We start from the raw sequence: 144,122 nt of genomic DNA, 5'->3' as shown, positions 1-144,122 counted from the left end.
AGGGAGGGAAGGAGAGAGGAAAAGAGGGAGGGAAGGAGGGAAGGAAGGAGGAAGGGAAGGTGCCCGTACCCTGAGCAGCCAGGCCGTTACGCCGTTACCGTCCCGCCGTTACCGCGGCAACGCCGCGCCGCGTGCAAATCCCCGATTGGCCAGCACGGCTGTCAGTCAGCGGGACGGCCCCGCCCCGGCCCGCCGGGGGCTGAGGGGCGGTGGAGCCCCTCGGGTTTGGGCAGAACCTGTGCTGGTTTCGCTGGCGGCGGGTGCGGCTGAGGGAAGGTCTGACCAGCTGAACACCGACCAGTGTTCTGTGGGAAGTGATCCCGCTCAGGCTCTGCATCCTTCCGATGGGACCCCTTTCCCCTCTTGCCCAGGTGAGAAGGGGCAAATGGCATCGTTGTGAAGTCAACGCGGCAGAGAAGGATAAGCTTCAGGAGTCCTAAATCCGTCTCCCACGTAGGCACTTTTCTCATTCAAAAGTTCACACTTTTCGGCCAGACTGTTTTCAACACTTTTCCAAATTTAGCTTTTGCGAGCTTCATATTTTCCTTGGAAGTTAATTCTTACAGAAACAATGATAAATAATTACTACAAGAAAACACGGGTCGTTCAAACATTCCCATGGCAAGTGTTCTGTGGTGGCGGTGCCAAGAGCAAGCCAGCAGGGCTGCTTTCATGCTGCCCCTTTCTGCATAACAAACTTCAGTTGTCACTTAGTGAAAACTTAAAATGAACAACAGGCATCGTTTGTGGAGGGTCATGCCAAGACCAAGTGTTCTGCTAAGCAACAGAAATCTTCTGCAAACACATTTTAGTACCTGTTTGAAATTTTCGGTGTGCCTGCTGTGAAGGCAGCTGAAGCAAACCTGTCAAACAAGCTTTTACAGCATCATGTCCTTCAGCCAGGCGAATTCCCAGTCCCAAGACCCAAAATTATATCTACAAAAAGCTTTCAGAGAAGTAGAATCGGGCTGTTTGATGAGAGCATGTTGCATTGCAAAACGTCAGTGTGCAAAGAAGGAAAGTGTTAGCAGGCAAGGCCTTTTGACACTGCAGCACCAGGAAGCCCAGCAGTAAATTCAGCTTCATGCTGTGTATGGCAAAGGGAGTTCATCAAATGAGGAGCACCCGGACCAAAACCAAATGACACTTAACCTGCACTTTCCCTTAGGGGATAAATACAATTTGTATCGCACCAAATTTATTGTCAGCATGATACAGAACTCCCCGCTTTTGACAGAATTAAGATGCAGATCCTCTTTTTAGCAGTATTTGCAGAATGCTTTGATGCCATGAAAAATACTAGAAAAAATTATTTCACCTCCAACCCTGATTTTATCACCCTGTTAGTTTCAAGTTATTTGAGTTTACAAAACTGTGATCATTGTATGTGACAGATAAATAATTATTAAAGAATAATAGTGCAGTTACAGAGTCAAAATTTAGAAGTGCTAAGATTAAAGTTACCCTTTGCCTCACAGATCTAACAGAAAGTTTATAAATAGAAATAAAAGTATGTTTGCATGTTGTAAACAGAGGTCAACCTACATTGACCTATGTGTCTTCAGAAAATAAAAAATATTTTGCTCCATTGTATGATTTTAGGTGGTAGGTAAGACTGTTGTTTCCAATGAGCTGTCTCAGATGTGAACTCAAAGGTTTGAAATTACGAGGAAGTAATCACAGTACAAGATTTAGGAGAAAGACCCCAACATCTTGCTCATTTTTGTTGTTGTTGTTGTTTAAATTAATAAAAGTGTTTTCAGTTCATTAGAAATGAGGAACAAACTAAACAATACTTCTACTTCAATTTAAAAGCCCACCCCAAATCCTTAACAAAATTGTCATCAAGCTGATGGAATATGTTTTCTGTTACAAGTAACATCAATAGAATAGACTGATTTTTAATAAGTTACTGTGTATATAAAACTCGGTAATTTTTTGTTAAAATTCATACCAACAATATATTAAAAATTGGTGAGAAAGTTCCAGCTGAATTTCTGATTGGCATATTATGTATGTATGTATATATGTATGTATGTATATATATGTGTGTGTGTGTACAGACACTTGTATGTGTGTAGATGTTTAGGTATTTGAAAAAGCAAAAATGGACAATCCTGAAAAATGTTTGCTATATTACATATGCCATACATGTGGTTTGCTGCAGCTGACTGGTAGAGATCTCTGAGTTGTTTTAAATTAAATGGTACAAAATTGCATTTAAACTGTCCTGGTTTGTATTTTTTCCATACTCCATTATCAACTCTTGCTGACTGGATAGAATGAAAACAAAAAACACAGGAATTACTTTTACCAGGGAAAGAAGAACAGCAGAAATTAATTGCTTTCCACTGTGTGTCTTCTTCAAGCCAGACTCTATCACATAGTGGACAAGATACTCCCTAGAACTTTATTATATGAAGTAATTTACACTTCTTGTACATGTGCAGTCAGGGCACCCTGCAACAACAGGAGGGGTCACAGAGAAGCCATGGGAAACTTATCATGGGATATCAATGTGTCTGATAATTTCCCAGAGGGCTTGATACGAACATCAATAAAAATGTTTGTATCCCAGTAAGACAGAAACAGCCCTGATACAATTATTTTGCACAGATTTTTGTAACTCTCATTCCAACCAGTAACTCTTTTGCTTCTGCTGCCCTATTTGCTTCCTCAAAAACTCTGGGTGGCATCCTATTTGAAGGTCAACTTGGAAGCAGCAGAGGAACAATAAATAAACCAAGAGTATGAAAAATGCCTTAAAAAGTAGCTTGGATGGGGTAAAGGTGAGAGGTCATCAATTGCTAGGGCTTCTTTATTTTTAATGTTTTTTATAGCTCATTTGCTCATGGAGAGAAAACAAATGAGGGAAGTCCATTTCATTATACATTATTTTTACTTTCAAGATTGCTTTTCTGAACATTTGGAAACATTTGTTATATGTCTTTCTCATTACCAGTATTTCTTTTCTCTTGTGTGCAAAGCAGTAATATTAGCTCCACTGAAGATTTTCCTATGACAACATGTTTTGGTAACTGAAGATTTAAGAACTTGACTATCCAGCCCATGAAATCAGTCTATGTTTAATATGATTTAGTTGTTGTGAAGACATTACTTAGGAGACCAATGTATTTATTTTTTGACATTGCTTTGTTAGGTGCCGCCCTTTTGTTTTACAGATTAGCATGCAGACCCTCCCTCAGAGCATATCTTCAAAGCATCTGAAAGAATGTCAGTAAATTAATTACCCTCTGTGTTCAGTAACTTTTCTTTCTGAAAAAGAGAAAGGCAACACCGAGGCTGAAAGAAATGCATGCCTTGTTTTCATTACCATTTCCAATGGACAACCAGAAGGCAGAAAAGATTATGTTGCAGCTAAGAACACAGTTCAAACGTACAACCAGATTTCCCTTTGAAGCTGGAAGTTTTCCCAGGAAGATGGATATGGCTGCAGCTGAAGCAACAATCATTTTTCATGAAGTGAAGTACTGCCACACATTCCAAGGTTGGACTACTCCAAGCAAATTACGCAGTGTTAATGACATTTCCCCTTGTGACCACCTGAACATACCTAGTGCTTTTTTCACCAGAACGGTGTTTATCTCACAATTATACTCCTACAGTACCTTTAATAATATTTGTAAATAACAAAGATTGGTGGAAAAATTTCAGGTCCTCTGAATTATTGTCTTTAACAAGAGAAAAAGAAATTCTTCATTTGAAACTCCAAAATGCAGTAAGAAGAGGAAGGCCCCTTGTGTTTGGACAGAAAAAAAAAACAAACCCAGTATTTAGAAGAAGTAATGGAAGAGTAAGTGGCAGCATGAAGATTGAAAAAGTGTGAACTTCTCAAAAAAAAAAAAAAAGGAAGTCTTCTGGAAAGAAAAAATTTAATTAGCGCATTGAATTTCTCTCTCTTGACAGGTTTGATTTAACAACCAAATCACTGGTTATTAAAGACATCTATATGTGAACTATTCTGCCAATGATTGTGCAGTGCTGTAGCCATTAGTCTTATATTTCTCAACCCATCACAAAGGAGGCATATTATATTGCTCTGTACACTGCTGTTAGTTTATGCTCCCTCTTCAGGGCTGTTGTTGCAGGACATGGTAGCCACGTTTATTGGCCTGCCTTCCCAGAAGGCAGCCCGAGAATCATCACTCCGCACACACCAGAGCTCTCTGCTGCGAGTTTCCTCCCCTGACTGCCAAGAATATCAAAGGAATTGGATTTGCAGAAACCTGAGATCCTCACCTCCAGCTCAGGGCAGCCCAGGGCTCCTTTATACAGACTATACATTTCTTCCAGCCCCCTTGGAGTGGCTGACTCATTGCAGCCTCACACAGTCTGCCATTTCGTGCTCTTTCCCTTCTGAGTACATCCCACATAGGCAGCCACCGCTGCCAAAAGCTGTCCCAAGAGCTGGAATCACCTCGTCTCCAGTGCAGCCCCCTTTGCCCTGTTGTCACAGTTTTTAGCCATCAGCAAGCTTGTGGCCCAATCATCAATACCTAGATGCAAATTGGATGCAGTGCATCAGCTGCAGGGGAGCCCAGCTACATACAGACAGTATACTTCAGGATGAGAGAGTTTTCTTGCAACAGATGTTCACCATTCCAGTCACTCATATTACTGCTACCTGGATGCCCTTTTTTTTCACATATCTTTTGTACCTAGTGTACATTTTTCATTTCATAAGCGTCTTTCACATCAAGAACATAATAGATAATGAAGTCATCTGACAAAGCAGAAAAAGTTTAACAGCAACAACAACAAAAATAAAAATTAAAAAAGAGGCTGAACTGTATAAATATAAGATCAACTTATTTTAAACAAGAAGGAATAAACTACCAGAGGAGAAACTGTTAATATGTGTTGAGTTCTTAACTCTTCAAATCTCCATATCAAGCCCACCTGACTTCAGGAAATACAGGCTTTAGGCTAGATGCAAAATTAGTTGGATGAAATACAATGGTCATGTTACACAGTAGGTCAAACTAACAATCTGTTGATCCCTTTTGGCTCTAAAATCTATGAGTCAAGTAATTCTTCTTAAGTGGCCCCCACAGGGATTTGAGCCTCTGTGACTTAAAGCCCTAACATTTCTTTTTGCATTTGCATACTAAACTTTTTTTTTTTTTTAATTCTACCAGCCTTTTTCTTCCTATTTGTCACAGTAGCTCCACCAAAATGGATTTCCACATAGAAGAGCTGAAAATTATTCCCTATCCTCTGCCTTTTTCCCTCTATTTGCTGCAATGGAAATAAATAAGCCAGAAATAATGGCAACAGAAAGGACTGATTTCCAGTTCTTCCTTAAAAAATCTCTCACAAGCAAGATCCAGAATTTAATTGCATCCAAAAAAAGTCAAGAACCGCACTTAGACCAGTTTTTATCCCATGCTTCTAAGCCAAGATGTCACTAAAACAACAGCTGCATATTATAAATGGGACACAGAAGAAGGTCAGAGGTTCTCCAGTCTTCACATGTGTCTGAAAATACTCGAAGGCCTCCTATGTGCAGTCTGTCAATGCATCAGGTACCAAACACGCCAAACATCCACTGAGCCTCTCTTGTAAACCTGGATTTATCTTCTGAAAGCGACCAAGCAAAATCTCGCTGTGAGAAGCAGAGTTGCCACTTTGCAAGATCAGCAGACTCTTTGTATTGATAATGAATAAAAGGATCTGTCACTGTCACGTTGGTCACTATCTCCCTTTCTTGTGTCTGCTTCCTCTTTCCCAAATTACCATCTTCCTTCTTCCATCTTTTACTTTTTTTGTTTTTCTGTTCTTTATCCTCCTAGCACTTGACTTTGCTAATGTTTTGTTCTGTGGCAAACCTGCCAGTGCCAACTTCCTTCTTCATCATCTTTCTCTTTTCCCCCAGTTTGCTTTCTCTCTCATTACACTTTGCAGCATGCTCACCTTTTGTCTTCATTTTCCAGCCACACTGTTTGAGAATTTTCTCCCTCCTTTCTAAGCCACTTACCTATTTCAGGCATATGTTCATGTCCCCAGACAACTACATCTATCAACTTTCTTTGTCTGTGATATTCTTTTAATTGCTTGTTTTATGCAGGCCCATATACAGATTTACTATTCAATATATGTAACTTGTAACTTGCAAGCACTGTGTTGATCTCCTAATTTGCTCATGTGAAAAACACTTCCAGTTCTCCTCCAGTATTTCTTCTACTTCCTCTGAATAATCTTCTAGATTTCCCTCAACCTCTCTAGATACCAGCACAGGCTTCAAGTTCTCTAGTATTTCCCATCCTTCTCATTATTTTGTAGTCAGTTTTTGCTGCTGAGGAGAAGCAGAGGAGTTGGGGAGCCATTTCCAGTTGTTGTCACCTGCTAAAGTCATCCCTCCTGTTTGTGGGAAGCAGGAGCAGCAGCAGCTGCAGCCTGATCAGGAGAACAGGGCAACATGACAATTTGGCTAAGCACAAGGCAGGGATCTACAAGGATATGGCAGGAGAGATGCAGGCTAGTTTTATGAAGAGATTAGGGCCAAGATTACTACAGAAGAAACAAGAGTCTGCGGGGTGATAAAAGCATCCACAAGATGCTTCATAAAATTAAAAAGCTGTGCGAAATGAAGGGACATATATCCCTTTCTTGTAAGAGGGGTGCCCCATTAATCTTCTTGCTATTTATTGGACTTCAAATCATTATAATGGAAGACAACAGAGACAACCTTTCACCCATTTTCTCCTCTGACATTGAACTCCACATAGTGACCCCTTTGTGTACCTTTTTGAGTATTTCCTCTTTCTGTATCTATTCAGCTTTCGGTCTGCATGTCAAACTCTGCAGCTCACCTCACATTCCCTAAGTTTAGAGAATTTCCTCAGCCCTTCCAAGTCCTGTATGATACAAGCCTGCCAGACAAACATCTAGCCCTCAAATGTACTTATGTAGTCTCTTGTTTTCCCCTTGTGTGGTTCTGAAGGGTTATGAAAATAAGAGGCCAAACAACTTCATGCCAGCAGTAATTCCAACCCCACCCTGCAGAATGGGCAGACACCACATGGCCCAAGGAACAGCCAAATTTCATGATTACATTTAAATAAATGTTGACAGTTGAAAAGACTGCTCTGTTTCCCCTAGTTCTCACTCTCCTCATGTTCTTTCACTGCAGGGGGCTATCAGCACCTTGGCTAACTTGGCTGCAGCATGACATGAAGAGACTTCACTCTGTAGGAACAAAAAGTTCCTTTGAAAACTCAAAAATACCCACGTAACAAAGCAACAGTGGTAAACAGGATTTCAGCAAGGACTGCAAGGACTACAAAGCTTAATGGTTTTGGGGGTTAAGAAAAGGCACAGATGAGGTGGGAAGAATGAACTGCTTTTCCAAATAGTTGAAGTTCAGTGTTTGCCAAGAGCTGCAGGAGGGAGAAACAAACAGAAATATTAATAACAAGAAAATAAAGGATTTAGAGCAGTATTTCACTTAATTTTGTAGCCGGTTTGGGTATTTTGTTTATTTGCTCTGCTTTTTTTTGTACTTGGCTGAGGGTACCTGTGGTATTATCTAGACACACCAAACAGGAATTTATAGTTGCCTTTTATTGAATTGTTCACAAGCTGTATGGACAGCATGTTTCTTCTAGTTCTTCTCATCCTTAATTCTACAACAGACTTCTATGCTCTGCTTCTGGCTATATGTTAATAGGACTCTTTAATGTTAACGAGAATTAGCAGGAGCTTTCATGAGCCTTTAGAAGAGTGAAATTTTTGTTACCTGATTCAGAAAATAAAAGGAAGATATTGTATATACGTGAAACTAGTTTTTTAAGAAAATAATTAGGAAAATAACAAGATTATTCTCAATCCTTTTGCTTTCTGACAACTGAGAATGAATTGTTTGCACTTTAATTTCACTGTGCCCTGTGATTTGAATGCTGTCAATACAGATTAAATAGGGTATATGAGGTTATTTTTTATGAACATTACATGGTCAAATAATTTAGAAATTTACAGTGACTGGAAATACATCTGAAAATTTTGCAAATCCTGTCTCCATAGTTTGTGTTACATTTTTTGTTAATGGAAAATTCTGAATTTGCTTTTTTTTAAACTGTTACAGAAGAAACTTGAAGTGTAGCTCAGATCTCACTGAGGACCTTCTTGAAGTTGTCTGCATTACAAAGAAAAAAATATTAACAGCCACTTTGTAAAAGGCAGTTTTCAACTGTAAAAATGCTGTGACACATTTGCATTTCAACTTCAGTACTTTTTCAGAGGTCAGAATGGGGCTTATGCTGTTATTCACTTGGCATCAGTTATAATATCAGTACAATACCATGATTAAAAGTTTTGAGTCTATTAATAAACGGTGAGATCTTTGACTGCTAAAGATAATATATAAGTTTGGCAGTTTCAGATATACACTAAAGCTACATTACTTGTGTCATCCTTTCATGCTTGTTTTTCCCTTTTCACCTCCTCTAATTCTCTTTGCAGGTATTGCCAGTAGAAGACTCTTGCAGATTTGCCTTTAAGATGCTTAAGGATGTTGTTATATGTAATAAGAGAGCAATAGTATTGTGTCAAGGTTTCATGGACAACACAGTGCTGTTTGACTTTCATATCCTCCTTGCAGGTGGCAAGACAGCAAACATCAAGAAATGAAGTGTCACAAGCATAAAATATTTCTCCATATATTTCCTCCTTGACTATTTGTCGGTAGTGGATCTGTACCAATGATTGTGTCACAGAAGACAAGACAATGCTGGCTCTGGAAGAACCTATCCAGTCTCCTTGGGCTATTATCTTTGGGCAAAATGCAGTTTATGCAGAGTGTACTGTAGGCTTGGACTGGGTTTATCTCACTAGAGAGCCAGATTTGTTGTCTGCGCAACACACACCAAACCAGTACTGTGGAACCTTCTGAAACTGCATCCAGCGGGCTCTTCTTTGCCAGCACGACACCAGCAGATTTTATGCACTTGTGTTCATGCCATATCAGGCATCATCTGGCTCCTACTGTGCTGCAGAGCACTCTGTATTCCTAGAAAGCTTGTTAGCTCTGTTGAAATGTGGTGCACTTAGAGATCAGTTAAGGTCGGGTGCTCTGCATGAATGAGTGCACTACTCCTCCAGTTTGGACTGTCCAGGGGTAAAGTGAAGGGATACTTCTAAGTCTGGCTGGTCTTGTGAGAACTGGTTTCTTGACTGCTCCTGGTACTTGCATCATCCATGTTTTTCTCCTATGTTTGTTTTTTTCCATCAGATAATGGAGAATTCGGCATAATTATTTTTGGTTGGAGTACTGCCATTAATAACTATTTCAAAGTGGTGTAATGCAAAATGGTCTCATGCCAGAGAATGGTTTCTTTGTTCTTGAGAAAATGGTGTTACTGAAGGTTAGACTAAGAGGCCAAAAAACCCAGTAAAAGTTAGCATGATGCAGGAAAATGAACCTAATTGTCACATCAGTGTCCCAGCACAAGGACTTAACCTGCTGTTCTCAAGATATATTGACAGCTGCTGGGAGAGAAGGATTCTGCAGCCTGGAGGTGAACATGACCAGCTTCTGTGACAAAGCAGCATCAGACCAGGGGTTTTGAGAACCCAGCCACCTCAGTATTTCCTGGTTTGCTGAGTAGGTCGCTCTTCTTCGCTTCAGAATGTTCAAACCATAACTCCCATGACCCAAGGGAGGCATGAGATCTGCATCCTGCATATCACTGAATGCTCTGGATACTTCAATATTGATTAAAAGCACTGCTATTGGCATTCACTGTCTCAAAGACATGTGGACCACTTGCACAATTTTTTTCCTGGATGGGCAGTACATATGCCTGTGGAAAGACTGACAGAAAAAAAAGAAACAAAATAAATGACTAAATGCAGTTGATCTGAAGAATCTTACATTTTTGCTTTTTTGTTCAACTGAAGGTAAAAATATCTTTTTTACACAATATCATTAATGTTTAATTGGTATGGTGTCCATCAGCTTGCTCCTGACATGAGTATCCCTGCCACTGTATTCTTAAGCCTAAATGTAATAACTTTTGCAATTACTGCCTCTCTAATATGCCACAGAAAATGAAATTTACTTTTGCACACTTTGTGAAATACGACAAAACCTCATTCTTTTTTAAGTTCAGTCACTGGACTCTAAGGTGCTTTGGAGGAGTTCTGTTTCAAAAGAATGTTACAAAAAATGTGAATGTTTCTACACTGGCATAACATTAGAAGACCCTACAGAAATTGAAATGCCAGACTAGTGAGCTGGAATTTGCCTGTGTTGCTAGCTGGGAAGGGAGCAGGGGGAAGAACAGCACACATTCCTACTCCAGAAGGAAAAACCTGGTTGTGACTCAGACAGGGGAGAATTTTTTCCAAGAACAGGTCATCCTAGTGAAACTAAGACACTCAGGTCATGTTGCCAAGGTCATTGCCATTTTTGTTTATCTGATCCTTAAAGGGAAATTACCAAGTTAGAAGTCATGGGCTATATCCTCCATAATGCAAAAGGTTGCACTCCCCTGGGGGCACTTAATGAATGGCACTATAGATTTCATGCTGTTTCTTAGGAATGCCTTTCTCATGTTACATCAGTTTTGTATTACATCCAGTTTTCATAATCTTTTCACAGTTGATTTCTGACTTTTCACAGTCTGGCTTCCTATACATAATCCTATAGCTGCATGGTTGTAAACAGAATAGTGGAATGAAAACTTGCTTGAAATCAAAAATAGTGTAGCAAACATGCCACATTAGTGTCTAAAGCAACACTGGACCATAACTCCCTTCCACTTGATATCTCCTACCTTTCCCATTCCAAATCAACTCTTGCTAAATGTCTGCCTTTTTTCTCCTTTCATGTACTCTCTGACAAAAAGCAGCTGTCTAAGCCTCACAATTAAGCATCACATTTATTAAATGTTGAGCCCATGATCTCCATATAGAGTAAGATTTTACAAAGGGCAACTCCTGGCTGGAGGCAAGGATGTGAAATAATTTCTTGCTCTAGATAGTGCCACTTTTGTCATCTCAGTGTGACGAGTTCCATCCATGGTCTGAAATTGTGGGATTTAACTCTAGCACAATATCAGTACTGACTTCTTTTTACTTGTCTTTTGGATATACACTAAAGCTACATTATTTGTATCATCCTTTCATACTTGTTTTATCCAAAGAGTGGACAAGCACTCTTTGCTGGCAGGTAAGGGATATATAACAGTAGACCCAGATTCACTGGGTATAAATTAGACCAAAGGCCAACATTTCTTTCTCCCTATTGCTTCAGCATTTTGCAGGTGAACAGTGAGCCAACAGGCCACCAGATTCAGCAGACTTCTGGGATCAGGAGTTATTTAACTTTTTCTTAAAAGCAGTGATTCTCACACGCTCAAGTATGTGGGGTTTTGAGAGCAACATCTTTCTCTGCCAAGAGTTCTCCACTTGTACTTTTTGTCTTTAATCTCACATGCAAACTGTGAACTTGGCAGAATGTCTTCTCTCTGCTATGACCAGGGTATGCAGGGACCTGTTTCTCACTTGAATCTTGTGGATGACAGTGATATGATGCCATTAGTAAAATATTAAATGGCAATCAATAAGGAGTAACCAACCTCCTGTGCAGCTTTCTGCCTGACCAAATCTGTGAAATCTGATGTCCCTTGAGGTTCTCTGGAAGTGTAATTCTCCCAGGCATCATAGGGGACACTGGCATATACAGTGACACTACAGAGAATGTCAACAATACAAATATATTTCATGTTATAAACAGATCAAAGGAGTGGTTATTCTCTGTGTCTTTGAGTCATTTATGCTACAGAGTGCAGCATGATAGCTCCTGGAAATACTCCTCAAGGAAAAGTTTCATGTAGGTTATCGCTTCATCTTCTCATCAAGAATAGAGTCCAGATTTCCTCAACCACATAAAGCCAGTCAGTCAGAAGCCACTGTAATTTCATGTCTGACCTCAGCATTGTTTAACAAAACATTTTCCTGTTTTGGAAAACACTTGTCTATTCAAAGTACAAGCTGAGACCCTAGCAGTCCCTTCAAGCAGTCTCACTGTGAAAAGAGTACTAAAGAGAAAAGTACTGAAGGTTCAATAACAAACAGATTTAGAAAACAGTAACTAATCAGATGGGAAACCACATATTTCAGCACATTACTCTATGCAAGATATTTTTGTTAAAGAGGAATTACTAAATCAAACTGTTGGTTATTAAGAGGCAGATTTCTGTTATGACTAAACATTCCCCTTAATAAAATTGCATATAAATCTACATGAAATACAAACTTTATCAGACTTCTTTGTCTGCAAACACCCTCTGCATATCCCTAAAAAATTCAATAAATTCTTGTCTGAATTTATTAGAAGGCCATGTCCATTAAGAAGTCAATTTTTGTTGTTCCCCTGAGAGACTGCTTGCGGCAAATTTTACTGTATTTCCTTTCCTCCTGGTATTGACTTATAATAAAAGAAAAACATTTTTTTCCCTGTTTAATGCATTTTCCAAAATTACATCAGTATCCATCCACTTCAAACAATTTCTAACAAAGGCCTGGTCCAGCTGGATAAACAAAGTGATTTTACATATATTTCATTGTGCATTTTAAAAGTTTTTATTGTGAAATATTAGAACAAAACTTCTCGCCACTACTCAGACAAACAATGATTTACATGTTTAAGCTGAGGTGTAGGTGTTTTTACTATCACAGTGAAAGTTAAGAAAAACATCCCAAGTCATGAACTTGCAACCTCACATGAAAATAGGGCATTAGTAGCAGCAAGGATATCTCTGGAACAACAAATACTGACCGAAAAAAGAAAATAAACGTCTCATGCTGGTACACCTGTAGTAAAGATGAGAAGCGTAAGATATCTGAGCTTGTTTTCTTTTTCAGCAGATTAAACACAGATCATTACCAAAGCTGATGGACAGATTTCCTGAGTGCAAAACTATTCCCAAACAAGTAGTAGCACAGGCTGCCTACCCAGGTGCCCCCTAAGATAAAACAGTTTTCATCCCCAGCTGTTGAGGGCATGCACTTTGAATATGCCTAGAATGAAGCTTTAAGCACAAACTTTTGTGTTTTGTTTCCTTTTAATTAAAAACATTAAACCCAAAGAAAAAAGTCCAGTATAAGACATTTGTCTTTCTTTGGTGCTTTAAGAAGATTCTGTTAAAGCTGCATTGCATTCCATTTTATGTTAAGGAAAGGAAAGCCTGTTCCTGAGGACAAGCTCAGTGACAGGGTGGGCATGAGATGAATGCCACTGTTTATGGATAAGTTTCAGCACCTCTGGTCCTTTTTTTTTTTTTATTTTCATTTTCTTTAAGGACATAAAGATAGCTAAAATTAGTTGGCAATACAGAGGAGTTTTGAGTTACTACATAACCCTGAAATATTCTTCAAGTCCAACCTTCACTTCCACTATCATGATCTCAGTGGAGTAAAAATTTCTTGGGATATTCTGCTATTGACTAGAGAAAATGAAAGATAAGGGATTCTTCCTGTACTGATTTTTAAATTGAATGAGTGCTCATAGCTGCCAGAGTTATCCTGACTACAGTGTCTCACCACAGAAAGTTCATGGAGTCCAGTTTTTTGATAGTAGCAATGTACATCAGTAATTACTTGTTATATGACATATCAATTAAGAGTGTTTTCTTTATGTCAAGATTTAATTTTCCCCCAGTGACATGTATTTTAGAGCAACTGAGCACTGGAGAAACTGGTGACTATGTAGCTGATTCACAAGCTGGTGGCACAGGAATTCTGGGTTTTGCTCCAGGGTGGTCTTCTTGCATAACCTTGACAGTCAAGGGTCATTCCTTGTCTAGTGACAACTGTGACCTCTGCCTGCTGCCATAACACAGTAATGCATTGTGGTGGGCTAGTTCTGGCTAGCAGCCAAACTCCCACCCAGCTGCTCACCACCCCTCTCCAGCACAATGGGAGGAAAAGTAGATTGCAAAAGTTCATTGGTTGAGATAAAGACAGAAAATTGCATACCAGTTGCTGTCATGGGGAAAACATACTTGGGGGAAAAAAAAATTATTTTATTTTCAACTAAAATAGATTCAGATGGTAAGATACAAAGACAATCAGTAGAACAACTTTCCTGCCCTTCATTCCAAAGCCCACCATGACTCCCTCACTCCTTATTCCTCTATCTCACCCTGAATTGCACAGCAGGGACTGTAGTAAATACACAGCAATCAAACTTCCACCCAGCTGCTCCTTCCTTCTCACACTGTTCCCATGCTCCTGTGTGAGTACTCTTCATGGACTCCAATTCTTCTGGATAAACCTGGTCCAACATGGGTTTTCCATGGTTTTCAGGGAATTTCTGCTCTGCTGTGGAGGATCTCCTTCTCCTTGTTTGACCTTGGTTTTTCCCTGTGTTGCTTCTCACTCTTTTTGTTCTCTCCTTCTTGTTCTATGGCTTTTTCTGCCCTTTTTAAAACAAGCACTCCAGACACACCAGCATGGTTGAAGGGCTCAGCTGTGTCCTGTGGTGGATCCACTGGAGCTGGCTCGAGCAGCTGTGGCCATCATGAGGCAGCCCCTGATCTTCTCTTGCAGAACCACTCCCAAACCTTGCTTGGACCCAGTTCCAATATTGTATTTCCTAATTGTACAAAGAAGTGCCTGCCATAATACTTGTTTTGTCATATCACTCTATGCTGTGACATTATGCAAGGTAAAGTGACAAAAAATTGTGACTGGAATGTGGCATAAGTGTTGAAGATTTGTGTTCTTTTTTTTCCCAGCAAATTTCATTGCTCTGCATCCCTCTCTCAGCTTCCAGAAAACATTATGAAAACTTAGAACTTCAACCAGGTGGGAAGATTAAACAGAATGAAAATACTGTACCTACATCAATTCAATCATCCAAACAAAATTTGTCAGCCAGTTATCTGTATGTGTGCTTGTAAAAGAAGAGAGGGATGTTTAAAGGGAAACAGAGATCATGAAGAGGAAGAGCTTGGACATGAAGAAGGGGAACTTAAAAACATGTACACTCCAGACATTATGAGGCATTTCAGACAGTCACAGAGGCACAGATCTATGTGCATGAATGGGGCTAGGCTCAAAGAATATTCACCCGCCTGTAACTTAGTTAATAAATATGTATCATACAAGATCTGTCCATTTGTCTGCTGGAGTACCAAAGCCAGGAGGAATATAGAATTAAAATAAAAGTGATTAATGGAGCATTTTAGACATGGGAAGTGAGTTGTGGTGTCTGATCTTGGTTGAAAAAAGCAATCTGTTGAGGACAATGGTAGTTAAAGTGTATTTGATCCAAGCTGCTACAACACATTACAAAAAAATAGGCTTCTGTTTAATTTACACCTATAACAAATACTTTAAAGGAAGAAATTCTGAAGGCGACTATAGAAAAACTGCAGATTTTAAAACAAGTTCTGAACTCTCTGTGTCAGTAATCCTTCCTGTATCAGCCCTGCAACACTAAACAGCCTGAACTTTACACAGATCATGAGCAGTAAAATGCAGTGTATCATATGGGCAAGAAATCAGAAAAATCTGCAACTGGGAAACTTATGAAAGTTAAAAATTGCATATTCAATGTGAACACACTGTGGTGCACTGGATCCTGAAGTATGATGAAGTAAACAAGGAAATGCTTTCACATTTAATTGCCTTTTTGAAGCACTTTAATGTTTTTAGAGGAAGAGGTTTCCAGTTCTCATGTGTTTGATTCTAGGAGATATTTATTTTTCCTAGTCTCCTTTTTTCTTGCCTTGTCAGAACTCAATATTTCTCAAAACAGAAGAGCAAAAAATATTTACAAGGAAATGAGAAAAAGATATTTCTGAAAAGAGACTATGAGTAGCCAATATGTCTCTAGAATAGTGCTGTCCTAAAGAAACTTGTCTGACAGTTTCCTGCTGACCCATGATTTGTATGTGGTCACTCAATGTACATATAAAATAAAACCTCTCCTGTTTTTAGTACTTACTGGCACACAAGGACTCATGCAATGGATCAAGTGCAAACTATTTTAATTCAGTTTTATAGATGGCCTGAAGGTCAGGACTGAGATAGATTAAGTAAGCATTGAGAGGATGCTGCTATGAATTCCTCTGGAGTAGGACAAGACAATTTATATGGCTGTCAATCTTTTAAATTTCATAGCAATAGAGTTGCTCTTTGTTTTGCCAGACTGTTTACAATCAAAATAATTTCTTTGTTAAAATATCATGCTGATACCTTCAGTCAGGTTTCTTGTGCCGTCAACTCTTGCTGAAACGCTAACATAGAAATAATACACATAGAAATAATTAAATTGCTAAGTAGTAGTTTTACTTAGCAACTGAATTACTGTCTATTGTATAGAATGATCATATAAGATTGGAAGGGGGAGCACAAGGACCATCTGTCCCAACTTTCCTGGCAAATGCACAGTGTAGACAAGATGACCCAGCACCACATACAGCCAAGCTCCCCAGTCATGCTGGGGAATTCATGACTTTCCTGGGGAGATTAATCCAATGGCTTATTGTTCTCATTGTGAAAACTTTCCTCCACTGTCTGAACAGAATATCCCCAGGAGTAACTTGTACCGATTGCCCCTCATCTTTTCCATGTGACTCCATGTGGAAAGGGAGTCTCAATTTCCTTTGTAGCCACCCTTTAAATACTGGAACACATGGATTAGGTCTTTTCCCATCTGGCAGGCTTCCTGGTTCTTTGCATCCCTTCTCTGGACTCTCTCCAGCCTGTCCATGTCTTATGTTTTGTGTGGCATGGGCCAAAATCGAACACAATATTCCAGGTGATGAGTGAGACAATGACTCCCCTGTCTCTGCTGGTGGTGTCCTTGTTGATGCAGCCTGCATCCCACTATCTCTGCCACAGCAGAACTGTTCACTGAGCTTGTTGTCCAAGAATATCCAGGTCCATTTCCACAGAACAACTCCTTAGCCAAATAGATCCCAGTCCCTGCTGCGCTCATGGAGTGTGTTTTTCTAGGTACAATATCTTATACTTGCCTCTGTTGAAGCCCATAACATTCTTGTTACCCCATTTTTCCAGGCTATACAGATCTGGAGTGCTAGGGGCAGTTTTGAGCACCACAACACACCAAAGACATTGAGCTGTGAGAGTGTCCAAAGGAGCCATGAGGGGGTGAAGGGTTTGCAGGGGAAGCTGTGAGGAGCGGCTGAGGGCACTTGGTCTGTTCAGCCTGGAGGAGACTGAGGGGAGACCTCAGTGCAGCCACAGCTTCTTGTGAGGGGACAGGAGGGGCAGGCACTGATCCCTGCTCTGGGGACAGGGATGGGACAGAGGGAATGGCCTGAAGGTGTGTCAGGGGAGGTTTAGATTCTTCACCCAAAGGGTGTCTGGTTACTGGAACAGACTCCACAGGGAAATGGTCACCAGCCTGACAGAGATCAAGAATCATATGGACAATGCTCTCGGGCACATGGTGTCATTCTTGGGGTGTCCTATGCAGGCCCAGAAACTATACTTCAATGATCCTTGTGGGCCCCTTCCAACTCAGCCTATTCTGTGATTCTATGACTCCTGAGGGGAGTCTCTTTCTTCCAAAGTGTGCCCATCCCCACTCAGTTTAGAATCATCAGCAAACCTTTTGAAGTCACACCTGGTGCCATTTTCTGAATGACTTACTGAACAGAGCACTGGGACCAGTACTGATCCTTGGGGGACACCACGAGTGCCAGCATTCCAGTTTCCAAAGGAACTATTTGCCAGCACTCCCTTGGTGGATTCAGACAGTCTCTCACCCACCACACGGCCATAACCTCTCCTTCCTCCTCTAGGACTAGGCTGGGAAAACTCTAAGATCTATTCACTTGTTTTAGATGTAAAATGACACCTACTCTAATAAAAACTGAGCATCTCATTTTTTCTGGTTTTCCTGTTTTTGTCTGGTTTACCTCTTTTTCCCTTATGCAAGGAAAGAAGTGAATCTTAGCCATACACATACAGCATCATGTCCTGTCCTAAAATGAGGTTAAGAATGACAGCTATGTGCAAGACTGTGTGCTCCAACTTTTCTTGCTTCATATTGCTTGCTGGAAATTTCCCCATCTCATCCTTGTAGATCTAGCAACTCATCCTTTATATCTAGCTGAAACAGGGGTCTTCTGCTTCACAAATAATACCTCAGCTTTACTGTGACTCTAAGTTGCAGTGATATTTGGGAATAATGTTCTCTTCCTGTTAAATTAGAAAGGCTGCTGAAGTGAATACTATTTTTGTTTGTATTTTGGAAGTGGTTCGTACTGACTAAAAGTCTGGCATGGCAGAGCCACCAGCTGTGGCACCCTTCATTGTCAAATTGTGGGAATCACAGTAGTACAAAAAAATGAAAAAATCATGTCCATTTAGCCAGGATGAAGGTGATAGAGGCTTAACAGAGATGCAGACTTGGAGTGTGTTATTGCAAAGAGTAGCAATATGTAGGAAAAAGAAATGGTGGAAAAGCATAAAAAGCATAAAATATGCCCCCAAAAAGATGAACAGTTCAGACCAAATTTGTATTTTGAGCCAAGAGCATAGAATCATCTTGATGAGAAATCACAGACCATCAGATTGGCTGCAGTTCCAGAAAAATCTTAGTACCGTTACAGATATAATTAAAGCTTTATATAGAGTTTTGTCTGGTTTCAACTGTATAAAAGTTCTTGAATATTATTTGAACTGGGGATTATTGGGACTTTCATGATGTAATGGAGAGTTAAATGTTCTGCTAACTTATTCATTTGAATTGAATGACTGTGGTGATAACTTACGAACAGTTGTTTGAATTTAATAATTTGGGTGAAGACTAAGGGAAATATAAATACTACCATCACATCAGCTTTACAAAATTCTATTTGTCTGCTTATACCTGATAAGTAATATATTATTATATACATATTATTTTGATGGGAAAATAAGTTATAAATAGTTTTTTGCATCAATTAGTATGATGCAATTATACAGGGGAATTTATGTGGGTGTAGTTAGTCATTCACATTATCACTTGGCTTTTATGCCAAGGCCAACATCCTTTCTTTCTTGAACACTTCTCAACATATAATGGCTGCAAGTTATTTAAGCCCCATTCTCCCCTCAACTCATGTAACATGCTGTACCTTGAACAACACAGCACTTCCTACCTTTGTGCTGGGTTACAAGGTCAGTTAGCATGGCCCAAAAAAAGGCTGTCACCCACTGGGTTGTGATCCCCACACAGTGCAGTACTTTGCACTGTATACTGCCAGGGACTCTGAGAGCTGACCATATATTGTCTGCCTTCTTCTGGACTACATTTAAGATATCTCTTCTCAACTATTCTCTTGCATTGTCTTAGCTAATCTTCAACTCTCTGTTTAAAGTTGCTGTGTGGTTATGGTTTCTTAAATACATTTAAAACACTGTTCAACAGAAAAATATTTGCACTCTTCAATCTCTAGTGGGCTTTCTGGTCCTAGTTAAATAAATCATAACACTTAGAAATGAGCCTAGAGTACAAAATTCTGTTAAAAATGTATTTTTAAAGTATGTTGAAAATCTCTGCCTGAATAGTAATTTGGTACTGCTGCTTGAAAAATCAAATTAGTTGGTCTTACACACACATGTGGCCCTAGACTTATAAGGAGAGTGGCAAAAATCAGTCCTGAAAGATGAAGAAGATTCAGATTAGATATCAGAAAAAATCTTTCTGTGTTAGATGGCCAGACATTGGAATGGGTTACCCAGGGATGTGAGGATTCAGCATCCCCAGAGGTGTTTAAGAGGGCTCTGGATCTGGTTCTGGGTGTATTCCAGAAGATTTGCTAAAGGAAAGACAAAGTAATACATACCTTTCTAACCAATTTCATGCATTAAATTTCCGTAAGAGTCATGTAGTTTGTCATGGATTTGGATTGGTCTGAAGCATGTAGTCACATAACAAATAATCTACACATAACCACTGCTGGAATAGCTCTCTGCTTTCAATATAAACCACAAGACTCTCTCACCTTGAACACAAAGACACTGGTGTGCCTCAAACAACCACTCCCTGTATGTGGCACATGACATAACCTCTGTTATACTCTGGCTATGGATCTTCCTAGAACAACATAGGATATGATGCCTTGTGGCTGGTGTGCTAATAGTCAGTGTGTATCTTTAGCTGTAGGACAACCAAAAGTTCTAACCCCTGTTAGTGTTACCATGTTATATAAAAGCCAGATTCCAGGATGTGGACATTTCCACTCAAACCTACCAGAATGTCTGTTAAATCTGGCAGACAGAGTATTTTGGGAGTACCATGAAGTTATTTTAGACAAATTCTTTAGTCTAAACAGTCAGTTTAAAGTCTCATCCCATCAGAAGTTTAAAAGACTTTTCTTATTCCTGGGAGGTCCTGGAACCACCAACATACCTCCTGGACAATTTGGGATCTGAATGGAATTATCTTCAAATGTAGATTAATACATAACATAGCTAAAGGAAAGGTAAAATTTCAGGAATGTCCCAGTAATGTGGCTTTCACAACAACACTGCATCTGCACATTTGTGAGAGTGTTCGAGTTTGTGAAATCCAAAGCTTTGCTTATGTAATTGTAGATGTCCATGGAAGTTTTCTAACAGAGCGAATGACTGGGGATTTGATAAATTAAAAATGCTGATTTTGCATCATAAAACACAGGATCTTGCTGTTCAAAGGAGGAAAATGTGGGTTGATTCACTGTCTCAGTTACACACTAGGCTTACTGCTGGTGTGACCCTTATGAAGCTGCCCTTGGAGACACTGGTTTGCTCACTGCCACACTTCCATGCCTGGGAGAGTTCCCTCAGCTGTGGGCCTTCAAAGCCTCTTTTACCACTTCTGCATTCTCATTTCATAGGAACAGGACAGAGAATAACTTTCTGAATGACATGTACTGATTGTATTTTTATTTTATACATTTACACGTGTAACATAGACACACAAAAGGAATGTGTGTTGAAATAGCATAGTGCCCTCTACATTACTCAGAAGGAGCAAGTTCACAAGATAATTATATGCTAGTGTAAAAAAACTACATTTTAGTGTAAACTTGGCAATGGTCATATTTTTTAATACTAAAAAAATATCTCCTTATTTCCATTCTCTGCACCTGTAATGACTTTTAATTTGTATTGTTCCTCTAAACACATCAGTTTTTTCCTCTATGAAATGAAAGGTCTTATTCTAAGGAACAACCTCATCAAATTGAAACACAGAAAACTTGATATTAAGAAAAATTATCTACTGCAAGGTTTCTGAAACAATTGGACAGACCCATGAAGCAAGAGGGGTCTTCATCCCTGGAGATACTCAGAACCAGTCTGGGCACTGACCTGAGCAAGCTGCTGAGACTGGGCTTCACATGTTTCATGAAGAAACAGACACCTCTGCCCTCTGTGGAATCCCTGAGACAAGCTATGATCTCACAACAGCTTCCTTTTGTTCAGGCATTTAAGGAAGAATGTTACCAAAAGCTTTTCTTAAAAAAAAAAAAAGAAATCAAGAATTGCCTGCACGGCCCAAAGTAAGTGTTGCAGACAGGTGCTGCAGCAGCACAGGGAGCAAAGAGCTCACAGGTGTGACTCCAGTGGAGCCCTTCAGCCTGGTACCTGCACTCTGATGAGTGGAGCTGTTTATGCTGCCTGAAAAAATGTGCTCCCAAGTGATACCTTCAACTGGCAAAGGCAAAAAATCTGTCCAAGAGGTGCTTGATGTTCTTAGGAAACCCATTTTGGATATATTAAACCTGAAAACTTACCAGAGGAAACCAGGAGAGGGCAATGAGCACACAGAAAATTGCTGATAGCTAGAAAGGCCCAAGTTACTGAATGGTATGCCATGTTTTTCTTTTTATCGAGGGATAAATATGCACCATCACTGGCCCTGAAGAAGCTGCAGTTCTGGGGTTAAATATTATAGGTCTAAGGGTCTCTCAGAACAAACCAAAGGTTTCCTCATCCATCTTGCTAAAATAAAAAACAGTTCAGAGCTGTTGCTGAGAATTTCCTCTTGCGCTAAATGGAAGAATGTGCTTAACTGGAAAAATTCCCAGAATTAATGCCACAGAAATTTGCATTAGAAAACAACAAAAAAATCCCACCCCAACAATCAGCATCTAGAAGTGGAAAACCCATTGAAAAAGATCTGTTCTAAGAAATTGCTTTCACAACAGTCTTCACATGAATGCACTCTTGAGTTGCTTCTTTCCCAGCACACATTCTTTTAAAGAAACCTACTTAGTTCATTTTAGCCACTTTCAGGAAGTTTAACTTCTGGTGAACTCTGAAAAATCTATGTATTCATTAACAAAAGGAGGACAGCATTTGTTTGGTTTCCCCCAGAAAAAAAAATACTTGCTGCTCTATGTGTTGCTGTTAAGTCCACTGCAGACATAAACAACAATAAATTGTCCTGCTGGATTGAGGCATATAATTTTCTTAGTTTAAGAAGACAGGGTAACTGTTAACTTCAATGAGATTCTGTAATAAAAAAAAATTTAAAACCCCTGAAGTTGCTTCAGCAGAAACAAAAATAATCCTCTCCAAAAGCAAATGAATAAGGTACATCATTATTCTCAGGTATAAACAAGTGCAGGGGTTTAAACTGGAGGCTTTTTATAGCTGAAGTGGAAATGTGCTCCACCAGAAAAATATTCTTCTGAAGCTCAAGCCCTGATTTTTTATTTTTCAACCTTAGTAATTTAGGTGGCATGTGTTGGATTCCGGTTTTGTCCTAAAGGTATTGGTTTAATATTTTATAACATAATATTTAAAGTCCCGAGCAATTCAGAATACTTTTAGTATCCACAGGAGCAAACACACACATATTGCCTGCATACCTAACAGTCTAGTGGTTTACTGCAGTGAGAAACTACCCACCACATTTTATGGTTTAACCTCTGTTCTTAGTTTTTTATGGGTTCAAATGAGTTGAGTTCATGTTTCTCCAGTATATTGTTTTCTCACACTCAATCTACACAGTTTGCTCACTGCTTGGAACGACCTTCTGACACAATGCATTTTAAATACCTGTGTATAAAAACATGCTTTCATGGGATATGAAGAGCAACATGATAATTTTTTTTGATTACAAGAAATAACTGAATTAAATCTTATACTTCTTCAAGAGGACACACTTTACTGTTAACAAGTACATTACTTTTCCAATTGAGGTGCTGCCACAGGGAGCAAAATAAAGATGAAGGCAGATTTTTCTCAGTGGTCTTTTTAAAACTAGGATAAGAGATGCTCTCCAGATACATCCAGCAAAGATTCAAAGGAGCAGGGAGGGATGTACCAATAATCTCTATTTTTGTTTGCAGGCTTTTTTTTTTTTTTTTTTTAGAGAAGTACTTTTCAGTAGGGGTTTTGTCACATAGAGGTGGAGGTGCAACAGACAGGTGCACAGGACTCTATGGGACTGCACAGCAGGACAGGACTGCCTGGGTCACACTAACCACAGTGGAAATCTGCACCTTGTTTCTGGCCTCTGTTTGCTATCTTTTGGCCCCAGAGAAAGGAACCTGTTCAGTTTATTCAGGTATGGGATATAGTTTATCTGACATCTTTAAAGCCTGGGCAAAAGCTGCACATCATGATGTGCAGACTAAACATGAGGAGCTCTGTGGTCCCCCAGTACCAGGTTTTTTATGAGAAGTCCCTCTCTCCAGTATGCTTTTTGACTACAATATGGATCCTAAATGTACTTTTATAAGCTACGTTTATAAGTGTGTCCTGAATATAAATTTTGAATGGTGAAGGAATTTTGATTTTTTTCAAGTGATGCAGTACTTATTCTGATCCCAGTGTTCAGCAAGAAAAAGCCATGTAGCAAGAGAAGATTTAGCAGTTTATCATAATTAATGTGTTTGAGAACTCCTTCAGAAAAAGACATCAGACTGTCTTCAGGTACATGGATATGAAAACTTCCCAAAATGCTTCTAGGGGATAAGTGGATCTTTTCCTCCCAGCTGATAGTTACCAGTGGTTTTCTCAGCCCGGTAGCACTCCATCATTTGGCAGAAAGAATATAAAGTTGGAGAAAACATTTTCAGCACGGCAGAGTCTGCATCTCAAACTTCCCTTACAGCAATGTGCCCCTTTCTCAGTTAGGAACCCAGGGAAGCACAGTCACTCCAAAAACCAGATAATGGCAGGGGTCATTTTAGAAGGTATATCAAAGCTGCTGCAGCTCTTCAGCTAAAATCTGATCCTCCTTCATGAAGCAGCAGACAGGAGGGAAAAGTGAGGGACCTTATAAAAATGAGGGAACAAGAACAGTAAACAAAACCTTGTTTTCTTTTTCTTAATTCCCTGGTCAACATTTTTCATTCATACTTGTGTTAACAGATGTTTTCTTAGGACAGGTGCTGGCCTGAATGACAATTTCAGTGGAGGTGTTCAAATTATAAAAAAAGGCATAGTTTGTTTTGTTTTGTAGGGAAGGGAAAAGAGTATTGCATCAGTTGACTTTGGGCTGTGGTGTGCTCTCTGTCATTTGACCTCTTTAATCCAAGACTGTCTTTCTAAAAAAGATATCTTAGCTCAGATAATTATGATCTTTATGCAGAAATTACTGGGTGAAATTCCATTGCCTGTGTTATGCAGAAGATCAGACTGTACAGGTCCTTCTTGGCTTTAAAATTTCGTAAATCCAAATTCTAACACATATAATCTTACTTACAGATTTCCCCATGGATTTCTATAAAAGAATATTTCATTTTCTTTCTGTCCAACACTGCTCATTTACAATACTTCAACAGAGTTAACATGTTCTTCCTCAGTGCAAACATCAGTCAGGGAGAGATTTCTGTAACCTGCTTTTGAATGTTTCATGAAGTTTCTTCTTGCTGGTTTTCAGTCTTTGGCAAATACTGACCTGCAAGGAGAGTGCAGTAATGATGGAAAGGCAAGTAGTAATTTGAGAAATATCATACCTTGCTATTCTTAACTCAGGACTCTTAGATCATGCTCTGGTTTGACTTCCTATACATTTAAACTTAAATTAACAAAAGTTTTACACCAGAATTGAGCTATTAACCATCATAGTTTTAATAGGAAGCAAAATCCAAAGCCAGACTTACAATAAAGAGTTTTGGGCACCACAACACACCAAAGACATTGAGCGGTGAGAGTGTCCAAAGGAGCCATGAGGGGGTGAAGGGTTTGCAGGGGAAGCTGTGAGGAGTGGCTGAGGGCACTTGGTCTGTTCAGCCTGGAGGAGACTGAGGGGAGACCTCAGTGCATCCACAGCTTCTTGTGAGGGGACAGGAGGGGCAGGCACTGATCCCTGCTCTGGGGACAGGGACAGGACAGAGGGAATGGCCTGAAACTCTGCCAGGAGAGGTTCAGGCTGGGTATCAGAGGTTCTCCACCCAGAGGGTGTTTGGGCACTGAACAGGCTCCCTGGGGAAGCTGTCACAGCCCCAGCCTGACAGAGCTCAGGAGTGTTTGGACAATGCTCTGGGGCACATGGTGTGACTCTTGGGGTGTCCTCCTGTGCAGAGCCAGGAGCTGGACTGTGATGATCCCTGTGGGTCCCTTCCAACTCAACATATTCTGTGATTTTATGAATCTGTGAAGTAAGTGGAAAATACTGTGCCTGAAGCAATTTTCATTCTTTTAAAAGTCCATCACAGGACACAGAAAAACATGTTAAATGCTCTACTCTCAGCTGCAAAGTCCCACATTGGTGTCATTTCCACTGGAGTTTTTCACTAGAACTCAGTATTATCCACAAAACTTTTAAAGGGAATCCAGACATACCATATTCCTTTCATGTCTATGGGGGAAACATCTGCATCTGGAACCAGACATGCATTCTCCTCAAGCAGAATCTTCGCTTCTTAAACCTGCCAATGCTTAATCAGGTTCTATCTTTCTACATGGTCTGTTCTGCTGATATGATTCCTACACAGCCCTATAGCAGTTTCTGTAGTTTCTGCTCTTCATTCCTCAAGAGGTCCACAACAGTGAGTAAAGCAATGCCACCAAATCAAGATTTTTGTATTGGTTATTGATTTCTTGTGACTCTTTGGCAAAACTCTTTCTGGCTCATGCAACAGCAGCTTCACTGGAGCAAGCAGAGAAACTTCCACTTGAAAAAGCAGAAAACCTCAGAGCAGGCACATCTCCCTACAGCCCTGTCAGGCTGTGCTGGAAGGTGTAGTCTGTCACATTGGCACTGCTAAGACACCCCAAACTGCAGAACAATTGCTGCCCTCCTGAGCTCCCCATAACAAAGGATGGAGGTGATTAGAAGTACAAAATCTCCTAGATGTTAGGATTTTATGTGAGGTTTTTTTGGTGGCCTGTGTAGATCCAAGAGTTTGATTTTGTTCCAGCTATGCCAGGAAATTGTACTTGTACCTAGATACAATGTAATATAGACAGATGCATAGAGAACGTTGTGTTAAACAGGAGCGAGCACAGAAGGAAACTACCATGGCCAAACTAGAAAAAGAAAAAGCACTGTGGGTTTATGCATAGATTTACTGGGGAGGATAACTAAGGGGTTTAATTGTTCCTGTTTATCCCCATCTCATGTCCTCACATCATGCTTCCATGTCAGCACACAGATAACTCATACAAACCCAGCCACTGTGTGAAACCACAGCTTTTCCCCAGTGCTTTCAATGCCCCAGAAGAGTGAGTGTTGCACCAGAGCCAAGGCTGCTCTGTGCACTGCCTCAGCCCATGCCTGTCCTTCCGTGGGGCCAGTGCTGGCCTGGAGCTGCCACAGCTCCCAGACAAGCACAGGGACACACAGGGCACAGGCAGAGGGAGAAGGGGCTTCCCTTGGCCAGGTAAAGGCAGCAGCCAGCCCTGTCACTGCAGTGTACAGCTGAATGCTCACGCTTCTGCATGAAGTACCTGTTTTCACAGTGGCATTGGATCTGGAGATAATCTTGAATGATTTGAAATGACACCCATAAGAGCAGTTTACAACAATTGCTGTGTGAGACTTCACCTCAGCACAAACCTAGTGAAATCAGCTTGGCCTAGCATGCAGGTTCTGAGCTTGTCCTCAAAGAATGGTCTGCAATTAGGAGCTGCTTGAGTCTGTTCACTGTGAGAGAAAAAAATATTTAACATCAACTTTATTTCAGCTCATTAAAGTCAAACTAGTTCTTTCTAAGTATACACTTTCTTCTGCTCTTAGTTGATAAAGCAAATATTGCAGTCATTGCCCTGATATACCTTCAACATATTTTTATAAACATTCCTTTCAATCTAACTGCATGACTTAATGTTTTACTTCAAAAAAATTTCCCCAATCACTGAGAATATCTAAAGCAAAATCTGATAATTATGTGTGGATGAAAAGAGGGATTAGATAAGGAATGTATTTCAAAAAGGATCTACTATAAAGCAGAATAGTAAAAGAGTTCATAATATTGGTATGTAAGACAAAATATTATGTTGAAATTTAGACCAAAGGGAAAACCACCACTGGTGTTTTATTTGAGTCAGAATTGCTGAGTGTCAGCTCTGTTCAATAACACACACAGCTGCATGAGGGCTTTCACATGTTCTAAAAGTTACATTTGTTCAATGCAGTGCTCTGTATTCAGGGCTGCTCTTCATATTGCAGCTGTGGTCAAAAGTAATAGTCACACTCAGTGCCCTACTGTGAGCATCACTGAGCTGACACATAGGAAGCCATGGTCCCTGCCCTGGGGAAAAAGGGACATAACAATTGGAAAAAACACAAAAGTAGCAAAGAGGAAAGATAACAGAACCAAGATCTTGTGCTTGATAGGATGAGAATCTGAACAACAAACAATTTCTCAATAGGTTCAGTGTTCTCTTCATCTTGTAAGGAAGGTAAATAAATAAAGTCAGTTTTTCCCAAGACTTATTCAATTAGATACTACTTATTTCAATCTTCCTAAAATAGTTTAATTAGTTATGCCTAGACAAAGGAATGCTCAGAAGCCAAGAAATGCTCACCAGTCCAGGCCATCACTTTAGGCAAACTGGCATATTGTACTGTTGAATGTACACTGGTTTGTTTCAGGATTGGAAATGTGTCTGCTTTCACAGACTCACATGATGGTTTGGATTGGAGGGACCTTCAAAGATCATCGAGTTCCAACTGCCCTGATAAGGGCAGGGACACCTTGACTCCACCAGCCCGTCCAATCTGGCCTTGAATGCTTGCAGCAACAGGGAACCCACAGCTTCTCTGGGCAGCCTTTTTCCATGCCTCACCACCAGCATTATGAAAAAAATTCTTCCTTGTATGTAACCTACATCTACCTGCTCTCAGTTTAAAAATACTCCTCCTTGTTCTGTTGGTACAGGCTTCAGTAAAAAGCCTTCCACTATCTTCATTGGAAGCTGCCTCTATAGACTAAAAGGCTGCTGGATGTTCTCCCTGAAGCCTTCAGTTCTCTAGGCTGAACAACCCCAGCTCTCTCAGCCTGTATTGAAAAGCAAGACCTCTGATCCTTTTGCTGTCCCTCCTCTGGACCTGCTCCAAAAGGTCCATGAGGACCCCAGAGCAGGACACAGTATCCAGCTGGGATCTCAGGGACAACAGAGCAGAGGAGCAGAATTGCCCAGGATCCAGTTGGCTTTCTGGGCTGGAAGTGCATGTTGCACCCCTTCTCTCCAGAAAAGAAAACTACCCTACTCAGAAAACTTTTCCAGAATGCCTTCAATCCCACTGTCTGCATCATTAATAAAGATATTGAGCACTACTGGTCTAAATACAGACCTTTCAGGGACACCCTTTGTTACTGATCACCACTGAGCTGTTGATGGCAGCTCTTTGGATTTTGCCCTTGGTGAAGCCATGCTGGCTGCCTCTGATTAACTCCCTGTCACCTGCATGCCTTGGCACATCATCCAGGAAGATGCACCAGATATGTAATCCACACCTTTTTCAGGGTTTACACATAAAACTTTCTGAACACAGCTGTCTGATAAGCAAAATAGGACCAATAGATGTTAATGATATCAAACATCTGCTGTGTTTGATAAAAGGTTGCCAATACCATGCTAGGAACCAAGACTGAGTTGCAAATGTGAGGTATTTATTTTAGAAACATCCAGCTCATGATCAGGTATTTCCATTTTGACATCCAAAAATGTACAGCAAAGCACTGCTGAGGATATTCAGGAGGGATGGATGTCTAAACAATGCTGATTTTCTACAGGAGCATGGCTAATACAACTCACAAGGCTGAACCTGCCTCTCTCATCAGAAGACCTTTGCCAGGTTCCTGTGTCCTGCTGGAAGCAGATCTCACTGTGGAGATGTTGGATCATTCAACTATTTCTATTCTACCTTATTTGAATGCAAACTGCAAACTGTATCTGATGTCCTTGGTGCATTTAAACATTCTCTCTAATGCTTGTGTTTTACTGTGTATGTATTCCCCAGTGAAAACAAAGTAGTAGACAATTAAAATCCCAGACATAGGAATACAGCAGTATTTTCTGCCAGTTCTTTATTTGCCATCATCAATGTCCCACTTTTTATTAATTCAGATTCGCATTATGAAGGGCAATACTGATCATTGTTTTAATTGAGACTTGTCAGTATAGCACCAAATTTTTTTTTAATCTCAGTTATGAAAATTCACCTTGGTATTTGAAACAGGCATTTTCTCTGGCATTTTTTCCATTAGGCATTGAAGTTCCTTAAGTAAAGTTACCTGTCTCTGGCCATGCAAGTTCAGGGATGGTTGTGAATACAAAGATGCCATTAAAAAAACATCAGATCCAGGTATTTAGGAGAGTTTTTGATGGGAAACATAGGAAAATCACGTTCCAAAATTTCTGTTGATGTGTTCTGTTCTTACATTATATTGGGCAGTATTCCTCCTTGTGAATGATCTACAGGGACTCATCCCCTGCTGAAGATGGAAGGAAAATCACAGATTTGGAAAGCTATCCATTTCTCTCCCTTTATATGTTAGGTTCATAATCTCAATCTCATGACTGTCTCCAAACTAATTATTGTCTCAAGCCTTCCTCGCTTTGGATTTACTAGATGGGTTTTCTTGCTTTTGTGCACAATATGCAGAAGGGAAGACTCGTTTTGGAGCACTGACAGAACAAAGATGTGCCTTTGTATAGAACTGCTCAGCCCAGTTTGTGTTTCCCACAGTAACCTCTCCTCAGTATTCATAAGTGTCAATAAAATTAGCTGTTTGTGTCTGAGATGGTGGGCAGTCCTCTAGCAGTGCTCATCTTGTGGAGACAGCTCAGGACTGAGCTCCCTAAGCAATAAAACACTGTTTATCCATGCACTGTACAAATCTAATCTGAATTTTATTGACCTTGTCAAAGGAAGCTAACTCTAGTACCTCTCACAGGTGTTAATGCACAGATAATGGGCTCTTTACTTAGAGTGTACCCATGGTGTACAAAACAAAGCAACCATGAACTGGTATTGTAATGCAAATAGATAAACTCAAAATATTAGATAAGGGACAGGTGGGATTTTGGCTGTTAATTTTAAATTGAGGATATTACCTGCTAATAAAATTATAATAGTTTTCTTTTTTTCAACAAACTGACAAGTTCATTGAATCAACAAAAATCTGGTCGTTCCTTTAATAAGCTCAGAGCAGGAAAAAACAAATATCTGAAAATTTAGTATGCATTTTGCTTATGGTAGTGGAAAGTTGCCTGATTAGAGACTTCAAAATCAGACATACAAAGAGTAGCTAAATTTGACTAGAAGACTAACTTTTGTAAAAATAATAACTGTCTGCTCCAAAGGCTACTGATGTCAGAACAAGTCTATAATCCTCGTCTCTAATTAAGTTGGTTTGTTTAAAAAAATCTCATTACAGACCTGAATTGGAAAGTGCTCAGTGTTCTTAGCTTCTAGTAAAGCTCACATACTGTAAAGAATACCTTTACATCTTAATCCAAATTATTAAGAAGAATTCATTATAATTCGGAACCTTTTAATCCATTTGACATACAAGTGACTTTCTAAATAAAGACACCTGGACTGTCCATAAAATATGCTTCAGAAAAATTCTCAGTATTCTGGTGTGCAACAAAATTATACCATTTTTAATATTTGAATGCAAAAAATGGCAAGTTATAAAAGGTATTATAAGCAATATCTACAAAATAAGACAAATTTGAATAACCTAGTTGCAAGTCAGTGTTTATGAAAATAGAAGAATAAGTTGTTTGTCTATTCAAGCATAAATCAGATTAGTAGGCTGAATATTTCCCAAGTAGAAAAAGGTGAAATCAATCAATACTTTTCAAGATTTTTCTTGTAGTGACTCCTCAACCAACAACCCTTCAATCCCAAATGAAAAAAATACCAGTTTATAAATATACTTAGCACATTAAGTTCTCTAGTTTCCTGTCAGAATTTTAAAACATCATTTATACTTCTTGTTTTATGTGTGTGACCCTAGCTAAGCATACCAGTTTATGACTAGAGAACATGAATTAACCAACCCACAGAGCTGATATTTTAAAAATATTAAAAGTAACAAATAATGTCATTGATGTAAACTGACATTTAAAATTGCTTCCCCTTTTTTATGCTATTGTATCTTTTTCATACACATATCAAATAGAAAAATGAAAGAACCTTAAAATGTGCATCTTAGGACATGTATTAAGACATGCCAAATTCAAATAGCTTTGGTTCTGTTTGGGGCATTTTTGTTGATTTTTGTGGTGAACAGGTTAATATTTTTCCATTTTCAAGATTCCCAACTACTGCAGTTTAGCAGTAGTGTACACACTAAGGTAACTCCAAATGCTACTAATGCCATTGGAGACATTTCTCTATTTGCAACATGTGAATGAGGACTGCTACAACCTTACAAATAAATGTAAATTTAATTATAAGTTACTACCTGATACCAGGTTCTGAGGCATCACTGCAGTTACTTACTGACATCTGCTTTTATTAGTGTCATTTTTAGTGAAGCAAGATTTATTTCACAGTCGATATACACTGTGTTAATTTCTGGAGGTGACAAAAATCAACTTGCTTATGAGTCTTTTTAAAGTATTGCAGAAATTCTCACCTCCACTCCTCAGGTCACAAAGCTTTTTGATGGTCTTTTCAGACACACAATGTAAAAACCTGGTGTAATTAGGCAACCAGTGGGCAAAGGAAGGTGGTTAAATGGACACAGGCACCTAATGCTGAGGGAAGGACATAACCCTCCAGGATGCTAATAATGCTTCTCAGGCATTATGGACCCTAAATTAATTAACAAATGAAACTTGTATTGTGGAAAAAAATGGCAAACAATGTGAATGGCTGATAGATGGGTGAGAATACAAGCCTCAAATATGCTTTCTCCAGTTTTATGAAAAATAGTAACTTAATCAGGCATAAGAAAAAATGGCTGGAATCCCACTGTGTGGAAACATTGTCTAATATCACACATTGGGCAACAACCTGCTGTTTGTAACATTAGTAAGGTTTAGAGGAAGATTAAAAAGACAGAAACCTCATTCCTTCAGTGTTGCATTTTCCCTATCTTCAACCTTTCCGCTTTACTCAGCCTTAGTCACTGATTGTTCCAGGCAAACACTTAAATCCAGAATAATATTTTCAAAGCTACAGAGAGAAAGATCATAGGGGATGAGCAGCCTGCAAATACAATGAATAAGAGAACCCAAACCAATCCTCCTCTGCAGCAGACTGGCCAAATTAGCCCACACAGCCCATGTGTGGAAGGGCACCCGTCACTGCTCAGGTCGTGGCCCTGCAGATGCTCCCTCCACCCTGGGGCTGGCCAGCCATGGTAGCAAGCACCCACTTGCTCTGCTGTCTTTGGAGCACAATGCCCTGTGCTCTCCAGTCTGACCATTTTTTACAATTAGGGCAGAGCCAGCAGGCCTGGCGTGGTGAGCAGCTGGTGCCAGCACTGGACAGAGCCAATGACCCCTTGCCCACAGGGGGACCTTTGACATGCAGGGTGGCACTGCTCGTTGCAGGGTGGTGAAAGTACTTTAAAGATGAGCACTGCAGCTAATAATCCTACAGCTGAGTAAATCAGCATTCACCATCCACCACAGCCACAAAGCAGGAATACGTTTTGCTGGTTACCTATTATTAAGTGTGCACCATTTAAAGTAATATGCAATTAAAATAAACTACAACAGGAGAACTTATCCAAAATATCAAGATCCAGTCGCAATATCCACCTGGCCAGTAACAAGGGGACTGTTAAACTGACCTGGGGAAACTGGCAGTGGCTTGAATCTGAGGGGAACCTGAATAAGATGAAAATCTCCAGCCCAGGCACAATTCACTTAAATGTTCTCACCACCAAAATTTTGGGGAAGGAAGACTTCTGTGTATTCCCCTCAATTCCTTTGCAAGGATTCATAAGCAAACAGCCTTTGGAAAAATACACCCAAAAGAAGTTTTGGCTGAAATCCACGGACCTTAATTCATTTGCCTTACTGGGTGAATGTACTTATCAAAATACACCCTTGATGAACTCTTGTAAAAGCAGGAAGGAAGGGAGAGGCTTTCGGGCCACAGCCTGCTCCCCTTCTCCAGCACAGTTTTGGGGGGACACTACCCAAACTGGGTTTATTTGTTCTGATGATGGGACTAAGCCTCTCCCATGTGAATTTTCACTTTTCAATGAAAACTTACTCCAGGAGGAGCATCGCCAATATATTTCTCGTGTGACTCATATGCACAAAACCCAAAAGTCAATAGTCAAGAGTTTATTTGATGGAGGCTTTCTCCTAATTAAGAGGTCATTAAGAGGGGATCCGACTGTTACTCAGAGCTGAGATGGTCACCAGCAGCTGCTCCAGCCCGGGAGATGTGCCGGCCAGCACATTTTCCAGAAACATGTTTCCTCTCTCGCCAGCGGCCCCTTCCCCCTCCCCGCCACCCCGTTTCTAGTCTCTCCAGCGCTGATGAGCTAATAGCATTTTTCCTTTGCATACTTTGGCGCTGCCCCACGGCATACTCTGGCAGCCTACGTGTGTCTGAGCGCGCCCGCCCGCCGCAGGCTCGGCACGGCTCGGCGCGGCTCGGGGCGCGGGGGGAGCCAGCGAGGGAGGCAGGGCAGGGAGGGAGGGAGGGATGGAGGATGGGGACCCCCGCCGCCGCGCCGGCCCGAGCCGCCCTGCTTCCGTTCCCCCCGAGCCGCCCCATTCCCCCCGAGCCGCCCCGTTCCCATTCCCGTTACCCCGAGATGCCCCATTCCACCCGAGCTGCCCTGTTCCCGGTGCCCCCGAACCGCCCCGTTCCTGTTCCTATTCTTCCCGAGCCGCCCCATTCCCGGTCCCCCCGAGTCGCCCCATTCCCGTTCCCATTCCCAATCACCCCGAGCCGCCCCATTCCCGTTCCCATTCCTATTCCCGGTCCCGGTCCCCCCGAGCCGCCCCCGCGCGGGGCGGGCGGGGGGCGGCCGTGGGGGAACTGTCAGGGCCGCACGTTTCCAGCCGCATTACGTGAACAAATGGCGGGGGTGCAGCCAGCCCAGCCAGCGGGGCTTGTGTAACTTTGCGAGCGTGCCAGCAAGTTTAAAGTCCCTGGTCTCTCCTCCTCCTCCTCCTTCCCTCGCTCCAGACACCAGCGCGGGCCGGAGGACGATGAGAGGCTGATTGTTTGCTCCGGCTCCCATTCGCATCCCCTCGCCTATAAATACCAGCGAGAAGAAAAGCCACTCTCGCCGCCTCCCCCGGGCCGCGTTTCCTTTCCGACGGCCCGACCTGCCCGATGGCACCTCCCGGGTGCCGCAGAGCCTGAGATCCCGCTGCCCGCCCGCCGCTTCCAGAGGCGCAGCCCGCACCCCCGGCCGCCCCGCACCGCCCCCCCCCGCTCCATCCCCCGCAGGAAAGGCGCCCCTCGCTCTGCTCTCACCCCCCCTCCCCTCCCGGTCTCTCCCGTGTCTCTCTGCCCGCCGGCGCCCGCGAAAGAGGAGAAGATGCGTTTCGCGCCGCCGGGGCTCCTGCTCGCCCAGCTTCACGCCTGCATCTACTGGAGCTGCCTGTGCCCCGCCGGCTGCCAGCAGCAGCCGCCGCGCCGGGATCCCCCGCCGCCGCCCGCCGCCTGGAGGCAGCGGATCCAGTGGGAGAACAACGGGCAGGTGTACAGCCTGCTGAGCCTGGGCTCGCAGTACCAGCCCCCGCGGCGCAGGCAGGCGGCGGAGGCGGCGGGCAGCCCCATCCTGCTGCTGCGGAACAACGGCACGCTGCAGCCGCGGAGAGCCGCCCGCCCCGCCGCCGCGCAGCCCCAGCCCCAGCCCCTGCCCGCCGCCGGCAGCCGCGCCGGCTCCGGCGCTCGGCACTGGTTCCAGGCCGGCTACCAGGCTCCCAACGGGGGCCGCGCCGCCGCCGCGCCCCGCAGCCCCGCCGCCGCCACCTCCGCCGCCCGGAGCGCCGCCTCGGGCGCGCCGCGACCCAGCCCCGCCGGCGGCACCGGCACCGACGGCAACGGGAGCAGCACCGGGGCCGGCAGCCTGCCGCCCCTGAGCAGCTTCAGGCCCGGCCGGGAGGATGTCATGGTAGGAGACGACCCCTACAACCCCTACAAGTACACGGACGATAACCCCTACTACAACTACTACGACACCTACGAGAGGCCCCGCCAGGGCAGCAGGTACAGACCCGGCTACGGCACCGGCTACTTCCAGTACGGTAAGAGCCCTGCTTCCCTCCCTCCTCGCCGCCCGTCCCGTCCCTCCCCGGCCCCGGCCCCGCGCACGCCGGTCCCGGCGGGAGGAGCTGCGGCACCGCCGGCCCTGCCTGGCCCTGGCTCGGGGCAGAACCCGACCCGGCAGCGCCCGCCCGGCTCTCCCCGCTCCGGGCAGGGGCGAGCTGCCCGTCCTGACCGCGGTACTGGGGCGCTCGGGACACGCCTGAGCCGAGGGGAATGCGAGGTTAACGGAGAGCAGGGGTCCGTAGCAAAACGACGGCTCCTAACGACTGGGATGGTAGCCAAATATTTGCAAACGTGTCCTGGGTTGATCTTGCTGTTATGTGGTTGGTTTGATGAACTGCAGGTCTCCCTGACTTAGTCCCGGATCCCTATTACATCCAGGCGTCCACATATGTCCAGAGGATGTCCATGTATAACTTGAGATGTGCCGCCGAGGAGAACTGCTTGGCAAGGTAGGCATCGTCCCGGGATTTTGCCCATTTGCTGTGGGTTACCGTGCTCGTGTTGCCACCTGTGAACACGGTGAAGAGTGAAGAAGGGTGAGGCTGGAGGGGTCAAGGAAACACAGTCCTTCTTTAGCTCCTTCCAAGTTTGTGGTAGATGGTAGAGTGTGCACATCAGAAAGCAGTTCTGGCATATCAGAGAGACAAGCTGCAGATCTGAAGAACTTACATGCTCTGAAAAGTTGTATTACATGTTTCTATTGTCAAGCTCACTTGAACACTTCTGAATTTTGTGAAATGGAGGCACCTGGAAAAACACTTCAATCTGTTGATTTTCATCCCCCTGATCTACTCCCACAAGATCATATGTTAATTCATTAAAAAAAAAAAAAAAAAAGAAATAAAAACCAAACAACAAAAATCCTATTCTTAACCAGCACAAATTACTATTGAGATTATAATAAGGTAATTGTTTCTGGGCCTATGCCTTTTAATGTCTCCTAAAACTAAAATCCCTCTGAAAAGTGTTTCAGAGTCTCTTAAGGGGTTGAAATAACAGCTTTGTTATGAAGTTAGGTCTTGTCCAGTTGGCAAAGAGGGATTTTTCCTGTTTTGTTTGGAAAGCAATCAACATGGCTGTTTTTAACCATTTTAACTTGCTTGATATCTTATCATGCAAAACAGATTTATTTATTAACCAGCATCATTATTTTTTGTCAGTCTGTTTCAGGGTTACACTTGCACTTCACTTACAGAAAAAAAGAAAATATGACATAAGAATGAGTATTTTTTTTTTTTTTGCTAGCTTCACAGTGAAGACTCATTGAAGTGTTCTTGATGGCTATTAGTTGATTAAAATATTCCAGTATTTAAAAGAGTGTAGATAATAGGAAAAGGAAAACACAGCCTGGTTCATATACATATTAGGGTTTTTTACAATGGAATCAAACATCTGTTGTATAATTTTGCATACACAGGGAGTTATTTTGGTTAACAGCAACTAATAAAATTGTAATTTTTGCTACCAGAGTAATTTTACAGCTCAACAGTGATCTTCTTCATAGACAGAGTCAGGCAGTGGTCAAACTTCCGTTTGTAAAATTAAAACCAGATCTTAATGTTACTCAGGTCTTGGTCTGACACCAGCATTTCCACACCATATGGAACTCCTGTGTGAATCTCCAGTGCACGAGGCTTATGGGGCCTGAAAAGATCTCTGCTATCAGTTACTTCTGAGACTAAAAAAGCATTTTTCAAAGTATTATTGTGCATTTATGGCTTTTTCCTTTGCGTTCTTTGATTTGCATCGTTGCAGTTCAGCTTATCGAGCAGATGTTAGAGACTACGACAACCGGGTGCTCCTGAGATTCCCCCAGAGAGTGAAAAATCAAGGCACATCAGATTTTCTGCCCAGCAGACCCCGTTATTCATGGGAATGGCACAGCTGTCACCAGTGAGTGAAGTGCTCAGTGCTCATCTTCTAATGGCTTTGCACTAACAAATTGTCACTTACAAGGGCACATTTTCTAAAACTAAAGTGCAGCAGAGAGAAACCATGTGGAAACTTTGGCCTTTTACTGTCTGATTAATTTTATGTAGCGGTAATTACTCTATACAGACACATGAAACAAAGATGGATACAGAGCTTATCCATATATATGAAGCTCTTACAATGTGTAGATTAAATATAAGTACAAGTCTGAAATGAGATTTGACAGTAGCACTTCGTAATTTTATTTTACATGTAGTCCACTTACATTTAAGTGTAATCAGTAAATAGAAGTCCCAACCATGTTAAAATAAATAGAATCCCTAAAATATACATTTACTAGCATATTTCCATAATAACTCATCATTTTAAGCAGTGACCCATACTTCTTGAGCTAAATTTTATGAGTTAGTTCTTCACAAGGAATGGTCTGATCAATTTGGAAAAGGAAACTACTGAGCTGACTGATCCCATTGTCAATGAGATTCTCTGTATGTATCTGGTGATATTTTGGCATAGCAGCATTGCTCTAGAAATAGTATATATGCTAGAAACACAGCAAGGGAAACACAGCAAGAACATTTTCAACATTTTGGGAGCAGGTAACACTGCAAACTTGTACCTTTTCAGAAAACTCATATGCAGCAGTTTGCAGGTTTGTTCCAATTTTTGCTACTTCTCAGCAGGAGCAGTTATAAAATACTAGTATTAATTACTCAAAATACTTACTTCCACCTTACTTAAAATATAACTCTGCTGTTACAGGTACATAAATGATAGCTTACTTCCTTTTAAAAATGGCATGCAGTGTGTGCTTGATCTGAAGGCCTCTGAGCCAATGGAATATTTCTCTCTAGGCTCAGACATTTTAGGCATTGAATGAAAAATCAGTACCATTAGAGCCAATTCTTTCTAAAAATACTCATCAGTTTATAAACCTTTCAAGCATCAAAAAGCTAAAACTAAATCAAACCTAACAAAAAGCCTCCACAAATGCTTTAGTTAACCTTTATCCCTGAGAAAAATCTTCACCAATAACAAAAGTCCCCCAACCCTCATGCCTACAGACTGCATGATAGGATGCATATGAACAACTGCAAAAATGGATGAAATGGGTAGAGAGCAGTTGAAGTTCTCCATTTGTAGAAAAATGTTTCTTATTGTGCCACAATAGCCCAGCTATCACTGTCCAGATGCAAAGTGTCTCTGATGTTGATTCAGTTCTTGGACAGAAAATACACTGCCTACAAAAAATGCATCTCTCGTGATCATTTCCATAACAGTGAAGCAAACTCATTTGGAAATGAACTCTAGCTGCCAATTACTTTGGCTGGCCATCAGATCTCAGTGTTAGTCATCATCATCTGTGGACCTGTTTTAGTGTTCTGGATGTGCCTTCTCGTGAGGCTCCTGTGCTGCTTTGTTTGTCCAATACATTTGGAATTTGTTTAATTAGGCACCTCTTGAGCTGAAAGCATTCAAAATAATGGCAGCCAAATGCTGCAAAGACATAGTGCAGGTAGAAAAGACAAGTTTATTTTTCCACACATTTAGAAAAAGTGAAATTACAAGAATGTGAGATATTAAAACTCCACAGTAAGAGCTTTGTGTGAAAGCAAGAATGCATCACTTCACCCAAATCAAAAGCATACACACTTCTGAAATAGACAGCATTGAGCAGAGACTGCAAAAATAGTTCATATTGAATGAAATCTGCATCGCCCGTACACAGAAGTTGATTTTTTCATGCAGATTTTGTCTTCACCAATTTTTCAAATGTATTACATTGTCTGAGGGCCATGGAAATGTGAAACCAAATTGTTGGGGTTTTGCTAGCAAGTAGCAAACTTCCATGGAATTTATAGTATGTAAAGTAAGCATTCCTAGCAAAACTCTCATTAAAGTCACTTATAAGATGTTCAATCCAAATATGAACTACTCAATACTTGCTGTTGTTGTTGAAAAAGAGGTGAAACAGAAAATTTTGGAAAAAGAGTGCTGCTATGGAATCTTTCCTGTACCAAATGAAAACCTGTTATTTATTTAGAGGTGATGACATGCAGTACTTGAAAATCAGAGTTATGAAAATACTTGAGTGGTCAGTAGTATACTGACACACACGTTTTGGGTAGTAAATAAAATTTGTCCAGATTTAACAGGATGTAGATCAAATAGGAATGTGAAAATGTTGTTGATAAGGTCTGATCCATCTCTAATGATGTGTCTATGGTTTAACAGACATTATCACAGCATGGATGAATTCAGCCACTATGACTTGTTGGATGCGAGCTCACATAGAAAAGTTGCTGAAGGACACAAAGCAAGTTTCTGCCTTGAAGATACTTCCTGTGATTATGGATATTACAGACGGTATGCATGTACAGCACACACACAGGTAGGAGCTGCTTTGGAGACAGCCAAGTGTCTTTCCCTTCCCTGGGTTGTATTTGGATAACTGCCAATCACCCGATGCCCTAAATTAGGTGATGCCCTAATTAGCTGCTGGAATTCCCCATCATAGAGACCAGGATAGAGAAAGGAGACTGATAATTCACCCATGTGCTGTTAACTGTGGGTTTCTTATTAAAGGGCAGTGACACTCCCCAGGAGTAGCTGAACTGTATTAAAACACACCACGAGACCTCGTGGCAGGAGTTCTGGTCAGGCTTGCTGAGAGGCACTCAGGACAGCCAGCAAAGGAGCTGTTCCCAATGCTCACCCCCCAAAGTGGCATCCTTGGCTGGTGCCAGAGATCCTAGCTGTATTTCCTCCTGTGTGGAGTCTGAAGCTGAAAGGTGCTGGATTCCAGGAACACCTGCAGCTGCTGCCTGGCAGTCTGGCATGGGAATCTCAGAGTGTTGTTCTGTGCCTGCACAGCAGGAGGCAGCTAGAGAATGGCAGCTGTGTGGATGTTATGATGGGCCATGTACAAACGTAAAGCCAGGTGCCACGGCTTGTTAGGGGAACATGGAAAATGGAACATACCATTAGGATAGTCAAATCCTTGAGCAGTGCATCACCACCTCTCAGAACTGCTCAATAAATGCTTAAAAAATCCTAACCAGCCAACCCCAGCAGAGCAAGGTTAATCAACAGTGTAGTATGGCTAAGAGATTTCATAGACTATTCCATTTGGAAAATGAGAATTAAGACCAAAATTTGACTGGCTGTGGATTGAAAGAGGAAATTTTTGATATTTACTGACAATTATTGATGTTTCTGACAATATATGAACTAAAGACACATCAGGAAACAGCTTTAAAACAGAGAGGAGTGCTCTTTGGACACATGAATGAATTGGATGTTGCAGAGATCAGAAATCCCATGGACCCAAGAAGAATTTAGACAAAGTAGTGGATATTATTAAACACAAAAATCTGATGGTACCCTATGCCTTAAATACAGTTAAATGCATGGTGGAAGGAATTTGCCTGACATTATGCATCCTATTCCTTATGTTCTTTTCTCGTTAAGCATCTGCTGCTGACCATTTTCAGAGACGTGCATCTGTGGTTTAACTTAGTGTGGCCATACGTACACATAAACTTGTATCCCTTACTCTGCAGCTTTTAATCTGGAAGGTAGTTATTCTGTCACAGAGAAATGACAGCTATGTTTCACTGGCTGACGTGTCCACATTGAATTTTAACTATAATGAATGATCTGCAATACACAGAGGCTTTGAAGAGGTTTTATAAATACCTTTGCTACTTCTGTAGACTATGACATCTAACTAAGGAACATACATATTTTACAGCTGGAGTATTTGTGTCACTAGAATCAACGGCTGTGTCAGCATTTCCACTGGAAGCCCATATTTCAGGGGTTTGTAATTGGACTGTAAAACTTTCCTCCAGCCTCAGACTTGGCACAAACGTGCGAGAGTCTGAGCTGATCACCAGGGTCAAGAGGGAATTCCTGCAGCACTTGGGTTTTCTGCACTCTGTGTATTGCCAGAACAGATCAGCTCAGCCTGGAGCAATCTGTATTGGCCACAGCTAAAGACACTAGATTTGAACCACTGAAACATTCATATGTGGGGATTCTTACTAATGCTCCTAACAACAAAGAATTTTTTCAGAAAGATGCTTCTGGAATAAAGGCTACATTTTCAGTTCCCTCAGATTCTTGTGTCACTGTTTGCCTGAAGAGACACCATTTCCATGCAAAGCTCAATGTGAAAATGGCCCTTAACCCTGCTGTTCAAAGATGGCACTTGGACAGGCTACACCCATAGCAAAAGCTGCCTCATTTCTAAGGGTAGAGAGGTTCCAACATGGTGATAAATCTGTCTGTACTCATGACCTCAGAAGACATTCGCTTGACATTTACAGATACTTACATCCAGTCTTTGGTCAACTTTTATTGAATTCTGATCTTATGTAAAGAACAGGAAATAGCAACATCAACAGATTTTATATAAAAGGAGTACTGCAACAAGTGATTATAGGAAAATACAGATTACCTCACAGATGAACAGCTGTCAATATTATAGGTGTTTTTTATCCAGTAGTAATAAAGGGCAGTCTATAAAAGTGGTACATTAGACTTAGGTGTTTTGGTTTAGACACACAAATGTCAACTAAAAATAAGACTAAGTTAATTTTCTAAGTGAACTGTTCAGTCTGAGTGTCCCTAATGTCTAGAATGTCACTGTTTCTGAAGATTAATGGTTTTTTACATCCATCTTATCTTCATTCATAAGGGTCTGAGCCCTGGCTGCTATGACACTTACAATGCTGACATAGATTGCCAGTGGATTGACATTACTGACGTAAAACCTGGAAATTACATTCTGAAGGTAAGTGTATTGGGAATGGGGAGGTTTGGGGTTTTTTGGGAGGTTTTTTTTTTTCCGTTCTGTTTACATTTGCATCCTTTGGCATGTGAGTTGCTGACTGAAGCGTGGCAGTAGACTTTGAGGCAGTGTGCTTTCTCCCCTCCAGGTGAGTGTAAACCCCAGCTACCTGGTGCCTGAATCCGATTACTCCAACAACATCGTGCGCTGCGACATCCGCTACACGGGCCACCACGCCTACGCCTCTGGCTGCACAATTTCACCGTGAGTGCCTCCCCACTGCTGCTTTTCTCTTCTTTCACTGTGCCCCACTCTTCCTGTTCTGTTTTGTGGGTTTTGGGAATTTTTAAATCTGTGGGCATTTTGCCCTCGCAAAATGTGCTGTTGGAATATGTAACATTTTCAAGCCTGCTGTTCCTCTCTGGTCTGCTAGATAGTGACCTCTGTCTCACACATCTTCTTTGTACTTGCACTAAGACCTTTCTAGGATCATTCAATGCCCTTTTATACCACCCACACACAACTGAGCAGCTACAGTGCTCTTTAAGACATTCTGCAAAATCCCACACATGCATGTTACTTTGCTGCTGCTGCTGCTTACACAGCAGCCACCCTCCCTGAAACAGTTCTTTAACACACCCTCCATTTACAGTTTTGCTCTTTAAAAGTAAACTATGCCAAAATTTTGCAGTTTTTACATTTTTTCCTCCAAAAAGACAAATTCATGTAATAAATGTCCTCATGGTAGATCTACTGCCCTTTAGTATCTGTGAAACACACAGAGAAAAAGCAGGGTAAGCAATTCTCAGAACACTGTGTTATTGGCTCATAGGAAATACTTATCAAGAGACTTCATTTGGATTGTATAAGGAGTATTAACATTGTGTAGAGGCTCATATGAAACAAATTCCAGAGCAGTAAATGAAAAGTAAACCAGACGACCAGTGTAGTCTTCTGTAACAGTATCAGTGGAATCCATCAACTGAATTAATGTGACTTGCTTAATTAGCCAGTAAAATATTAATTCCTCACTTTGCAGTAAAAATCAGTAGTTAAATGAGGCAAACTTATGTTCCACACTTTTAACTTCTAGTCACCCCATCTTACCTCTGAAAATGTTACTGAGTACACAGAATAATAGCATAGTTAAGGTTGGAAAAGACCCTTTAGATGATGAAGTCCAGCCACGAGCCTCAGATCAGCACCATGCTCACTGCCAGACCGTGTTCCAAAGTGCCAGATTCACACAGTTTCTGAACACTGCCAGGGATAGCACCCCACCACCTGCCTGGGTACTCTGCTCTAATGCTTTACAGCCCTTTATGTGAAAAGGTTTCCCCTGATATCCCATCTAAACCATCCCTCTCATCCTGTCTCACTGGGTCCATGGGAGAAGAGACCAACCCACCCCTCAGCACAGCCTCCTCCAGGCAGCTGTAGAGAGCAATGAGATCCTCAGCCTCCTCTCCTCGAGGCTAACATCCCATATATGTAGGCATATATGTATACACCATACTTTGTATTCTCTCAGGTACATACTAATGCAGGGCTGGGGTACAAATTGTTCCTGCTGGCTGACCTGTGCTTGCAAGCTGACAAGTGGGTAATTAGCAGTTCCTCCTCCTGTGCGTGCCTGCTCACCTGCATGAAACTATTTCTCCTCTTTCAACAGATACTGAGAAAGATGCAAGAAATCGATGAGATGGTGCCAAATGTTTTGAAGTGTCATTATACAAACTTCACTAGGATGCAAACACAGTAGAGACAAAGCTGCAGAACATACACAGATACACCCACACACCTTACGTGACTTTGAAGCACTTCTGCTGCTTCTCAACCAAAACTTAACTGGATTTTAAGAATCTAAATTGGCATTACTTGTATTGCTATTGAAATGTGTGAAACTGGTGCTTGATGTAGAGATATTTTAATTTTTGATAATCTAACTCATTCATAAAAACACGGGACCATTTCTTAGCTCCTTCAAATCTGGAGTTTATGTGATAATAGTGGGAACATTACTGGTGAATGAGTTGAACATATTTTAAAGGTAGAAAAAAATGCACGCAAAATGAATTAAATAAAACTCAAGAGAAAGTACTAATGTCAGCTATCTCAGAAAATACCATAATGGAAAACAGATTAAGAGTAATGATACAGTACCATTAAAAATTCTTGCTAGGACACATTGTTATGAAAGAGAGAAGTATGTTCAGTTTTTAAGGAATATTAACATATAGCAGAGAAATACATATATATTATATATATCAGTTATACCCCTGAAAGAAAAGTTATGTTTACATTTTTAATACATTAGATTTTTTTTTCCATTTTTTTTAAGAGAAAGACAGATGGGGTTTTGAAATACACCTTTCATCAGTCAAAATTAATTAAAAAGCTTACCCACCTTTATATGTCCATGAAATTTTTCAAGGTGGGACTTTGAAAAAACTTCTGCAAACTTGATGTGGATAAAAAAAATACCTGTCAAGAAATGGGCTCTTGGAGATGATGAAGAGTCCCTGATGTGGTCATGTGTGAAAAACATCCAACTTGAGCAGGTTAACCATCAAAATAATATAGGCAATTAACTCAGGTGGCACCACAAACAGAAGTAGGTCAGAATCTCTTATAAACTATTTTTAGCGTGAAGAAAACCTACTACCTGCTTCCCCTTAAGTACTGTAGTTGATTTAAAAATGTATATCTCAGTATTCAAAATAACAAAGTTGAAAATATACTATATAGAGAAGAAGAGCAGAAGTCAGTGTTTTAACATCCTACTTTAGGCTGTTCAGGAACCAAATGCAACATTGTTAAGGGGAAAAACTTCCAGCCCAAATTAATGTTTTTGCTGAACTGCTTAACTGGTGCTGGGTATACTACTCCTCCTCCCATCCCCAAATTATTTTGCTTTTGCAGTGCACCCTGCTGTAAGCTACAGTAGCTGTGATTTTTGTTTTAAACTGTGAAATGACATATCACAAGGGGATCTGGCGGTTTTTTTTCAGAAGATTTCTGATCATGTAAAATGAAGAATCTACTTTTGGAACAATGAGACCTAGAAATATTGGTTGGTATTCATTAAATTTGATCAGCAATTCAAAACACATAATGACATATTGGAAGCTCAATAAATTAAAAAAAAAAAGAAAAAATTGTGCTATTCAATATAGTTAAAAATTACAAATCTGAGGAGTATGGAGAAGGTTTATTATCACTATTGAGAATACTTCAGGCAGTATCTGGAAATGTTTTTTGCATTAGAACCCTATGGATTTAATTTGGAAGTTTGATTAATTACCATAATATCTTTCACGGATCAGCTGTTCTTTAGTACATTTATTTATTTCCACCTAAATCATAACTTGGTTACAAATTTGCACAATTAGAACTTAAAAAGGACCTGAGAACCAGGAACCTGGTGATTACTACCCACCAGTGGGAAAGGGTGCTGAATTATGTAATTTACACCTGCAGGTCCCTTTCTTTTGCTGCGAGTTCTGTTTTAGCAATCTGTAACCAGTATGGGCAATGAACAGAAGCAAAATTTGGAAAATCAATTTATGAGGAAACTATTTGTTACATACATCTAGAAAAAAGGAGGGCCTGTTTAAAGTCTAGGCTTCTGAAATCTCAGCCCAAATAGTTTTTAAGTTTAAGAGGTGTTAAGGGATGCAAGCGCATTCACCTTTCTTACAGACTTAGGTCAAAATTGGGGTCAAAGTCCTGAGAGCAGCTTGGGCAATGGACACAAAAGCTACTGAAGGGAAGCCAGGCTGTGGGCACGGGCTGCTTCCTGGGCAGAGGTGGTGTGCTCGTACCTCACTGTGCCTGATGCTGGATGTGGGATGTGGGAGCGCTGACGGAGACGGAGCAGCCGCGGGAAGGGGGAGCCCCTCGCTCTTGACACGCTCTCCTGCTCACACGTCCGTGCCCAAACTACTTGCAGAACTCCACTGAAGTCAGCAAGGAGGGCCTGGAGCATCTGTGTAGGTGGAACAAGTGGGAATGGCCTCGTTTGGAAAGGTGTTGAGTGCTGTAACTTTGAATATTGGGGATATTGGAGCTACGAAAATGTAGCTTTTTTTTCCGTAGCAAAATATTGTATTTGTTTTGAAATGTGTGTTAAGCAACAGGACATTGATGTACAATAGCACAAAAATTGCCTAAGACATGAACAGAAAAACAAAGGATTTTAGGATTAAAAAAAATGAAGGAATGTGACTTTAACCCTGTCTAACTATAGTAAATCACAACGCAGTAGAAGTAGAGGAGTTTATTATATAGCATGTGTAGAAGTAGTTCTAAATAGGGGAATGACAACCAGTATTTTCAGTATCTTGGCTCTGCAGATTTGACACCTTTTTGCATACTGGAATATGTTTTTGGGATTATGTGCATTTTTGTTCAAAAGCATTTTTTAAAAATTGTTTTGGTAAAAGCTTTTATTTTTACAGCAAATTATATTTGGATTCCATTTTACCAGACATCAGGCTTATTCCCTTATCTTTTAAAAGCATATTGATGTTGGTCTCAGTGGGAGCAAATTTAAATTTTGCAGATTCCTACAATGAATTTGCTCAAATTTCTTCTGAAAACCCAGAATGTATAAATGTGTATGAAATAATAACCTCCCACATTTCAAATCTTTATTTAAGAATTGCACATAAGGAACATGATGTGTGTCAGGCTCATGAAAGGGTTTGTTATGTATTTTTTTTAATCCTGAAATACATTTAACATTTGCATATTTCTAGACAAAAGTTTAACAAAAATGACAGACTGGTCACCAATGGAACCAAAATACTGTGTAGAGGATGTTTTTGTGTTAGGAAGTCTACTCGGTTTTTTTCTCTGCTCCAGAATGAATGCACATATCAAATGTACCTTCCTAGTGTCACTCATGCATTGTTTGCAGTGTGCTCATTCAAAACCAGCAGGGTGGTTTTTATAAATGAGACATTGGAAGGTGGTTTATCCTGTGTCTCACAATTATGCCAAAAAGGCATTTTCGTTTTCTCCAAATCCTAAAAGGTGCTGAAAGATTTTAACTTGAATTAAAACCAAAGAGTATGTAATTGGGAGGTTTTTATTATGCAACTAAATGCTACAGATACAGTGAAATGCCACTTGTTTTTGCAACTTTCTTGAAGACTTTTCATTATTTCCTTCACTTTTTTTTCAAGGAGTCTTAATTTCAATAACTTTGCATCTTTATCTGAAGAGCTCTAATTTATAATATTCAGGCACTAGCTTTGTATTCTTCATTGCACTTTCATATTCTTGTGTTACATGCCCGTATTATGGTTGCAAGTTTATGTGAAAATGACTTGAATAAAATGTTTCAAGCGTTCTACTTGTTGAAGTGTTACACTTTACTGCACAGGCCAGATCCATCTCTCAGTGAGAAGGCTTCAGTTAAGGCTGTTACCTCTACATGAAAATGACAAAAATTCTCTATTGCTGATGTGGTCTCAGAAAAATGTAAAGGTAGAAACAAGAAATAAACAGTTTAAAGGCATAATAAATTACCCCTCATGCTACACAAAGAGTTAACATGTCAAGGCTTAACAGGGGAGGAGGCATATGGTTCATCCAGACACACCATACCTGTCTTGGTACAAACAGGAACTCAAAAACACTTTCAGTATTTCTACTCCAAAAACTGCTTTCACAGAAAGAACATTTGAGCAGTACCTGGTACGAAGTCTATGTACTCTAGAAAATTCACTAACATATTAAACATGCACTTACTCCAAGCACATTTTATCCTGTTATTTACATCCTCCATGTACAAGCCAGTGTCCTGCTGCCTTTTCAAGCTGTATGCTAAACTGATTAAACAGTCTGAGTTGTGAAGCATCTCTTGTCCCTTCACCAAGGGACTATTACAGAAGAACATAGTTAAAAAATTTGGAGATTTGTTCTAAGTCATCAAACACTTCACTTTCAACTAATTGGCATTCTTGGCTTCATGTAAATGGAGACAAAACCAATGTAGTATCTTTTAAAATTCATAAAATAAATGTAGAATTATCTCAGATATAACCCACTTTGTGTAATATCTCTCTATTTAAAAAGTATTTCCTATCCTACTACTTATTACAGCTAAGAGCTTCAAACTGAGAATTCCTCCAAATGCTATTCTTACAGCACAGAACCTGGAATGGATCAGAATCTTTGAAAATACAAAAATGCAGTCAAAATTGCATATGATAATTGCAGGAAGTATATTAAAATCTATTTAAAATAAAGCATCTCCAGTTCTACCCATTTTGCTGTCTCATTTTTATATTAGATCACCTGCCTAGTATCACAAAATTATCTACCACTAGTCTACATTCAAAAAGCATTCACTCAAGAAAGTATTGCTGTAACTGAATTTTCATTCAAGCCCCATTTTTTCCTGATGTAATAATTCCATAAAAACTGATTAAAGAAATATTCATGCCTGTTTGGAAGTCTACAAAATCAATAATATGTCTGTTTGCTGTTAAAAAAACCCAATCACATTTAAACGTGTGACGACTGCCTTAAAAGAAGACTGAAAAATCTGAGATTGTTTGTTGGTAAGCCTGAAGTGGAAAAATTGCACCTGAAGCAGTCTAGTAGTATCTGTCAGTATGCATCTGGCATTTCTTCTATGGTATGGTGCTGAACAGAAAAGCATGGCTCTCAGCATTTTAAAATCTAATAATCACAGAAAGAAATAACTTCCCATGTCACTGTAAAAATAAATTGGTAGTTCTTTGTGAGAGGTCTCTGTCTAAACAGTGCTACAGATATGAGTTAAATTAAAATCACATATATGCTGAACATGTTATGCTGTTACAATGAAGAAAAAACATTCTAAACTTTATCGACAACCTCCAGGCAAGTTCACTTGGTTTATCAGTTCACAAATAAATTGCCCAGTTACACATAAAAGATATTATCAAGCCTCTACCATCACTACTCATTTGTGTAGTGTATTAAGGCTGTGATCCAGGTGAGTCACTAAGCACCAGCAGAAAGTAGCAGTAACCCATTAAAATATGGAGCAATGCCAGTATCCTAATCTTTCTTCTTTCATTCATATTCAGTATATGTTATCTTTTTTCTTTTCTTTAAAGTAAGAGCTCACAAGTATTTTTGAAGAAAAAAAAGAGATGTTTGGTAAGTCAGGCTTCCTTCAGGGAGAATTCTGTGGCCACAAATTGCAGCTGTAATAATGCAGTAGGAAACTTGCTCAAATGCCAAGATAAACCAATGCTCCTAGATCTTTTAAGCACTTGCAAAAAAAGCACTTTACAACATTGGCTCCTTAGAGTCTTGAGGTTTTTTCCCAAACTATCTGCAATCTTAGGGTGTTGAACCTTAAACAGGACACTCATCTGCTAAAAGAAAGGTAATCTATCCATGAAAAACTGTTTACAGCTGATGATATCTACCAAAATACATTTTTCTTGCCTTACACTGGAAGCAGTGAAGTCACATGCCAAACCTTTGTTTAGTGTGGCATTCATTTAGGATTTATTTACTTATTTTATTTAAAGCTTGAAGGACTAACATATACATCTGAAAATCTCGAAGTCTGTAGAAAGCAGGTAAATGCTTTTTCTGTAAAATACAACCCTACAAAACCACAGTAAACACATTCCTGTGCTTTGTTTTGAAACTTCTGGCCTTAAATACTGCTCCATATGTTACAGCAAAAAAAGAGCAACAAAACCACTTCAAAATGGGAGGTTGTTTGAATTTCTCATTCCTCTGGGAGGCAATGCCATTAAATGCAGTATTACATATACTGACATTTGTTCAGTATATAGAAAAAAAGCCTAAGTGGGGCAAGCCATGCCTAAATATTAATACAGAATAGACCAACTTGAAGGTTTAGTCTTCAGGAACTTAACACAAGATGGGACATGCAGCATTATCTGAGTTCAGTAAAGGGCAAGGATCCTCATGCTGCTGGCAACATTTTCTAATGCAGCCCAGGAGCCTGCTGGCTTTGGCTGACACAGAAAAAGAGTGGGTTTTTTGAGACTGCAGTATGTAGGAAGGCCATCAACACCTTAAGGGACGACATGATTTACAAGTTTGCAGGGATTTAGGAGAAGACAAATCTGAAGAAAGGAAATTGATAAAAAGATTATTAAACACCATAAGCTACACTATCACAAGACATCGTTGAGCTGTGAAACTGGAAGCTTGAAGAGATGGATGCTGTATGACCTATCACTGTGTGCTCCCTCTATCCTTAAAGCATCCATTTCTGACTGCTTTCAAAGATGCTAGGTTAGATGGGCATTTGGGGTGATGCAGGGCAATCATTAGGCATCTCAAAATGCTACATAAATAATAAAATCCATTTACCAAGCCTATGAATTACTGTGATAATGAAAGGTAACTATATTGAAATAAATGACACTATTAAAGATTAATTACATATTCACAATTTCTTTCAATTAGGCTGTAGGAGAAGCACCTGAACAAGCATTCAATTAACGTTTTTGTCATATCCCAATCAGATGAACTCCCAATGTCAGACTGGCACTTAACAGTTGGATGTTTCTTAGAATAAAATTTTTTTCAGGTTTTCACATTCTTTCAGAAAGTGCAGGACATATATTGAAGAATCCAGACAAATCTACCAGAATAAGACACCTTTTAATTTCCTCAAATTGGCAGTATAATCAGAGGACAGAGATCACAGTTTAAAAGCATATTTTATTCTCTCCAGAAATTTTCATATTATGCTTACAACTGATTGACTTTTCCAACTAACCAATACACTGATGAGTTTATGAAGTCTCTTCAAATTTAAGAATATTTTACTTTGTCTCAGATGAGATGATGTATAGAACCTTTCTTTTGACAACCAAATTATCATATAAAATACATTTTTTTACATACAAAAAAACCCTTCCAAACTCCCCTTCAAAGAATCTGTACTATTCCTACATGACACAAATTATGTTCCTAAAACCCCTTCATTACTTTAGGGTATATTTAATGAATGGCAGCACTACATAAGGGGATTTATGAACCAACACCAAATGGCCATTACATTAATCAACAGACAGCACACAGAATGAATGAAACTTAATATTTTGAGATGGCAAGTAATACCAGTTGCAATTTTGCAGGTTGCAAAGGATATAGACAGTACAACAAAGACGTTCAAACAGTAGTTGCAAAAAAATTTTTCTTTGAACCTCCATTTACATACAGTCTAGTCATCAAATTTAATCTTTTTCCCCTGGAATGCTGTAATTTGAGACATTTGCTCTCTGCGTCTCCTGCTTGCTTCCCATGAAGGATGAAGAGGCTGCTCTGAAAGTGCTTTCTTATTGTTGCACTTAATACCCCCTGAATCTTTTGCAAATGGTTTCTTCTTGAGCTTTGTTTCATTTTTAAGAAAACCTGTGCAAGTACAAAACAAAACATTAACTACATCATGAACCTCCATAAAAACATGCAAACTACCTTGGAATTGCAGGCATTTTCAAAAAATTCATAATGAGCCATGGGGAACACAGACATATTCACAAATATTCACATCATTTTTTCATCCTGCAGCCTGGTAAATTGCCATTTGGCAGACTGCAGACAGTTAGGATTCATTAATATTGATTACACTCAAAATTTGTGTAGACAAACATTCAGCACATTATAAACGTTTTTCTTCACAATAAACCAATGTAACTCAATATGACTGAAATTATACTGTCAATCCAATGAACTCCAAAATGGTACCACAGAATATAAACAGAATAAAATATTCCATATTCAGGAGCTATTGATGGAGTTACTTATAAGTTACTAGTTCCATAGAACAATCTGGTACCTTTACCTGTGCACAAGTAACATTAACTGCCTGACAGACAGAAAAACACTGTCCAGTGTAAACCTTATAGGTATTTCTGAGAAAACAGAAAATAGCAGACAATATCCATAGATTCAAATGAAAGCTGAATGGTTTGATCACTTTAACAACAAATGTTAAAATATGTGCTGCAAACTTGAAAATAAACAAATATCCCATCATTAATAGACCGCCAAAGCAAAAAAATCTCAAAATGTTTTTTCTCTCCTAATTTTATCAAGTTAAGTAATACATACCTGTTCTTTCATTTTTGAGAGGCTGGTCTATAGTATTTCTAAAAACAAAAGAGAAATTAAGATTTTTTTCAAAAAAATTGTAAGACTACAAACACCTATGAATAAAGAATCATCACACCAATACACTCACATGGTAACTTTTCAAACATATAAGCTTCTTTAATACTGCTCCACCCATGTTAACAAAGAAGTAGAAAGAGAAGTATTCAGAAGTGATTGAATTTGTGTGTATATCTAGTTAGGACTCCTATGCCTAAATTTGTGAATATAAAAAAATATGTATAGCCAAGGAAGCTTTAAGAATACTATGGAGTAGTTTCTATGAAAACGTTCTAAGGTTTAATGGGCTAAAATTCTCTTTGTTTAGTAAAGACTACTAGAAATCACAAATATTCCATTACTGCAAAGGAGGGAGAGAATGAAGAACATAACATGGGGAAAAGGTTTACCTTCTTCTGTTCTGAGATTTCTGACTGGTGGTAGACAAAGAACTGCAGAACACTGACTCCAGCTTGCTTGCTTTTGCAAGTGGCTTTCTCTCTTCCTTGATCAAATCTTGCACTGTCCCAGACACTGTGCTCTTTTCTGTTTTCACGGCATTTTTCTGAACACTACCTTTTTCTTTTGTTGAAGAAAAATTAACTGCTGCTGCTTTTTTCTTTTTTTTCACTTTGCCAATGAAGAAGTCATCATTGCTGTCACTGTCAGAATCTGATGACTCATTATAAAACCTCTCTTCAGTACTATCATCAAAGTACTCCTTTTCATTGGGATGCTCTTGGTCGCTGTCATCAATTTCTTCTTTTATTGCATTTAATTTGTTCACACTCATATTTTCTTTCCTTTTTTGATAGTCAAGTTTCTTTCCTGCTTTGCTTTGAGTAACTGTTTGCACTTCTACTGCCTGAAATGAAGATTCTTCTGGAGCACATGCCCTCTCAATTTCCTCTGTTTTCTGCTTAGATTCACTCTCACAAATCTCTTCAACCACCTTGTCAGTTTCTATTTTCAAGCCTGGTTTTGTTTTGTGTTCACATCCTTGCTGTTTCCGAGGCTGCTTAGAAGCTTGGTCATCCAAGTTGCTATTGGAATGTTGTGCTGATTTAGGCTGTTCTTCTGACTGATCCTTTTTCATAGGAGTGGCTTTGTCTGGGTTCTTTCTTGCATCCTTAAAAGCTTTAACAGCAGCTGTACAAGAGGCAGAAAAATATTTTGTTGCAGCTACACATGAATTTACGTAAGTTATTTTTATATAATAAAATATTTTTGCAACTTATGTGTGCTGTATTGAGCATATTTTGAATGTCCTTATGAATTGTTTACCAACACATGGGACAACAGATATCTTAGAATACAGTATCAATGGAAGGGAAAGAAAAATCCTTGTTAAATACCCTACAAAATTTGGGTTAAACTGTAAACTTCTCTTTGGAAAAGTAATCTGCAGCTGATAATCATGTTCACTTAGGTCACTACTTTGTAAAATTGCAAACTAATATTATTTTTTTCATATATAATTAAATGGGTATATTATATGCTCTGTTATGAATGAAGAAACTTGGTGACATTACTACTAGGCCTTGACTGTTTTAAAAATTAATTTTAGGTGGAAAATTCCAGTTTCAAGAGAACAAGAGAAAGCCTACATAGCCAGGAAAGATACCCAAAGGATTCTGAGGACAGTTTTCAGGGAAGATTAAGAAAGTAATTTGTAAAACCTTTTAGGTGCCTTTAAAAACCCAGTTGTAATGATCCATTTCTGTTCCAGTCTAATTCAGAAACACTCCATTACATTTCTTTGATTTTTAGAATTCCCATTATAAGCTCTGTTTGTTCAATACCCTGTATTGAATAAAAGTAATTGCAAGCTGTCATACATAAAACCATATAAATTTCAAGCCATATAAATATTTTCAAGTTTGTGGCTTGGTTCCTTTTTGCTAGCTAGGCTAATTACAGAAGCTTTTAGTTTTTGTGGGTTTTTTACTTTTGTTCACATCAGAAATATACAAACAAGTAACACACCAGTAACCTACAGATATAGTAAAAACTTCAATAAAATGTTTCATACCTTTAAGTTCAACAAATCTGGGCTTCAAGGTGGGGTGTGTGGCAAGTCTTGCCATGGCTCGCTCAGCTGCAGTACAGTTTGGCTGCACAAGAAAAATACAAAGGTGTGAAGTCAACAGAACAGCCAAGTTGCACAGATCTATGTCAGTTATGATACAATGCATGTTAATGTGTTTCTCACCAGGAACAAGTATTTTATTTTTCATATATTGCCATTATTCTAAATGCATTAAAATCTGGCTGCCCAAACACTGACAGAAACGTAGCAGATGCACAACATGTGATATTTCTCATGAAAACATGATTTATGTTTTCTTTAAAACATACTGGACACATCATTCACTGATTTTACATTTACTATTTCATACAAGTGCAAAGAAAATTCACAAACTTGCAGAATAAAGATCATTATACTGGTAGAAGACATTCTGCTTGAAGGAATGCAACAGCCTGCAACAATTACAGAATTGATCCCATAAAAACTGGCAGAATGACACAGCAAATATTGAAGGAATATATGTAAAATGTTGAAAGGCAAGGTCTAATTTGACCAGACAGACAAATAGCCTTAAATTTGATGTGGCAGAATACTGGAACTCTGCAAACTGACTCAAAGAAGAAATACGATCTTCCTTCTTCAATTCAACCACAAAAACAACAACAACAAAAGAGAAAAGAAGGAATTGCTTCTATTCTGACTTCCTCATTTATATAGTGGAAATCACAAGTATGACACATTGTAAAAACCTTCATTTTCAGGTTCTTGTCATCACTCTGCTAGAAAAACAAAATGAAAGTTATCTAAGATTTTTCTGAAGACAGATGTCTTCTGTTTTGGTGTTTTTGTGTGTGATTGTTTGTTTGTTTCCTTATGTTCTTTCCTGAAAGGAGAAAAAGCAGGTCTAACAGATTTGTAAAACACACCTTTATCAGGAAGATTTCTTAAAGCCTAGAGTGGAATTCTCTGGAAGAGAGTGGAAAAGCCAGACAGAAGACATATATATCTTTCTCTGTTCCTCCTAGTGGCACTGCAATGAATACATGTCCAAACTGTTTCTGTGATTTCAGCTTTGCTCTATGGAAATATCACAGCAGAAGCCACCAGAACCAAGAGATGATTATATTCATAAAGAACCAGATGAATGCCCTGTGATGCAACCTGAGCTGATTTTGGTGCCATCAACTCAACAGAGCATGCTGCCTCTCCTGTCCTAAGCAATCACCACAGCAGATGGAGCCCAAGCCACAGGTGCTACCTGGTAGATAACAAGGAGTAGAAGTGCTACTGGCTCTATCCTGGGATGGAGTTAACATGCTTCATAGCAGACAAGATGGTGCTGTGCTTTGGATTTGTGACTAGAACATTTAGAGCTGGTAAACACATCACTGTTCTAGTTACTGCTGAGCAGCTCTTGCACAGTATCAAGGCCTTCTCTTGTCTGCCCCTACCACACCCCTAGCATGGCCAAAAGGACATCAAGTCCTTTTCAAGTCATGTCTAGCAATAAAAGCTCGAGGTAACAAAAAGGTATGGGGTTTGTGGTTATGACATTTAGCTTCCCAAGTAGCCATCATGTGAAGTGAAGCCCTGCCCTCTGGATGTGGTTAAACATCTGCCTGCCAATAGGAAGCGGTGAATAAATTCCTTCTTCTCCTTGCACATACAGCTTTGAGCTGTCTTTATTTGAAGAAAGAAGTTTTTCTGACTTCTGCTCTTGGGATGCTCTCCCCATCCTGCAGGGGTGGGTTGAGTGTGCAGCTGCTGGGTGCTTAGCTGCTGGCTGGGGTCAAACTACCATGATGCCCATGATAACCAACACATCAGCAATTCACATTTAAAGCAGCTGTCATGATCCTCATAAGACTGCTCAGTGATGAATGTTACTTGTCTTCATGTCCATTTTCTTCCAGCAGGACCATGTGACTGTAAACAGTTATATATTTATTGCATAAAGACAGATGGGACACTTCCCACCAACTGCTACTGCAGGACAGTCACTCTCAAAGCTTTGGTTTGAAGGAAACAGAGCAAAAGAAGGCACAACAAATATACCAGAGTAAGTACTTCTAAATGCAAAAACATTTAATTGGTTTGCTAACCAAAAATCTTCTTCCTCAACCACTGCAATGCAAATCCCATTTTGTAATTCTTTTGCCATAGTTCTAGACCTTTTAAAGTATACTCTACAGTCAGCCCTATTTCATGTTTGAAGTGCAGATCATCTGGGAATTCTAGTACTTTTCTTTCCTCTCAAGTATCTGCTACTACAACATTATTTCTTTAGGTCAAAAAATGTTCTGGAAAACATGTTTTCTCTGAAGACTGCCTATAGAGCTACTGGCCAGAGGGGATAGGTGAAAAGATGTGTCCATTTCCAAGGGCCACTGACAGGCTTAATTCCAGGCTAGCTTAGTTCTGAGAACTTGAAATCTGAATTTTGATCCTCATGTGACAGTGATGCATGCTGCCACCAGATTCTTGGGACAGAAAGCTCACATTTCTGAAGATCATATGCTATTTTCTTTGGAGATTTTCCTATAGCTGGAAAATCTATTTCTGAACATAATTAATACACTTTTCCCCTCAGCTACTTCCTGTGGGTTTTGAAAGAATATACCATGAAGTTTAGAATGCAGCAGCAGCTTCTGTGCAACATCTGGTGTCTTTTAATTCAAGTATTTATAGAAAGGCTTTAAGCATATATAGGCCAACCCATATGGAATAACCACATTTTTTTCCTTAGAGCAAAATACTTCACAAACACTACTCACACTGACGGCCACCAGCTAACAAACGCATACTGTTCAAAATCTCACCAATTTCTCATTTGTCTGTGCATGGGTTTTTTGGTTTTGCTTTGGTTTGGGGTCTTTTTGTCACAGCCCATGCTCAATTTATTTTCCTTCAAGTATTTTCCAGTATTTAAAATGTTACAGAAATATAGACAATACAGAAAAAAACTTAACAAAGAAACATCAATTGTCTTTACAAGGAATTACACTTTTCCCCCCCTTCTCATCCCTTGGATGTTTCATTAGATACTAGAATTGTACACCTTTATTCTGACACACTCATGATGCTTCTTGTATTATTTTGCACTACTTATTTTTTATGCAAGAATGTGCTAGTACTTTCTACAGGAACGTTCTTCCTTCTTCAGTGTGCAACTGAGGCACTGGAAAATGAACAAAGCAACAGAGCAGTGTATAGTCACACTCTGCAGTGAGAAACTTTGTTACTGTGCCAGTTGAGGCTGGGGTAGAATTAATTTCCTCCACAGTGGCTGGTATGGGCTTTGTTTTGGATTTGTGCTAAACACAGGGTTGATAATACAGAGATTCTTAGTCATAGCTGAGCAGGGCTTGCACAGAGCCAAGGCCTTTTCTGCTTTTGTATTTCCATGCTGGTGAGGAAGTTGGGGGTGCCTGGGTGGCTGGGAGGAGACACAGCTGGGACAGGTGACTCCAACTGATCCAAGGGATATTCCAGACATGGGACATCATGGTCACTACATAAAGCAGTGGTAAGGGGGGTAAAAGGAGGAACTGGGGGGACACTAGAGTGATGGCCTTTGTCTTCCCAAGTCACTCACTGTCACATCTGATGGAGCTCTCCTGGAGATGGCTGAACACCCGCCTGGCACAGGAAGCACTGATTCCATTCCTTGTTTTGCTTTGCTATTGCACACAGCTTTTGCTTTCTGTATTAAACTGTCTTTATCTCCCCACAAGTTTTCTAGCTTTTATCCTTTCAATTCTCTCCCTGATCCTGCTGGTGAGTGTAGGAGTGAGTGAGCCTGGTAATTGGTGCTGTCTAGGGTTAAACCATCTGAAGGCAGTCTCCTCTAACACTCTATCTTGGTAAATAATGCATTATTTCTGCAAATATTATTAAAAGCATGTATTTATCAAACACATATGTAAACCCCACATAAGAAAGACAAACTTGGCAAATAGTGGCAATGACTATGAAGAGAATGGACCTTACAAACTTACAAAGATGAAAGCAGAATCACAATGCAAGTTTTGAGATGTGCTAGAACAGGGGTCAGAAGTTTGTAATGGCTCTGAGATCTGGAACCACAGAGTAAAAAGAAGGAGCAGTGTGATGTAAACATCAGGCAGAAGCTGTAGGGGTAGAACCTGCTTCATAAAAAGCAGGTAATAAAGTGAGAATGAGAATGAGTGTCTCATGGTCTCGAGGCAGATGGGATTACAGGAGCTGCATGGTATGCCTTGGTGGTATGCCTGAGTAGAGCTTCAGGATGAATTAAAGGGCAGAAACCTGTGATTAATCTGAGAACACGAAATACAGACTTTTGACCATTGCAGTATTTTGAATAATCTTTCTGTTCCAAGACTACTTTTGTCTCTACCCTCTCTGCTATAGTTATAATCAAAAACAGGAAAGAGGTCATACTTCTGCTCTTTAGCTCATTTCTGCAAAAAAAGAGAATTGCCTCATTACAGATCTCATCAGAAACAAGGTTGCTATTAAAAGTTATTAGAATGTTATTACTCTAAGGACAACAACTAGAGTTGCACATGGGCGAGAGTGCTACCAAACTGGCAATGCTTTGTGGTTCTGCATCTGTCATTAGTCAGTTATTTAAAACAACAACATTCAAATGGAGACAGCAAGAAATCCCACCAGAAAGTAAGCAGTACATGGCAAAAACTGTGACATAGAAACCAACCTTGGAGAATGTCATAGTAGTTTCTAAACTATCTAGAAGTTCAGTTTAATTTCAAATGTTAACAACACCCTGGTTTTAAGAAGAAGAGGAAAAAAAAAAAAAAAGAGTCAATACTAACTAGAGTATAACACCCCATTCTGGGCCAAAACAAGATGTCATTGCAGTACCCTTTATAGCAGCTTGGGAGAAGAGCTCTCTATTAAAAAACTGCAGAACAAACAAAAAAAACCCCTAGAAAACCTGTTAATCCACACATTCTTTATAAAAACTTATAAAACACTAACTAGTTACAGCTGTCCTTCATAACAGCAGATGTGATTAATATGCAGGCACAGGGTGGTTGAAGGTGCCAAATCATGGCTGCCATCCAAGCCCATACCATGACCTCATACTATTTTGGAACAAGATTCAAGAGAAGTTTCTTTCTGACTGTGAGAGCAGCCAGCTCTCCCTCTTGCTTTATATCTGTAAGACATACAGCATGTGATTTGTGCCCATTAGATTTGCTATGGGAGGCAACTGGTTCATGGTATCACTCATGGCAGCATTGCTGTCTCTCAGCTCCTGACAGCAAGGGGTTAGTTGCTGACTGTGTCTCACATAAATGACAGCAATTTATTTACTCATCATCTGCCAAACCTCTCATTTTTCTAATAATCTATGACTTTATTTTCACTCAAGCTTTAACTGTTTTGAACATAATACCAGAATGATTGAACAGGTGTTATTAAATAACATTTATAAAAGCCTAATAGCATGACAGGTGAGAAGTTCTTACAGAAATTAATTCTTTTCTTATCTCAGGAAATCGTCCAAATTTCAGCAGAATTTTTTAAAATTATATGATATACAATTTTTAAAATAGGCTGATGAAAAATTTCCATTTGAAGCTAAAAAATATCTTAACAGATCTAAAACCTTGCAAAAACTCATTAAGACAATGTTCTGTGATAGAACTACAAAATTAAAATGGAACAATTTCCTAAAAACATCAAGATACACAAGTCAACTTGCTTATTATTCAATGCTTGCCATATTTTATATTCATTTACATTTCATTTACATAGTTTATATTCATTTACATTTACAATGTAAAAGAATAATTACCTTATTTTATCAAGATAATGGAACCATTAAAGCATTTGGATATTTACTTTATTTATCTTGAAAGCCATGGTGGGTTGACCTGGTTGGATGCCAGGTGCCCAGTGAATCTGTTTTATCACTCCCCTCCTCAGCAGAACAAGGGATAGAAAACACAATGAAAGATTCATGGGTCAAGATATGGATGGGGAGAGAACACTAACCAAGTACCATGATGGGCAAAACAGACTCAGCTTGGGGAAGTATTAATACAGTTTATTGCCAATCAAGTAAGAATAGGGTAATGAAAACTGAAAAACTAATCTTAAAATGCCTTCCCTCCACTCCTCCCTTCTTCCCAGGCTCAACTTCACTTGCTATTTCTCTGTCTCCTTAACCCCAATGGCACAGGGAGACAGGGAATGGGGGATGTGGGTCAGTTCACACATTGTTTCTGCTGCTCCCTCCTCAGCTCCAATGCCTGAAGCACCTCCTCCTCTTTCTCCCACATATTCTCCCTCCTCTCTTCCTTGGTTGCAATTGCTCCTGTGCATCCCCCCCACCCTTTAACTCTGTTATCCCAGAGGTGCTGCCATCACTGCTGAAGGGCTCAGTCTTGGCCAGTGGTGGGTCCATCCTGGAGTTGGATGGCATTGGATCCACCAGACACAAGGCAAGCTCCTGGTCCCTTCTCACAGAAGCCAGTCCTGTAGCCAACCCACCGACCAAAACCTTGCAAACCCAACACAAAACATTGTAAAGAGCATTATGAAACCAAAGACCGATGGCAACATGAGGTGCAATATGGACAATATTTTTTCTCATATGTAAAACTACACACAACACAAGGCAGAAGTCTGGAAAATCTATCTGAGCTCGGGCTGCCAGCAGCAGCACGGATTCAACTCATCACTGCCTACCAGAGACTTGAATCCAGCACCAGGGAACAGAATGAGACACTTCCAAATACTACCAAGGTGCTTATACTGCTCTAATTTTATTTGGATGTCTGAACCAAAGCTATCCTTTTCCCAAGTGATTTGCTCACTTAGATTCATGTTCCCTTCCACATTCAGTTTGTCTTGTCTTGTTTTTTGGCTTATCTTTTACCAAAAAGATGTGCATGTATATGTATGTGTAAATACGTTTCTATCATTCTTCCTCTTCTTTTAAAGTAAGAGCTCCAAATAGGTCATAGATTCAAACAAAAATAGATTATTTGCTATTCTTTACCACATGCATGATAAGACATACCTATAGTCTAAGCATTTTAAGAAATTCATAAGCTCTTTAAAAAGCCTAGCACACTGCAGATGTTAAATGACTGTATTTAATATCAGTATAAAAGAGTCAATAGAGTTTCTTAACTAACCTGTGACTAACTTGTCACAATTAATTTAGCCAGGCATAGAAGTGTGAAGTAAATGCTTATTTTTCAGATTTAGAAATGGCCAAATGAAAATGGAGTCTTTCATCCCAAACTATCAGAATGATCTACAGCAGAGCCTGGCATAAACCCCAGACCTGCCCAAGTACAAATTATGTAATTAATATTCTGCACTTCTTTCCTTTTTCTCTTTATGCAAAAGAACCAATTCTTATGATTGTTTCAATAAAGAAAAGTCAGAAAAAAAGGTCAAGATTAAAGTAGGCATGAATTCTTAATTATTTCCTTATGGAGAACAGGGTCAATTCTAGGTGTAAGTGGAAATATCAAGATTGTGAAAAAATTCAAATGCTTCTAAGTCATCATTTTTTCCAAGACTAGTAAGACTATGTCTATAATCATCTCAATTTGGCATCTCACACAAACAATGTACACATTAAAAAAAACAAACAAACAACTTCTTAAGGTTATGAAAGAAGACAAAGTGAGCACTGTGACAACTCTCCCCCCAAGCTGGCATTTAAGAAAACCTAGGAGAATGCTGAATATCACTTTACACTATAGAAAATTGTAGACAAATTCCAAGTGGAAGAGTTGTGAAGTTAAAGTCTAAAAAAAATATTATTAAATATCAGTGATCTAAAAAGTATTATATAACTTAAATGGTACATGGACAATTGACCAGGATAGAATGCATGCAGCTATGACTTATATAAATATAAAATCAAACACAAAGTATAGCAATATAAAGTCTATATGTTTTTGCTTATTTTTTATATAGCTTTCTAGAAAATATATGCCTTTTATATATTTTGATACCTGAAGAGCTGAGGCACAGTGTTGTTATAAAATACATGCCCCTTGTAAGACTGCATAAACAATTTTAGGGGAGAGCATAGCTGGCACTAAAAAACCCACCCAAACCTCACACAAAAAATAAAGCAAAGACTCCAACCCAAAATGGCAAGAGACAATCATATTAAGAGATTAAACTGGAAATCAAAATAAGATGAAATAGAAACCCTGAAACAAAAGATGTACTTTAGCGGAATAGAAACAAAACACGTCTTGGATAACAACAGGCAGCAGCTGTAAGAAAATTCTTTGCCACAAAATTCAGGTAGTCTTAAGAGAAGAAAATTAAATTTGGAGAACACATCATGAACAAATTAGTTGGACACCAAGTATATATCAGATCTGAAACCACAAATGACTTTAACAAAAATGTGAAGTTAGGATAATTTCTTTAAACTGGCAATCTTGAATGAGGGTCTGAAAAATAAAAACAGGCAATTGTTTATTAACTCTGAATAGAGTTTAGCTAAGTAATATAAAAATGAAATCTGAAAGAAGCATATTTTAGAAAAAAATTAAAAATTATTATTTAATAATTTATTACTTGTTATAGAATAGAGAGCAGAAACACCAAGGAGACTAACAACACTCAGGCAGTGCTGTAAACCAAGCAGTAAACAGAATTCTCTGACTTTGCTTTAACCTGAATGCATCTGAATTCCCAGGAGTCAGCTGTGCACTACGGGATTGTCCAAAGACTGAGTGGAGCTCATGGTAGCAACTAATCACTAATACAGGGCTGACCTCTGCATTATTAAAACTATTATAATGGGCCAAAAAGTTCAAAATATTCTGTCTTGGATGAACCAAAGAAGTTTCAGAACTGAGATTCTCACAACTCTCCCTATGACATCAACATGCTCAGACAAAACTCTCTACCAACTATGAGGGATGTAATCTTGAGATAACCTGCCCCAGTCTGAGGTTTCTCCTTAGACCCCAGATCACCTCATAAGGACATGCAGTGGTTTAAATCCTGTTTTTTTTCCAAAGCAGCCGATGAGAGATTGCAGGAGATGGTTTTCAGAGGCTTCAAGGATTGTTGTTTGTTTCTCATCTTAGGGACCTTTTGCCTGGCCAGCAGGGTCTGCTCAGCCTGGCATCCACGGTGGGATCTGCCTGGTGAAGGCAGGGCTTATCTTATACAGTCTAAATTACATGCTACGTTTACAACAATTTTCCAATACAATACAATCTTGTTAAATGATCCAGTTCTGACCCCATGCAATCTAAAAGTGCCAGCATGTCACCTAACATGGATGACATGGAGAAGAAGGAGGAAAAGGTGTCCACCCCCCAAATTCTCCATCTTGGCCACGTGTCCCTTATCATAAACATTCCAAAAAGTCTATTTATTTTTGTTCTAACAATCTAATTTACACTTCACTAATTTTGGTGGCTTGTTTCCATTCCCTCTGTGTTGGTAATTTCTCCCAGGGGTTAGAATTCAGCACCTGTGGCACCAGGGTCTCACCAGAGATCTTTGAGACCCTTGCCAGGGGGGTTTTGAGACCCCCAAGGAGGCAAGGGGTACGCCCTGGGCTCCACAGTATCCTTACAATATTTCACTTTAAAACAGATGCTCAAACCTCAAACTATAACTTGTCAGATGCAGTCTGATACTGCACCATAAGTATAAGCACATATGAACATAAGTTTATAGCAGAGAAAGTAGACGTAGTTGAGCTCTTCAAATTTAAAACAGATGTAATGCTTCAAAACCAGCTAATGTTTCAAAAGCAAGCGCCACTTAAATCAGGTATATTTCAGATAATTTAGAACATAAAGGGGAAAAAAATTTTCCCTGTGGACAAACCTTGTCTTGCTCAGACCTTTCCATCTGCAAGCATTACCACCAGGGAACATACCCATATATAACTAAACTATTGTCAGGTTAATGTTTTCAAATAATAGTCTCAATAGAGACGTACTTCTGTTGAAGGAACTAAGAGAGCCAGGGATTTGGAGGCACAGATGACTTGAAAGACTTCACAAGCACCATATACACTAACCAGAGTTAGTCCAGGTTCTAATGTGCTACTCAAGACAGCATTTCTTGGCACCCCACATTGCAATTTGCATGCACGATTGAAAACAGGCTTCTTTTCTTAAAATATATATATCTTTCAGACTTTTTCTGAAAAAGACAATGGAAATGCAAGTTCAGTTCACTGAGAAACTATTAAAACATCAGAGAGAAATACGCCAGTTCTCTGGCCACAAAACCCAGATTTTCCGTCATTAAGTCTACTGACTTAATGCATTTGAGATCTACTCTAATGATAAACACACGTCAGATACATATGTAATCCCAGGTAGTACTTGAGCACACCAGCAGAGAATGGATGTGAAAGGGATGGTAATCCTGGGTGTTCAGATTTTACAGCAGGCATTTCACCTTCTAGGCTATTACATCGTTATTACTTTGGCATGCTGTTTTCCCAACGTGCAAACACTGAGCCACTCCAACAATCATTTGGCAGTCTTTTGAACTCCAAACCCAAGAAAAACTAGATCATCATCACTTGAAATTTAATGTTGTCATACTTCCATTAAGTCACTAGTTACCTCCAGTTTTCCATACTTTGTTTTACCTACCAATATTGCCAGAGAGGTGCAATATGCAGCAAACTCATACTGTCATTTTATCAAGCTATAACATTTTCACGTGGATGGCCTTAGCAGCTATGTTCACTGGCATTCTAATAAATGAGAATTTTTTTTAAAAATAATTCCAATAATTCAGGAACATCTTCTACACTTTCAGGGAGCAGTGGCTCTAGCACTTTTCTTCTCATTTTCCAGTGTTAACAACAGATAGATGTGCTTCCTAATGAGTTCCTAATGAAAAAGCCTTCTTAATTCCATAACTTTTGTTTTAATTTTTTTTTATTTTTAGAACTATCTATTTCTTATTAGTGAATTGGGCGCTTAAGAAACTTATCTGGACAGGAGAGATGGGAAGAAATCAGAATAATGTACTTTATTTTTAAATGATATATATAATGAAAAACTGATAGTTTCATTTGAGAAAAAAATAAAATAAAATAGGAGCATAAGATACCAGCAGCTGGTTTTCATTTTCAGAAATATCAGGAATGTCAGATTTTTTTTACTGATTTTGCAATGCAATTCTGAGTCACACTACAAAGCAAATATACAGAAAGATTTTTCCAGTTAATAATGCACAAGGAACTGTTGGCCTTTAACATAAATAATCACACTTGTTTATATTACATTAAAGACATCTTAACACTTAAAATTCTCTTAAGCAGGCAACCTCAACAATGTTTAAACTCATGTAAATTCTACCTTATGTTGTATCCCTGCACTTCTCTTCTAGATTGGAGTGCACTGACACTACCACAGAGTGCCAACTCTATCGTGCTTCTCAAAACAAGACCAAGACATAATAAACTATGGCCATTTTCCCTTCCAGGGTTCACTGGTCTTTATCTCTCACATACACACACTCATGAAAAAAAGCCTTTCTGCTGGAAGTTAATGCTCATAAAGCCAGCTACAGGAACCTTGGTTGAAATTGCTCAAGGAGTATCAATTCTCAGAGGATTTACAGATAGATGACAAGAAAGAGGAAACATTTTGCTTTGTCATTTGGTTGCACAAATCCATCTCCCTGCCCCTTCATGTGGATCAGCTTTACAAACTGATTACTTGCCCTATGGATACATAAAAGATACAATACAAAAATTCTGTTTTTAGTACCCACAAGAATTAAGAATAACTGAAAGCACTGACTCTTATCTGTCCTAAATTTGTAGCTTCTCTAGTCTCGTTGAACACTGCACTTTTATGACAGTTGGAACTTCCATTTAAAACACTTCTGAGTGCTTTTTTTCCTGGTAATACCTTAGAGCTGTTAACCTACAGTGCTTCACAGAAAAGTACCACTCTTGTGTGGGTACATCACGCCCCGATACCCCTGTAAAGATGGTAAATTGCATTAGGTATCTTGAAGACCTGGTTGAAGCAGGATATCTGTATTTTCAGTGATGATGACACATGTCAGGAATTCTAGTTCCCTGCCATTATTGTTTTCAGTGCAAGGGTTAATGTGAAAGTATTCATAATTGACACTCTTTCCCTGTACCTTAGTATTGGAGGTGTCAGTCAACTGCAGACAGTCTGATTTAACTTCATTACTTGTTGGATCCTTGGCCTGTAAAAGACGTCCTGAAAAGTAGCCCTATGCTCCCTGTGTGTCACATCAATGTTAATTTGATGTTTCTCCATGCATATAACCTTCTCTCATGCTTTTAAATAATTTTTTATGTCCTTTAAAATTTTCAGTGCTGAGAGCCCAGTGCAATTTTGATTATGCCCCAGGTCATCCTTCATGTCCAGCTTTTCCTGGCCCCAAACATACTACGAATACCTAAGTGTCTCATTTTTATACCATACACTCATCCAGGCACTGATATTCTGTCTCAGGCATTGTAAGCAAGTCTGGACAATATTCTGGAGAAGGACTGTGGCATCAGTAACTTGGCCTTCCTTTATTTAAAAAAAGAAACAAAACACCAAAACAACAAAAACCAAACCAAAAGGTTGCCAAATCAACCACAATACCTTGAGAACCTCATTATGCCACTTATCCTGTATTTTCTTCTAAGAAGGCACAGAAACAAGACTACTTCTAATATTCTCTTCTATTACTCTCATGACAGCTCACATCCAGTAAGATACTGATCACATACCACTCAAACACTCATTTAAAATAGGAATGAAAGTTGTGAGTTGCTTGTCTTTTGTGAGTGCAGTAACATAAAGTTTTCTGGGACTGAAGAAGAACAGCAATGTGTATGTGCAGCACCAAGTATCACGACACCACTACCACAGGGGTATCTGACTCTAACAGCACTGTTCTTCCCATCCATCCTTTAATTCACTGTACCCTCACAATATTCGTTGTATTTGAATTACCTGGGGATCCAAGTATCACTCACAAAAACGTGAATCAACTTCCTCTGAGCTTTATTAACTATGATATGCTTTGCTCACATTCTGGTCTGGCACATCAAGTAAGTGAAAAGAGCACATTCAAATCAAAGGCAATGGCACCACTTCTGAGTCTGAGCCTTGTCTAGGCACAAGATTGTACTTTAGCAAATTTGAACTGTTTAGTCAGACAACAAAATTAAGAGATACAGCCTCACAGGAATACAAAGGAGTAGCAGAAAGGTTCTTGGACTAGCAATTTAAAATCTGAAGGGAGACAGCCCTTTTGTGTCAGAGATAAACAATATCTCTGTGAAACACTTCCAAAGTTACTAGCAGTTTATTTCGATACTGAACTTAAAAGGTGACTCCTTCCAGAATGAACAAAAGCAGAGCTGTGGTTAAACTGAGTTCTGTAAAATTGCAATTGCTACTCTGATGTTGAAGATGATGCTAGCTTTGGTCTCGTGTACCTCCTTGCTCTCCAACAGTGGCACTAGAGTGGGGTATGTATGGCAGTCCAGTTTGAATGCAGAGGGGCAACTGGAGAAGACATCTACAAATAGTTCCAGAGACAAGAGTGTGGTGCAGGGAAGGAATGGCTAACCAAAGGTGAGAGTGAAATGGACAGAACCCAGTACAACCCTGTACTCTCCCACTGGAAGCCTGGGGAGGGTTGATACTGGCTGGGCTAACAGACAGATGGACAATTGCAAAGCAAATAAGTGCGGAGAACACTGGAGAGAGATTTGTTAAAAATTTGACAGACTTCATTTATACTGACATAACATTTCAGTTGCAGCCACTGTAAAGAATTCTAGGTTCTAAAATATAGCATGGTGTATATATAAAGGCCATACTTAAGAGCCTAAAGTTCAAATGATCAAATTTGGAAGATTAGGAACTTTCAGGAAAAGAAAACTAAGAACAATCAGTCACACAGAGAAAGTATTTACACCTGAATGTGATATTCATCAATGAATGCAGAATTCTTCACTTCATCAGTAGTCTCAGGAAGACCACAGACATTCCTGTTTAACACTAACATCTGGTGGTTGACATGGAAAATTCTCAGGAAACTGTGGCTTCATACATTTAGTGTAACTTCCATTCAAACTGAGTAAAAGTAGTCAGGACAAAAAGAATTCAACTCTGTAACACTGATGTCCAGCATGAAGACAATTATTTTAGTTTGTGATGCACAAAACTGCACTATTAAGTTAATGCAACACATTTCTAAAAAATGTAATATGTTGACATATGCATCTATTACTGAGAGAAAAATCTATCTGGCATCTAATATGCAAAATTACTATCGTTTCGTACTGAAACAAGATAGGAAGGTAGGAAACATGTAAGAAAATAAATAATATATTATTATTTTACTATTTTGCTAATTATTGTATATTATTATTTTACTATTTCAGCATAAACACTTTGTTGCAGAATAGAAACATCCATGTACCTAGGAAGGCAATACATTCCTTCTGGAGAAAGAGGAAATAACATAACAATGTTTCCATAACGAATACTTACAGAGAAGGGGATGGGGAGTGAAGTGGAGATTATCTATGAAATCTAGGTAAACTATTAAATCATTAGAGTGTAACAACCAAGATTTCGATAAAAAGGAGAATGAAGTTTTTCAAGGATTCCTGAAAACTGCCAGACATCTGCCCCCACATAGCCAAAATCGAACCACAAAATGACAATGTATTAATGACAAGCATATTATACAACACTTATGGACTATCACATCAATATTACAAAGAAAATTGATTCATACAATAGTCTTGTCCTTATGGTTTATGTGCTGCAAACAAAATACTTCCAAAACCACTATTAAAAATCTATATACATTAGTATCTAGTATTATGGGCATTAACAACAGAAAGAGAAGCTTTATGTCAATAATAACATCTATCCTAATTAGAATGTTTTGTGTCATGAGTAGAAGTTTTCAGGAGGGCTGGGGGGAGGAGAAGGGAGGAGGCTGTGGAAAAATCCCAAACAAAAGGCAGCAACTATTCTGTGTCTGATCCAAAGCCTTTGAAGCTAGCAGCAACTCTCCAATTAAAATGCAAAAGACCCTTTTTAGGGGCCCTTTTACGATTTAATACATTTCCTCAGATTAAATCTGCAGTGCATGCAGAGGGGTTTGTTTAGATATTTTACTTTAGATATTTTTCTAGGAAGTACATTTTTAAAATAAATTAAGGCAAAGATCACAAACATACATCTAGGATTATCAGATAAAAGAGAAACCTTTATATTTTTCAATATTGAGAATTACAAATACGATTGTTCCTCTGTACAAGTATTTGATTCGAAATTACGTCTTTCTTTTCCCGTCACAAAGTTCAAAAGTATTAGGAGTACTAAGTTTAAAATTTCCTTAATGAATAAGTATATTCAGTAGAACAATGTATTTTATATTCCTTCAGCAAGAACAATGTCTTGTATCCATTTAGTGAGTTATTCTGGAACATCTGCTTCTCCAATTAATTATTCACTATTAATTAAAGCCTCAAAACTTGCAGCTTTTCATAAACTGCCTTTCAAATACTGAAAAACTTGGAGTGAAAGATTTTTTCAATATAAATCTAAAAAGAAGAACAAAACTAGCATTGTGACTACTCCATTCTTGCTCTTTTTTTTGTTTACTTATGACAGAGAGGCTGTGAATTGACAGACTAATCTCAGGCCACCACCTGAGACAAAAAGGACACGAATATGGCAAATTCTATTTTGATAATGTGATTGAAACACACTTTTGAAAGAAATACAGTTAATACAGATTTAGCCCTGTAACTTCATCCTCCCTTCCTCCTGTCTATTCTGGGCCAAAATACCTTTCTGCCTCTTTCCTTTTTGTCGAAGGACTTTTTAGCCCCACACCAGAGATTGACTGAATTAAGTATGGGCAATGAAACAGAAGTGTTCTCCTCACATGTGAGTAAGTAGAAGTCCTGTTACATAAATCATAGAAAACCCTTTCATATTACTATTATTTCTTTGGTTGGTCCCCTCTTCCCAATTCCATTTAAGACATATAGGAAACATGACATAGATAGTAAATTTATTCACCCCAGAACTTTTAAGTGCAATATATCAGTCTGGGTATCTGTTAAAAATATCTGCAGCAGAAGCCACACAGCACTAATGTCAATCCCCCCAAAATCATGTTAAGCCCAGTTGTCCTCATCAGGCAGCTTAGATTTTAAATGATCAAACTCATACTGTGTACCCAACTGCTTAGTTAAATTCTGGCATGTTTCCCTATGGCTGTTCATGAGCTGCCTGAGATCCTGTTTCTAAAATCTTTGAATTCCTTTTAAATTCCAAACAAGACAAAGTAGGTCCCTGTACATGAAGCAATCCAAAATAAGCTTGCCAGACTTTAAATTAAAAAAAAAAAAAGGGGGGGGGGGGGGGAAAGCTTCTCAAAGCTACTAATCACTTACATTTCTGTGCTACAAAAAATTTCTCAACACACTAAGAAACTGTGGTAAGCTTTTCCATAATCTTGTGATTCAGAGGGATGTGCCCCCCATCTGAGGATCATAATATACTCAAAATCTGCTGTGCAGAATCCTCTTTGCAGACAAGCATCTACATGATTCAAACAGGATTTGAGCAATGGGTGGAAATACAAGACCTATTAGGAAAAGGTAGCATTCCTCTCAAGGACCACAGATTAAAGACCAGTGTAAAAGAAGGGAATACCACGCTCCTAAGGTTATGTGAAGATTGGATCTGGAAGGAAAAATTATGGGTGGTATTTATAATCTGTGAATGCTTGTTCTGCAGGTCAGAAGCACGTGCTCAATTCAGTCTCTGATACTAATGTATATTGGTACTCAATTCTTCACTCAAAGTAAAATACAATAGTTAATTTCTGTTTCAACCCTACTCCCCAAATCAGACAGTTGCTGGATTTTGAAACACATAGAGTTTATTCTTTAAAAAAAATTTGAAGTATTTTGACTTAAGGCAAGATGACATAGCACTGCTTGTAGTAGAGTCCCATTATGCTGGAATTCTGTCATTCTCAAGTACTTAAAACACAGGGACTTTTTCTTCATGTGCTATACACCAAAGACTTACAGGAAGAACAGCTAAATGAGATGCTACAGTAAGTTAGCCAATATCTGTTAGCAAAGGGCAACAAAACCAACTGTGGTTATCATGAAGGTGTTCGCAGGTGGACCAATGTCCTCTTTTTCTGAGCAAACAGCCCAGATTATAAACACAGTTTTCTAATACTGGAAAAAACATTAATACATATTAAGTTACCTATCCTGCCTATCTGCACCTATCCGAATTACCCTAAATCTATGTTAGCAACAAGTTGTTGATAACAGTTAAGACTTGGCCAGTGGTCAGTTCAGTTTTCTGCTTGTAATGAACATTATTATGAGCATTATTAGGATTAGCTTCCAATTTGTAACTTCAGTGTCCTGGAGCACAACACTTCCCATACATTGCAGGAATATGTATCGTGTGCAATGGTTGAAAGTGTGCAAATGTGGGTTTAAAATACAAGCTCTATGACATGTTTTTCTAATTTTACTAATGTCTGTCTAATATTTGTGGCAGACAATGCACAACTGGGTATAAAAAATGCACAAGGACTTGGAGAAAACCTACAAAATACAGGTTCTGCTTTTCAACAGCTGTTAATAGAACCAACAATATAAAGTCTAGTCAAAGTTGCATGGTAACATTTATTACAATTTTTACAATAGAATTTATCACTTGTGGGTAACAATGGTGCCAGCTGCAGCAATATTAAATGGATCAAAAATATTTCAGCAGGCATGCACAAAGAACTGTTCACCTGCTGCTTCTTGTAATGCTTTTATAAAAAGTCTTGTGTCATGGGACTGGTAACTCTTGCCAACACCTCCTCCAACTAGGTAAATCTGATCTGATTATTATCAATACAGCCACATTGAAATGTAAATGACAGGAACCCCCAGTAAATTGCCACTTGCTAAACACTTAGTACAATTTTATCGTACTTGATTGAAATACATGAAAACTCTTTTTAAATAGAAAAGTAGGCTTAGCTTGTTCTGAAAAAGGCTGGGAAACAGAAATGGAACATAAAAGCTCAGTGAGCAGAAGCAATTAAAAAAGTATCTTGCCTACATGACCACTATGCAAAACTAATATTCAGCATTCCACAGTGAATTAAAAGCAGATTGCCTTTTGTCAATGAAAACAAACCTATTCTGAAAATGAAAACAGCCACAGGATGTTTTCCTTCAAATATTTTGAAACTCAAGTTAATGAAAAGGTAAACAATGTGGTCTGTATTTCATGAGACTACAGAATATTGTTGAGGATAGAAAATCAAATATTTTTTACTGTATGTTTAATGACTAACTGTGGGAAAATAAGAAAAAAAAGATTGGAGAATTTACTTCCGATTAAGCACAGAAGGAATGACTTCTTCCAATTGGGATAAGCTATGGCTAACCAAAAGCAATCAATGAACTTATGATGGCATAGCCACCATTTGTCACACAATTGCACATATTCTTCCACTGCAACGAGGTTAAAACCCTCCATGAGTTTAAATAAGTATTAGCATCCATCCACTCATGAGCTTGATTTCAAATGTGAGTTCCAGCCACTAAAAACTGTGAGATTAACAGACTTCCATTTTCCTGAAAAGTAGGACCAGCAGCAGAAAGTAACAGAAACAACAGATGAAAAACCCAGAACAATTCCAGGAAGATACCTGCAGTATACGTTTCCAAGAATTAAAGCGAAATTAAAGCCTATTTTAAGACTTAAGTAAACATGAGAAGCACACAGTCAGTCATGACTATGAATATATAAAAAATAATGGGGTGAAAGTAAGATTAATTCTACTCCTTCAAGCATTCTTGTCAATAAAATTGCTACCTTAGAAAACAAAATTCTGACTGTAAACCTGCAAACGTCTTTAAAAATAGCATCAGTAATTGCATTTTGGTGATCCTTCACTTTATGAGATCAGCATAAGCCTGATGAATTTGAAATCTTGGCATAAGAATCTCCTATGGTTAAGTGACAAAATGTCACTGAATTTAGCACACCTCTTCAAGAATGCAATCCTTCTCCACGTGTTCTCATACATTCAAAAACTTCATGTCTGCCCCATTTCTAATATTACAGTAATCAGTTTGTGACTACCTCATCTTCACACTAGAAAAATCTGGTCAAATAAATTTAAAAGAAGAATGCTTTTGAGCTTCACATCACTGTATCTGTGACCTTTTCCTTACTCTCTTCTATCACTAAGACAGGAAAATCAGTTAAGATGCTTCTACCCAAGTACCTCTCCAGAAGTACCAAATTCCTATTATATTTTCATATTAACTTGATTTTGCTGACATAAAACACTGAAGAACTTGCTGCACATTATGCTAATAACTGAACTGATATGACTGTAATATGCAGAGTAATATTACAATCTAATGATGCCCTTACAGAAGCAAATGACCCAATTCTACATTAAAACTTAGCCTGTGTACTATAAACACTTCAGGTTTCAGCCCTCCTCAGTGGATCACCTGTAGGAATTAGGGATAAAGTGAAAATACCCATAAAACTTCATGTATTGACATTTTTAAACTCAGAATTGCTTTCTGGCATCAATAATGTAGCATGTTCTTTAAAATGGTACTGCTCAGCCTCAGCTGCTCCTTTTGATGAGCGTCTTCATAATTCTACATCTTCATTTAACCTCTCACAGATACCATTAGCTAGGCAATTAATATTTGATACTCTACATCAGCAGACTTCAAGAGAAACATTACACTGAAATGAATGAGCCACACAGATGCTAGAATTACACTTTTATTACAAGCTAATGTTTGTCATGTTTTGTACATGTGGAAACCTCTCTGCATTTAAAAGCACTGAGAACCTTTTTCCAACTGTTGCTGAAAGCTTACTTAGATTATTTACACTAATTGAATCATGTATATATACTAAATAAACAACACAAATCTATTTATAAAGACTAAGAAATCACTACTATGCTTCCTGGTATTCTGTTCCAATTCCTAGGGACTAGCCCACCAGACTAATGACAATTCATACTAGACAGTTATTAATTTTTCTGTAGCTATGTCCCAGCAGAAAAACTTCCTCAGAAAAGGAAGATCTGCAATGAAGATACAACACAACAAACAGAACAGTTAATTTCAGTGTCAAATCCAAGTTCTTGCACCCACACATGCACCTGTTCACACTCAGAGAAGCAGGCAAAGGAAAACAAAAGCCAGCAAGTCTTACCTTTTTGCAGACACTTTCAAAATTAACTTCTGTCCTAAGAGCAAGTCTGGTGACTTCATCTGGTTTTATTTCCTGTAGATAAAAAATAAGTTTATTCTTCTTATGATCAGTCTTTATGAAGTCTTTCTATGGTTCACCTTCCTTATAAACATTCTAATCATGGCACCTCCCTAATCTCTTAAAGGAAGAAAACCAGTTTGTTATGTGGCAAATTTTTTGCTGTGTATGAAAACACTACACTTACACTGACTTTCTGAAACACTACCTTATATTTAATCTGACTGCATATACTAGTGCTGAAGGCAAGGGGGATTTTTCAACAGCAAAGTATGCAGAATGAGTGGTTTTATTCACAGAAATATTTCAATTGCCCATACTGTTGTACTACAAATAAACCTTGGAAGGCCTTAAATACCTGACTTATCTTCTGATGCAGTTATATCAGAACTTATCAATGTACATGAATATATAAATTGAAGACAATGAAAATGAAGCTGAAATGAAAAAAATATTATCTTTTTTCTAAAGAGACTGACTGAGCATGCAGTTTGCATTCCTGGACTTAAGCATTTGCATTGGCAGCTGAAATAGAGGAATGAAAATCCTGGACAAGTGGATTTTGTTAAAAGCTGAATATTTTATGAGACATGCCCCCACGACAGATTTCTTGCTATTTTAAGACACACGTTTTATGTAGGCTGCATTACAAAATGCTCTATTAACCTCATCAATTGAATTAACTCAACATTATTTTCCTCGTCAGGCAGTAAAACCAAAAATCATGTTACATACAGTTGTTTCCCAGATGGCCATTTTAAAAGCACTTTAACTGTTCTTATACCAGACCTGAATAATGTCCACACATTCTGAAAAGCTGAAATTCTGTACAAAGTAACTTATTCTCATAGAGCTTTCATGTTCAACAACTATGTTGCATTTGTTAATTTCTTTCTTTCCCTGCTTAACCATTCTTGAAACCAATTCCATATCTTCATTTTTACTCCACTGCTAAGTTCCATATTCTACCCCTTTTCTGACATAAATCTGGAGCAGTCTGTACACTTCCTTAGACATAATTTCAGGAAGAACCAAGTAGGTAAGCATCTTATAAAAGGTCACAGTTTGCATCTCAAAACCTAATGTTTTGCTTCTTTGCATATTTATCTAGACCTTCAAGGTGCTACATGTGTATGTCTTAAAACTGTAAACAATTACCTATTAGCTGTAAACAATTATGTTAACCATAGTAGTGGGAAAAAATAACAGAATTTAGATAAATTAACAACAAAAGCAACAAAACCCCCTCTCTTTTAGTGAATGTCAGAAGAGCTTCCTGACAATGAGATCTAGAACTTTGCAAAATCATCTCCCAAAGGTACTAGTGGAAGCTCAATCACTTAGAGGACACTATCCACACTGGAAAAACACTGGTGATTATAGGAAACAATCTTCCACTGGCAGATGGACAGTTGGATGATCTAATAGAGATGGAAAAGACCTATGATTCAGTTTTCCATGACTTTCCAAAGTGTTTCACAGATGGTGAAAGTAGGACACGTTGTTTAAGTGACATGTTTACTGTCATATAGGAAGTTGGGGGTTACGAATGAAGCTCTGGAACCCAATATTATTCATTAAATCAAGCTGTTCGTTTATTAAAAAAAACAACCAAAAAATATAATTCCTATGATCTTCATCCCAAATAAAACTGCCTATTTCCTGTCTCCTTAGGATTTAAATGCAGCATCAGGGTTCAGGGCAGAGGCAGACAAACTTCAGCAATCCCTCCATGAGAATGGTCAGTTTAATTTTGATATGACAATACTGCAGAATTCCCAAGACATTGCAGAATCATGAATAATATTGGAGAATGAATTACACTTTGGAATGTGAAGTCATGAAAGCCACACTGAAATGCCTGGGATACAGAATGAGGCCAAGAACCTTCTGTTAGGGCCTAAATTCCCAAATTTATAAACTATCTCCTTCACTTCTCCTAGATTTAAGGCAAACTAAGAATTTTGACTCAAATGTTCTTCCACAGAACTTTGGTGTTGTTAGCGCCACATGGGTCAAGTTACTGTAACAAATGCATGCTTTTTCTGTCTCTATCAATGGTCAGCAACAGACAATAAAATACAAAAAGGAGATAGTGGTATTTTTCCCAGCACAGTTTTCTCAACTTTGAGAAGCACCTGACTCACAAAGAAAACCTTGGTATTGAGTATCTTTTATGGAACCCTCTTTCCAATTGTGCTAAGGGACATTATAAATGGATGCCCTCCCCAGCATCTCTGAGACCAGTCCAGGGATTCTTCCCACCCTGATGCTGCAGCCCAGCCCAGAGTGTCCAGAGACCAGAGGTATCTCTGCCAGGTCCACAGATACTGACTGCAGTTGTTTTCCAATTGACAGGTACAACGAGTAGTGAAGCTCAGCTATGCACCCTGACTCCCATTCCTTTATACCCCCAGAAGCTGGCACCTAGTCCTTACAGCACTGGCAGGCAGGGAACAAAGAAGTGAGATTACAAACAGGTAAGAAAAGAAAAAAAAAGATGACAGAATCTGTTCATCTGTCACAGTGCTTAGTCAGGTAAATTTACTGACCAGAACTGGCTGAGACTGGCCCCTAAAATGCCCACTCCTAATTATGACCCCTAAGCACTACTTACTAAGTTTCATTTAGTTCAGAGGTCCTCCCAATATCCCCAAATCCTCATGTTCCTATTGTTCTCCCTTACCAGTTACAAAGTCAAACCTGGCCTTCTGCAAAGTGCTATCAGTAGTTTTTTAATGGCTCATTATTTGTGAGTGGAGTTGATTTGTCTCTAACCCTGTCTGTTTATCTCTTGTTCCACCAGCTTTTACTCTCTCTTTTTCTTTATCCCTTCCAGTTTCCTTTTCTATCCCTTCAGCACTGAGAAAATCCACTTCTGGAGGTCCCTAATGAAGAACCCTCTCACTGCCTTCCAAATATTCTCACAAATTACAGCTGCTTTCCAAAATCATATTAATTCTTGGTGTCATCACCTGTGCCAGTTGGTTTCCAAGAGAGATGCTATGCTCTGGTGAACAAGGAATACAAAACTTAAAAGGGAAAAATATAAATACGCTACTTTATTAAGTATACACCCACAATAATCCCATATTAGAGAAATATAGTCAAAGGCACCCTACCAACCAATGCACACACTCTTTCTTCTTGAAAATCATCTCTGTTTTCTCAAATGTCTAAAAACACCCCAAGCCAAAACCTGAAAAGTAATGTGTTGACATACTGACTGCCTATGGAGGGATGATAAACTGCTGAGATCGAGAGACTCCTCCTCCCTGAGACAGACCATGCCTTCTCTCGTGGGAGAGAGACAGCTACTGGAGATAACACACTACTGGCATTAGTGCTCCAGCTGGCAAATGCTGGCACACTGATGGATAATGGGCAGTAAGCAACAATGGAAGAGATAATTTTCTTTAAGTTACAAACCCCTATCTCCACTTCTGTCATGAAATCCTTTGGAGACAGGGATACAAGACTCTCTGCAGGGTGATGTACATGACACAAAGCACGATGGTGCAGCTGTCTGTCCTGGCAGAGCCCCCAGTGGCCACTGGAATGCCAAGATGACACTGGAAAGAGGTGGCAAAGGAGTTGCAGCAGTAGGACCAGCCTGACTCAATTTTTCCAACAGTATGGGATTGATGCTCCTCCAGTCATTCACTGCCCAGGCAGCTGCTCCAGTGGGCAGTGGAGCAATGTCAGGAGAATTGACCTGTCAGCCAGTTGGATCCTCTCAGGCTGCAGGCAGATGATCAGGACTTGGCTTGAGATTAAGATGAATAAACAGGATGTGAAAAGCTACTGGACATAAGAAAACTGCTGGCTGTGATAGATAATGCAAGAAGCTGCAGAGTGACTGTACAGATCATCAGGACAAAGTTACACAAAAACCAGACAAGCTCCATGGAAAGGTGGAGCACAGGGCAGACTTTAGGGGTGGACATCTTGGAAGGTAACTGAATTAGTAATAGCGCACGAAGCCAAGAATGCATGCACAGTTACCCTGAAACACCAAATCTGTGGAAAAAGTAACTATGGGCAGGCAAAGACTGGCCTGGGCTGGAAAAGTGAGCACTGGGGCACAGGAAGAGGTAGATGTGGGGCAGGGACTCATCTCTGAACAGCATACAGGAGGCAGCAAGCTCACCCCAGTACTTAAAGAAACTTAAACCAACAATATTGGGAGGTGTTTTTTTTTTTAATAAACCATAACTGTCCTACACAGGAAGACAAGACTATATAGAAGAGAAGTATGTCAAACATAAATGGTATGTGAAAATCGGATTTCATGCTTATATTGATTGTGGCTGCTCAGATGACACTTTATCCAAGTGATACTGAGTAAGGCAGAGGGTGTAACCTAAAAGGCATGGAAATGTAATTTATTAAATAACCTCTGGAAGAGAGCAAAACAAAAAAACTCACTGTCAAATGAGGCTTCAACACATATCAGAAATGCAAGATTTTTCATACAATATGTATTCCCAGCTTTGCTGTTTCAGGCAGTTTTAGATGACTCAGAAAAAAAATCCAGTCTGCCAGTGGCCTGTGGAAGCAATTTAAGAGTCCTCAGACTACTGAAAACAACACGATTTCAATTTTGTTTTGACTAGTATTTTTTGTTTATCACAAAATTCATTACTTTTCACTATTATTTTTTCATATCTTCTTAGCTGTGCAAGTTTTAAGCGCTTCCATACGAAAAGATGACTTTCATCTTAAAATGGTGAAACTTCTACAAAAAATAATTAATAGAATCAGGGCATAGAACAGAATAGAAACAGAACACCTTTACCAAAAGTCATATTTCTAGTGAAATCTCAACTATTAATATTAATTACCCATTAATACACTTCTAGCTTTTAAAACATAACTGTAATTTTTACTCTTAAGCCTATATTTGAGAATACTTTCTCACAAAGTTTCTTGTATTTTTCCAGAGTATTCAGTCTAATTTTGCTACTTTCTGTCATTTTTCTAGGTTGCTTACAGAGGAAAAAGGCACAAAAGAAAAAGATTCCAGAATATTTTTCAGTCTTTTTTTTTTTTCCTACAGTTTAATCCCTGTGTGTCTTCTTGTCAAAACCAATTTGCTCCCCTAAGTCTTTACTAAGTTCAGTATTTTACTAATTCAGAACAAAAGCAGTCTTAGATTTATGGGTAAGTATTACCATTGTGAAAAGGCACAAAAATAGGATATCTTCAAAGTAGTGAAATAAATTGGACATGGCTCACCTGAAAGCTTATCCATCTTCCAAAAAGAAACAAAATCTATTATAACAGCACAAATTTGTTTAACTTATGAAGGCATGTTTTCCAGAAATGCAGTGCTGTAACCGATTATTATCAAACTGATTATGAAGAAAAAGAATACTTTCCTTCCTCAGCAGTTTATAAATCCAAATCCCTTGTCAGTAGCTGTGACCTAAATACACACAGAAGAATTTCCAGTGTAAGTCACATTAGTGGACTGCCACACCAAAGTAAATGGCACTCTGCCTATATAAAAAAATAGAATAAGTAAATCCCAAGCCTCTATCTTCTCAAGTCCCCATTTTACCAGTTATGCAACCAAGATCAACAGTACTACCAGAAGAAGAATTTAGATAAAATTAAAAAACAGAATAACAAAATAAATAATCTGGTAAGGAAAATGTGACATTGTCTAGTTAAACATGGTTTAAACTTATTAGGAAGTTTATTGAACAAATCAGTGCTACATTGATATACCTGCTTTATTATAAAATCCCTATGTGATTCTACCACAGACAAAGCTAAGCTAATTTCAAGACTGACTGCCAGTCTTAATGAACTATTAGTAAAACACCTTGCAAGCTCTCTTCTGAGTAATTAGATGTCCTGAACTTCATCTAGCACAGAATAAAAGTTTCAAAATATATAAGACAGCATTTTCTGTATCTACTCTCATTTTTAAACTACAACTTTTAAACCAGGAATTATATGGGAGGCAGTATCTCCCTTGGTAATACCGCACAGAAGAAAGAAAAGTCTAATTCTAGACAGTCTGTAGCCTTAGCCCTGGAAATTTCATCTTCTATTTGGCTTAAGTTTTTTTCCTCAGTGGAATCCAGGCAATCCAGGTCACTCTCATCTTTATTCATCACCTGTAAATTACATAAAATCCTTCCAGAGAGGCATACTGATTCGTCCCAAATTTCCCTAACTGTACCATGATGATCGGTAAACTCAAAACACTGTACTTGCTACTTGTTCACAACTGCTCCTTCTGCAGCAAAACATTTCTTACCTGAGCACTCACTTTTGTTTTAATAATTTCCTGCTTTGTTGACTGTGACAATTCCCAGTAACAACATGAGAACGCCCACATTATGCAATTGATCAACTTATTTTACTTGGTGCTAAGAAATAGAATGGGTAATCATTAAGATGTTGCATTCATTGCATTTCTGAAGCAATTCTAAAAAGACCTGCCATTGCCTCATTTTGCAGCAGACACATCTGTGGATGTGAAAGCATTACACATTTACCAAGAATTTCCTGCTGAGAAGGACTGAGGTTTTCAACCCACAGGTGAGAATCCAGTGAGGGCCAGTAACAGTCTCATGGGAGGTAGATTGATTTGACAGGATGTCCAGGATGGTGCTGTCAGGGCCATCTCTGTCATAGGTCTGAAGCTGACTGATGTCCAGAAAATTATGAAGACTGCCAAGTCATTTGTTAAGAAGACTATTATCCTTCATGAATCTAGTAAATACCTATGCATCTTCATGCTAAAAAATTTCCTGGTTTTTTTTTTACTGCCACTGGGAAAAAAAAACCCTACACTCACCCATCCTGAAATCATCAGCCCACTCACTGGCCCATGCAGCTGAAATGGGGACTCATTCTTGGAGCTGTTGGGTGAACCACACCTGGTGCTCAGGGCAGAGGATGTGCCCTGAGATGGACTTCAGCACCTCAGCTCCCCTCTGTTATCACAATCCACTCACAGCACAGAGGGCAGGGCCTTGCTGCGCCTACTACAACACAGTACATGCTGGATTTAAATAAAATTACATTAAACCCATTTACTATTAATACTTGAAAGAGAAACGGCTATAAAGTTCATAGGAAAAGAAATAAAAGACAAGGTGTACCTAATTTACTCACACTAAGGTTAAAGATCTCTCTGCCTTATCCAGCTGGACTTGACATTCTTCCTGGCAAGACAACATTTAGGATTTTCAATGTTTGCACACATTTATGCCAGAGCCTACACCTTTCAGATAAAAAAAAAAAAAAGGAATCTATTTTTGGGAGCCGTTTTCATTATTTCTTTAGTGACTCACTTGCTTTTTAAATTACAGAAAGACACAAAATCTAAGTGGTGCTAACACGTACATCTTTTCAAAAAACACAGGACTCTACCGTGTGGTAAGAGGCCATAAAAGATAGAAACTAACCACTGTGGGGGGCATGTGTTTGGGAAGACCTTTTTATCTAATCTAATGTAGTATAATGACAAAGTAAAGACTGTCTGTTGAGGCATGTGTGCACTCAAAATTAGTATAAACAAAACAAATCAGCATATTACCAATGTACTCCTAATTCTAAGAAAATTAGATGTCACATTACAATGGGGGTAGGAATGTCTTTCCAGCCAGCAATGCTTTGTATGTTGTAGAAGTTTCTCACCATCAGAGATATAGGTACTAAGAGATTCCAAACAGAAATCTAATAGTGCTTAAATAAACACTATTTCAGAAGTTTGCACATATTCAGAAACCACATATTCCTTCAATAAAAAACTTCAAGAAATTAGCTTTCGCTAAGCTTACAGTCAATGCAGAAAGTCTGATAAATGTTCAAAAATATATGTATGTAGAGATGTGGCTTTCCATGGAAGTCAAGTTTTACTGTACACTGCACCTGTATCATAAAGGACAGACAACTACATGAAAGCAAAAGCACAAAAAAAATTTCCATGGGTATTTTTTAGTTTGTTTGTTTCATTGGTGTAGCCACCAAAGCTTTTGCAGGCAACCTGACGGGATAACTTGTTTTTGTATCACCATATACTGAAAACAGAGGTTTTATCCAGAAAAAAGGAAGACATTTTCTCTCTAATTGGAGGCAGGCTGTGTGAATTATAATTTAAATACATTCCCCTGTATCACAATAGTGATGTTCAAAAATAATTTATAAATTATCTAGAGTCTGCATCACAAAGAGGAAGAAAAGTATAAGAATTAATAGTTCTATAGTTTCTAATTCTCTTGAAGTATGCAAAGACATTTAATGTATTTTTAACGACTTCGTATGTTTTATCACTTGCCTTATATTTTCAAAAGTCTTATTGAATTTTATGTTGTTTTAACAGGTCTTAGATTACTTTTTTGAGAGGTCATATTAAAATCATTATTGAAATAATCAATTTTCAACCTTGTTGGATTAAGAACAACTTGGAGAGAAATACTACAAAACAGTTTTAAGAAAAAAACCCAGTAGAATTTAATTCATATTTTAAAGTAACAAAACTGAAGACATTACGAGAGGAAACTACCAGAATACAACTTCCCAAAAAAGTCAGAAGTTTGAGAACGACCTCAGTTTAGATGAACACAGGACAATTGATTTTGACTGGAATTAACTATTCCTAACCTGTCAAGAAACAAACAAACAACAGCAACAACAAAAAAACAAACAAAAAAATCCCCCTCCAAAATAACAGTTAATAATTGGGAATGTAAGAATGTACTTAAAGAGGAACTTGTCTAGCAATTGTTCTTTTTGTAAACTACACTGGTGTCAGGTTTTTGCTGGCACCAATTTTAAACATTACTAAATGTCTACAGTATTGCTGTCTCAGTTTAGATCCAAGTGAAATTCAGTGTTAACCTGTGGATTTTCATCTAGTAAGTTTAACAATACAAAATTTTATAGTTTTCTGGGTTTATTGTTTTCTAGAAAATTGAAGTAACAAAAATACCCATCTAACAGACAGTTAGGCATATTCCTACAGACAGTTTTGCATAAATGGTTACCTTCCTCCAGCTAAATACTCTCATTCCTCCATGCTGCATAACTTTGTCTAAAAGCAGAACAAGCAGCTGAAGGAAAGACTACTTATTCATGCTTTAATAACAAAACAAAATGAAAAAAACACTCCCCAAAAGAACACTTAACATGGCTAATTGTTTGAGCTCTTGTAAAATATCCAGACTTTATTTGGCAAGTATAGGCCGCTCTTTTCTGCCACGTTTATAAACTAATTTAATATTTCAAGAGGTATGCAAGTCAAATGCCAGCAATTACATCAGTCTACTGAGATGAACACTGCGAACTTGGCATTTTATTCTGTCAATTAGATTAAATGAATTGTTTCATTTTGGAGGTTCACATCTGATTCAGTAGTCACATTCACAGAGCGGTTTTTACTACAGCATACAGAAAGCAATTAGTAAATCTGCAATCTGTGACAATTTCAGGAGTAGAAAGTATTAGGAAAATAAGCTACAATTAAAAAGAGAAGCAAAACAAGCTTAGAAGCACAGCAAGCATGGATGCCAAAACATTATTATTGGAGCATTCTTTTAGCTTCAAACACCCCCGAGCTGCGAATGCGGCGCGATCCGCAGCTCCCGCCGCCAGCAGAGGGCGCGCCGCGCGGCGCCAGCGCGGCATCGCGAGACCCGCGAGACGGGAACAGCCGGGGCTGAGGGAGCCGCGGCGCGAGGCAAAGCACGCGGACGCGCGCACGGCACAGGCGCAGCCCCTGTGTCTGCCGCCACAGCGCACAAGGGTTCAAAGATTAGACACCACAAAGAAAATATGAACTTGTTGTTTCCGCTCCTCTTCCCAGTATGCATTGTCTCCGAGAAAATCACTCCTCCTCTAGTCCTTTCTTCAAGCTCCGATGGAGAAAAAAGTATGAATTAGTTTCTGTCCTTTCGTACAGATCTTGAAACCTCAGAAAGACAAACCTGACAGTGATTTGCCCGAGGTGAGGAATAAAGGTGGGAAGAAGAGAACATAACAAAACGCAAGAAAAGCTTTCCTTTTGGTATATGCAGATCTGTAAACTGGCTGTTAAAACCTCCTCAGCAAAACACTGGTACACGATATCTATCCAGGACACATCTTGTGTAAAACTCCACCGTCAGTAGTTCACCTTGGCAAATCCTGGCAAATCCTCTCCCAATTTTGTTGCACCTTATATAGATGCTGCGCCATATCTGATCATTCTTGACAATCTTCTTTATACATTTACTAGATTATTTGGTTGGTTTTTACATAAACAAAGATGATTTATGCAGTGTACGGCAAAATAATTATTTTTAATAGGAAGAGACTGTCTTCTGTCTGAAGACAAGGAGCAGCAATCCAGCATTTTAACAGGTACCTATGCTAACTCTGATACCCACCTAGTGGTATCCACAAAAGCCAATTTCTTTCAATCCAGTAAAAATGAACTAATGGAAATGTAATTCTCACCAGCACCACATGTACTACTGAGCATTTATCACCACTGAATTTCTTCAGTCATTTTGTTGCCCAGTTGATTTTAGTATTAGTATCTTCCCTACCCTGAAATTCTGGAATCATCAAGCTCTGTCATTCATTCACTTTTTCTGAATCATTTCCAGCACTGATCTGCACAAAACTCCACTGTTAGCTTTCCAACACTACGAAAGCCAAGCATCTATTCTTCTTTTTTGCCTACTATGTTTAACTCTACAACTAAAAAAAAAAGAAAATTCATATTCATGAACAGCTCTAAAAAAAGAAAAACCGAACTAAAATCACATAAAACCACTAGAAGCTTTGGTGAAACCTGGACAATGGCTTTTGTTTTTTTTTTTTTTTATATAAAACCATATACAGACTCAATCAAATATATTTACTATGTATTTCCTCCTTCAAAAAACTCTCACTGATTTGCAAGGCATGACTTTCATCTCCTAAAGGTACTGTTCTTACTATTCATCCATGTGTTCACCAAATCCTCACTTAAGTAAAAGTGCCAATACGTCTGTCCAGGACTGAAGTCATATTTATATTAACATTACGCTCCCAAACAGATTTCATCTTTTTTTTTTTTCTTTAAGCAGGAGGTAGCCATGGGGGAAATAAGATTTTACACACAGAAGGATCAGTTGGAATAAAGAGTCATAGCAGCTGCAGTTGCCATTCTGAATTAATTAATTTCCAAGTGACTATAAAGATACTTAATCCAATTTCTTCCCACCCCCTCACCACAAACCCTTCAAATTGAAGAAATAGGAATAAGACCTTTACCACAATATTAAATAAGAACTTCTATTAGTGAAGAACAAAAGATCTAATTTCAGTGGAAAATTTCTTCAGCAGAAAGAGGACAAAAAAGGACAGTTGATTAAGGATATTTAGACATTATGATCCACCATACTAAGTAGATTCACTGTTTACTGCAGATATTATTCTTCGCTTCTCCAGAATAAATTAAGTACAAAAGACCAGGTATACAACAATAAATTAATTAGAATTGCCTCAGACATCTCACAAGGATCATCTTATCTTGATGACACCTCAGCATAGGATGATCAAAATACAAAGGAAAGCTATGCAGTATTTACAGAAATGTTATTTTCTTTCTCAGGTTCTCATGAATTATGGAGACATTTCATAGAAGGCCCAAGTTGGTTCAGTAAAATGAAATGCATGTTAGGATAATGAAAGAAGTCAACAACAAAAAAAGTATCTACTTGAAGTACACAAATATTTTCAAAATAAGTGCAGAAACAACCTGACACTTCTGTCATTACTTGATTAACAGCAGATGTTTTGTTTTGCTGTCACTGGTCAATATTCATATATAGGCACATTAGTTGCATTATTTTTTTTAATAGTGCCAAGGCTGCATCTGTATGAAAATAAACAGTGAAAATACACATAATTCAGAAGAGAGATGAGGTCTCATCTGCAAGCCCTATTTTTTCAAAAGGTGAAAATGGCTTGTTCTGCATCCTTACAAAAAACAAGATAGTAAAATTCTTATGCAAGACTTGATTAGAAAAAGCTTCATCTGCAAGCCATATTTTTAAGATAGTTGACAACCTGCACTTAGAACATACTTTAATATTTTCCTTAAGTTGTCTCAAATCCAGCAAACAGCTGCCCTTGTGATCTGTTTTGACTTTGTAACTAGGACTGTAATGCATAAGAAAAAACCATGATAGCTGCTTCTATTTAAGTATCTTGTCAACAATAAAGTTTTCAAAATGAACCTGATGATATTTTTACTGACTTTTATTTTTAAGAAATGCAGCCCATTTTTAATGTAATCCAGTTCAGTATTTCAGTATATTAAAAAAGCCAAAAAACTTCTACTATCATAATGTAATCAAACAGTAAGAATGGCTGTCAGCTGTTTTCTTCCTCCAAATTTAAACTGTACAGTGAAAGATCCCATACTAATTTTTCTTTCCTTTTTACAATTCTAAGTATTCTTTTATGCTTGCTATACAGAAAAAAATTAAGTATCATATTCTACAGCCTTCTTATGCTGAGACTGCCCATTCAACATCTTTTGACCCTGCAAGAGGAGACATATTTATGTAGGTTCTTGATGAGGTGTTCTTTTCTCATTCTTATTCATCAGTTTAAAAAAAAAAAAACACATTAAATAGCTCATCTTTTTCCATATCTCCACACTGAGCTGTGGACTCTTACTTTGCTTTAGCCTTAATTCTGCTGCAGTGTAGCTACAGAATCCATTCCTGCAGAGCTTCACATTCCTCACTACTTCAAAATCCATCAGTTTTGTACTCAGTAACATCATCTCTGTGTATTCAGGCACATTCCTCACAGGCTGTTTGCTCTTGCTGCCACCTTTGGTGGGTTTCCTGCTTGTGTTTGGGCTCAGGAACACACTGTTTATCCACACCTTCTTCTTCTCCATACATTAAGTGGTCTTTACATTGTGTTTCCTACTTGTGAGAGCTTTTACTTCAACCTTGACATAATTTTAGATAGTCACTGAATTATTATGCAGTTTGCTTAACAAAAAGGCACACGTTGTCCAGAACAGCCATGAACTGCCAACGACAAAGCCGAATGTGCTGTTGAGAGCACAAGCAGCAAACTTTTCCATTTCCTAACAGCACCTGACATGTCTATGCCTGACCAGGGCAGACCTGGATGTATCTGCCACTCAAAGCCCCACGCTTCCTGCATTGCTGCAGAGGAATGCATCATGCATGGAGATAAAAAGTCAAACATGCACCAAAGCAAAGATCTGGACTCTCCACTGAAGGAGGGCTGAGGAAGTTCAACCCCTTCTTCTTCCCCTGGAATGGTCTACAAGTGGCATCTGGTTCACATCATTGCAAAAGCTGAACCACCACTGCCTCTGCCTTTCCTTGAGAAGCATCAAGGACTGTTCCTGAAGTTTAAGCACTTCCCATTACTCTTACTGAAACTTTTAAAGGTTAAAGATTCTGTAACATTAGAATGAATGATTGTTACCTGTTTTAAAAGAAAATACACCAGACTGTTGGAAACACATGCTAGGAGAAAGAAAAAGTGGGGAAAAAAGTGCATTAGCTTCCATTCTGACTTAAGATAATTTTACAGCGACATGTTGACTGAAAGCTAGGTTACACCATTAACCAAGAAAGGAAACAGTACTGCTAGAAGAAAATTATAAAGATTTATGAAAAAGTCTGGTATTCCTGGATATAAATATGCCATGCAAAAAGGCCATACTAAAATAAAGACGATAGAAGTTCCTCAAGCCTCATCAGTTACCCAGCCCTGTTCTCGACCTTACCACTATTACTTTCAGTAAATTGAATGACTGTTGTTCCAAGGACTATGAGTGTGAAAACATCCTTCAAACTTCAAAATATTTCATAAAATAATTTGGCTTTCAAAACCTTAATAATGGAGTTCATATTCAAGTCTACTTCTGTTAACATCTTGCTAGAATATAAGACCAAGAGAAAATAATGTAAAGCATTGCTTTTTTCTGAATCTCTTGTACTAAATTCACTATTCTGTGACAAATACTGTGGTTTAAGTGTACTAAAAAAACCTTCATTGTCTTAACTAATCTGTTTCTCCAGTGATAAATTTCAGGACAGAGAACGTATCTTTCCAAGATACTTGAAAATGACTGAAACCAACTGCTGTTCATTCATGACAAATGGAAGCCGTGTTTCCTTCAAGCACTGCAAACTGCCTTTTGTCCCCATTTTCTTAATGAGCATCCCCCAAACATGATATAGGAACACCTTCCATAATGCCAAGGTTTTTGCTGTAAGACAAAGGCAAAAGTACTCCAAGACACATGAAAGAAACAACGGTTATATTAAGATCTTACTTCAGCCAAGAAATTCCAACAACTCAAGATAAGCTACACATTGCCAAGAAATCACTAGACAATGTTTTTTTTTTTATTAAGAAACTTTAAAAAAATAGCTTCTTAAATATGGAAAGCAGTACTCTACCATGGATAATAATCCATTTTGATAGTATCATCAAGCCTGACAAACAAGTAAAGAAATACCTTTAAGTATTACCAATTTTGTATTTCATAGAACAATAAAGGACTGGAAAGGATACCATACTTCATCTTTCAAGAATTGTTGAAGATATTTTATACAGTTTTAGAAAAATGAAAACTGAAGAACTAAAAAACCAGTGTATTCCAATAGCTTTGAGAACTCCTGCAAACAATTAACCCAGGTCCTGCATCCATGTAGCTTGAGCTTTCAAATGCTCTCATTTCTCACAATGTTTACTTCTGATTGTTGTACTTCTGAGACACTTTTAATCGCATTTTCCAGTTAAGCTTTTTTTATTCTTCAGTTATAAGAACTAAAAGATATAGAATAAAAAATTAAATGTCATTCTAACAATAATACAATATATACACTACTTACAAATTCAAGTAACAAAAATTTTTTCAACACAGCCCAGAACCAACACTTCATAGATTTTTCAATATATATGCAGAAATGTGCATGCATGACTATGTAGAGCATATTAAAAAGAGTCATGGAGACACTATTAAAACCAAAAAATTAAAACCATCCTCTACCACCTCATTCCTAGGAAACAGTGTGTTAAAGTGATATTACGTCAGCACTATCTGTTCAGAATTTACTTGAGGACAGGAAAATAGCATCCCTGAGAGTTAGTGATATAACTAACAGTAACAGCAAGCATTTTGTCCTTCCTGTTGTATCAGACCATAGTTAGCAAAGATACAAGCTGGAAAGAGAAGTTAAAATCTTGTAACTGAAAGTAACTTAAAGTTCAAATCTGTTTAACTGAGGAAAATCCTGTTGAGTTGCAGGCTCAAAAAGTTTGTGAGTTTACAGGCAGCTGAACTGAGAAATGTAACTCTTAAGAAAGCAAAGAATTCTCCCTGATGAGGATTTCAAACCATTAGATTTTTTTTTTTTTTCTGACTAAGAGAAACTTAATTTATTGGATCAAAAACTTCAGTAAAACAGACAACTGTTTCAAGATTGCAGAATTTCAGTCTTTCTTCCCCGAGACTGAAACAAATTCCCTGTAAAATGGAATCCCCCAATAATGCATTTGGAGGTCATCAGAATTCATAAAGACTTCTCTGCCAACAGTCCTCAGGGGCCCATTTTTTCCCTTCTGGATACATAATGAGGAGAAAGTAGGTCTGGGTCTGTTCTTGACGATGGAAAAAAAAGGACTGATGTTTAGAAAGAGATGTCTCTATGCATGGTTTAATACAATGGCTTTTATTGGGGGTGGCTTCTGGAAGCTCCTCAAAGCTTCCACTATGCCCAGCAGAGCAAGTTCCTGAAGGCTCTGATGATAGACGTGTTGCTGACCCAATTAGAGAAGCCTGTAATGCCTCTGCAATGACATATTTAAGAAATAAAAATACCACACAGCCCTTCCTCTTCTTCCAGGGGTGAGGAGGTGCCAGGGCCGTTCTAGTGCCGCGAGTGGCTGCCAGGGCCATGCGGCATGCCATCTTGGCACAGCCTGCAGTGAACTTTGCCTGCTGAGCTGCTCTCAGCCAGCCGTGCTGCGAGCACAAGGGCAGAGGTGGCAGCAGCAGCTTCTCCTTTTGGGTGCCCTGCTGAATGAAGAGAGGAGTGGAATGGGCACCACGGCCGTGGCCAGCCCTGCCCGCGCCGTGCCGGCGAGGGGCACAGTGAGCAGCTCCAATACTGAGCCCAGGCAGGATCCACCTTTCAGTGCTGCAAAACCCTGTAAGAACCTTTCAATCAACAGAACTAGAGAACAAACGAATTTACGGACAACAATTTTCTCCTGAGTCATAGAAAAGGAAAAGGTGAGGACGTGAAGAGAACAACATGGCGACACTAAGGCTGGTGAAGGAAGGGAGAGAGAGGAGGTGCTCCAAACATGAACTGAGACGCTTCTACAAGCTGTGGTGAGGACTGTAACACAACAGCTTCCCTGTAATTCATGAAGTGCATGGGGGGATGCAGAGATCCTCTTGCAGGCCGTGAGAAAAGGTGCTCACACAGGAGCAGGTGGATGCCAAAAAGCTGTAATCTAGTAGGAAACCCAAACAGAGAGAGCAGACCCTTGCTCCCAGAAATAGAAAAAGAGGACCCTTGCTTCCAAACTAAAGCAGCTTATCCTTAAAAGACTACATACAGCCCGTGAATTAAAATGACCTATGCCATGTAGTTTGGGAGGAGTATTTTGCCTGTGGGAGAGATTCATGTTAATGCAGGTTGGGTGGGACTGCTACTTGTGAAAAATTGAAACCATGTTGGAAAAGTTCACAGAGAACTGTTTCCCACGGAAAGGACCCCATGGCATAGCAGAAGAGACTTCTCTCCCTAACTGAACTGAAAAAAGATTTTAAGTGAAAAACTGACCAAAACTTCCATGCCCTGGCTCCCTGCACTGTCAGTAGTTAAGAGGTGGCTGAAGGGAAGAAAAACTTGTTTTAAAGCTTTATTTTAGTTCTTATCGTCATCTTTTAATTCTGTTTCTTTTTACTTTTTAAGTTTTGAGCCTGTTTTGCCCCTGGAGTGTTTTCTCCTAATCCTTACCTCAACTCATGAGCCTGCCAGTTTCTTTCCCCCTCCTCTGCTCAACTCTAGCAGAGAGTATGAGCGAATGGTTTTCCTCGTGGGTGCCTGGTGCTTAGCCAGTGTCAAACCATGACACTCTGGCAACAGGGAAGAACTTGGAAGAAAAATTGTACTACTTTCTTCAACCTACAGAAAGCCTTCAGGCCTCCAACAAATAAAGAATTTCCAGAAGTTTTAAGTTGCCACTTCATTAAATCTTTTATCTTGAAAATACACACACTATTGAACTCTGGTCCAGCATCCATTTTCTGGCTCCAAATCCTTTCACCTGCTTTAATTATTTTGTTGCATTTTCGGTCTTTTCAATTGAATGTTTCTTTGGAGTTTGTAGCTCCTCAAGACTAATCTAATCATTCAGTAAGAGAAAAGAGACATTTTTTCTCACATAAAACATGTGAGAAGTTCATGGACAACTTCTTGGTGTTAAGAGAACATGAAAAATTGTTTTATCCTGCACACAGCCCATTAATTTTGAAAGCATTTTGAATTTCATTTGGCATGTGATTGAGATTCACACACTAAAACTGCTAAAATAATCTAGAATAACTTATACCTTAGTTACTCTAAACTGCAACTTTATAGATCACTTTCTATTTCTGTTGTGTCCAATCTTTTCTTAAAATTCTCAAATTCATCAATTTCAGTTATGTGAAGATGTTTTTTATGAACCTTATGATCTATAATTTAAGACAAAAGGTTGCTGGGAGTGAGGTTTTGCCAATATAGAATCTTCCATTGATCTGAAAGAACACTACCAGTTTGTGTGAAAGCTTTTTTACTTTTTCCATGCTGAATGAGGAATATTTCTATGCCAAATCTAAAAATTTCTGTTAGTTCAGAAATCAACAGTGGTTGAAAAAATATGTAAACAATTAGTGCCTTTTAGGTTGTGATTCATAAGAAACAGGAGTTTTTCTTTCAGCTAAGAAACAAATACATTATAGAGCTAGTGTCAACTTGTGCATCTTTAAAGTCTAAAAACCTCCACGTAACCAACCTTTTTCCTATTAAATATTCGTGTAATAATGCATTGTTCTTAACAATAAAGTCACATTAAGCCACTTAAAATTTCAGATAACCAAGAGCATTTACCAGTTTCTACCCAAGAAGTAGGAGAGTTTTTCCTTCTCAGCAGCTTACTTTGAGGACCACTGCCTCTCTATAATCTATTTCAGAGCAAAATTTGCCTTCAGGTCTCTGGACTACAAATCTACTCTCCCCTGACAACCACTCTTAAAGCTGCCACTTACAAGCCCTGTACATATTCATACCAAGTGAAGCAACACTTGAGTGTATTTGGCCCATATAGCCCTGAGTGCAGGCAGGCTTCTAGGTGTCTCCCTGAGCCTGTCCTGGAAGGAAAAGCACAAAGTGGACAAAACAAAGACTCCAGGTAAATGCGTGCACAACAAACTTTGCAGTGAAACCCTCTCAAGTACACTCACAAAAGCCCCATGAAACATGGACTTCTGAGCTCAGTGCTCCAGCACACCTGACCACTTGATCTTTCTCTTAGAAACTGAGACACATATACTTGGCATTAAAAAACAGTTTTTTAAAAAATTAGGAGAAAAGGGGAGAGAGAGGAAAAGGAGCAAATACAGGACCAAATACAAGTTTAAGATGGCTGGGAAGTCAGTAATGCAGAGTGCCTCAATATTACTGTCATGGTGTTTGAGCAGTGCTGCCCATTTTCTTTTCCCTTTTACTGGTTTATGAAGACTCTTATTGGAAGTTTTAAGCTGGCACAAAGTACATCTAAATCGTTCAATGAAGCCTTTCCTATTATTAGCTTTTTTTTTTTGAAGTCTAAGATCTCTGTAAGGTTGAGGAAAGAAAGAGAGATGTTAAAAACAAACAATAAACCTCCAGAATAGCACACAACAATAAGTGTGATATAATCATTATGGTTATCAACTACACTTAACAGGGGAACAATCAAAACAGCCATATTGTGAGGAAACATTTGTCACAATCTATACATAACTCTTTTGCACAAGCTCTGTAATTGGAATTCATAACTCATTTCACCACACATACTTTTATGTAGTACCAACTAAAACTCAGAGATTAGCATAAATCATTATGAAATTATAAAGTTTCTGAAGCATTTTCTTGATGCCATAACATATAAGATACAAACACGGTATCAATTAACGGCAAGGCTGAAAATTACAAGAAGATCTGACTCAAGCAGAACCAGTCCTTGCAGCTACAATTTGAAACTATTACATAACCAAATATAAATGGCATGATATTTAGAGCTTGCAGAACAGACAGTTCTGACAACAGAGGATACTGTACTGTCAGACACACAAAATGCCTCCCCATACTCCTGGGTGGCACAAGAACTTTAAATTCTGTGCTTTAACTGTTACAGAGAAAACTTTGAACACACACACTGCTAAGGAAATTCATGTTTAGCCTGGAAAGCTTAAGACTCAAATTTTTTAACACCTTGACAAATGCAAATACTCATAATTTGTTAGCTGTGTTAATATTCAAGCTTACTCAGAAAATACTTAGTTTCAGTAATGCAGCTGCAGAAAACAGACAAAGCTTTTAGTTACTAAAATAATTGTCTCTAATATTGAATTATTCAAACATGGCATTACCTTCATGGCATGGATTTCTTCTATTAATCTCTCAACTCGTTTTTGATTCTTTAATTTCAAGTCTTCTGAACCCCTGCAAGTGAAGTGCACGTTTATTAAGAAAATCTCAGTTTAGCTACTTTATTTCCTCTCTGGCAATACTAACTAGCAAAATAAAAAAAAAAAAAAAAAAAAGAAAAATCAGGAGATTGTACATAAACACAATCCCTTATTGGCAAATGAGCACTTTAGTGAAGAGCTGAGCACAGCCTTATGCTTTTGCTGTATTGAACAGAAGAGGAAACACTGAGGATTTCACAGAACAATGTGAAAAAACAAATATTACTGTGCTAGAAAATACTAAACTACAATTCAAATCAAGAATAGGTGACACCAGTGTCTCAAATACAATTATATTTTAAGATCTGTAATACTTAAATATGGAAGTTCATTGGGCTTGCTTCTTATTTTGGATAACCTGCTAAAATTGTGAGATCATGTTGAATTTACATTATGAACACAGTAACAGATGTAACTCACACCATCTCTAAGACATATGCTAAGTTATTTCAGGCCAATAATCTTTAAAAATATAATCTACAAAACACTGTTTCAACTGTTCATATAAGAATTACTTAATGGTAATTACTAAAAATCACTGACCTGTTATCTATGCAAACAAAGTATTTTTGGTACACGATCCTGAAGACAACTACAGTGAGAAAACTTGCTGCAACTTAAATTCAATGGCAGAATAACCTAAAAGATGAAACCTGACACTTTCAGACATGCTGTAAAAGGTTCTGCAACTGATTCAGATTACCTTCCAATACACTGAATCCCATTAAAAAAACTCATCCCAATTCTATTTATGAAAGTCCTTTTAGTTAGTATTTTTAGTATAAAATAGTAAAAATAAGACAAATAGAATTTATGTGTTTTAGTGCTGTAAGTTTTAAACGTAGTATATTTTTCTCCCATTTTTCCACTTTTGTGAAAACAATTAAAATACTGCCTCACTTACAAACCACAAAAACCCACAATTATTTAAAACTGACTTTTTGGATTTTAATTTCCCGATGTGTCTGGTTAGTCTGCGAATAGTGAGGACTCTGGCCTTCTTCACATCTTTTCTCATCTTCACAACCTGTGAGAAATATGGTAGACATTATAAAGTGTTTTCCTTGATTATGTTCCATATACATACATTCATTACATTGACTTAAATTTTGGAAATTAGTTCAACAAAGAGAACTATTTTGAAAATAGAGTGTATTTTCCTGCTAACTAAATTCCATTTCAAATTAATTCAGATTTCCATTATAATCAAACTGCTTCCATAAACACCAGAGGAAGAACTACCACCAGTCTAAAAGTGTGTCTGAGGTCAAAACAGAAGACAAGACATTCCTAGCTAGCCATACTTTAATATTATTCTTAGAGCTAGACTGAGCTAGAGATTTGAAGTCTCATCTTCTGCCTTCACTTAGCTTATTTTTGCCCCAGAGAAATATCAGCAGCACATTAAATCCATTGGTGCATAATACATAAAAGCATTTTCATTATGAAACATGTTGAAGTGTTAAGGAAAGACTTTCAGAATTATCATTATCTATTATGGAACAGAATTTGAGATATTATATTCTCTTCATAATTTTGAATTCATTTTCATTGAAAACAAAAATCAAGTGATTTCTAACTAACTACAGTCTGTCTCAACTTGCAATCCTACCCAGTACTCTGTAATCAAATTTAAAGCAGGCAGTTTTGAAGAAAATTTGGCAATGGCATTTTGGTCTTAATTCTCACTCCAATAACAAAGAAAGAGGTACTCATTATTATTATTATTAGACTGATAGGATGAACAAGAAACCTTTCCAATCTTTTGCAATTAAATTCCAAAAAGGAAAACCTTAAGCCCAGGTGTTGTCAAATGGTGAATGTTTCAGATAAACAGGGAGTCAACAGTGACCCTTTTCTTTTACAACTCAACTTCCCCCTTATTTATTCATATGTATATTACTATGTCTATTAAAATGTTGTAGTTAACAGTTAAACTTGGAATAACATTATATACTAAAACAAACAAACAAACAAAAAAATCTGTCTTCCTAACAAAAGCCAGATTTATCTTAACTTCATCCAGAGAAGTAAGTTTAAAATTAAATTGAAATTTCACCTCTTTCTCAATAAAATTCTTTACGTCAGATTTCTAATTTCTCAGAGATAACATCAAAATGAGAGACTGATGATTGCATTACCTAGTCAGGTAAATGAGGAATATTAGTACTATAAACCAAAGAAAAATCCTCAAAGCTCACAGAGCTGTACTTCACCCTTGTAATGAGGAGTCTGGCTGGTTCATATACACCCTGTGCAGAGACCCATAAAGATGATGCTTTAAAAAAAAGAAAAGGAAAGTAGAACACATATTTTGCATAGCAGACTATGTCTGTAGCTTAGGTTATTGATTCAATCAAGTTGTTAAGCCCTGAACAGTATTCAGCAGTGTCTTAACTGAAGGCTGAATCAGAGCAAAACAAATTCTAGAGAGGGGCATGGGCTGATTGTCAGCCTTACTTCTTCCAGAAAAGCAGAAGAAATGTGAAGCAATGCTCCTCTGAGAAGCAAGAGGGGAATTGTATGGGGGGCAACGTTAGCCACTTGCACCACGAGAAGTAAAAAGGTAAAGAAGGTTTATGGAACAAAAACAATTGACCCAAATGTGGTCTCTTGTTCCAAAAATTGTTACAGCAAAGTACTTGCCTCAGTTATCCTAGGAAAAGCAGCTGTACACACAGGTCTACCTACAAAAGCATTTCTACTTCAGTTAACAGCAGAAACCACATGCCAAAAAACATCAAGTGCCAAGTTTCTGCTACACAGCAGCACTGCTCAAGTCTCTGACATGTTAAGGAAGAAACCCTTAACATCACCATCTGCCATCAAGGCACACAGATATTTCTTTTTTATAATACACTGAGTGAGATTATCATAGGTCTCTATAGTACATCTTCTAAAAGGAAGAAAGAAAATAATGCAGTTCTGGCTGAACGCTTTGATACTATGTACATTCAGTGAGTTTGGAATGTCAGATGCAAACCGAGTATGCCTTAGAATGTCTGGGGAGGGGAGGTTGTTTTCACTTTGGGTTTTTTTATTCTCTGTTTTTTTAATAACCACTAAAAACATCCACAAGCTAGAAACATGCTGGAATTTAAGTAACTCATACTTTACATATTATTTACTGTGCACACGAAGTATATTTAACTTTCTCTCAAAAATATTTTATCAGGTATTTTTTTAATAGAAATATTAATGCATACACAGCATGTTTCCAGGGCCTACAAGAGCCAAACTTCAGCCTGCTCTGCTGCCAGCCAGTGAAGGCTGCATAGACATGACAGCAGGAATGAGGGAAGGTATTCGCTCTTTGGCAGACTAGGAATATCAATTTATGTAATCCAGTCACTTCTTTCACACGGGACAGTATGCATCAACTCTGTTCTTGGAAGTACTCATAACGTTCTCAAGAAAGCAGTCAGCCCTTTGGGAAAGAAATCAAAAAAGTTAAGCTTCAGATTTACAGTGTGCCTGAAACAATGGGGCTTAGACCACCAGGGTAGGCCCTGGTCTCTTGTACTACAAAGTGAGAGATGAAACTTTGCCATCAGTAGAAAAAAAACCAAAAAAACAGAAAAACTAAACCAAACCAAACCAAACAAAAAAAAAACCCTCACCAATAATATGGCTTTCAAAAAATAGTAACAAATATTTATTAATAATAAGGTACTTTTTATTAATAGTTAAAAAAAGTGAGAAAAAGAAAATTCTTTGCACTGAAACATAAAAAGGCTGCAGCGTAAGTCAGGATCAGACTTTGTGCTTCAAGACTAGACAACAAGGATTTTTAATCTACTCAGCAGTCACAGTAAGCACAAAAGAATAATTATAAATAAGCAAAACACAAACCAAACAATTTCCTCTATCAATAGGATCTAGAATTCCTGGAAATTATTGAAGTCTGAAGTTGTATGTGGAAATAACCACTTCAAGGATTTCTTTGAACAAAGAAAAAGAGATGCTTTCCTTTGTTGAAGACACTTCCTTATTTTGTTGGGAAATACTATTTATGAGACAATTAAGCCATTCCTACTCATTAATGCTACCAAATGTCATTGTCATTTGTGAATACAATTGTCAGTGTTCACAAATTATTAATAATATACAATACCAAAGTAAGAATATATATATACTACATAAAAATTATTAAATACAAAAGAAATCATAAAAGAAATTAACTCACTTTTGAAAACAAGCCTAGGTGGTAACATATACTAACGTGAATGCACATAAGCATATTTCAAAAGCTATGGTTATGAACTAAAATAATCCATTTGGCACTGTGCTTTTTCACAGAATAATGTATTTATATTGTCCTAATCCTAAACAAATATGAAATCCAAAAAATTCCATGACTGATGGCACTCTACAAAGAGAGGCATCCATCAACCAAGAGGCTGCCCCTTGCAGTAAGCACTGCCACAAAGCCAACCAGCTGCACACAAATCATTTCAAGCCACATGCAGGTGGCAGCTGCTGCCCTTTCAAGAAAGGGCGAGCAAAGAGCACAGCAGGGGATCAGCAGGTGACAAGCCAGACAAGAACTGGAAACTATCCTGCAACTCACCTTTTCCAATGAGTGCACATTACTGAGGGAGACTGTAACAGGAACTGCTGGCTTCAAGCACAGCCTACATTAAAGGGATACTTGGCACAATGCTCCCAGAACTTATCTGGCAATGAAAACAGCCCAAATTTTAATGGATGGGTACCACTGACACAGTACAAAGGTACCAGAGGGTACATAGCAAACCAAGAGTGTAACTTCCAGCAAATAATAAGGAACAACTGTGTGTTTAAAGAATTAGAAGAACTGAATTTAATCCAAAATTCACAGCTGAGACTACTTTGCCTTTTTATTTCAGTTTATACCTGGCTCCAAAGGGTTAACAGCCCTTCCCAGAGATTTGTTTTTTATATGGTAGTCCAGTCAGACCTTCCCAATTCTCAGCATGTCCAAGCCCTTCTCCTGCCCAGAAAGTAACTGACACAAGATAACTTAATTGTACCTTTGATATCTAAGTCTTCTCCAGGGTTTTTTCATGGAATAGTTCCGTTGACACTGGTATTTCACTCATAGTTACAAATTAATTTTGACTAACAAAGGTCTTGGAAGTACTGAATCAGTTCCTAAATCAATGCAGACTGTCTGGAAAGGGCCTCTGATCACAAACAGTATCCCTTTTAAATTAATGGGACACTGTAATTGCACAATGTAACACAAGATGAAACACACGTGCAATAGAATAGAAAGTCAAGAGCCTCCCACACAATTAAGCTGTTCCAAAAAAACTTGTTTGAAAATTTTCAAGTCTCTTCAAGAGAAATGTAAAGCATTTTTAGATAAAACAGCATCAAGAAGTCTAGTTCAGGTACTGAAAGTCTGTATTACTACAAAACAGTCCTCATATTAGGAATAGCAAGAAAAACACATCAAGGAATGTGGATAAAGTGACAGTGTAGGTACAATTATACATTCAAATTCACATGACTAGTCAAAGATATTTGCCTTCACATTTTTAAGGCAACAGCAGCAAAGTTCTCAAATGAACATTACATTAGAAAAAAATGTTGTACTTGGCTACTTCTGAAACTTGTTTTGAGGTCTGTACAAGCAACAGTACTCCAAACTAAGCTAGTGTTCAGCCAATTAGAAAAAATAAAGGAAAGTGTGACTAAAGATTTGTAGATGTATCAAGGAAGGTACGTGTCTACTCTGAACTATAGTATCAACTGTACTTAACAAAAAAAAAAAAATCCCCAAATCAAACCATTATTATAAAAAAAACCCAATGGATTAAGAGAAGCACTAATATGTTCCTGCCTATGACCTAGTTTGAATGCATTTTATTCAAAAACACTGAAATACAAGAACAACTGTGAAGGAAAAGTTGGGGGTTTTTTTCATTACCACATAGAAAAGCTAATACTGCATATGAAAATACCTGAACGACCTAGAATGCCTTAAATTCTTCTTAACTAAAGTTAATAGAAGTTAACTTAGTCAGCCCCAGCTATCCAGAATGCATGAAAGCCAATAAATTGATGGACATGTCCTTTTCTTTGGAGCAGTCTGAAGCACATACAACTGTTCTTCTTGGGCTTCAGCCCATGAGGTACTGAGTATTTTGGTCCTGACCCAATAATGCACTTAAATTATTAAATCCTTAAACAACCAGCACTAGACAGATCAGAATTTCTTCATCCACTTCTGCTTTATGCCAGCACACAGTCTAGTTAGTCTTAGTTCTGGTACAAGCAACCAGAAAAGACAAATCATTCTGTTCTCTTCAAGAAAGGACACTGCATCTAACCTCATCTAGTGAAAAAAACCCGCAATTTTAAGATTTTGTAACATTGTGAAATATCCATAATGTTGAACAGACACACATCCATTTAACAGAGGCCTCCAGCCTCTCCCTCAGCATGCTAAGTTCTCCTGTATGAACACTATCTTCAAAAAGACAATTTTGCAGACACAACTGCAAAAATATTTTTTTTACAGTTTGAAGATGGTGTTCTGAAAGCAGTGTTCTGTAATTTTACAGAAGACACAAGATGTAGACACATCAAATTCATTGTGCAATAACAAGGTCCCTTATGTCTTTTTTATTGCTTGATGTCTGGGAAAAAAAAAGAGGGTAATTCTAAGCTTGCTCTTCCATTTCAGTTTCTTCCTGTACTCTCCAGGCGAACAGGATTTATCTGACACGAGAGTCACACCTGATAGTGGGATAACAAGGAGAAAACATCAAGAATCAAGGCTGTTAATTCTGTCCCAGGAAGAGTCTGTTTTAAATATAGCCTACCATATTGCCATTGACAAATTACCATATACTGGGGTCTAGTAAATGTATGACAGGAAAAAGATGAAATTGCAGGTACAGGTAATACTTCAGTTCTCACATGTTCCCTTCATGCCAAGAGAACCCTAGGAGTTTGAAATGCAAGCCTGATCTACTAAAATGGCTCAAATGGCTCAAAGCAAAAGGAAAAAATTATTTATATATGCCCATATGTACACAATAGCTTTTAGATTTTATTGCAATAAGATATTTTCTTCTGAGCTCCTTCAAGTTTAAGCAGTGCTGCTAAAGTAGAAATGGAAGAAGTCACTAAAAATAAATCAAATTACAGTGACTATTTAAAAATAAAATTACAAATTGCTTAAATTACACATCAACAAGTGACAAAGCAAGAAAACCAGCTTAGAAAAAACCAAACCAAACAATAAAAAGAAAGTGAAATGCATTTAAGTTGAATATTCAAGGTCTCTCCAATATCGACAAAAAAACCATGGAACTCAGTAATGTTTCAGTTCTCACTGATCTTCTTTCTCTTCCTCATTTTAGGGCACATCAAAAGCACTGGTTTCACTTTATAGTTAGTTGGCAGTCTTCTAACCAAGAAACTACCATGGCAACAGAGTATTCTCAATGTTAATTTTTGGTGCTGTTTGGCAACAGAGAGTTTTAAAATTTGAAACACCTGCAGTTGGATCACATATTAGCCAGAACTAACAATAGTACATAATCTTTTGAGTGAATAATCTAAGCAAAAAATGTTTCTGGAACTTCATTACAAATACTTCTCTCTATTATCTGGAATGCCAGTTTGAAAGATCTAATGATTTTTAGATTCTTAGGAACAGTTTGAAAGATCTAATGATTTTTAAATTCTTAGGAAAAGTTAGCAGTTGCCAAATTTCATTTTTTCCTTTCTTTTTTTACAAAAAGAATCCCTGTATTACAGTATGTATTTTATACATGTTGAAATATGTGGAAATAGGCAGAAAGACTTAATACAGCGTCATACATTTGCATTATAAAAACATATATAAGTAGAGTGGCAAAGGCAGCAAGAAACAACAAACACACCTGTGTAGAGTATCAGTGTTCAGATGTGGAACATTTTTATACAAATATATACTGCAAAAAATATATATAAAAAAACCAAAAGTACATTTTTTCAGCCAGATCAGTTTCCTGAACTGTTTTTCCTTATGGTCCCCTAAATGGTTAGCTAGTTCCAGCACAAAAGAGCAAAGTAAGAACATACAGAAGACAGAAAAATGGACCACAGCAAATCAGACTACAATGACATAGACAGTGCTAAGGAGCACAGTTTTTCAGTCACTGTTTGTGCCATACCAACACGGTGTTAATCTTGCATTTGCCATCTGCAGCTGCATGAGAACAGATCTGAATCAAGTGGATTCAATTTTATCCCCTACAATTATCAGAACATACAAAAATTCTTGAAACGTGAGGTAAATTCTTCCGGATTAAACAATTGCACCTTGCTGCACAAAGCAGGCAGAAATGCCACTGCTAGCTGGAGCATCCCAAAAGCAAAACACCTGCAGCTTCTCAGGCCTCTGGGTACTCACCCTCTAAGGTTTCCCAAGGGGCTTCCTAAGGATGAAAGAAAAAAAGCACACCATCCACTTGGGCAAATTTCCACCTTCCTCACATGAAAAGTAATAAACGCACCCCTAGTGAGATACTGTCAAACTCTTCCTCCACAGTCTACCCATGCTTCTTTCTTTGTACTTTCTCAACTGAAGCACTGAAATATGGGTTTCTTTATTCATTATAGCACTATATTTCCTCCTGCATGGAGAACAATTGTCATTTCTAGTATAATTTCTCCAAGTGGAAACCACAGTGAGTACTCAGAAATATTAGAAAAGATCATTTTCATCCAAAGGTTTTGAAAGGCAATTCCAAGTATCTATGATAGGTGGGAGGGAGTGAGGCTATAGCCTAGAATTACTTGATCATTGCCAAAGACTAGAATTTAATGGATTTACTGCTTCAAAGTCAGTGTCTCACTGGATGGAGCCAATTCCATGCAGTACTTCAGAAAGCATTCAAGTCCAAACCAGGATCATGAGGTGGCTAGACACATTTCTAAACCCTAAATACACATCAGTAGTTGTAAACATCCAGATAAGAAATAACTGTTATAAACTAGCCTCAAGATGCAATATTAGACATATGTAAATATACCTAATCATTAGATATATGTGTCACCACATATGTAACCCCCATGGAAGTAGAACATATTTTCCAAAACAGAGGACTACCTGAAGGTAATTTCTAATTTTGTATTTAATTGATCAGCTGAATACAAGTTTGAAAACTCCCAGCTATCACTTGGCTAAAAATATTTCCATGGAATGTTGAAGGAGGATGTGATCAAAGCATCCAACACAGCCAAGCTCAAATCAATGGACTTTGATGTCTAGGACTTCCTCATTAGACCAGAACTCTAGCTAAAAGTCACATCAGAATTTCATGCCTCCTTAAGCTTTGACTTTACAAAAAGACAGTAAGAGAGAAGCTGCAGGAGTAATGTAACAACTATGAGGGTGAACACATGAGAATAAATAGTAAGTGTGCTGAGGGCTTTTACCCCTCTTCAAATGGCAAATCTCTTAAAAGCAGCTGTGAAAGAGCACCGACCACAAGGCAACATTATGAATCTCTACATTAGCTGCTGAATCATGACAGCTTGACTACAATGACTCACCAACAATCTGTGTAATTTTTTACATTAATTATACAGGTCACAAACATGATCCAAACCTGCAGAGCTGAACTGCCATCATGAAAATTGTGTCAAAATTGGGTAAGGACCTTTCCCCGTAACAAATGTAGAAATTCAACCACAGTGATTCCAGTATCAATTTGAAACTGTGTTTGGTGGTGTGACTGCTTTGGCTTGAGATTAAGAGATGCTAACATAAATGGTAGTATGGTTCCCCTAAGTTACCACAAAAAAACTCCAAGTCTTGAGTGCTACTATGTTGAAACTTTCCTCAGCTATTCTGAAAGAGCAGAATATCAAAACTGATTCGTTAGCCTGGCTTCTGAGAAAATTAGGTTTGTCAGCACACTGTTTGTCTGTCAGTATCCATCTCTGGTAAGTCTTGGGCTTATTGAACTGAAATCAAGGTTGACACATCATCACAGCCCAGAGCTCCTACACGTTTTGTGAAAACTGGTAGCCATGTAAGAATTGTGAACTAACATCAGCATTGCAATATTGGACAAATATTTGCATCTTAATATTACCAGGAAATGCATCATCATCATCACCATCATTATTACTATTATGTCATTCAACACAAACACTTATTTAACACTTATTTCAAAATTCATATTTCAATGTCACCATATAGTTGTTATTATTATACAGTAACATATAGCATAAATAAATAATTAAGAAAAAATGGGTTTAAGTTCATTAAATGAAACAAAACAGCATCAGGAGAGGAGTGATGAAGTTGGAGAAATACCCACTAAATAATTTTCCATTTCTTTCTAAATCTGAAATATAAAAAAATTTGCTAAATACCACAATTTTTAGATTGACCATAAATATACATTTAGCTTACATTATGAAAGTAACTGATGTAACTATGATAAGAAAAATAACTTCTTACTTCTTATGAGTGGGAAAAAAGCTATTGAGAAACAAATAGTAAGAATTTAGTATCCACATTTTTAAAATAAAAAATCCTTTGTTAAAGAAAAGAGAACAAGAAAATAGAGAAATAACAGAAAAGATGTGTTTGTGGTTTATGGCTTTCAAAGTATTTGGTACTTTTGCCTTTCTTCTTAAAATAAAATAGTCTTAAAAAATGCTACCAACCCTAAAATTCTTTTAAGAAGCTTGAGGCTCCTTTTACTAATAGACTAACAAGTCCAACTTTTTATCTGTCTTATGGTGCTTCTAGCACACCACCTGACATGCATATAAAAAAAAAAGTATCAAAATGCATCCAGTGAGTACAAGTATAACCCCTGTCCAGACCTAGGGTATGCCAGTGACCAGCAGAAGCCATGGCCTCAGGAAACAGACTCTGATAAAAACCTCATACATAGTAAATCCAAATTTGCATCACAGATCTTTCTGAGTTGCACTTCCAAACAGGATGAATATTCAGCCAAATACTGTGAACATCATCAGAATGTGAGGTAAACTTCCATTGGCTTCAAACATGCTGCAGTATTACTGGCCTGACAGCTCTGAAATACTATCCTACTTCCCACAGAAAAACTGCTCATCCCTTATGGTGCTTTCTGCTATTATGTCTCTATGACCTGTATTTTTTGTGGGAACTTTCAGTCAATTAATGCAAAAAAAGTTAAAATTTGAGTGGCATTACCATATAAGCTACTCTTCAGTCTTTTCACAAGGATGGGAAGAATTCCTGCTAGTGGGAATAGATTACCTTGCTGCAGCAGTTAGTGTTTCTTACTCCCTCAGTTCAGTTAAAAAAAATTAAAAAAAAAAAAAAAAAGAGAATTTTTCGTAAACACAAACACATGGGAAAGTCAGTGTTTAAAAAAGCCCCAAAAATCTAATAATCTAATAACCTGCGTTTTTCCTAGAAGTTTCTTCATGACATCGATAGAAACCGGGAAAAGGACAGGTATAAAAAACAGAAGGAATTAAAAATACTTAAAAATAAAAAAGTTCTCAAAATATCCATGCCAGATGTCTGACATTTATTCATTAATTTAAATACCTTTGCACAAGTTGTTCTCCATCAGCTGCCAAGATGCCAAATCTTCAAGAGATTTGTACACAACTATCTCAGTATTACTAACAACTTGGAGCAATACTTAAAGGTTCTTGCAAAATCTTCTTTGTTGTGACAGAACAAGTACTGTCACCTGTCTGCCCAATGGTATGTTCATTGTCTAGTCATTGACAACTTCTCTTCCACACCAAGTGTTGGTTCTGTTGGAAGATTTCTTCTTCTGAAGCTTGCTACCTTCAGTCTCTAGGTTCTTCTTACCAAAGTGATTTCCCCTGTCCTATCCTTATAAGGTCTCCTTATTTATCTTGTTCAACACACCTCATCATCCACCCACCATTTTCTAATATTTAAATACTTTCAAGTTCCTTCCTTCCTTCTTCTCTTCCTCTCACCTTCCCTGCAGGAATCTTATCTGCCCTTTTGTTTTACATTGTTTAGAATTCCTATCTGATCTATGTCAGGTATGCTCCCCCCGCCCCATGCTATTCACAACCTCTGCAGATTTCTTCAGCAACACCTGCCTCTGAATGAAATCCACCATTCATTCCTTTGAACCACTTGCTATTCAGAACAGTTCTTACCAGGCTCTTTTGCAAACAGCTTTTATCCGTTTATCTCTTCCTACATCTTCCTATATCCGTACACGATCTTATGTTTTCTCATAAGTGTCCTCATAAAATAGCAAAGAGGATCCACAGAATCATTTACACTGAAAAACACCTTGAAGATGATAAAGCCTAACCATAAACTAAACACTGCCAAGCCAACCACTGAACTATGTCCCTAAGTGCCACATCTCATACCTTTAAATGCTTCCAGGAATGGTGACACAGCCACTACCCCGAGCATCCCACTACAGTGAATCGACAACCCTTTAGGTGAAGAAATCTTCCCTAACAGCCAATCTGATACAACTTGATACCATTTCCTCTTGTCCTGCTACCTGGGAAAAGAGACCAATCCCCACCTCACAACCTGAAGCTGGACAACCTCCTTCCAGCTACTGAAGAGAGCAGTCAGCCTCTGCTTCACTTTTATGCAGAGTTCCATTTGGTATTAAATGCCATATGAATAAACAGGTATCATTGTGACTTTTCTTTGCACAGGAAATAACATAATGGAATTTTCTTTATACAAAATCAGCACAAAAATTTTAAATCTCTTTACTTTATATGACTTGAAAAACAATCAAAAGAGCCACTGAACTTAGTGCATTGGCCACTTTACCTCTCCGTTAAGAATTTTAATATTGCATACCAATGAGCAATTTGCAGTGAGTTCGCAATTGACTACTATTCTCCTTCTAGGAACATCTCCTCCAAGCTTCCAAATTCTATTATTAATAAGTCTTAAAACCACATCTTCCCTTCTACACCAATTTCAGCCTTGCTCCATTCTTCATTTAGCAACAAGTTCCACACCAGCAATGTAAAGGTTGCTGAAAGACCTCTGCAAGGACAGCAGTAAGCAATTACGCACATTTACTGTAACAGAACCATTTTTAAATTATGTTTTACTCAGGCATATATAGCCATAAATTACATTTAATAAAAAAACTAGACTGTGTACTGCAAGTACCATACAGTTCCTTTAAAGTAAAAGTTACTAAGTTTCCCATGACGGTTTGCATGTTTTTTTCATTATTGCACACTACCACACCAAGGAACCACAGATGTTTTTGTTTTATGAGAGCATCTTACTAGCCTACGTGGCCTACCACACACACTTTATATAAACCACTCGAGCTAAGAAAAAGTTTTCATTGCTGTCTTCAAGTACAGTAGTCTGATAACAGCTGTATACAACACTGTCAAAAGTAAAAAAACCTGCCTTGTTAGCCGTGGTTAATTGCTTCGGTGATCCGCTGAAAAAAATCTGTGAAGAGCAAGCAGATCAGAATTTGCTGCTAATATTAGTAAAACTGATGATGTGGCAACTCTAGAAACTTTAGAAACAGCTGCTGGAACAGTTCCTAGGGAAAAAAAAAAAGCCACAATTCCTCAGAATTTTATCTCACAGAGTATAAGTTTGGAAATTTCATAAGCTTTCAAAATACTTTTTCCTTAGGACATTTACATGGTCTGTAAAAGAATGTCAGCAATTTAACACTTGAACTGTTACAAGCAGAAATCAAGCCCTATGTAGCACAACTTTCTTCTTCAAGAAACTGTTGTGCCTACAATTATTCATAAGTAACACAATTAATGCAAGAATTTTTACATGCATTTCCATAGAGCTAAAATGACTGCTGCCAAGTATTCCAGAGTTTTAAAAGAAAGCCGTGTTTGCTTTCCAACTTTGCATAGACTTGTAATATACAGAAAAAACGTAGTGATCTGCCAGTATACTAAGAAATGAACTGATGGAAAAGATTAGCTATTTAGTTTTGAATCGTGCAGAAATTTATCTTTTCTCAGTTCTCATAACTTGTTTACACGCCTTTCCAAGACTTTAGACTGATTTTAGTCACATTTAAGAGAATGCAGAAGGAAGTATTTAAGACCATGTGCAAGCCAGGGATACACAGATTTTGGCAATGCCTATAGTCATCCACAGTTTGAATCTGACCACAAAGCATCCTAGACACCCATACTCTTTCAAAAGTATCCAAGTGCTAGCCACTCAAGAATAATTCTGAAGTGCTCTCAGGTGAACTTCAAGCCAGTTTAAGTTGACCAAGAGACGGAGACTCTGATACATCAGAAGCACACTGGCAGATAGCTCAGAAGAGTACAAAAACTGGTGTCCACCATCTGAGCAACAGTCTAGATGCTGGGGCACTTAACAGAACTGAAAAACATGGTATAGGAGTCTAGGGTAAATACCTCTACTTCAAGAAAATGGCTTGGCCAGCATACTGTATAGGTGATGGATGAAATACAGCTCATAAACCACAGAGAAAATAGGAAAAGAGAGCTTATCTATAGACCAACAAGCAGTATTTTCTCAGGACTAAAGAGTTCTGAGTTCCAGTTTTTCCTTTCAGAGAGCTCATGTATTTTATGCTAATTGTTGAATAAGCAGCCCTTGGAGCACAGTCAAGGACTTTTCCTACTGAAATGCTTTCACTGGTGAAATACATGACCAGGCTCCCCATACTCCATAAAATCACCTTTCTTTGCCAGACAGTAGCCCAGAAACAGTATTTGTTAATATTTGTCATTAGTGCACTCTGCTGGTCATTGAGATTCACAGGATTCAACTCATTTCAGACTGAGGGAACACATACATCAGCTTTCTCAATTACTGGAAAGCTTTGTAACAACTGAGCCATTAAACCATAAATTTTGCCCCATCAGATAGCATCATGCCTTAAAGGACAATAGTATATTTTGAATTATGAGCAGTAAGACATCTCAGCTCAGTCCAATACCAGGTAACTGGTCAGATGCCTCACCTCAAGTCTCACTTCCCCCTTTATATGAAGAGAGCAGACACAAGTATCAAATTGCCCCAAGGGATTCCTTGATTACCACATAGCCCAGGAGATAGTGTAAAAATAGATCTTTGGGGGTAGCTACCTTATTCCAGTGAGATGCTGGATCACTGCACTGGATTGGCTGCCCAGTATTTTAAACTGCCTTACACACAGTAGTGTCTGCAGCACTCTCAGTGTTTTTGTGAAAGTTTCCATCTAGAATTCTTTTTCATCACTGTAAGGAAGGCTTTGGAATATACTTTAAAATACTACAGTGTACCTTAAGCAATAGAAACTTGGATCTTTGGATGTAATGCACTAAAAACCTGAATGCTCACCTCAACTTGCCCACAACAGTGAAAAGCATTTTTAAAGAAAGTCCACAAAGGCCCAAGTGTCAATTTCTTAATTAGCATTGGAAATACAACTAATATATTACATTTTCCTTTACTTTACCAGACTGCAATTTGTTCTTTTGCAACAGGTAAGAGACCATTTTTCCCCCTTAGTCACATTTCCCAAAAAATAAACATAAACGTAGTGACATATAAGAGACTGTATGACCAGGTTCAAGAAAGTATTTAGAATCATAAACTATCAGGGATCTTGGCAGTTCCAGTACCCAGATCCAACTTCAATTCCAACCACAGAGCGTCCTAGGCACCTGTACACCTTGACACCAAGATTCTTCTTTCAAGCTGATTTTTAACTACTCTCGTATGAACTCATTATGTAAATTTATCAAGATCAGACAAATATATAGGTGCCTTTGGCATCCCCTTTGAACTCTCTAATTCTCCTGCCTTTACAGCCTTGATCACTAGCTAACCTCTGTAACAAACATCTACCAAACAACATAAATGCACATTATGTATCACCTTATTTTAGGTTTTGCTGGTACAATACCCTCCCCAAATCCTATGTTTATTTCACAGAAAGTCATTGTCAAAGAGAAACACACAAGATGAAAAACAGCACAGCTCTATTGGCCAATCAAACAGTTCAGCTGCTGTGGTGGGATTGTCCATCTCTCCACCTCTGTGCCCATCCCACTCATCTCAGCTCCCATATTCCTGCTGCTCCCACGAGCTTGTAAGACCCTGCTACCATCAATCTGTAGTAGGAAACTACTCTAGCAACAAACTTCTTACAATCACAGAAGAATGAGGCAGGACCACGTGGCTGGAATGGGTAAGTGAGAAGCCCCACACTCAGAAGCAGCAAGTCCAGATGCTTGTGAAACCACAGTTGGAGAATCACACTCCTTAAGGGGCACACCTCATTTGTCTGAACTGCAAAGCAATTCTCCATAAAAAGCCTTATACAAAAAGCACTTCAATGTTAAAAACACTCTTGGTTTCTATAAATAAAATGTGTCTAAAAAAACACACCATGAATAAATAAGATTCTAAATTGTATGTCCAATTTATCATCCTAAAGAGATACCTGTACCTCCTAGAGGTACATCACATCTGAGTGACATGCTAGTCATAAATAATGCTGAAGAAGGCGGAAAGTAAGGAAGATTTAAAGTCTTAAACAGTGAAGTCTTAAATTCACTTTGTACAGAATGCTTCTTGCAAAAATGGTGACCACTCAAAGACTAAAACACTTTTTATTATCAATTAAAAAATATTTATGCAAGCATGCTAGACATACTGTATAAAAACTATAAATATATAATACACTAAGGACTAGCATGGGTAAATACTCAGATCTTTCACATTAGTGCACCTTACAAACATCATGCAGCAGTTCTTGCTTATAGAAATCAATTCAGCTTCAGGAAGAACGAATGACCCACTCAAATTTTCCCCTCCCTAATCTTTCCTGGTATTCTGTTCAGACCACATTCTCTTTACTGCTATACAGAAACTTTGGTGACCAAAATTATTTACTTGTAAAAGGATGTACTTGAACTTTGTTCCATTTTTGAACTAACACAAGTATCATTTCAACAGCTCTTTCCTTTTTGCTTTTTATCTTAGTTGTGCATGAACACACAAGAACACCTACCCTTGCTACACCAAGACAACTCATTCTTTCTTTATATAAGCATTGGCAAATATACATTTTCTTCTGTGATAAAATTCACCTGACACCAAAGTTCCAATATCCAACCAAGTTTGGAAAATTTGATTCACATGACCCACAAATAGAAACAACTCTCAAGTCTAAGAATTTGCTTTATATAATATGATGCCTAATACTCACTTTTAGCCATTACAGCATTCACAGAGGTACATATTAGAACATTTATTTTTAAGACACTGTATACAGACTTTATTTGCATTAGCTTCATGAGCTTTCTGCAACATAGCTCCTTGAGGTAGCTGCAAACAGAATACCATTCAAAATAAAGGGGAAAAAAAAAAAAAGAGGGTAGAAAGATAACTGCATTTGTTTCAATAATACAATATTGATAGCACATTATGACTGTAAAAACAGAGTAACAATTTAATAAACACAAATTCTGAAAAAAAACTAGAAATCTGTAGGGCTCCCATTCAACGTTTCTGTTTCATACTCTTGTGTACTGCTGATCCACAAGGATAATTTTTCACACTAAACATGAGCTATTTCCCTTTAGACTTGCCCTTATCCATGGCAGTTGACGATTACATGCTGCCATCTAGCAAATGTTTCCAGAAAAGTTTAAGTTCTGAAGCTATTCTGTGGCAAGACACCTGAAACTTCTTAGAAAGCTTTTTAAAATAGGAAATATATTCAAGACAGGAATAGGTTTTTAAAATTATTTCTTCAGCCTGCACGCTTGTAAGAGCAAGTACAATTGGAGAATACAATTGGGCTTAATACAGATGAACCCTCAAAAGCAAGACCATATGCAGTGAATCTATAATTGCAAAACTGAAATTTTCATTCTACAACTTATGTTTTCCTTTGTTTCAATGAACACAGTGAGTATAGAAATGGTAAGAATACTGCATTTTCTTCTTTCCCAAAAACTCTAGTCCTCACTGTTTCACTTTGTTCCAATTTTCTGGTTTTTATTTCCTTTGCACCCACCCTCCCTCCTTCACCCACAGAATTCTTCCTTGGGCAGTAATCAAAATGCAACAATTCTATACAGTAATATGATGCCTGAATTACAAAAAAGTTGTGTTTCTTAACCCTTTTCCCTCTCAATTTTTCAGACATGCAGTCACACTGAAGCTCTACCATGCTATCACCAGCAGCAAGATGGCTTCTAAGAACTACTGGACCTTGCTGACTGTGGGTTCTGCCAAGACCTTGCTTTTTTTTCTGTTATTATCTAGGTATATATTCAACTTGAGAAAAACAAAGAAAACGTTTTTGGCACAAGTCCTACTTGCTAACATGGAAATAGAGTGATGTTTTCTTATAGCATTTACACTGCTATAAACAACTTCTTATTAAAAGAAAGATAAATGAAATGTTTAAACTAATTATTGGTGAATAATTGATTATGACTGGTTTCTTATTATTTCCTATACTATTTCACTACGTCACAATTGCAATTTCCTCTTTTCACCCTAGGTCCTTAACATTGCTGAGCTACTTTTTAAATCTCTCAGTCACTTAAACAGTGTAACATTTTTATGCTTTGCTCCTTATAGATCAGAACAACTGGGAGAATATTGTTCCATGGAAATACTATTCTTTAATTAAATTATAATTTAAAAACTCTCAAGGCCCAACAACTTTTGAGGTCTCCACTCCTTTCCAATTTCTCTGAAATTAGCCAATGAGCTCAAAAGCTCTCAGAAAGGACACAGGCACCACAGTCCACGATTTGTCTCACTTCCCTGGAGCATTTTCTTCATCATCATCATCATCATCATTCAATCATCATGCAATTAAATGTCCTCCAGTTTCAAAGCACATATACACGTCATGTAGTAGACACTGCAGAACAAGTAAGCTTTTTGACACTTATAAATATTTGTTAGCTACTAATATCAAATATAAACCAGTAAGTAATTAAAATTAAGGTCAATTAATATTAAGTGCCAGTTTATACCACTGAGAAACACTGGTCTTAAGAATATTTGTCCTTCCTGTAAACAAAATATTAATTGGCAAAAAAATTAAATCTATCATCCTAGAATTCTTTCAGATTCAAAAGGACATGGTATTTTATGTTAAATACAAGCAGAAGTCTTTCTTTGCTGGAATTGAAACCTGAAATATGTGAATATAATATCACAGAATTTCACAAAATGGTTTGGGTTGAATGGGGCCTTAAAGACCACCTGGTTTCAACCTTGCTGCAGTGGGCAGGGACACCTCCCCCTGGACCAGGCTGCACCCAGAGTGCATCCAACCTGGCCTTAAACATCTCCAGAGACAGAGCATCCAAACATTTACAGGCCAGCACGTGCTAGTGTCTCATCACCCTCACAGCATAGAATTTCTTCCTGTCTCAAAATCTACCCTCTTTCAATTTAAAGCCTCTTGTGTTATCTCTGCATGACTTTTCTCAAAGTCTCTCTCCAGCCTTATTGTAGATTTCTTTCAAATACTGGACTTTTAAATCCAGCAAAGACAACCAAGTTTATCAGCTGTATAAGGGTCACAAGGCTGTCTCTGCAAGGAATACCATCATGCCTACTGTGTATAGCCTAATGAGGAAAAACTCATAAGATCCATAGTATTGTCTCACTGCAAAAAGCTGAAGGTGCACAGAACAGAGCTGCTCTCTAATTTGCTTTCCCTTATGGAACAGGAAGAATACATACAAAATATTTAATAGAATGCATTTTAAAAATTATTACTTCAAACATGGTCCTAATAAAATTCCTCAATTTCATCTCTTATTAGAGGAAGATGTATTTTTTTCACTTAAAATGCTTTCTTACAATGGCACCTCTGTAACAAATACACAGAGGGTATCTGTTACAGAGATATGAAACATTGTGGTATTGTAAATAATTTATTTCACATTTTATCACTAAACACCAATTTTAATTAATACAGCTCTGACACTTAATAAAGGACATATGCATTGAAATGGAAAATACTTCTTAATCTGTTAATGCTAGGTCTCCATCCTGCTCTAAGCCAGACTGATATTCTGTCCCTCTTGAAGAGATGGCATTCAGGATTTCAGTCTCTGTCTTACCTTACATCTCAGATGAATCTATTACTCCAGTGCTTACTTTCTGTAGAAACTGGTAAAAGCTACCTCCTTCAGAACTCTGCCTGTTAGGAGGAGGTTATGTTTGAAGTATAAGATGCATTCCCAGTGTCCTTACTGAAATTTTCCAATCTTTTGTACAGAAACATATCGTACTCTTTTTCTGAGGAACTCCTCAGTCAAACAATGCTTCTGTTTTCATCCCCCGTTATACTGGTATTTTTGTGGTGAAAGACTATGAAACATCACCTGAACATGAATCAATCACAAGAAGTCCACACTACAACAGTGGATGAAACATCCTCTTATTTCCTTGGTGATTTACAGGTATATTTCAATGTAAAATCACTCATTCTGGCCTTATACTTGTTAACAGCAAGAACCAAAAACTACTGAGTAAGTATCTTGATTTTATGTACAATCAAACATTTTTCCTGATGAACAGACTACACTTCACTAAACTCTTGACCAAGAGAACAATTTGCACCCCTCTCCAAGTTACTACATGCTTAAAACAAAGTAATTTTTGCTCGGCTGACAACTGTACTCAAGCTGTTAATTATGTAGGAACTGTGGAAGTGTACAGTGCCAAGTGCAGGTGCTCATTCCACACACGCTCAGCAGAACTGCCAGCTCTTCCAAGCTGTTGGTGCAACGCCTAAAAAGAGGCTCCTTTAGCTGTTTCTGGCTTATTGGGCCCAGTGAGTTGCAAATATGTAACCAAAATCCATCAAAAGTGAAACACACATTGACACTATAAAGAGAGAAAAAAAAAAAAAAAAAAACCACAGAAATAAATATGAATTACAGAACAGGGTAATTTTTCATTTTCAGTCCCTCCACGTTCAAGAAATTAAGGCAGTATCTTTGCCATCCAGGAGACAGGCAGCTGGGGTCCGGTGGCTCCGCTAGATCACCTACAGAACTCCAGTGTGAACACAAACGCAGCAGGACACGCGTGATGGAAGGGCGCTGAGGGACACCGAGGCACACGTGTCGAATCCGCGGGGCAGCCCCTACACGCAGCTTCCCCTCGGCCGACGGGGGTTCGTTTTGGCCAGAGCCGCGCTCCAGCACGACGGGACGCGCTTTCCCAGGCCGAGGGACGGCGGCACCACCTGGGGCCTTCCCCAGGGCTGCCGGCAGCCACGCCGGCCGCGGGCAGCGCCGGCCCCGAGGCGGCTCCGCTCGCAGGGCAATCCGCCGCCGCTGACCTGCCCCCGGCCGAGCCCCCGGCCCGCTCCCACCGGCGCCCCGAGTCTCACCTCGTTGTTGAGGTTCAGCACGGGAGCCATGTCGCCGCAGGCCCCGCTCCGAGCGCCCCACGCCGCCGCAGCACGAAGCGAAACCGCGCGCAGGCGCCAGAGGGCCCGGCCCGCCCCGCAGCCCGCGCTCCGAGGCGGGGTTAAAGAGCCTCCGCTGGCGCTTTTTCCCGGTTCTCCCTCGTGATGAGCGGCGTGGGCAGGGGCGGGTCCCGAGCCCGGCCCGCTGGAGGGCTCCGGGCCGCTCCCGCAGCGCTCGCCGCGGTGCGGGGGGAGCTGGAGCGGCGCCGCCTTGTGCCCTGCGCTGCCGCGGGGACGGCATCGCCGGCCGGTGGCGGAATGCAAGCCAGCGTGTCTGCTTGTAAATCCTTAAACTGGAGTGGCCGCTGCCCCCACGACTTGTTCGTAATCTTAGAAATATCTTTGGGTTTTTGCTTGTCCCCCTTGTTGCTGCGTTACGGAGCAAGCCGCGACCGCCCCGTGCCTCCGGACCCTGCTCTGTCCCCTCCAGTTTCAAAGTGCTTTACTATTTTCAGATTGAGTTTTCCATTTGTGCTGAGGGAAGATTTAGGGTCGTGTAGAGAAGCTTTAGTCCTGAGAAATTTTACATCCATAATTATTTTTAAATAGGCGTGGTGAAGTGTGGCTGAGTGTGTGATTTGGATTGTCTCAGTCTGAAAAGTTTGGTAAAGTTTCATCGGAACTTTCCTCGTCATTGCCGGTTCATTGTGCTAGAAGGACTTGCTGATTGAAGTTGCTACAAATACCCTTCTCTCGAAACTTTTGCAAAACCCTTGCTTAAATGAAAGCAAACCTTAGTATGTCCGAGAATGAATCAGGGGTTGTTTTATTTCCCACGTTCCTATTTATCTGCTGCAGTATTTAAAAGAAATGAGGCCATACTTGAAAATATTTGGGGGAATAGTTTGAAACAAACCGATTTTTGTTTGTACAAAAAACTAACAAACAACCCAACAACACAAAAGACCAAAACAAAATACACAAAAAGCCTCGCCCCACAAAAACCGACAAAACCGACAAACAAACAAAAAAAAAAAACAAAAAACAAAAAACAAACCAAACAAACAAACAAAAAAAACCCCACAAAAACCCCAAAAAACAGAAAAACCAAAAAACAAACAAACAGAAAAATCCAAAGAAACAAATAACCACCCAAAATCCAAAAAGAAACCAAAAAATCAGTTCCAGGGAATTCTTTGGACATTTACCAGCAATTAGCTGGCCCCTGGATGGCACTGTTGTGCCTAGAATTCTGCTTTGATGTCTGACTATTTAAACAAATATAGCTGTTGTCAGATGTCTCTAATACATTTCATCTGCAGGACTTTGCATTTGAGTCTTGTTGTATTTTAGTGTTTGATTTCTAACTGGTGCTTAGGCATCTCCTGTGAGTGAACTGCAGTAAAATCACCTTTGACTGTGCTTTTTACCAAGCTGTACATGCAAGTGAGGTTGGGCCAAGCTAGTCCTTCCAAAGTATTACTTTTGAGTTCCATTTAGGATATTTCTGAAGGTGGTGCTGGATGCTCAGTAGCAGTCTAGGTTTCATCTGGATCAGTAATACTTTGAAAATACTTTGAACTCATCCCTTCATCTTGTAGTAAAAGAATTTTGTTCCAGCAGGAGCTGAATTTCATTTAGAGTATATGTTTGCTGAGAGAATTGTGAATTTCACTGCAGATGAGAGGTGTTTACCACAGCTGCTACTTCATAAAATTCTGACTTGGACAGTTATATCCAGTTTAGTGAAAGTCAGCCAACCATCATAGAGTGAACTTTTCTTTGTAGTACCACCAAAGTCAGGCAGCTGTAATGATCTATGCAAGAAGGAGTTGAATTTGACTATATCTGAGTAAAGATTAATATTGGATGTGATGCACACAATGCTGTCAATACATGTTCTAAGAATTACTGAATATAATCTCACACCTAGTTTGTATTTGTTTGCAGTGAGTGTGAAATTGTATGCAAAAAAAAAAATCCAGAAGGAATGGTATTCCAAGGAAAAGAAAGAGCTCTTTCCTTTTGTCTTGATCTTTCACGCAAAACCAATCACTACATATGCCAGTCCTAGGTTCCACTGTGCATCTTAGCAAAGGGAAAGACAAAAGCAGGAGCAGGGAGCCCACTGTGCTTCTGTTATTCTAACCAGTGCCAGCCTGGTCTCACATCAATTAGAGTTGTTGTGCAGCCTAATTAGTCATAACTTCAATTTTCCTTTCCATTTTCTCTGAACACAGAAATATCTTGCTTTGAAAATTTCTTGTAGGCCCTTCTTCATCCAACAATTTTGTTTTCTTCTCATTTAGTTATTTCTGAAAATAAGTGGTTTGTTTGTTTCTCACTTTTTAAACCTCAATGGCTTTCCAGAGTTAAGAATCTTTGTGCCTCATAACTTCCTTGTTGGCCCTTCGTCCTACTAATTTTTGACTTAAATGCATTCAAAGTCAAGATTTTCCTGTCAACTTGTCACAGTCAAGATGCTTTTAGGCATTGCTCCATAATACACTTTCTGTACTTTGATGCTGTGTTCTGACATTTCTTCCTGTTGTGTCAGTATTTCACTCCAGTATTTTGGCACATATTCCCAGTGTTGGAATGCATTTTTCTGAACTATTTTCTCTCCTTTGAGAACAACTTGTCTGTGTGTGTGCATTGCAGGGCAGCATATATGTATGGACTGTGAAAATGGTGAAGGACCCAGGGGGGAAGCAGCTGAGGGCACTTGGTCTGTTCAGCCTGGAGGAGACTGAGGGGAGACCTCAGTGCAGCCACAGCTTCTTGTGAGGGGACAGGAGGGGCAGGCACTGATCCCTGCTCTGGGGACAGGGACAGGATGTGAGAGAGTGGCCTGAAGTTGTGTTGGGGAGGTTTAAGTGGGATATTAGAAGAAGTTTTTCACCCAGAGGGTGGCTGAACAGGCTCCCCAGAGAAGTGGTCACAGCACCATCCTGACAAAAAAGGTCAAGAATTGTTTGGACAATGCTCTAAGACGTGGGTGTGACTCTTGAGGTGTTTTGTGCGTGGCCAGGAGTTAGACTTGAGTGATCCCTGGTGGGTGCCTTCCAACTGAGGGTATTCTACAATTCTGTAATTCTATTTGTAGGCCATAAGATGTTGCAGAACAATACAGGGGAGTTGAAATGGAAGACTGTTTAAAGAACATTGTGGCTGAATCATATTCCTTTGCCTTTATCTTGGCACTCTCCAGGTTCCTGTGATCTGGTAGCAGTGGTGGGGACCATCTTGTAGCTACAACTGGCCTTGATCCCAGAGGCCATGCATAAAAATTACATTTTTGGAATACTTACTGAAATATGTGATTATTGCAGACACTTGCATTTATATGCTCAGTACAGATGTAATGAAATATATATGAAGTTTGTTTTGTGTTGACAATAAGTAAATTTTAGAAATTTCGATTAATCTTTCATGTTCTGTGAATCAAATTGAAACTTTAAGAAGTTTCATAGAAAAGAGTGCCAGTAATGTTGACTAGACACTGGGGACAGCAAAGCCAGAAGGATTTCTGCAAGTTTCCTGCAGCTTGTGCTTTGACTTTTGCCAGAGGAGTTTCTTTTTCCTGATACCAAGACATCTGTTCTGGGCTTGCTCCCTTTCTTTCTGTCATGGCTAAAATATAAAGATGTTGGCACTCTAAAATTAGTTACCTCCCCCAAATCTCAACCAATCCCTTTCTGCCTATAAAGAACAAATATTAGTAGATATAAGTTAGAAAATAGCAGTTTACTAACATGCAAAACAGCAATAGGCCAAACAAATCCCCAAAACAACCAGTCAATAATCACTGAACACAAAATTGCTAAATCTCAGGAGCCCCTTGGGAACAAGGAGACTCTCAAAATGTCAGGGTGCTGACCTCTCCCAAAGTGGTGGCTTTGCTGTCAACTGAGGGTATGGAGACAAAGGGAAAACTGCGTCTGCCTCTTCCCCGAGACAGGAAATCTTACTTGCATAGGAAAACTATTGAAAAAACAGACAGTAAAAAGATCCTTCATCTTCTATAAATGCTCAGATATTCCATGAAATTATTTGTTTTGACACTGAAAATAATTTGCTTTTATTATTTCAGATGTTTTCCTTTTTTCACTTTTGAATCTTCAACACTTACATGTGTTGCTGTCCTTATGAACACATTAAATAGAACACATTCTTTTAGTGAAACACTATATTTACATCATAAGTGAGCATATCCCTCTGTTACTGAGAAAGCAGATTTAACATTGAGGTTCCTTAATACTTAGAATCCATTCAACATTCAGGACCATCTTGAGAATCTGGATTTTAAAAAACATCTGAATTTAATGATTATTTTAATGTATATGCAGGCAGAGCTTAGAAAGGAGATTTTGTAGTGAACTTTCGCCTGGGATATTAAGTGTGAAAAGCACATTGCTTTCTTCTATAACCCATCATAAATACATCACTTAATAATTCCTATATCCCACATTTTTCTTTTTTAAGAAGCAATTCCAGTAGTTCAGCTACTATTTCAGTTGCTTGTTGTGTGAGGCCAAAATTATATAACTATTATTATTATTATTATTATTATTATTATTATTCACAGGTAAAATGTTGAGTAAAAAATGGGATCCTAATATCTGCTAGATTCCTTAAGTATGATTATAAATAAATAAAAAAAAATCCCATTAAAGTGTCGAGGGTTACTCAAAACATTCCATATCCAAAAATTGTCACAACGGTGAGTTTGGAGTAGGAAAAAAACATCTCTGTGTTTCAGTCCACAGATGACTGCTGAATTTATGATAGCAGAAAAGACTACTCAAAGGTAAGATTTGGGGGTGAAAAGGTGGGAGAAAAAGACCAGCTGTCTGTGGTCTCTTGCAGGAAGGAAACTAGAAAATGAACTGCAGAAGCACTCTGAAGATAGCCCATGAGCAAAATATGGACAGTGAGTCTTTGTCATGGTGCTCAAACAACAGATGTGCTGGGAAAGATGAGGATGGAGTGGGTCTGGCTCATTCACAGAGAGAGGTTGTTTGAATTCACAGTAAAAGATGCACAAGGGGTGCACACCCATGGTATCTGCAGCTCTAGGATGAGTCCTCGTACCAAGTCTTTGGACAGGAATTTTGAAGTGGGTGATGGAGCATAGAAATGGATGGGGAAGGGGTTTATGGAATGGTACTGGAGTGACTGGTGGGATTAATGGGATTGTCTGCTGCCTGTATTGCAAAGAAAAAAGCTTCAGAGAATGAGTGGGCAAGAAAAGGATAAATTGTAGTATTAAATTTTTAGTAAGTAGGATCAGGAGTAGCATGGAATCGTTATTACAAATGGAAGGTATGAACAGACAAGTAGAGGAGATACTTCTTGGCTAAAATGGAAGAGAATTTTGCATCCATAGAATAATTTTAGTTACTTACGTGAAAATATAAAACAAAGCATTGTTTAATTTTATTCTGACAATTCAGAAATAATTTTATTCCAGAATTTAGATTTGGTAAGCATAAACCTTCTGCCTAGAAAAGTCTGAAGGCCAAAGTTTGGCACATCCAGTGTTAGACTTTTAAACAGAATGTTTTATCAGGCAGGATTCAAATCAGGATTATTTGTTACTTGCATTGCCTTCAGAGGGAGACACGGGATGCCTCCAGAGAGCACTTAAGGCTTATCTAAGATCTTGTTGCTGAAGGTAACAGAAGTCTAGGAGTGACTAGATTCTTAACCTAAGTGCCTCTTATAAAAATTAGTTAGGATGAATCTTGGCATGGATGTCATTGTAGTTGTGATGAAAAGCTCAGAAATATGGAGAGAGAAAGTGGTAGTTACAGTCTACCTAAGTCTGAAATCACAAACAGATGTGATTTACTCCAGATAAAAGGTGATTCTTGAGTGCTCCCTACAGTAATTAGAAGCCTTTGAGTCAGTGTCATGTTTCATCAGGTTCATGTACAAAAGTAGCTGGGGAATTTAAGTCTTGGGGTGTATTCCAGTGGGCAGCTGACTGATCAAGATTACTCTCTTTTCTTTTCCTTTTAGAACTGATCTAGGAGTTAAATCTGAAGCTGAGCAGAATTCAGATAGGATTCCTCCCTCAGGAGTCCAGTCCAAGGAATTCCATCAGCCTCCACAGATCAGAAGGTGATCTGTTGAAGCTTCCTCACTTCTAAAACGAATATTTAGTTTGGTAAATCAAATTATTAAAGTACAAACAGTACCACTTTAGAAATCCCATATTTACATAATATTGTTATGTTGTGATTAATGAGAATCATAGTTCAGTGTTGATACTAATAGTTTTGATATAGGAGAAAAATAAAAGACATACAAGAACAAAATTTAACAATGTAAGTTCTCTGAATTTCTTTCTGGCTGCTAGTTAGCAGTTATTTTTACTTCTCCTTTTGTTTGATTTTTTTTTTCTCTGATGTGATTTTGTAGGAAGGTGGACTTTCTTTTTTGTAGCAAGTGAATAATATTCTAGAACATGTGAGACTCAAAAGATGTTGTTGCTGTATAAATACATTAGGCATGTGTTATGGTTTACTTCTTAGTCTCCAGATTAGGCCTGGCTTTTCAGTCCATGGAAGACTATTCCAAATACAGATTCCACCACAGAGATTGCCAGGGACTGCCTGGTTTTACTTCCTGTCTCTTTTCCCAAATTGCCTGAATTATATACATTTGTTCTTGTTTCTAACTTGGTCTAACTTCCATTTCTGAAATAAAAGCTTGTCTTAGATGCCATAAATTGTGAAACAGAATATGAAAGTAATTATGTCTGTTGGCTTGGATTTTTTTTATTTTCTTGCATTTCATTGATGTTTTTAATAAGCACTCCAGCAATTTTATTAACCTCTGTATTTTAATTTATTATAACTGTAGGAAGAATATTCTGATTTCTTCTTTGTTCTTTTTATTGATTTTTTTAGCATTAGCAAATCTGTTAAGCTTACCAATAAAACATTACTAGGTTGCATTGCTAATAAATAATATTTACATTGCTAATAAAACTTTAGTAGAAAAAACAGTAGGTTTTTTCACTGCTTTGATCTTTGTGTATCTGTGCACACGTGTGATATGGATCTGTGACTTTGCTTTGATAGTGCACGAGAGAATAAACAGAAAAGTCTTTTGCACTACTGAGAAAAACTTAGAGGAATTAATTCACAGGGCCTCCATAGGACTACTGCAGCAGCCTCTACATGGCTTAGTTAGTGCAGACACAGCTTTTCACAGATTTTGCTTCTTTGGCAGCAAATAGTATAGGAGGGGAGCTTAATGAATAACTTGGCTTTTCTGTTGCATCTGTTACAATAGAAAACTCTCAATGGTGTTGACAACCATGTTAGGCAATCATTTAGTCACAATATTTTTGAGTTTTTAGTTTTCTATAGGGATGACTGGCTTGATATAGTAAGTAAATTTGCATTTAAGTTCTTCTGAAAATTGTCACCAGAAGTAAATACCCATAACTGGGCAGCAGTTGGGGTGATTACTATTCTGAATGAGTAACAGTAACAGTTATTTTAGGAAGAAATGCAGGTACATAGGGAACTTTTCAAGTTCTCTGCCATTGAATATACAAAATCTCTACAATCACTAGTAATATCTTGATCAGTACCTGGTTGTTTTCTTCCATTCATAGCACCATGCTTGGAAAAAAACATGATGTTTCAATCAGAAAGACACATGTTTAAAGTGCAATTTTCAAGTGAATGTATGAATAAGAAATTCTGTGAAATGATTCTCATCGTCTGATTTCTTGATGTCCAATGATGAATACTCACCTCTGGAAAAAACTTCAGAGAGAAGGACTGTCATGAAATACATGTTAAGAAGGAAGGTCTTTCAAGGCTGCTCAGGCTTGGTTTGCTCACAGTTCTTGCTCAAATTTCAATTAAGCAAGAAAATAAATTTGGTTTATGCTTTTAGCTTTGTGGCCTATCTAATTGCATTAGCAACATTTTGTTTCAGTCCTTCTGATTTCTCATTAGTTTTGTTGATAGGTGGAAGGCTTGACATTTGTGCAGTGCAATAGTCTTGGAAGGCAGATAAAAAGTTGATAGCTCAGCTGCCATATGACTTCTTTGCATAACTTCTGGGGGTTAATTAATGGTAATAGATTCTGATTGTACTCCTCACCCTGACATGGGAGCTCCTTGGGAAAGAAGTGAGGTCAGGATAGTCATTAGCCACTGAGTTTTTTTCTGCAGTTGGTGGCAGCAGGCTATTAGGATGTTTAAATTTATGTGAAGGTCAAGAAGACCAATTGCAGGGCTGCTCGGTGTTCGAAACTGACAAAAATTCCTTGCTGAGCATAGCTCAACTGGGAACCAGAAAATCTAGGCTGAAATCATATTGGACTGCAGTTCAAAAGCACCTTTGTGCATAGGCTTCACACATAAAAAAGTTTGTATGTAAATAATTCATCCACTTAGCCATATCTTTTTAATACAAGTTAAATTCAAGTATCTCATTAAAGCTCAAAAACAAAGATGACTGCAGTCGAGCTGAGGGGTTTGGGGTGGCACGGGGTTAGTCTCGTTATAATGATCTCACCGATGGGGATTTTTCTACTACCACAAGGAGATCCTTTCAGAGATGATGAGGTCTTTTTTGATGCCATTAAAATGAAAAATTGGTGAAAAAGACCAGAAGCCAATTTCCACACTGCTTTTTGAATGTTTATATAGTCATTAAAGTAATACATGGGCATCCACAAACTGTGCAAGTACAACTAGAGGAATGAGGACATTCGCCTTGCACACATAGCCTGAAAAGCGCTCTTTGAATAATTTATTTTTGTGCCCTGGTGTCAAACCAGAAACCTGAAGAAAAAATTCAAAACTGCCTGTTTGTAAATTTAAAGTAATTTTATTTGCACCCATTTTCCACTTACTATTTAGACCAACTTTCCTATTGTATTGTATTCCTATTGTTTTCTATTCTATTGTGTAGAACAAGAACTGGAAGAACATCTAGAAAAGAAAAATTTTCTTTGTAATACTGTCTGACAGTTTGTGGAAAAGTTATTGTTAAATTATGACTTCTTTATTCAAAGAAATTTCTCTGCAGTCTTTATTTAGCTGTATTGGTTTTGTAGCAGATGTCTGAATGAGGAAAAATCCCCATTTCTTCCATGTATGATGCTTTGGGTGATTCTGTTATTGACTCATAGAACATGTGCTCCACTTGAGAACCCTTATTTGGGTTGTGCATGGTGGATTATGCTTGTAATATAATTTCTAAGGGACAAATTCTCGTTTTCTGATTTTCTAAAAAATTTGGATAGTTCTTTCTGCATCCTGAAGATTAGAGAAAAGCTATGTGTTCTTGATACACAAAAAGGTACTGCCTGTCATGCATAATTAAATTTATTGACATTAATATTAGTATTTTGAGTATTTTCTTCAACTCTGTTATAGCAACTCAATATTAAATTTTACCATGCATAGAAATTATATGTTCTCTTGGTTAGTTCTCACAGATCTTGTGTATGAAATTCTAAGGTCTTCTATGAATTGCTTTGCCTTCTGAAGTTATAGAGATTTGCTGCAAGTAGAGTGAATACAGCAAGTTCTAGAGTTCAGGTTTTGGTATTCTCTGTGTTATATACTGAAATAGATGTGCTGGTGTTTATGGTAAAGTAGAAATAGACCCAACCACTGGGTTTTGAGTAAATTGTACAATCTCTTCTGTCTTTTTTTCTGAATTCCAGCTTCTTTTCCTCTTGTTTACTTCTCTGAAATAAATAAGTTTAACCCAACGGAATTTGGGTTTTTTGGTGGCTCTGGATTTGCTACTGCTGCACTTTCTAAGAAATATTTTAATAAAATTTTTAAACCCCACAGCAGATCATTTAGACCCTCTATAACTAAGCTTCTTTCATTGTTATGTTTGTTAGTTCAATGGCAGGAATGTTACGTGCATTTTGAACATTTACAGTGAATTGAAGAATGACTGTACCAGCAGAAGATGTTAGTACTTTTCCTGATAGTCAGAAAGATGAAAAAATGGACAAATCTTGCAAAACATTAGTTTATTTGGCTTGCAGTGGCCCTATATGCAGTTCAGGATAACACATGTAATTGAGGAAATCTTATGGTTTGTTTGGCTGTTATAACTAGGAGGTTCAAAAACCACTGATATTTATTTGCATGGATGTTTAGATTGATTTTGTAGTGTACTTTTAGGTATATCTTAGTCAAATGGATTTTCATTCTGCTTAAGTCAGGAGAGAGAAAATAGTTTACAGAAATTTTATTTTAATACTGGCCAAATTCTATCCATTTAATGAATGCAAGTCCACACAAGAACTTGCTAAATTATGGTGGGTAGATTTTAAGTAATTTGTTTGATGTGTGTAGTTCCACATTATGGTCTGTGAGTATAGTTAGGCACATGAAACAGGTGGTGGGATGCATCACATGTATTGGAACAGGAGGTATTTTCTTTCTCTAAGAAGGAGTGAAAATGAAAAGTTCATATCTGTAACTTTATGTCATGCAATTACTAATTCAGGTGGATATGAAAAACATTTAGCTTTTAATATCACCAAGCAATGCCTTCAGATCATCACTCAAAAGTCAGGTCAGATCATGTGATTTTGGCTATTTTTACAAATTTTGCTCCCTAATAAATAAACAGCCAGTCTTCTACCATCATAACCTAGAAGCACCTTTGGGAAGGTGTTCACTGATTGAAGGAAACTTTCCATTGTTTATAAGCATTGTGTCATATCTTTTGTTCTATTGATACCAATATTCACTGTTGGGGTTGTTAAAGGATTTTCACTGCTAAAATGGACAGCTTTCTAAAAGGTCACACTATTTTATTTCTGAAAGTTCACACTGTTTAATGGAAATTTTTTTGTTTACTTGACAGAAAGGGCAATATGCAGAGATGTTCACGTTGAGAGACAGACCTTTTTCACTAACTCAAAACTCATAGCATATGTGTAATATTAGCTGATTTTTCTGCTTTGGAGTTTTTTCTCTTAACTGGTTAATATCTGAGACCCAGGTAAGTAAGTTAAAAATCTGTGAATTATTTTTAGAAATTTAAATTCAATTACAAGATTCTTGATATGACTGGAAGTTATAAGAAACTGGCTAGGATATTTCACTTAGGTTAGAAGGAAATACTCTCTAGCATTACAAGTTTATAACACCTGTTCTCCCAAAATTTAGGGTCTGATTTATTTAGAATAGATATTATTTGTGTATTATATAATATGCACATATATGAAATGCATATATGCTTACAATGTAATGCTTAGATATGATCTTGAATTTAAGGTTGCATTTCAAAGTTTTTGTGAACAGCAAGGGACTTAGTAGTAAAACAGCTTTCTTACAGAATACCTTGGAGCTTTGTATGTTATGTCAGTAGAAATCACTTTTGTACATGCATCCTTAAATTCTATGCTTTCTTTTTATTTAAGGAATGCACCAAGGTTTGCTTAAAGATTACTTTATTATTCATCTTATTATAAATAAAAATAAATTGCAGTTCAGAATATGGTTTTTCAAAATATGTTAAATGAATCCTTCTATCTACAGCCACTGTTACTCAATTTTAGATGCAAAGATGCTCATGTCTATAATCTCTTATTCTCAACAGAACAGGAAATGCGAGGAGAAAGTTGTACTAACAATAATATGATTGTGGATTTATTCCAAATTGCTTGATACCAGGGTGATTATTGCAGGAGCTGTCTATAGGACAGTTGTCATTACTAATGGTTGTTGTCAGTATGGTTTGTGGCAGTAGCTGAAAGCAAAATTGCAGCCTCAGATTTCTCCAGCTGAAGTTAGAAGGTAGTGTTCTTCAAAGGGCTCTTCACCACTGCATGGAAACTCCATATTACAGTATCTGAAGCAGTGGGATACAGACTTTAATACAACTCAGCCCGTATAAGAAATATATGAATATGTATCTGAAGCTGTCGGATATATAATGAGATACAGCTCAACCAAGGTAAGAAATATGTTTCTTCAGTTGTTCATTTTCACTTCTTTACAAGGAATACCACCAGGCAGTTATGAGAGGTGGCAATCTCTTCAGGAAAATAAAACTGGGCAGAATGCCCTTGAAAACACCTTAGATAGCACACCTTAGATGGCTCAAAGCCACATGGGTACAACATATTATCATATAAACTTCTTGCAAGGGAAGAAGATGAAGGAGCAATGATTCCATAAGGCATGTTCTCTTCTCAAACTCATATATCATGTGGAGAAGGAAGTATATATTATGGTGTGATAGAAAATTGGTCTTGCCATACATCATCTGAGGTCCTCACTGGAGACCTTTCTGTGTCCATCTGTAAAAAGAAGTAGTATTTGAATGTCCTTATTTAGGTCAGTCTGCATTGCAGCTTTTGAAATATAATAGAATTTCAATTCAGTCTTCATGGTCATAAATGAATTTATATTATGGTATTATACCTTCTCTATAGGTATTAACCCCATGATAGTCACAAAAGGTCCTCATGGAGCTGATGGAAAGCAAGCATTTCATTGCTAAATCTCATTTCAATAATTTTTATACCTTTGAATCTAATTTCAGAATAATTTGTTGTCTAATAAGTTTAAAAATCGTATCACCAAACTCTTTATTGTCAGGTTAGAATTCAGTTATGTAAATAATAAATTACTTAAGTTTATAAGTAGTTTGTAAATATTAAATTTTGTTTTCAGAGACTTTTTAATTTATGAGGTTACTTTTAAAAGCTAAGGTCTTATTAGTTTCTATCACTATACTGATATATGCATTATAATATGTTCATGTTATATTCCTAATTCCTGTATATTCTTACATTCCTGGGGTATTCAAGATACTGAAGCAAATGGCTGTTAGGGCATTGAGTATTGTTTCAACACGCGTTCCCAACATCTGTTTCTCATTTGAACTTTCTGTACTCTTTTATTTTCCTGCCCTGTCTGGGCCTCACTGTGAAGTAGAGCTGCCAAAAGGAAAAAGAATAAAAAAAGAAGTTTCTGGTCCCTTGAAACTCTGGTCAGGCAGCAATGTTCTGCAATATTTTCTTTTTAGACCAGCAGACATGAGAACATGCGCTCTCTCTTCTACATTTTTTCTTGCAGGAAAAACTCTAGCCGACTTTATGACAGAAAAAAAGAAGCAAGAAAGGCTGATACGTGATTCCAGCTTCCAGAAGATGTTTAAGACATTGTGGTCTGCAAATAGATCTGCCAGTTTATTGATCTGGACTAAGTCATCCTTCAAAGGAAAATAATTTACCAGGACTCTGTGAGTGGGCAGCAATCCTTTTGAGAGCACTTACCTTGAAAATATTCCAAAGACTTGTGCTTTTAGGGTTGCTTAAAAAAATCACTGGCAAAGGTTTTGGCAGAAGCACGGTTGGTGTAGAAGCAAAAGCATTACAAAGTTCATGGCTCAGGTTTGCCCTGCTACTTACTAGATAGTTAAAGCACATAGAGAAAAAGCAAACACAAATCAAAACCTATCCAATCTGCAACCAAAATTAACCCAAAAATTACCCATGAGAAGGGGGCTGAGGGAGGGGGAGGAAAAGAAACAGTTGGAAAGGATAAGGATCAAAAGGAAAAAGGAATAAAGAAGGCCCTCCTGTTGACTCACAAGATTCCGAGCCCCTTGCTACACAGAGCCTAGGAAAATTTTGGTCTAAAGGTTAAAACCTAAACTTACCAGCCTTTTGTCTATAGCTTAAATTAAACAATTGAACAATTCATACAGAATTTAGTAACTCAGGCCTAACTTAAAAATCTAAAATGCTTTATATTTATATATAAATACAGGAGAGGGCAACACTCCCTGTGTGTTAGCTGTGGCACATTCATGTTAGGATGCACTCAGACGTCAAGGAGCACATGTAGGATATACACCTCTGAAAAAATTCCCTTTCATTGCAATGAAGTTCTTGAGTCAGATGCCTTGTCAGAGGGTGAGGGGTTGGGTCTGGAGGAGAGGCTGTGTCACCATCACTGTGTTTGGGAGCTTGGAACATTTCTCAGATCATAGTTTGGCCTGGGCAGGCAGGGGATGTACCACCACAAGTTGTCAGGACATAGCACTCTGCTTGAGCTTGGGCAGGTTTAACTGGACAAAAACTAGCAATAGTACCCAAATCCCACTGCAGCAAGTGTCCAGTGGAGATGTTTTAAGAACATGCTAAGGAGGTTTAGTGAAACTGACATATCTTTGGAGTTTGTTTTTTTTTTTTTTTTTTAAGTAAACAGGTATTTTCAGAAAATTCACTTACATATAAATGGGCTGTGAGAATAAAACTGTATAGGATATTTTTGTAAAAGATAGAAAAGTTTTCTTAGAATTCTGGGGAACTGAAATTTGTCTAGAGCACATTGGGAATGACTCATGGAATGTGGCAAAAAGGGACACAAACTTCTGACACAAACTTCTCTGTCACTAGGGAAGCGCTTAGATGATAATGAAGTTGGTGCATTTGCAGTATGGTTCAACACTGGAAGTGAAATCTGCTAGTAGTTAAAATGCTATGTACAAAGTGTGGTAAAGGGAGACTGGCAGAGGCTAAAATCTGTTTTGCCTTTCTTTTTTTTTTTTTTTTTTTTGGGGAGGGGTTGAGTCAGTGTATGATGGCATTACAGTGTTCCAGTAGTTGGCAAGGGAAGAAAAGACTGAGTTGTACCCATTATGCATTGCCTTTCCATCCATGGTCTCTGTCTTCCAGTTCCTTCTATGATGAATTCAAATTTTTCAGTCACGTAGCACCAATTGGGTCAAAGAGAGAGAAGTTCACATTGGATTGTTGGACATGGCATTTGGAGAGCCTTGGCTGAAATGGATGCCAGCATATATCTGGAAACATATAATTTTCAGAATGCTACAGGACCTGGTAAATGATAGTTAACTTTTTTTTTTAATGTCAAAAGGACGTTTCCTTTTTGATGCATTATAAGATATATGATTCAGAGAGACTAACAATGACTTTACATAAGAAAAACAATTTTCCTGTGGAAAATTCACAATGAGCTTTTGTATTAATATTAGTTAAGCGAATGTTTATTCACTAAACATGTGGAAATATGCTAGCTTTAGTGAATTCTTTTTAAATTTGTACCCAAGAGCCTTCAGGAAGACAAATATTTCAGTAGAAACTGGTGATCCAGCATCAGTTTTGTTCTTTTTAATTAAAAGTAATAAGGAACTTGTAAAGACTAGATAAAATTTCTGTCATAGATATGTTTATTTTACAAGCATTGTGAGGACTTACACTGTATGGAAAAGAATTTTCCATGTCAACCATAAGCATACAAAAAACAATTAATCACAGACTTTCCTTTCCCCTATGCTAACAGTCCTTACATACAAGATCCAGTTGTTCCAAATTTTGATCTTGAAGCATTTGTAGACATAATTTCCTCAATAATTACTTAGTCTGGAAATGTTTTTAACTGGAAACGTATGTTTTCAGGCAATAATCCAATTCTGAGCTATTATTCAGTCCGTGCCATAGATGACATCTCCTTAGTTTCGTTCTCAAATGTGGGTTGATTTATACACCTTCACACATCACAACTTTGTTGTTTCAATTCTGTCTTCAAGCAACATGATACTCCTTTTTGTAGAGGTATGCCAAATGAATGTTAAAACTTGTCTGCGTAGTTTGAGAGCAATAGCAGACAAGGTTAAAGGATTTTAGTTGTCAATGATCCTACTTTACTTCTGTAAAATAGAGAAAATGCTGTGGATAACAGGTAAGGCCTTCTCAATTTCTGCTCAGAGGAGCAGAGAACTCAGGTGATACTGCAAAAAAAATTAAAAATAGGAGAGGCCCGGATGTCAGATTTAAATACTTGTAGACATGAATGAGGAAGGAAAAGTGGTCAAACTGACATCCTAGTTCTTATGGTCCTCTCCATGTGAAAGAAAAATGTTGTGTATTTCATTGTCTTATGGCAAACATTTCCTTGCTCTTAGTAGCATTGAAGAATAAAGAACCACAAATACTTTTTGAGGCTGCTAGGTAGTTGCTATCATAATTTTCAAATGCAAAAAACATCCCATTAATGGCCTGAGACAGAGCTAGGGAAAGGGCTCAAAATTCTTGAGTTCCAGTCCTTTGACTTAACCAGATGACCTTTTAAAGGCCATATCTCCTATTTCTGGATGTTTTGTTAGTACACAGTGGAAGGAAGAAAAGGGTTGGTTTGGTGTTCATTACTTCAAAATTTCCTGTTAAGTCTGAATGTCCTGAAGGTAATGTGTGGGCTAACATGTTTATCCTGTGTTCCTGGATGAACATCAGGAGAAAAACACTGGTGAAGAAATGGTAAAAAGACTTTCAAAAAGAAATTCCTTCAAAAGTTATGGTTTCGGTAGCTCTTGAGAATCGAAGTGGCAATGTGATCAAAGTCAGTGAGTTACCACACTGCAGATTCTAAACATGTGCAATTGAGCCTCCTGTTATGTGTGCAGGAAATTCCTTGCTCAGTGCTGTAAGTGTAGTGTTACAAGACTTAGCATCTGGAAATCTGAATTTTATTACTGCTTAATGAAGACTAGTAGTATTTTTACAGCCCATCATTGGTTCAGCTCAGGCTGTTGTATTACAGCTTTCCACAGGGAATCGTAGAATGGCTTGGGTTGAAAGAGACCTTAAAGACAATCCAGTTCCACCCTGCTGCCATCGGCAGGGACACCTTCAACTAGACCAAGCTGCTCAAAATCCCATCCAAACTGGCCCTGAGCACTCCTAGAGATGTGGCATGAACATCTCTGGACAACTAGTTCCAGTACCTCACCACCCTCACAGTAATTTTTTTTTCCAAAGTCTAATCTAAGCCTATTCTCAGTTTAAATCCATTTTTCCATATTCTGTCACTACATACCCCTGTAGAAAGTATCTCTCATCTTTTTTGTAGGTTTCCTTCAGATGCTATCTTGAGGTGATATCTGGAGAGACTGCCTAGAACAGAGGCTAGACAGAGTTAAAGGAATGAAGTAGGGATTTATTAAAAGGCCTTCAAAGGACACACCTTGGGCAGTACAAGAGCCTGGCAGAGGCTAGACCCAAGATGGACCCTAGTCATGAGTTTTCACATTTTGTAAGTTTTGGTCCATTTACATATTGGTCCCTTTACAGCTTCAGGTAAAGAAGTCCCATCCTCCCAGTTTGCTCTCCTCAGTTTGCTGTTGTTTATAGTTTCTTGGGCTTGAGGATGTGACCTTGGTTTTCAGGCTGCAAAAGGATTGTTTTGTCTAACTAAACCATGAGGAGAACTTGCTAACACTCTGTATGTAGTTCAGAGTTATATGCTAATGCAGTACAAAATCTGAAAATTATGAGAGCTAAAACTTAAGGCATTACTGGAGGACTGCAATTAGGTCACCCTGAAATTTTCTCTTCACTAAAACCCTAAAACTCTTACACAGGATCTGAAACACAAATGAAGACTTCTCCTACTTAAGCATTTTTTATGATGTGGCAAAGAATGTGATTTTAAAGCAAGCTCTGTGTTTCAAACTCAAGCAACTTTTGCAAGCTAGGGCTGTAGAAATACGTTTAGCATTATTACCTAAAATTTCTGCTAGCCTTCCTCTGTTTGAAGAACTGCTTTACTAGCTTTTGGAAGGAATTGAACTGGCAGCCCTGTAGAGTCTGGATGAAAAGATATTGCTGATGCTAGCCAAATGCAGTCGTTTTATTCAAATAACTTGGAGTTCTTTGGAGTCTGTGATTTATTATTAAGACAAATGAGTGTCAAAAGGAGGTTGCCCTCTGTTCATTTAATGAAAACAGAAAGTGCATTTGAAGCAATTCGCTTTTACTTGGGCTAGATTATTGCATTTACTCAAACCTTTAAACATTACATACTGTAACAGCTTTCTAATTACAAATTATGATTTTTATATGTATCAAGGTTTTTAAGTGACAATTTTCATAGAAAGCTGTTGAATTATTAAAAAAAATTCTGGCACACAACAAAGATATATCCATGTTCCCTGGGTTCTAAGTTTTAAAAACAGATTTCTTTTTTTGTCTCACTAATTTCCTTAAATACTTGATTATATACTGCTTGTGTTAGAGAGCTTCTGAGTAAGCTGAGGATACTGAACTATATCTTGAGCAACAATAGCATATGGAATCTGTCTTTGAAGGCTTCCACAGTATTTACATTAGTAGGGATTGTGACTCCTGGTGAAGGAAAAAACACTTTTTACTTTCCCCTGCATTAGCACTAACGATCAAAGTTAGAAAACCACCTTTTTCTTTAGAAATGAGTTTAAAAAAAGTGAAATGCAGTATGATCTTGTAATTACTCTTAGGCTGCCTGGCTGTGCTGTTTTGCATGCCAAAAATCCCTTTCATCTAAGAGACATTAGTGTAAAGTTTAGGTGAGCATCTAGTGTTTCTTGTGATGTGCCATTAATAGCTTCAAGCAATCACAGTATTGAACCAGCTTTAAAGCAATCCTAAACTTTTTTTCTCTCCCTTTCTCAGAGATGTATCAAAATGCAGCAATAACAAAAAGCAAAAAGATAAAAAACTTCAGGAATTTCCAAACAAATAATAAATCAAAAGCCACAAACGTAGTACTTCTGAAGTGTCAGAGATTTCTGTTATTTCAAGGTAGCCAGGATATTATGCTGCAAGACTTTCATGCTTCAGCAAAAACTCCTCTATGTATCTGTGCATTGAGATAAAAGTCATAAAATCAATGGGGTTAGCAGATATAAACAGTATTTTATAGCAAGTCTCTAATGGTACAGATGGTATGGAAATACTCATAGTAGTACATTAAGAAAGCTGTTAGAGTTGCAAAACATTAAAAGAGAGGAATACCCTTGAATATCCTTTTAAGACCATGAGGCAAATTTATTCTAATATGTTGAAGTGCTAAAGTAGAGCTGTGATACAAATTCTTCCCTGTCATAATATGTCACAATGAGTGCCTTGTCAATTTTAGCTAATTACCACTGCCAGTAATCCCAGTAAGACATTACCTTAAAAATAGCTTATGATCTCATGGGTACTGGAAAATTAAACTCCCCTGCTGCTATATCAATTTTTTTCCATCTCTCTACATTCAATTTAGAAGAAAAGTTTAAATTCCCGTAAGTTCTCTAAAAAATAATTGTAGTATCTTAGTAATTTCATTTTTCAATTCTGGCTGATGAATTTCAACATAAATTAATTCAGTCTTCTCTGAGTAGTTAGGCTGTACATGCTGTATGGGGATAAACACAAGCAGGGGATGAGCTACTGGCTTTTGCTTATTTCAAACTGCTCAATTCTAACTAATCTAAGAGATTTATTGCCATGCTTTCCTGAGGGATGGATTCACTCTGCTTTATTTTTGTTTTTGTGTACAGGACCTAATGAGTAACTCTCTGCTTTTAAAGAACACCTTTCTACAAAAGATTAATCCACAAGTTGTTCCCTGTGCACTTTAACTAATTTAGATTTATTTTTTTTCTTGCAAAAAGCAAAATTAATAAGCAGATCATTATCAAAAATTATTTTGCATTAAAATGAAGCTTTCATGCTTTGATTTGAAATAATAAAAGCAAAGACTATAAAACAGAGAAGAGTCTTCAGTAGCTAATGAGCAAAGACACTCCAGAACATCAGCTATTTGCACTGTTGAAACTGAGTCAAGGAAATAATTGCCAGATTAAGAGAATCTTGAGAAATATTAAATCATTTCAAAGTAAAACAAAAAATAAAATGAGTGAAATATATTGAAATTAATGGAAAAATATGGAAGTCAAGAAATTATATTGCATTGCCAACTTACCCTTATTTAAGTGAAGATGAGTGAAGAGAAGAAGATATTAGTAATTCAAGGTGAAATCTAAATTAAAATGAAGATAATAGTAAAGAAATTATGTCTGCAATATTAAATCTAATTTTCCCAAGAGGGAAACTATGAGTAAGCCATACTGGTTTAATGGGTAATAAAGCAGAGGTGATAAAGGATAAAAAGTGAAACAAACTAACATAATAACAGTAAGTGCATGTATTATTTTTTTTTAATTGGTCTTTTTTAAAAAAAACCAAATGTATCTCTGCAAGATTAACATTTTAGGCTTGCTTAGTATGACTTAGTAATGGGCAATGGTTTTAAATGGAAACAGAGTAAGTTTAGAATTGGATGTTGGAAGTTCTTTACTCTGGGGGTCATGGGGCACTGCAAGAGGTTGTTCAGAGCAGCTGTGGATGGCCCATCCCTGGAAGTGTTCAAGGTCAGATTGGATGGGGCTTTGAGCAATATGGTCTAATTGAAGGTGTGCTTTGCCCATGGTGCCAAGGTTGGAACTAAATGATCATTTAGATCCCTTCTATCCCAAAGCATTCTGTGGTCCTAGGATTCTGTGATTTAGTTTTAGATGGTAAGAAGAAATTAATCATGGCAGGAATATCAGCTAGGAATGCCTAAGACTGAATAACTTTTCCACTTGCCCAATGTTCATTCTGTATAAAAGACCATGCATTAGGGGCCAAATTGATTTTTTCTGAAGATTTACTGGTTTATGCATTGTTGGTTTTTAGCAGTAGTTTCAAAGGTTCAGATAGAAAAGGTGGGTTAAAAAAACCAGCTTTATCTTTGGATATCTACAACCAAGTCCAGAACAAAATGCTAATTAAAGTCAGCAAAGTGCTAAATTTTGTGTTACAGCTCACTGCACATGAAATCAGCTTGAAGATCTCACCTACAACCTTGCTAAGTAATCATGGCTTGCATGTCTCTGTAGGGGCCCTATCAATGATAGTTTTGTCAACATGAGTAAAGTGTATGTTGCTTGTTCCAAGGGTTTTGCAAATTCTACAAGATACGAGAAATTGCTACATAACTCATAATGACAATGAACAGAACGTGTATGTGCACTCTGTTTCTAAGGGACAGAGGCACAAGCTGACTGCTCCAGGTGTTTGAAGCACAGATTTCTTGTCTGGCACACCTCTGATATGCAGAATGGCTTTAATGGCTTTAATTCACTAAAATGTCTTTAAATCACTAAAAATTATAGAAAATTATAAACATTTATAAAATCTTATATGTACTACTGCGCCTATTTGTCTGATGTGGCATTTTTCAGTAGATTAGGGCTTGTATTGGAGGCCTGTGTTGGAAAGGATGAAGTCGTAATCAAGCAAAGGTGTAACAGTGTAGAATTGGTATGTTGAGGTTCCTGGGGAAAAGCAAACAGTAAAAGGAATTAAGGAGGATCACAAGTTTACAAGAAGTCAGAAATTGTATGACAAGAAATCAGAAGCTGATAAACAGATAAAAAAGGGAGATGTTCTATGATTTGTGAGTGTGCAAGATTATTCTGACTGTGACTTTCTACACTGTAAAGGAACAAACAAAAGGTAATAATAATGTATACAAAGGGCAGTAAAATTGCTATAGGAGAAGACCAAAGAGCATTTTAATCACTAGTATTGCAAACCCTCTGGATTTTCAGGACATTAAAAGCAAGCAACAGCAGACTGGATATGGTAAAGGAGAGACCAAAAAAGATTGTAGCGAGGAATCTCTACTCACTTTGTTAGTGATTTGGACAGCTGAAGGGGAACTGATTAGGATAAAAAAATATATAATCAACAAAATGAATGAGAACATCCAGCTATTGTGCAAGCAAATGTTTCCTGGGGTTAGCTGTCAAAATTGATAAAGCTGAACAGTTTCTTTATTACTTCCATAGCTTCTTTTAATGCTTTAATAGTTCATGACAGGGAATAAAAATGAACTTCTTTTCCTATCAGTCACAGGAATTTTATTTTGTGCTGCACTGGTCAGTTAAATCTCTGTAAAGCTATGGTTGATATTCACCTCATTTGCATTTTTTGACCTTTATTGTGGAGTTCTTTTCCTACAAAGCTGCTGCATTGAATTTCTTCTTCATCTGATATTCTAGCACCTGACCTAATTGTGACACCATGATTCTGAAAGCAATTAACTGCTTTGGGCAGCCAAGGTCCACAAGTGAAAGTCTGAGTAGCCTGAGAGAATATGAAATGCATGCATTAACTCTAGCCCATTATCATCTAGCAATTTGGAAAATATGGAGTGCAAGAATAGCCTAGTTGAACAAAACTATTCCTTGAATTAAAGGAATAGAAAAGGCCCATGGTTTGCTTAAGAAAGTCCTGACCCTGTTTAAGGTTTGAGCCCTTACTCAGTTGACCATAATGACATTATAGTGGAAGCAAAACCACAGTTAAGCAAACATGCTGACCTTCTCTAAGCCCTGAGGCTGTCTTTGACTCCTGTATAGTGATACACTGGAGGCATGAAATTGTGCACCATTTTCTCTGTTGACAACAATCCTGTGTTTACTGTTTCCATACAGGGATCAATTTAACCTCACACACTTCTGGCATGTAATTTTGGACTTCATCCTAATGTATCATAAGTCACATGTACTCCTTTTAAGTGTGAATTTAGAAGTATATGTCAAGGAGGAATATGGAGGCCAAGTTGTTTAAATTGAAATATGGATTGGTATGTTGCTGTTTATGGTTCTCACATGCTCACACATTCCACACTCAACAGGAATAAAGGTTGGTGGAGTGGTCTGAGGTCTTTTTTTATCTTCTGCAGGTATAATTTCCATTGTACATTGTCCAGGACCCTGCCGTGAATAAACCTGTGTGAAATAACAAGTTGCAACTTTGTAACTGATTCAGTGAAACTCAACTCAACTCCACACATAAGAATGAATAATTATTTGCTCCATTTTGAGTAGACTTAAGTATACTTTTTTAATAAAGTAAGTAGAATTGTGATAAAGCAATTATTGTTTTTATTATCTGTATGTGTTCCAAGCTTTGTTTATTTATTTACAGAAATAAGGAGTGAAATAGTGTTAATGTTTGTTAAAAATTAATAATGAAAAGTACAGAAAAGTGGTCTGTAAATCAGTATGTATTTCATCTTAGGTTATAAATAACTTTCTGCTGTAAAATGGTAATTTTGCAGCAAACCTCTTTTGCCTTTAAATGCATCTCAGATAAGTTATATTAGTGCTGTTAATTAGAAAGAATGAAGTGGTAGTTTGCATTTGTGAAAACATAATTAAATAATATTACGTATTTTCTTTTCAGGACAGAACTGCATTTTAACTTTAAAATATTGTTAATTTAGAATAAGCAAACAGTGAAATAACTGGGACCAAATTTTCTTACATCCTGTAAACAACTGGTGGGACTAGTGCCTTCAGTTCAAATTTCTGCTCTTAAGATTCATTAGAAATGGATCCAGCTTGTCTGCTCTCATCCTCCAGAACAGAACAGTTTGTTCCAAATTTTAACTTACATATGAAAATAATGGAAAAGCTTTTAGTCCTTGAGATAATGCAAACATTTTAAATTGGTGTGATTATCAGAGTCATGGTTGTGCTGTTTTGCTCAAATAATTACTCCCCAGTATGAGTGCAGTTACCCATCCATGTTTTCTGAAGGTATACATTCCCTCAAAAAACCTTTTATGTCATAAGACTGTGTTTATATTCTGGCATTGTTCTCTTTTCCAGCTATGATGGAGCTGCTGCATCAGTGCAGCTTGGATGTTGTACAAGTGGTGTTTCATAGTTACAACTTTATGCAAACACTGAAAGTATGAGCAATAGATAAACACTGCCCATTAGTGTGCTGCTGGCAAGGAGCAGGCCAAGGCAGTTCTTCTGGATAGACCATATAAATTTGCCACTAGATGTTTCAGTTTATGGAAGGTAATGTGTTTTTCTGTACTTATCTATCTAATATTTTGTTTACAAATATTTTTGTTGTACTGGAATCTAATTAGGCACTGTGTGTGTGCCAGTCTGGCGAAATCACTAGATCTTCATGAAGACTGGCTTCAAGAATAATCAGATCTCTGGATGGGAGTTGTTAAGAAACAAATATCGGAGATCAAGACACAACTTTGTGCAGCCTGAATACAGAAATTGTGTTGCATTTTGTTCTACTATTTTGTTCTTCACAAATTGGCATACCAAAACTCTTCACAAAACCAGCATCCTCCACTGGGGGCTTGATTGTTCCAATTATCTGCTAAAGCTGATTTATACATTCCAGTAATCTCTAGAGCTCTTTAATTCTGTACTTACACTAAGAGTATCATGTCAAGCCACCTTAATCTAGTGTTTCTGAGAGTTGTTAAAGAGTTTTAACAGATAATTCTCATTTTAAGCCACCATGACTGAATATTGACTTACGAATGTTGTGAACAAATTTGTTAAGCACGTTTTTCAAAGCAGGGATTTCACTAGAGAAGAGTACATCATCCTTTTTCACACATCTCTCTCAAACTTAGAGCAAGGCAAATTCCAATCTAATTTCTTTTTTATGTATCAGAAATGAGGAAGCATGAAATATGTCTTAAAGAAGAATGTCCTAGGATATATGTTCCTAAATATGTGGACGGTCCAGATTTGTGGTAAACAATTGCCAATTTTTTAAAATTTCGCTATAACCATGATCAAAGCAAAAGGGGAAAATGTGTAACACTCCATACATCATTCCTACTGTTCCCACAGCAGCCATGTCAGGCATGGGCAGCAAGGAGGTTGGCATCTTGTCTTTCCTCCCCACCAGAATGAGCATCTTAAATTTCCACTGGCCTTACCTGGGGAAGCGTATTCTTTACTTCTGAAGTCTCTATATAATTTAAATAACAGAGGGAGTCTGAAAGTCTTTTTTTTTTTTTTTCTCCAAATCAGTCAGAATTTAGGAGGTATGCAGCAAGATTTCTGTGATGACATTTTCCAACCCACCACTTTTTGTCCTTCTAAATGGCAATTAGAAATGCTGATATTCTTCTCTAACAATGCATGAGTAAAGAGAGTCACTTTTTCTAAAAGGGTGGAGCTGGTTTTCACAGTCTTTGCAACAAGATCTTGGGCAGACTGGATCTTATCAGTGAAGACTAAGATGACACTCATGCCTGATATTTCTAAATTATTCAGTGTTCAATCATCCTGGCAGAGTTATGATGCTAGTAATGATGCTCATTTGTTATATACCTGACATTTTTCAAAAGCAAATACAGGTAACACACATTGTGTTCATAGGAAATTAGTGCTAGCTTTGAGAATATCTGAGCCTGCATTTCGATGCTCTGGAGATTTTGAGAATAGTAACAAAATGTTTCCAGAATAATAACACTTTTGTGGAAAAAAAAGTATAAATTAAACAATCTTTTACATAAATCTACAAGAATCCAAATATATTTTAATACTGAAACCGTGTGACATATTTTTGGAATACCCTTGCCTCACAGCAGTTATGTACTTTCCAGGATAGGTGTACTTGAATAGAAAATGTGGAAGTATTTACATTCTGTTCCCTTAACTGTTAGTTAAAATCCTGCCTGCTGTGATACAGTTGGATAGGTTTAGTTTTTAAGGTGTGAAGAGCAACCATCAAATAAGAAATCAGATTGATTTAACTCAATCAAGTTAAGTGTTACTGACCTCTCCAAAGAGTACTTTTTATTTCAGTATGCAGGGGAAAGTAACACAATAATGGGCTTTTCACTATGGTAAATCTCATTTTGAAATAATTTAGTGAATACTCTTCCCTAGACTAACTCCATTATTCATTCAGCTTTTGTTTAAGAATCCCATAAATGATTACCAAACAGAGTAACAATTTAGTGGTTAGGCCCTGATTCATATTTCTCTAAATTGTATTTGGTATTGTGTGTTGGTGGCAGAATGCCTTCTCCTGCCTTCTCTCCACACTTGCACCTCTTCTCCCTTACAATTGTCTCTGATGGGCAATGTGTTTTGTCCTAAGGTAAGAGTGCCAGGTGTGAATTGCAGGGGGCCTCAGGATGATCACATGAGGGATGCATTTCCGAGGTGAGGGAGCTGGATGATTGTGATGGGCTTTGGTGCACTTGGCCTGCAGAAGGGTGTAAAGTGCTGCTGGAGGCTGAGCTGGCACTGCAGGCAGCTTCCAGATGGATCTGACCTCACCCAGACCATTCCCTCCACTCCCCCGCTTCCTTCTGCCCCACCTCCAGGCAGGAATTCTGCCAGGTATATCCAGCCATAACACTGGAAAGACTCACTTTTTAATGGATAAGTAGAAGTGTTAAGATCCTGCTTACCCACAGAGGTAAAATCTCAGAGTAGCTCCATAGGTACTTTATTTCTTTGTACCTGTGTATTCTGCAAGGCCAAGGCCTGTCCATTTCTAGGGCAATCTGTTTATATTTTATCTCTTTAGACCTACACTATATACTGCATTGACAATATTAGATAATTTATTAGCAACAAATCTAAAAATAATCACCCACATAACCTAACGGAGAGACTTTTCTCTACTGTTTTATCAAATTAAAATTGAGAAGACCCTGGGCCTGTTTGATACCTATCCTTATTTAATGCATTAATTAAATTAATGCATTAGATTAAATACATTAATTCAATCTATTTATTATTTTAATTAGATTAATTAATAATCTAATTAATGCATCAATTAGATTAATCTTCTTGAACTTGGAGGAATAAATGCTTGACTAATAACCAGCTTTCTTAGGCCAGTCTTCCCTCCAAGGCTTTATCCAAGGCACTTTACTGAACAGGTCCCTGAAGGGGCCAATTCAGCTCTTCTGAATTCCAGGGTGGTGAGTTTTATGCACACACTTCTTGCTGCCCCAAAGATCTTGGGCTCCATTTCATGGACACTGCAGCCAAGGCTGCCCTTGGGCTTCACATCCCCACCAGCCTCTCCTTGCTGCTGCAAACAAAATCCAGCATAACACCCATCCTTTTTAACTCCTTTATCATTTGAAGAAGGAACTTATCAAGATAAGAAACTTTCTGGTGCAGTTAACTTTCTTCATAGCATTTTCCCACTTCTTTCCTTTGTTTTTAAATTGTTTTAAAACATTCTTGCTCCTCCAATTCTCTTCCCTATCTTGCTTTAGGGATAAGTGAGTGAACAATGAGGTGAGGACTTACCTACCAGGAAGGGCCAGCCCAGTTTGTTGGTAAATATTAATGCTGTTTTGAGAGTTGAGAAAACAGTAAACTTCTATTCTTCCTAACTGTTACATTGTTTATTATTCAGAGTTTAACCAGATTTTGCTTCACTTCACCAGATGCACATACCATACACTGACAATTTTTAATTTTGGGGTTTTTTTAGTGTGAATTTTTTGTGAAGGAAAGACTGGAAATACAAAACTTTATAGCTTATCTAGCTAAGCATTTATACACATATTTCACTTCAAATTTAGCTAACACTGTCAACAATAACATGAGGCTTAATGTTTGATTCAATGAGAGTCAGATTACACATGAAGTTAAGAATGCATTTTAATATTTTTCTGGACTAGCTCCATGCAGCATGTGTTCTTTCCAATTTGTGCATCTACAAATAAGGAGGCCACTTTGAAGTTCACATACTTACAGCAGTGAAAGGAGGATTTTAAAGAAACTGGGCGTATTTAACCTTAATTTGATAAAAAGCATAAAGAGAAAGAAACCCAAAACATCTCTGTGCAGTAACATCCAGTTGGCTGGATTGCAAATGCCTGTCTGGCAGAGCTCCAGATCTCTTCTCATTACAATTTCAGCACAGTGGGGTAGTTAACTAGTAGAGGAGAAACAGCCAGTGTTTAAAGTAATGTTGCTTATATTGCTGCTTAGCCAAGGAATTAATAGCTGGCCTCTGGGGAACGTGGTTGGCATCTGATTCATGGCATGACTGAGAGCACTGCTACAGAAGCTGGAATACTCATTATCTTATTAATAGTTTGTCCTCATGTACATATTTATTACATGCTGTATCTTCTGTCAAAACTATTCATGCAGAGTCTTTATTTATGGTTCTAATTCCCTTTGCATTATTTATCTACAGTGACCAAATATAAACACTGAAAGGTAGATGTGCTATACTGAAAAAAAATGTTTGGCTGATTGACTGAGTGAATCAATATTCATATTTATATTGTATATATCACCCAAGGCCCAGTCAGGGCTTTCCTGTAATTAAAAAAAATAATAAAATATTGCCTTAAAGAGCCAACATAAATACTAAACCCTGAATTTATTAGCCTGAGAACTCTGCATCGGCATTCTCCAGTTTTA

The 144,122-nt window shown here is 38.2% G+C and overlaps 2 protein-coding genes across 3 annotated transcripts; one reads left to right on the top strand and one right to left on the bottom strand.

The window, feature by feature from the left end:
* Positions 1-34,779: 34,779 nt before the first annotated feature.
* On the top strand, positions 34,780-45,529 carry LOX (lysyl oxidase; the record flags this gene model as incomplete). Of its 2 annotated transcripts, XM_079331586.1 has the most annotated exons (7): positions 34,783-35,619; positions 35,985-36,093; positions 37,400-37,537; positions 39,812-39,968; positions 42,279-42,374; positions 42,520-42,635; positions 44,044-45,529. In XM_079331586.1, exons 1-7 carry the CDS (start codon positions 34,908-34,910, stop codon positions 44,048-44,050), a joined length of 1,335 nt encoding a protein of 444 aa, XP_079187712.1. In that variant the 5' UTR covers positions 34,783-34,907. The 2 variants fall into 2 exon arrangements, with proteins under 2 accessions (XP_079187713.1, XP_079187712.1); XM_079331587.1 differs by lacking the exon at positions 44,044-45,529 and having other exon boundaries at positions 34,780-35,619; positions 42,520-42,639.
* Positions 45,530-51,069: 5,540 nt separating this feature from the next.
* SRFBP1 (serum response factor binding protein 1) lies at positions 51,070-116,269 on the bottom strand. Its single transcript, XM_079331588.1, has 8 exons — positions 116,022-116,269; positions 95,601-95,689; positions 94,564-94,636; positions 74,823-74,894; positions 54,550-54,631; positions 52,928-53,666; positions 52,479-52,516; positions 51,070-51,779 (listed from the first exon to the last, which is right to left on the bottom strand). Exons 1-8 carry the CDS (start codon positions 116,049-116,051, stop codon positions 51,589-51,591), a joined length of 1,314 nt encoding a protein of 437 aa, XP_079187714.1. The 5' UTR covers positions 116,052-116,269; the 3' UTR covers positions 51,070-51,588.
* Positions 116,270-144,122: the final 27,853 nt, after the last annotated feature.

The sequence above is a fragment of the Erithacus rubecula genome (genome assembly GCF_903797595.1).
Source record: "Erithacus rubecula genome assembly, contig: SUPER_Z_unloc_5, whole genome shotgun sequence".
NCBI classification, from domain to species: domain Eukaryota; kingdom Metazoa; phylum Chordata; class Aves; order Passeriformes; family Muscicapidae; genus Erithacus; species Erithacus rubecula.
The sequence above is the reverse complement of the archived record's forward strand: the minus strand, read 5'-3'. Positions and strand labels throughout refer to the sequence as shown.

Excerpts from the sequence above, each read along its gene's own strand:
- SRFBP1 (XM_079331588.1), bottom strand. The coding sequence starts at position 116,051 with ATGGCTCCCGTGCTGAACCTCAACAACGAG. Across the intron at positions 94,637-95,600 it reads GGGAAATTAAAATCCAAAAA|GGGTTCAGAAGACTTGAAAT; the intron begins GTCAGTTTTAAA and ends CTTCACTTGCAG. Across the intron at positions 52,517-52,927 it reads AAATCTCAGAACAGAAGAAG|AAATACTATAGACCAGCCTC; the intron begins GTAAACCTTTTC and ends TTTTGTTTTTAG.